This window comes from Heteronotia binoei, chromosome 5 (genome assembly GCF_032191835.1).
Source record: "Heteronotia binoei isolate CCM8104 ecotype False Entrance Well chromosome 5, APGP_CSIRO_Hbin_v1, whole genome shotgun sequence".
Classification (NCBI taxonomy): Eukaryota; Metazoa; Chordata; class Lepidosauria; order Squamata; family Gekkonidae; genus Heteronotia; species Heteronotia binoei.
The window spans coordinates 155,229,640-155,373,818 of record NC_083227.1 but is presented as its reverse complement, the minus strand read 5'-3'; the positions used below and the strand labels follow the sequence as shown (position 1 = coordinate 155,373,818).

The 144,179-nt window shown below is 43.5% G+C and overlaps 1 protein-coding gene across 1 annotated transcript; it reads left to right on the top strand.

Moving 5' to 3' along the window:
- Nucleotides 1–79,165: 79,165 nt before the first annotated feature.
- SPDL1 (spindle apparatus coiled-coil protein 1) lies at nt 79,166–133,542 on the top strand. The gene is given in 13 exon segments (XM_060240609.1): nt 79,166–79,413; nt 95,067–95,255; nt 97,366–97,417; nt 97,420–97,541; nt 103,041–103,235; nt 103,783–103,932; nt 109,504–109,602; nt 111,072–111,182; nt 111,997–112,137; nt 122,883–122,989; nt 123,409–123,596; nt 128,434–128,743; nt 132,843–133,542. Coding segments are annotated over 12 exon segments (1,794 nt in total). The 5' UTR covers nt 79,166–79,413; nt 95,067–95,090; the 3' UTR covers nt 132,997–133,542.
- Nucleotides 133,543–144,179: the final 10,637 nt, after the last annotated feature.

Genomic DNA, 144,179 nt, shown 5'->3' with positions numbered 1-144,179 from the left:
TTGCCTAGATGCTGAGAAGGCATTCAACAATCTTCGTTGGCAGTTCATGTTACAGCAATTGAAAAGTATGCAATGTGGGGAAAAGAACAGTAGAAGCAATATACTCCCTACAAAAGGCTAGGGTGATAGTGAATGCCGAATTAACAGAAACAATTAACAAACAAAAAGGTACATGACAAGGTTGCCCACTGTCACCTCTACTTTTCATTTTATCATTAGAGATATTGAACAATCAAATAAGACAAGATACAAGTATAAAGGGAGATGTGATAAAAAACGAACAATACAAACTTAGAGCTTTTTATATTAGAACAACCAAGGGCCTCTATAGACTGTCTCATAAACAAGATTAAACAATTTGGTTGTTGGTCAGGATTAAAGATTAATTATTATAAAACAAAATTTCTGACCAAAAACATGACAGCAAAACAAATTCAGGCCTTTTAGCAAAAATCAGGATTTCTTCATGAAAAAAGAATAAAATATTTAGGGGTGGTGATCTCAAATAGATGTAACAAAGATCTAAAAGCAGACAACTATGATAAACTGCTCAAAGAAATTCAAAAAGACCTGGAAAAATGGCATGATCTGAACTTATCCTTAATGGGAAGAATAGCTTTGATATGAATGTCTTACCAAGACTATTTTTTTTTTCAAACTATTCCAATATTTTTAAGCAGTGGATTTTTTCAAGAGTTAAATAAGATGATCGTTAAATATGTGTGGCAAGGCAAAAAATCCAGAATTAAATTAAAGACCTTACAGGATTCCAAATTAAGAGCAGGTATGGTTCTCCCCGGATTGGCAATTGCACTACAAAGCATCTGTATTGGTGTGGATAAGAGATTGGATGTTGTTGAAAGATAAGAGACAATTGTTGCTAGGACACGATTTGACTATGGGTTGGCATGCTTATTTGTGGTATCAAGGACTTGAAGGCCACTCTTATTTCAAGGATCTCTCTCTCTCTCTCGGCGTCATGGTTGAAGCCTAAAATTTACTCAAAAGTTCCAAGATGGGTCTCGCCAGTAGAAGCATTTACTCACCCAAATCTTTTAAAAGCAAACCAAAACTATGGGTATGAGGATTTGTTGGGAAAAGAAGATCATTTGAAAACTATAGAGTAACTAGAAAACATGGATATTAAAATGAATTGGTGGATGAGAATGCAAGTTGAATCTAGATATGTCAAAGACAAGGCAATAGGCTTCACTAATGAACAATAGGCTTCACTAATGAACAATACTTATTAGGTCGGTAACTTTCAAAGAAAACCTCTATAAAATGTTTTATAGATGGTACTTGACTCCACAGAAACGGTGCAAAATTTGTACTAACATGTCTAATAAATGTTGGAAGTGCACCAAACAAATTGGTACTTTTTACCATATGTGGTGGATGTGTGAGATGGTGAAAGGCTACTGGAAAATGGTACACGAAATGTTACAGAAGATCATGACAACTCAGATACATTTCAAACCAGAACTTTTTAAATTGAATATATTTCCAGAGGATTATTCTAAAGAAATGAGACACATGTTGGCACACTTCAACACTGCAGCTAGAATGCTTTTGGCACAGAGATGGAAATGTCAGGAAATCCCTTCGAAAATGGACTTGGTGGAAAAAGTTTTGGAGACTGCAGAACTCGACTTTATATCCAAACTGACAGCTGGGAAATCTAAGGAAGATGTGAGAAAAAACTGGATGAAATTTTATGTTTGGTTGGACACTCAAGACTCTTAAGATTCTCTGGTGTGATTTGATTTCTTTTTCTTTTTTTCCTGTGTTTCTAATATAATATTTATCCTTAAGCGAACTTTTAAATCCATTTTGGGGAAAACTAGCAAGTTATCAGAATACAACTAAAGATTTATATTATACAACTTTAAGATGGAAAGTATACATATATTGTTTAGATTAAAATAATAACACGAGAGAATATTTTTTAAGAAAATATGGTAGAAATATGATTTGATTTTGATTTTGGAAAGTACTTATAAAAACAAGAACAGAATGTATGGTGCTTTTACCCTTCCCCTTCTTTCTGTTTCCTATTTCCTAAACGTTTCTGAAACTGATAAAAACTTTTGAAAATTGGACAATTTTTCATAGAGAGGGAATGTTGTAATTCTGGTGAGAAGGACCTTTCCTCAGTTGTTACCCATCAAGCCTCAAATAGCAGAGACACGTGAAACGGGATCTTCAAGGGTGGCTGCAGTGGCTGTGTAGGTTCATACAGTAGTAGGTGGTCTTTAAGGTACTCTGGTAACAAACAGTATAGGGCTTTACAAGTTAGCACCAGCACCTTGATTGGGGCCAGAAGCAAATCTGGAGCCAATATAAGTAAACAAGACTAGAGTAATATGGTCCTGAGGCCCATTCTGGTCAGAATTCTGGCTGTAGCATTCTGCATCAGTTGAAACTTCCAGACACTCTTTTCCAGGACAGCCTCACACAGAGCATATTGCAGTAGTCTAATCTAGAGGTTAGTGTGAAGTAACCATTTGAAGGCAGGCCTGGAGTTATGGGGGGGCACCTCTGGGGGGGTGCCTCCAACTTCCAGTTGTGATCCTCCCCAACTCAGAACTCCCAACCCAGTAGAACAGGAAGGGAGAGCAAGAGGCAGCCTCAATGGGACTTCGTGCTCCCACAGCCAGCCAGCTGCGAAAGTAGGAAGACCCGGCCTGCTCACCCTGCCTTTCTCTCTCCCCTCCTGATCAGCTGTGCATGAGGCAGCAGGTCTTCATGTTCCTTGCAGCCAACTGACTGTGAGAAGCAGGAATCCCCAGCCTGCCATTCCCACCTGTCATGGTGTAGCCACTTTTTTGTTTGTTTGTTTAGGTTGAGGGCTTTTTTAAAAAATTGAGTGTCCCCAATTTTTAAGAAGCCCCCTGACCTAAAAAAATCCTGGCTATGCCCCTGTTTGAAGGTGATGTCCAAGCAGTTTCCAGATTTCTTTTTTAAAAGGTACCAAAGGAATGATTAAAAAAAAATTAAAGGGAGTGATCAAAAGACCGTCTATATATGTTGAAAGATATCTTTTTAACTCCACTTAAGGCATCTTCACAGTAGTGTGTGTTGGCACCTGGTGAAGCTCATTCCCTGCATTTTGTTTCTGGGCAACAATTAAAAAAACTGGCATTTCCAGTTGATCTTCCCGAAATAAAAGAGCTTTTTAGAAGCTAGGTATGTTTACTTGTAATACCAGAAATGATGAAAATATGACTTTGGGTACCTATCAAGTACCGGATTCATTTCAATGTTTTTGTATTGACGTTCAAAGCCCTGCATGGCCTTGGACCAACATATCTGACAGACCACCTCTCCCCGTATGTGTCTTGAAGAGCTTTACACTCAGTAATTCAACATCTGCTGGTTATCCGCGGTCCAAGAGACATTAACCTAGCTTCGACTAGGGTCAGGGCTTTTTCTGCCCTGGCTCTTGTGGAACGTGCTCTCATTAGAGATCAGGGTCCTGCTAGACCTGTTATCGTTCTTCTGGGCCTGCAAAATGTAGCTGTTCCTCCGGGTCCTCAAATGATGCAGCGGGCGTCCAAATTAAATCAGCCTCCCTTGATGAAATATTCCATCTTTAGATCGCCCAATTAGAGTTTGATGACATCCTGCTGATTCATTGGCTCCGGCTTTGAAACTGTACAATTTTTAATTAATTTTGTCTCCTGCTCTAAAACCAGATGGTTTTAATTGTTTTATCTGAGTTAATTATAAATTATTGATTTTTGACTGCATTTTGACCTTGTTGTAATCTGTCCTGAGCCTGTTCACAGGGTAAGGCAGAATAAAAATCCACAAAATAAATAAAAAAAAAATGAATTTATTTATAGATTATGGACACCATGGACAGTGGCCTCTGCTGTTGCATATGCATATTTGAAGCCGACCTTTGGTGAGTTTTGTCTTAGAGAACTCAGTATTCCCTAGACATTAAAATTACCATGTAGTATTATTGTCAGAGTAAAGGTAAGTCACAATAAACTGGGCAGGTGATTCAGCAGGGACCTGTCGCCAAAACATGCGATAAGGAGATCTGTTATATATTCCAAGATTTCCTTTGTTAAAACGAAGCTGCACATAACAGCACAGCAGCAGTACTTAAATGCGTGTTTAACCCTTTCCATCCCGTGCCATCCCATCTTCCTTATCAGAATTGCTCTCTGAGCCTGAAATTACCTGTGCTAGCATTGGGGAGGGGATATGTATCACTCCTGATTTATTTTTCCTAATTGGACTCATTTGAGAGGATTTTTATGCCAAAAACAACGGAGGAAGAAAGAGCCTTATAGCCCCTTCCAGCATTGCGGCTATGATCAAGTTGTAGCTGCTTTATAAGTATGAACAAAACTGCTGGAAAAGAAAATCACAAATCTCCCATGACAATTTGGCCTTCAGTATTTTGGCCCTCACTATATGAATTCAACCTCCTCATGAACAACAAATTGTCAGAAACCAAGTCCAAATCAGTAGCTTTTCAGACCCAGATGGGACCATGTTGATTCCTTATATCAGCTGACTACTGGCAGTTATACAGGAAATACTTTGCTTTGCATTGCATCTGCTTCTGTTGCACTTCAAGCAGAAGCAATTTCAGAAGTTGATTCATGCTACAAGCTTTCCTCTGTCCCCCCCCCCATGTTCTTAGTTTTCAAGTTGTGCTTCCCCTCTGCACACCAGAACCATTGAAAGATCACTTTTCTCCTTCATCAGCTCTTCCATCACCTCTTAGTCTGCAATGCACCACCCCTGTCCCCCGCCCAGTCCACATACCAGGTTCTGTGGAATGCGCCATCATCATCATTCCAACTCTTGCCTTTATAACTGGTATCTTTCCCCCTCCCACACCTTCACCCCCTTCATAGCACACAAAAAGCTCTGCTTACCCCGGTTGAGACACAGGGGGATTCTGCATTCATGTTTAAGCCAGATTTTCTGTGAACTGAAGCTGGCTTATATAAATCCGGAGTATTCTCGAACCATCTACACTGCTGGGCCTGATCAGAACACGAGGGCTGTATTGATGCACTTTATCCACAAGGTGGTGCCATTGCTCTCAGAGCGGCTTATCGCCTTTCACCTCAGCCCCACCCGCCTCACAGGGTGTCTGTTGTGAGGGGAGAAGATATAGGACAGGGGTTGTCAACGGTAGCTCTCCAGATGCTTCTCCCTCCCCCCCTCCACTTGTGCGTCCCTTTTTCTTCTTAGCTGTAGACAGATTCTTCCCATTATTTATTTTGTCGTAGTGTTGATGGTGATCTCCAGTGGTTTTATTAGTGGGACAACACATGACTATTTTCCAGCTGTCACTCAAAACGAAAAAGGGGTGGGTGTACAAATCAGAGCTACTGAGGAGTGGAAGACCTGAACCTGAACATTCCGCAGGAGATAACACTCATCTAGAAGGAACAGGTCTTCAGTTTAGGAGCGCTCTTGGACCCAGACCTTCTGCTGGATATGCAGATGGTAGCTGTGGCCAGGAGTGCATTTTACCATCTTCAACTGAAGCCAGCTTCAGCTTTTCCTGGGTAGAAAAGATCTGGCCAATGTGGTGCATGCCCTGGTTACATAGAGGATGCTTTCCCGCATACAAAATAATTCCATTTTGATTCATTTCAGCAGCCCATCTGCACACAGTAAAATCCAGTTGCAAAGTGCATTGAAAGTGTGTTGTTTAATGTGTGCGAAAGCACATCTAGATTAGATTATGGTATAGCCACTGCTTGGAAACTTCATTCGATGCAAAATACTGCAGCCAGAATATTGCCTGGCATGGGTCACAGGAACCCTATCACTCCAGTCTTGGCCCATCTACACTGGCTCCCAATCTGTTTCTGGGCAGAATGCAAGGTGCTGGTGTTGACCTTTAATGCCCTTCATGGGTTGGAACTAGCATACCTGAAAGACTGCCTACTCTCTTACAAGCATACTTGACCACTACGGTCATCTTCCAGGGCCGTGCTTAGAGTGCCCCTGCTTTCAAAAATTAGGCAAGTGGCAACTCAGGAGAAGGCCTTCTTAGTCATGGCACCGAAACTCCAGAACTCTTTCCCCAGAGAGATTCGCCTCTCCTTTTCTATTGCCATCTTCCATTAGAAGGTAGTTTGAGAAAATACAAAAAAGGGCTGTCTTGAAACTGGCACAGCAAAGACACACACACACGATGCTGTATGTTGCAATTTGCCCTATGTTGTAATTTGCCCTATGGTGTATGTTGTAATGAGCCCTATGTTGTAATTGTTTTTACATTTACATATGTGTATTTTAGCATGGTTTTAATTGTTTCAATACTGGGTTTTGTTTGTTGTTAATGATTTGTAGCCCAATCTCACCAGATTTCAGAAGCGAAGGAGGGCTGGCCCTGGGTAGTATTTAGGTGGAAGACCCTCAAAGAATACCAGGGTTGTGACGAGGTAGGCTTCCCAATCCCCAGGTCCCAGAGGGGGATCCCCCAGTTTTACAGGCTTTTCCCCTCCCCCAGCCAGCTGGCCGGCGGGGGAAGCCCCGCCCCCACAGCTATCATGCACCTCCATGAACGATTCCCATAGGGAATGATGGGAAATTGATCCGCGGGTATCGGGGGCTCTGGGGGGGGCTGTTTTTTGAGATAGAGGCACCACATTTTCAGTATAGCATCTACTGCCTCTCCGCAAAATACCCCCCAAGTTTCAAAAAGATTGGACCAAGGGGTCCAATTCTATGAGCCCCCAAAGAAGGTGCCCCTAGCCTTCATTATTTCCTATGGGAGGAAGGCATTTAAAAAGGTGTGCAGTCCCTTTAAATGTGATGGCCAGAACTCCCCTTGGAGTTCAATGATGCTTGCCACACCCTTGTTCCTGGCTCCACCCCCAAAGTCTCCTGGCTCCACCCCCAAAGTCCCCAGATATTTCTCGAATCGACTTGGCAACCCTATGACGAGGAGACAGGAACCGGCAAACTACCTCCGAATGTTTTTTGTCTTAAAAATCCTACAGGGTCACCGTAAGCCAACTGTGACTTGATGTCAAAAAATTTTTAAAAAAATGGGGTGGGGGTGGGTAAAGGAGAGAAAGCACATATAAACACGGCTGCCTTTTTTTAAAAATGGAGGGAGGATGGAGAGTGCTCAGGAGACGAGGGAAGCGGCCAGTAAAAGGGATAGTGCTATGTGGGCAGGCCTTCAGGGAACAAAGCAAACTGCACAGTCTCTGCCAAAAACAATCTGGATGTGTTTTTTTTCTTGGAATCAGTGCAAAGGTAGTTTGAGAAAATACAAAAAAAGCTGTCTTGAAACCGGCACAGCAGTGACACACACATGATGCTGTGTGTGTGTGTGGCGGGGGGGGGGGGGGGGGACTAGAGTATTTAAGAAACCAGGCTGGAGCAATTATCTTGTTCGGAAATGCCCACTGCATTGGAAGCTGCAATATGACCCTGTGCCATCCACGGTAAGGGGGCTGCGGTGCAGCCAAACCTAACTCGACCGTTATCTCTATTTGTAAGATACAAAAGTGCCATAGGGAATACAGTTTCTGGACCCTGCTACTAGAACTGCCAGTGGAAGATTTCTGGCACCTTGCATTTGTTTCAGCGGTGATAAGAAATAGAAAGAAAGCAGGGCTTTGAGTCAGCTAATTGGGTTCGGGTTCCTGCCTCTTAAGAACCGCAAGAAATTTCCAGTACAGCAAATATATATAATCTCAACTGAATGAGCACATTTCTCTCAAAGATGGATAGGGGGGAAAGTACCTATTATTAATCTTATGTCAACAGAAGCTTAATTTCTAGCCATTGTGCAATATGCCTTTTTTTTTCCCCTGCCTCCTGTTCAGCTCCCCTGGATTCTAAAATGTCTGGGACTAATTAGCCTGAGAGCTAACACTGTCTCCCATTGTGGCTCCTTGGCTACTGGCAAGCCTTCTAGCGGCTCAGCTAAACAACCAACGTTGTGGTGAGCCATGGCATTCTGGATGAGAGGCTCCCTCCCCCCCCCCACTCATCCACATAGCCCTTATGAGAAGGTTAATTCTGTTCAACCATAATTAGAGACTGGCTAATTCAATGCAACTGTTGTACAAAGGATTGGCATCCTCTTGGTGTTTTGATATGTGGGAGGATGTTTACTCATGATAAGCATAGAAATAAAAAGCTAAAAGTTTCTAGTGGGCAAGCCACAACCAGGAACAAAGTACTTTGCATCCTTCATAGATTGGTTCATTTGCATTGGGGTAATAAGCCTTGAACTATGAAACCAGCTGCATTCAACGTCCCACACTGTCGATGCTGCAGGCACTTTTTAAGTCAAAAGTTCCTGCTATCTAAGCCTGTCAGCTTCAGATTCTAACCTGCCGGTTCATTGTTTTGTGGCCAGCCCAACAGCAGAGCTGGCACAGAAACAATTGGCATAACCATTTTGGTGCGTGTGCCAAAAACATCTACATCTGTTAGATGTTGGTGTGGTGCCAAACAAAATGGGAGGAGGGAAATGAGGGTTGAACTTGAAAGATGAATCACCCAATGTCACAGTAAAGAGAAGCAAAAGTGTTGTGGCATCTTAAAGACTAACTAAAGCATAAGCTTTCATGAGTTGACCTCACTTCATCAAACACATGGCGTGTACAATCATTTTGCAGTCACCTTTATAACTAAAAGCAGTAAACTTTGTTATTTTGGTTGCAGCAGACAAACACTGACTAACTGCACAGCCCAGCAGTTGTCAATGGTTTCTCACACTTTGCTATGAAAATTCCTTTCTGCATTGATAAGAAATGTTTGTCCCGTTTCCCACTAGGGTTGTTCCGGCACTGGAGCTATTTCCCCCCTGGCGCTTGCATCCGATTTCTCACAAGCTGCCTCAGGGACTTGCCCCGCCTCTTTCCCGCGGCAAGCAAGATCCTGTGAAAACTGGTTTCTGCTTGTCGTGGGAAAGAGGCGGGACAAGTCACAGCCCCAAGGCAACTTGTGCAAAATCACATTTGAACTTGTAGACTTCATTTCAGAGTCTTCAGTGACTCAAAGTATGAATCACTATTTCTTTTCCATGGGAATTTACAAAACGTATCAGATGGCAAATCAGATCTGCCAACAGCAGCAGTTGTCTGCCAGGAATTGTAATTATTGTTTCATTAGTGCTTTCTGATTTGCTTTTAAAGGGTTAATCACAAAATATTAACATTGTGGGCTTTTAATGACCCTAAGATGTGCCTTGGCTAGTGCAGAGAACACTACACAAATTTTATAGTCAGTTAAATTTTGTTAAGCCTAACAACTTCACCAGCCTCTGGAAATGCATTAAAGAGACCCGGTTATAAAAGATGTATGACAAATTGTATGGTAGGGGGTTTGCATAACATGAGTGGTTGCAGCATGGGACACGAAAATAAGACTCACAGTATGCAACTGTGTGGTTTCAATATATATTAATACCAGCCTTAAAATACAGGAACTTCATGGCCACCACTAAGAACGTTTCATATAACATATATACTAGTAATATAAGAGAACACACAATGTACCAGGAAAACTGATAATGGCGATTCACATGAAATTGTAGCAATGGGTTAAGATGCAAACTACAGTTCTGGGTAGGGTTGCCAAGTCTAACTCAGAGAATATCTGGGGACTTTGGGGGTGCAGACAGGTGACTTTTACATTCCCTAAAATAAATAAATAGAAATACAGCAGGACAGTTCCCCTAAACAGTCTTCTTTTCCTCATCGCTCAGCAGCTGCGCATCCCCCCCCCTTCCCTTCCTTTCTAGCAGTTCACTGGTAGCAGCCATGGAGTTCTGCCAACTCACCCTGCCCCCATTCAGCTGGCTCCTACAGATTTAAAGGCACACACACCTTCTAAAAAGCAAGTCATTCCCAAGCTTCTTCTAGCCTTTTGAAATGGAAAGGCACATTGTGGCTGTTAGGGTGGAGCTTCCCCCTGCCAGCCAACTGACTGGGGGTGGGAAGGAGCCTGCAAAACTGGGGATCCCCCACTGGGACTTGGGGATCAGGAAGCCTAGTTCTGGGAGGGGAAGTCATTAGCAACATATTTGTGAAACTGATATGGAATTCTGAATGGTTAGTAGATGTGTCAACAATCAATGTCCAAAGCTTCCTAGTACTTGGGTTTTGACTGAAAAGGACGAATGGGCATGTGAGTAGACCCTATTGCTTCAGGATGGAGAAAAATGTTATAGGGCAGGGTATATTGGAGAAATGTTGCTGGACCTTTAAGGCCAAAGCATGGAATTATAGGAGCTGGACAGAAGATGCTGGTGATACGCCAGTGAGTTTTCTCAGTTGGTAATACATGTGTGTGTAGACATAAGGGAAGGCACAATTTTGTAAAGTTTGTGAAACCCTCGCAACAAATAAGAGAAAGAGCTACCATTTGTTATGGTTTGAGCGGAGCAAGAATGGTGGCCGAAATGGAATAAACTCAACTTGTCCTTACTGGGCAGGATAGCTGCAATCAAAATGAATATTTTGCCAAGGATAATGTATTTGTTTCAAACCATTTGTTATGGTTTGAGCGGAGCAAGAATGGTGGCCTATAAGCAGTGGATGGGGTTGTATGATCCATTTTTGGCCTCCCAGCTTCAGGAAAAAAAATGAGAAGAAAAGACAGAACTGTGCCATTCCCTAATCCTCTCTTCTTTCATCCTGAGGGACCTTTCATTCCCATAGGTTTGGCTTGTTTCTGGACAGCCATGGTGCAGGAGAAGAAGAAGAAGATATTGGATTTATATCCCGCCCTCCACTCCGAAGAGTCTCAGAGCAGCTCACAATCTCCTTTACCTTCCTCCCCCACAACAGACACCCTGTGAGGTAGATGAAGATATTGGATTTATATCCCGCCCTCCACTCTGAAGAGTCTCAGAGCGGCTCACAATCTCCTTTACCTTCCTCCCCCACAACAGACACCCTGTGAGGTGGGTGGGGCTGGAGAGGGCTCTCACAGCAGCTGCCCTTTCAAGGACAACCTCTGCCAGAGCTATGGCTGACCCAAGGCCATGCTAGCAGGTGCTAGTGGAGGAGTGGGGAATCAAACCCGGTTCTTCCAGATAAGAGTCCGCACACTTAACCACTACACCAAACTGGCAAGGAGCAATTATGGCCATTGCTTCCGAGACCTGCACTGTCAATGGCCAAGTTCAAGCTAAGTCTAAACCTGCTGTGCTGCTTGAGGCTTGCCTCGTTCTGAGTCAGCTATGGCACAGGAAGCATAATCTGTGTCCCTTGCCTCCTGAACTAATTCCAGCAGCAGCCATCTCCAAGTTGAATTCTAGACTGTGTTGCTACAGTAGTGGCTCCTCATTTAGGTACAGCATGCTCAGAAGTGGATTTAAAAGTATAAGAACCGAACAATTTAATTTAAATCGCACAATTTAATTACTTATGGACCAACAAAGTTCTTCCTTTGTCTGTCCTGAATCTATTGCCCATCAACTTCATTGGGCGCCCCCAAATCCTAGCTGTTATGAGAGAGGAAATGAAATGTACGTCATTTCCTCTTATGTTTGGTTTCAGCACTTCTCAGTTCTGTTCTATCAAGATCTAACTTGTGCTGAATCCCCTAGCCGATTTACCTGACTGGCCTCCTGTCCCTCTGGAGGAAATAAAAGAATTAATTACACAACTGAAATTAGGAAAGGCTCCCGACCTGGATACCATTTCCTCCGAAATCTTAAAATTAGACCCAGACTGGTGGGCTTGTCCCCTTTATAGATTGAGCTGGCATAATTCCCTTGGCATCGTCGAATGCAATAGTGGTCCCGCTATAAAAAAAATGTGATCACACTTACCCTGCCAACTACAGGCCGATTAGCCTACTTTCCATCATTGGCAAGCTTTACTCCAAACATCTATTAGTCAAGCTCAATCTCTGGATGTTGCAGGAAAAAATTCTAGGCCCTGAACAGCTGGACTTCTGCAAAGGGAAGACCACTTTAGACCACTGCATTACCCTATCCCATCTAGTCAACAAGTGCAAAATAACCAGAAATTATTTGTTGCTTTTTTAGATTTAAAAGGCGCATTTGATTCAGTTGACAGGGACCTCCTCTGGATTAAGCTAGATAAACTAAACATGGATAAAAGACTCCTTATGCTTATTAAGAGATTACACACTTCTACCACCTGCCAGATCAAATGCTCATTAGCAGGCAAGTTAACATCAAAGATTGCTGCCAATAAGGGTGTCAAACAGAGTTGCATTTGGGCTCCCTTTTTATTCAATCTCTTCCTTAATGACCTGGCTATTCAGTTGTCTGGTCTTAACTGCCATAGTCCAAAACTCGGTGCATTACATGTACCCTTGTTACTTTATGCTGACGATACAGTGCTATTGGCCTGCTCTAGAGTGGGCTTAAGACGTCTGTTGTCCTGTTGTGTTTTGTATTTTTCTAGTAATAAGCTCCAGCTCAATTATGAGAAGTCCAAAATCTTAGTTTTCTCAAAAAAGTGGAGACTTTACAAATGGGTTACTGATGGTAAAGAGATAAAGTCAAGTATTTTAAATACTTAGGTGTTTATTTTCAATATAATGTGACTTGGTCTACCCATCGCAAGTATGCAGTGAAGATAGCTAACATCAGTGCATCTTCCATAGCTCGCTTTTTTTATGGCAGAGGTAACCAATTTATGCCAGCTGCCATAAAAATATTCAAAGCCAAAGTGATTTCACAACTTCTGTATGGCATCCCAATCTGGATTGGATCTTATGAAGGTGCTATCGAACGTGTCCAATCCAAATTCTTGCATAAAATTCTGGGCATGCCAAAATGTGTCCCATATGCAGTTATCTGCTTAGAAATTGGCATGTCTTTAATGGTTATTAGTGCATGGCTCATGACCTTCAAATTCTGGCTATGCTTGCACTACAACTCTGAACCGGGGAGCTATATCTCTCAAATGCTCTCTGAATTTAATTTGTCATATTGAGAGAAAAATAAAAGCAATGGGTTTATCCCTAGAACTATTATCCATGCTGTCCTTCACCACCGCAGTCCAACAAAATAAAAACAGGTTGCTAGATATTGAGTGCCAAGACCTACACAGTCTGGCTAAGAAAACTTGTTCCCCACTGAGATTTGAGATCTTTCTTAGTACTGGGGAAATAGCCTCATATCTATTCATCTTGCAGGTGCCACAGCAGCATAGAGCTTTTTCCCTTGCCAGATGCAACGCCATGCCCTCTGCTGTTCTTTATGGCAGATTTAACAAGACAGCCTACTCAGTCATATACTGCCTCTGTAAGCAAAAATGTGTGGAGTCAGTTACTCATATACTTCTTTATTGTAATTTGTATACAGATCTTCGTCACAAGTATTTACATCCTCTTTTAGTTAGTATGATTGGTTGTTCTGATGCACTTACAGCCCAATCCAGATATAAGTGGTGGCTGGCCATGGTGTAGCTGCCGCGCTGCTAGTAGACTTCCTGAGGACTTCGGCACACTGGAGTATGGGGAGGGGAGAAGTATAGCTTGCCGTGAGGGAGACGGTTGCCATGGCAACGCCGCTGGTGTAGGCACACAAGGGAGACGGAAGCAGCCAGAGAGGAGGACCAGCCCACTCCCACCATTGGCCAGTCCTGGCACATGTGCCGTGGCTCATGACAGTCAGGGATGGGGAAAGGTGGCCCCAGAGAGGCTGATAGCCATCCCCAACCCGCCCCCAAACAGAGAATGGAGCCAATGATGGGCAGACCATCAAAGGCAAAGGAGAGACGTCCCACCAATACAGGGAGGGAACAGGAGTGAGGCTGGGCATGTGCACACGAGAAGCCTGGCTTGGTGGCGAGGCGGGGGTGGGGGCGAGACTGTGATTAGGTGCTGGGGAGGGGTCTCATCAGCCCGAGGCGCAAGGGGATTGGCGAGGCAATCACGCTGCTCCCTAAGGGGTTTGCGAGCTTCCACAGCGGTGGAGGCGACTTTTGTTTTTGGTTTCAATGAGTGCCTATGGGATACGCTGCTATTTTTGCTGGCATGACATTGTGCCTCTTGCCGTGTCCTGGGCCAAACTGCTCAGGAAGCCGCTGAAGCCTGGCCACGCCCCTAACTCCACCCCCTCCTCCGCCTGAATGCCGCACTCTGCCTCACTTCCGCCCACGCTCAGACACAGCCCTCAGGTGCCGCTGCCCTTGGGCAGCCCCCCACCCACGTAACTCCTTTCCACTGTGGCAGCGCTGGTCATACGTCGGTGCAAACCCTTTCTGCGCCCACGTAGCGGCTCGTCTGCTCCCCCTCTGGATTGTGCTGTTAAGGTCTATAGTTTTTTGAACGATACTTCATCTAGTGTCACTGAGAAAGTGGCTAAGTTTCTTTATTCTGTTTTAAAGGCACGTCAGAGGATCTAATAGAAACAGTTTGTTTATGCTTTTCCTGATGTATATGTGTACAATCGTTCCATTTTATCTTTTTTTAACCAATTTGCTCTGATATATATCTATTTCTTTTATCCCAATAAAGGCAAACTTGACTTGACTTGATTATGAAAGAGGAACAAAAAGTTTTTTCTATTCACTTTCCTTACCTCATACATCTTATATGCTAGTAGTGAAGTCAGGATATCTTTGGATACTTAAATCTGGTGACTGGAATTGTGAACAGGTAAGACCAATTTTTCTACAAACAAATGCAGAAAAACATGAAATCTAAAAAGAAAAAAATTGGACAGCAGAAGAATCTGAAAATGATAGATAGGCCCTGTTCACACATTGTGTTGAGTCCGGGTTAAACTGACCCGGTTCTGTTCTGAATATCTTTGTTCTGGATATTATCGATCAGACTACCATACTGCAATTTGAATCACTCCGCGGTGAAATCGTCTTCTGCTGTCCACATGACGGCACCATGCAGTTCTTTTTTTCCTCCACTATTATGTGCATGTGCACATTATGCGCATAGGTTAAAACATTATGTGGTTTTGCAGTTATGCTCACATCGCTAAGTAGTAAAAAAAAAAAGGCGACCGTAAACCAGATGTCTGAGGCTCTTTTTGCTATGGGACAGTCTTCAGACATCCAGAAGTTAGTTAATATCGCAGCAGAACTATCCAGATGGAGAAAACTATGAGGTGAAAATGGAGAACTCAGAAAACACTGCAAAGGAGCAGGTAACAAAATAATGCGGTTCCGAGAAGGAGGGGGGGGGGCTACCACGAGTTAATACCGGGAGGCGGATGTTGCTGTCTGATCAGCCACTTTAAATCCGGAAGGAAGCAGCAGTGACATTGATTATACTGTGTGTATGAACAGGGCCATAACGTAGCTTTAAGCAATAAATTCTTTCAGTGGTTATTGCTAGGCAACAATAGTATTCCAGGCTTTAGTTTCAGTGAGGAAAAAGATATTGGGGGGGGGGCAGCCCTATTTTGGCCTTTGAGTGAGAACTCATTGGGGCCAGGTCTGGCTGGGGTTGCCAGCTCCAGACTGGAACATTCCTGGAAACTTTGGGGTAGAGTCTGAGGAGGGCATGGTTTGGGGAAGGGAGAGGCCTCAGCCAAATACGATGTCATAGAGTTCATCCTCCAAAGCAGTCATTGTCTCCAGGGGGACAGAACTCCATTATCTGGAGTTCAACTGTAATTCTGGGATGACCTGGCTGTTAGCAGCCCTAAGTCTGGAAGCAACCTCTGGATGACATGATACCTATCACCTGACTTGCATGAATCAACTAGGACTGGCTGCTTGCTACTGTTCAACAGCAGCAACCCTATGAAAGCTGCTGTTGCATAACAATTAGATCTTTAGAGGAGGGCCAGTGAGACCTAGGTTTGAATCCCTACTATGCAATGGAAGCTCACTGGGTGATTTTGGACCAGTCACATACTTTCAGCCTAACCTACCTCACAGAGCTGCTGGGTGTATAAAAAGGAGGAAAAGATAATAATGTAAGCTGGTTTGATCCCCACTGAGGAGAAAGGTGGGGTATAAATGAAGTAAATAAAGAATAAATATGGCTGAAGATGGGATGCAGATAGATCCCAAGGAGAGAATGAGGGAGGGAGAGGATATGGAGATTGCCAAGAGGAGTGAAAGAGATTAAGACATTTAGCTAGGATAACAACCTGAGGAAACTGGCCAGCCATCTGTTCATAGGAAACTGCATTACTCTGTTTTAATGTTTTAACTGTTTAAATTATTTAATTGTTTTACATTTGAAATTGTTTATTTTTAAGTCTGATTAATTGTTGGAAGCCGCCCTGAGCCATCCGTGGGAAGGGCGGGATATAAATCCCAAATAAATAAATAAATAAATAAATAAAATAAGACACTCCTAGAAATTACGGGGAGGGGGGAGCCTGGGGACAATGAGGTTTGATGAGGGGAGGGACCTCAGAGGAGAATAATGCCATAGAATCCACCCTCCAAAGCGGTTATTTCCTTTAAGGGATCTAGAGTCACCAACCTCTAGGTAGAGGCTGAATATCACCTGGAACTACTCTCCAGATACATCGAGATGGGTAACCATGTTAGTCTGCCTGTAGCAGTAGAAAAGAGTAAGAGACTAGAAGCACCTTAAGGACTAAGAAAATTTGTGGAAGGGTATGAGTTTTTGTGAATTGCTATCCACTTCTTCAGGTACTTCTTCTGAAGAAGTGCTCATGAAAGCTCATCTCCTACCACAAATTTTGTTAGTCTTATGGTGCTACTGGACTCTTCTAGACTTTTCTACTGCTCTCCAGATGACAGAGATCATCCCCTGAAGAAAATGGCAGCTTTGGAGGGTGGACTCTATAACACTATACCCTGCTGAGGTTATTATCCTCCCCAAACCTCACCCTCCCAAGGGTTCAACCCCCAATCTCCAGGAATTTCCCAACTTGGTAACTCTAAGGGGAACTGACCTCTGTAGTTAAGAGATTTGTTGTGATTCCTGGAAAGCTGTCACTGCTACTGGGGGTGGGGAGGAAGCAGGTGGGCAGTTGGGAGCACTGCTGTCACCACTGCTGCTGTGCAGGAGGGAGGCGATGAAGCAGGCAGGAGTCCAGGAGAGTGATGAGGGGCAGAAAGAGACAAATAAAGTGGGGAGGCAGAAAGAGTGAGGGGGTTAGGGGAGCAGAAAGAGAGGAAGTGACAAGCATGGAGGAGAGCGAAAGTGAGAGAGAGTAAGAAAAAAGGAGAAAGAGTGTGAAAGAAGTAGCAGAAAAGAGGAGGAAGCAAAAGTGAGGTTAATGAGATAGCTGCTCCCACAAGGGTCTTGCCAGTCCCTACTTGTAATTTTATGAACATGTCAGAATGGTATATGCAATAAATAACTCACCTAACTGTACACGCAATAAATAACTCACCCAAATGGTAAAGGATTTGTGCTTTCAGTGCTAGTGGACAAAAAAATAGGGCAGCAAATATAATAATAATAATAATAATAATAATAATAATAAAATTATTTTTATATCCTGCCCTCCCCCGCCAAAGGCGGGCTCAGGGCGGCTCACAGACATGGAATAACATGTGATTCAACTGGCCATACCCTTATTAGCTAGACTTCCAGTTGGTCTGGTATAGGAGAGATCAGGGATTTGGGCATTAGCCTGCTCAGCCCCCATCTCTAGGGCAGCCTACAACTGAATGAAGACAACTGATAATTAAGTCCGGGAGAAAAAAATAGTATCAGAAACAGACTGAGTGGTGGCAGATCAACAAAACTGTGCTGCCTGTGGATGTCTCTTGGCATATTTTTTTTTATTTTCCCACTCGCATTTCCCCCCATAAAGATGTATGCATTTAGAATGTACTTCCAGCTGAACCTGCCCTCCCTATATGGAAGCATTTCCTTTGTCAACAGATATAGCATGGCATCATGTGGGAGTGGTGGCAGGAAATATATTAAAAAATCCATTTTAGGGCTGTGTGGTAATGCCTATTAGCTGTGGGGAAAGATTCCTGTGTGATTGTTTAAGGCTTGAATATGCATGAGCAATTTTGGCCACAGACTGAAGTGTGTTTCAGATAAAGCAGCTTGCTTATCCATATGAACTCACCACTGGGGGCCATGATTCTTCCTACTTTTGTGAACAATTGGTTAAACAATTACCCATTCCCGTAGGACTATCTCAGGGGTTATTATGGTAGGTAGAATACATCTCTCTTGATTATATATATATATGTTTCTGACTGTAGTAGAATTTAGGCGGATGGAAATGGTTTAAACTGTGGTACAGTTCAAGGTCACAAAATCTAAAAGGTTCTCCTGAGATCTGTGGGCAAAAATAGGCAACTCACACGGGCATGAGCAGCTACACTTAGCAAAGGAAGACACCGGGCAAGTCTACTAAAAAAAATAAACAAACCACTTTGTTTACAGGAGGTTGAAATAAGGTTTTTAAATAAAAAGGTTTCTTAACATTTTGCTTCAGCGACTTGCAAACCACTTCCTGCTCTTGAGCTGAGACCAAACCATTATAGCTATTTCTGTACTAGCTCAATCATACATAGATTGATACTGTGTTATGGCGTGCAAGTAAGCATTTCACTTTGAAGTCATGCCCTTTCCTATTGCAAAATGTCTGTATGGGGGAAAAAAAAAACATGGAAAACAGGAAAGATGAGATGCAGAACTGTTTTAAGCTTGTAAAGTGCAAAACAAAGGGGGAAAGAAATGGAAGCATGCATGAAAAAATAATGCATATTCCAGCTGAAATAATGCAGGTTTGCAAAATTAACTCTGTTTCTTGACAGGCAAATGAGCAACAGTAAGTATCTCAGTTAGACAAATGTACAAACAACATATGTATCATTCTTCGTCTTTTCAGTTCTCATTACAATTCTAATTACAGTCTGATCCAGTGCATAGTTACTGTATTTAGAGGTAAGTTCCAATTAATTTTTTTTCCATTCCTCCAACTAGGGCAGCGGTTCCCCAACTTTTGGGCCTCCATTTCACTGTCATGGAGCTGGCTGGCAAGTGGAGCCCCAACCCTGAAGAGCTCCAGTGTGTCCAACAATACTAGCACAATGACATCACCCAAAGATGACATCATCATGCTGGGCACATCACATGGGCACATCATGCTGGGCCCATCACAGCTGCCCTGAGCCTGCTTTGGCAGGGAGGACGGGATATAAATTCAATAAAATAAAACCAAATGAGAGGGATGCTCTAGCATTTGGGTAAAACCTCTATGGTGACCATTGAGTTCCCCCCAAATTGATAGAGCATCCTCTGTACAACATGATGACATCACTTGCAGGTGACACCATTGTGATGTGCATGCTGCCCACATGCCAGCCAGGTAAGACCTGGCAACCCTAGTTCCAGTAGACCAAATATGGACTTTGTATGAAGGAAGAGTTGCAGCATAGGCGTAAACTGGGGGGGGGGCAGGGCTTGAGCTCCCTCTGGATTTTTCCAGGGGAGGGCTGAATCCCTGCTGAGCAACCAATACAGGACTTGGGGGCTCAGGCCTCCCCCAGGCAACCAGTGCCAGGCATAGCAACAAACTCCATTGAGTGTATGAAACTGTTTTCCAGATTTTCAAGAAGGAGCAATAATGATAGTCAAAGGCATGGATGGGTTAGTGGATCCTGTGAAGAAATGCATTTTTCTCCTGGGATATTGTGAGGAAGGAAAACCTCCCTGTGTGTGTGTTTTTCCTCTGGGCTGGAAAGAAAGGTGTCACTGGTGTAATGATCTTCCAAGCTCATCTTCTTATAAATGCTAATTGGACTAGCAGACCAGACAAGTGATAGATGGATGGCTAGATAAACATCACCCTTCTCTCCTCTCCCTTCTCCAAGCAGGAAACATATGTGAACATATCAAATAGGAAGATTATCTCTGGAGACAGGAAAAGCATAGTACAATCAACTGAGCAGACCTGGGTCAAGAGGGTGGGGAAAGAGCTTTGATAATGTTTCTGGGCAATAGGAAGAAAAGCTCTCTTGCTGCTGGATCCATCAGAGAGGACAGATCTCTCACCTGAGATCTAGGAAAGGTGGTGATTTTGTCCATCCAGCCAGCCAGCCTAGAGGGCTGAAGGACGTTTGATATTGTAAAAGGTAATTGTGATCTGCAAAAGGTTTTGGCTGTATCTTTGGACTCTCTAGATTAATTACTAAGATTTTGAAGGGGGAAGTGTTCTCTCTGACAAGGCTGAGCTGGAGAGAAGAAGAAGAAGAGGAGGAGGAGGAGGGAGATTTATATCCTGCCCTATACTCTGAATCTCAGAACAGTCACAATCTCCTTTACCTCCCCCCCAACAACAACAGACATCCTGTGAGGTAGGTGAGGCTGAGAGAGCTCTTATAGCCCTTTCAAGGACAACTCTTACGAGAGCTATGGCTGACCCATAAGAATGTAAGAACATAAGAGAAGCTATGTTGGATCAGGCCAATGGCCCATCCAGTCCAACACTCTGTGTCACATAGTGGCCAAAAAAAAAAAAAACCCAAGTGCCATCTGGAGGTCCACCAGTGGGGCTAGAAGCCCTTCCACTGTGCCCCTTCTAAGCACCAGAATACAGAGCATCACTGCCCCAGACAGAGAGTTCCAATGATAAGCTGTGGCTAATAGCCACTGATGGACCTCTGCTGGCCATTCCATTCCCAAGGCTATTCCAGCAGGTGCAAGTGGGGAATCAACCCCGGTTCTCCCAGTTAAGTCCACGCACTTAACCACTACACCAAACTGGCTCTCAGAAGGAGAGTTCCCTCATCCAAAGATGGGTGAGTTAAAATGAGAAGGAGGGAATGTTTAGTTAGTTGCGTTAAGGCTTTTATTTTCGTTGTACCATCTTTACTATTTTTTCTTGTTCACTGTTGCACTAATAATTTTACAACTAACTTTTTTCTTGAGCACTTACAATAAAATTGTTATACTTCCTGGATCCTCATGTCTCTTCAGTCACAGATCAAGGTACTTGTTGAGAAGGAAGATAGAGGGTCAGAGATGCTCCCGCCCTCCCAGACAGACCTGTACCAGAGTGGTGGCAGCCTGTAGAGATCCTGCCTGGTTCTCTGTTTGTAACAGAGTGCTAGCCTCCAGGTGGTACCTGAAGATCTCCTGGAATTACAACTGATCTCTAGGCAATAGAGATCTCTTCACCTGGAGAAAATGGCCACTTTGAAAGGTGGATTCTGTGGAATTCTATGACATTATACCTTCACATCCCCAAATACCACCCTCCTCAGGCTCCATCTCCAAAATCTCCAGGTATTTCCCAATCTGGAGCTGGCAACCCTATTTACCGCACAAATTATTGTGTTACTGCTCATAGTACAATCAACTATATTTAATTGTATTTTTAAAAAATCTTTATACGCCCCAAGCTAGCAAACTGAATAAATATCAGAAATCAAAGTGTTCCAGTAGACCTACTGATAAGACACGGGAGAATCTAGCCGAAGAGTTTTGTCTTCAAGTGATCTTGCCCAGTTCTCATTGCTGTTGTCTATGTAGGTCCCATGATCCACAACACAGACTTAGGTGGCCAAAGGGGATCCCTTTGTCCAATAGTGGAAATATTGGCTGAATACAGCCAATCGTTTGGCTCATGTTCCTTGCAAGGAAGAATTTCACCCAAATAAAAGAATCTGGATGTTTTCTTGTCACATAGAGTCTGTGCATTAAATCTAGATAGAAAGACAACACATGGTCATTCAAACTGTGCCAAAATCTTGAGTTCCTTTTGAAATGATAATTACTGATATAATAAAACATAGAGATGGAGCAGTGTTAATGAGAACTGTGGAAAACATGTCCATACTCACAATTAAGGTTGCATATCTCAACATGGATCAGCATGATAATTCACAATACAGATGACATGAACAAAATGTCCACACTGACATTCAGAGTAGGAAATACATATAATGGGGGACTGGAAGCTATCCGGTTCAGAAAAGGCAAACATGCCATGATTTAAAGGCAGACGGTTGTGTACTTATACCAAACTGATATTTGAATCAATGCCCTTAAAAAACAGGAACCAAAGCTGGGTTAGGCTTACCACCTGGCCATCTTTGAAAGACCCAAGCCTGACTTGCTTCAATAGGTCTATTCAGTAGGGATATTTTGTTTTACCAGATTTACCAGCCCAAGCGCCTGACAAATTGCATTTCAAGAACAGGGTCATGAAATAAGGCATTCATAGGGCAGCGTAGTGCACTTAGCACTTGTGCACAAAGATAAGATCTGAACAGTTGCGAAACCAGGTTATTTTGTTGGGGTTGAACATATGAACATATGAACATATGAAGCTGCCTTATACTGACTCAGACCCTTGGTCCATCAAAGTCAGTATTGTCTACTCAGACTGGCAGCGGCTCTCCAGGGTCTCAAGCTGAGGTTTTTCACATCTTTTTGCCTGGACCCTTTTTTGGAGATGCCGGGGATTGAACCTGGGACCTTCTGCTTACCAAGCAGATGCTCTACCACTGAGCCACTGTCCCTCAAGTTTTTTTTAGAGAAGTGGGAAGTCTGTTGTCCTTGTAATGGACGGCACACCTTTCTTCTCCATAACACTCCTTTTTAAAATTTATGCCTATTTTTCAGATTTTTGTAGAGTGTCAAAGGGTTCCTTCTGAAGATTTAAAAACAAAGTTCACAGAAACACAACTGGTGCTACAGAACTGAAATGTGAACCCCGCTTGCAACTCTGTCATAGGCTGTATTGGAAAATGCTTGTGACATCACTAGTAATAGACGGCATTCACCCCCATCCTTCTTTTTCTGCGCAGCTTCACTATTTAGTACATTGTATTTATTTTTAAATATTTGTGCCTCATTCTATTTTGAGAAATCAGAATAATTTTGCAATAATTAAATTAATGCCCATAAGTAATAACAGGAGGAAGAGAGGAGTCGTCATCACAACGTTTATCGACGTAGCAAACTAAATTAAAAACAAAACAAAACAAGACAAAGAGTAATTTCCCACTAGGCTTGCTTCGACGTTGGAGCTCTTCCGGATACTTCCGTCCAGTTTTGCACAATTCACCACCATTTCAATAGTTACATTTTGAGAATAAAGCAAATAAAGGGACATTTGCTCATCTGATTGGCCTTTTAGATCACATACTAACTGATCTAAATATATACCACAAATGTCAGAATGATAGGTACGGTGCAGGAAAACATGCTCAACACTTTCTACTTCATTCCTTCCACAGCTGCATAACCTTTGTGTGTATGGAATCTTTTGAAACCCCCCGTAAAGTATTGCCAAAGGTAATACATTAAAACAGGCTTACGCTTAAGCTCTACGAAAAGAGGGATCAACTAGGCAAGAAGAATACATTCTTAGTGACCCAGCGGGAGAAATCCCAAGCCTCAAGGGGAAACATCTACCATATGCATGGCTACTCAACACTTATAATGTAGGAAGACAGGAGTCAGAAGGACTGAGAGGAGATTGCCTCAGTTTCTGTCTTCACTGTGAGATGAACCATCTTCAGGCTTCCCTGCCCAGGGAGTAGAGAAGAACATGTGGTCAGCACACTAGCAAAGGAGTGCATCTCCAGTGCTAGCCATTCTTCAGCAAACCTGCAGCTATTAGGAGACCACAGTGGCAGGAATAAGAGAGGAATAAAACCTGAGACACAGGGCGTTTTCGCACTGACCTTAATCGGCAGCGACCCCCCTCTTCACCGCGCAGGATCTGCGCGGATTTCGCACTAAACCCTGCGGAGCAGCCAGAAAAGCCGGAAGCTCCCGGCGCAAAAGCCGCTCAAACTGAAACCGCCAAAAAGCAGTTTGGCGTTTGCGCGGCTTTTGCGACGGGAGCTTCCGGCTTTTCTGGCTGCTCCGCAGCGTTTAGTACGAAATCCGCACAGATCCTGCGCGGTGAAGAGGGGGGTCGCGCCGGCGGAAGGTGAGTGCGAAAACGACCACAGAGTTTAAAAGGGGGGGGGGGGGGTATTTTTAGTTTGGCAGAATGAATACACCGTACCAGCTCAGCACTTATGCAAAGCTAGTGTTTCAGCAGCAATATCTTATCAATTCAAGTTCTTTAGGTTATTTCTTGTTAACCTACGGTAGACTACAGAGGTACATAGAATTAGGAATGGGCAGCGTTTCCACAGGTCATACCAACAAGCTTACTTGGCTTCTGCATAAATGCTGACTGAGACATGGAGAAAAGAAGCTGCATGGTGAACCCATTTTCAGTCCTCAGATTCTACCTTTTAGTTCTTTTTGGCGTACTACTTTCCAAGTTTTCAATGTCACAGAGAGGTCACTCAGGGCTCAGGACAAAACCCAGTCTTTGAACTTTCCTCCTTTGTTCCACAAATGCTGCCAGTATAAGAACATGGATTACTACTACATAATAAACATAGTATACTAGATTTACAAAGATGCTTTCTTTTTGATTCTGCAAACCCCACCCTGAATGTCAAAGATGACTCAGACAGGTGCAGTCTTTTGTTTCTCCACTAACTTTAGGTAATACTTTGGGGGCAAACAGTGTTTTCTCCTTTGCTTTATCTGTATATGCCTGTGGTCCCCTCTCTACCCTGACTTGCTATGATGAAGCCTGCTCATGTTCCCAACTTTTGAGAGAGGACATGATTTTGTGAAGACTGATGATAGCTCCTTACATATGAAGCTGCCTTATACTGAATCAGACCTTTGGTCCATCAAAGTCAGTATTGTCTTCTCAGACTGGCAGCGGCTCTCCAGGGTCTCAAGCTGAGGCTTTTCACACCTATTTGCCTGGGCCCTTTTTTGGAGATGCCAGGGATTGAATCTGGGACCTTCTGCTTCCCAAGCAGATGCCCTACCACTGAGCCACCGTTCCTCCCTGCACCTTGTCACATAGTATTATATGATAAGTACTGTGTTGTATACAAGTTGCAGCTTCTGAGCTATCATCAAAGGTAAAGTTTAATTGCAAATATTAGCATTTAGAATGTTTAGCATGTCCTATGGCTATGTCAAGTGCTCAAAATGTGAAGCATGGAACACAGATTCTATGTATAACATCGGTTGCTAATAGATTATCCAGGGGTAGCCAATGGCAGCTCCCCAGATGTTTTTTGCCTACAGCTCCCATCAGCCCCAGCCATTGGCCATGCTGGCTGGGGCTGATGGGAGTTGTAGGCAAAAACATCTGGACAGCTACCGTTGGCCACCCCAGTGTTTCCCAACCTGTGGTTCCTGACGCAAAAGCGAGTTGCAAAGCCTGTGAAAATGTGTCCTTGGCTTTTGCAGTTTTAATTACTTGTGAATGCTCTGGTTTTTTTAAATAGGTTCCCATATCAAAAAAATTTTAACTTGTAGGTCACCCTACCAAAATGTTTGGGGAACACTGCTTTATTAAATGCTTCATTAAGTATTTATATGACTTCTTCTAAGTCTGCAAGAACAGCTAACTCGCAATTGCAACTGTCCCTGCACATTTCTCTGCATTCAGCAACTTTAGCCTGAAATTTCTTAAGCCTGTTTAGAAATAGAGAATCCTTGCATGTGCATGTGGGAAACGTATTCGTACAAAAGCCAAAGTATGGGCTGATGATCAAGGAACACATTGTTGTATTCTGACACAGCACATATGAAATTCTGGTACATGTGAAGTTTTGTAAGCCGAGCGCCTACTTAATCTCCCCCCCCCCCCCCCCATTATTGCAAGATAAGGAGAAGCAACCCTGAAATAGCAGGAAGATAAGTGACCCTGAAATAGCAGAAACAGTTGGAGCCAATAATGCAAGGACTCTTTAAATGGATTAAAAGTTTACTGGCGTTATTATGCATCCTAAATTAATCTCATTCATACTTCATACTCATCCCAAAATTAGTTCGGCAAGACCTAGTTGCATACAAGGACTCCCTGAGCAGGCTGCCTGGCGGGAGAGTTCCATTAACAACGGCATGTAGAACTCTGCCCGTCTGGATCTTCTCCTTTGGAGGGCTGGTGATGTCATGGTGCCTCTGGCCTCCTTTCTCCCTTTCCCCCTTGCTCTGCAAAATTGCAGGTGAATGCAATTCTTGCCCGGTCCTTGTTGACACCTATGTGGGTTGCTTAGGTGTCATAGATCTGAACCCAGCAAAACAGAAATGGAAATGTCTGAACAAAGTGCAGTAATAATATGGAGAGCAATTTTAAGATCGCCGTAGAAGAAACATGCTTTTAAACAGCACTGGCGTTGCATGGGAACACATTGTGCTGAAGGGGGGAAATGGGAATGTCAACACGGCGCTGTTTTTAAGCAAGCGACATAGTTACGAATTACTCAGATTACACAATGGGCCACGGGCAAATGAGAAAAGAGATTCCTAGATTAAGTAATATTCATTTTAAAAGTCATGTTTTTTTGTGGGAGGGGTGGGTTTAAGCAATCAGCTGCTTTGAGCCGAGACAATTGAGATGCCACCATCTGCTGCTAATCCAATTAGACAGTTCAAAGCCACTTTTTACAAAGCAGACTGTTATTGATTTATTCCATAAACATATTTTTCAATTATACAACATGGAGGTCTACATTCCTTCTAATTACGCTTTACTTGGAAATTATAACAATCCACGGATCAAGGAGAAATCTGAGTGGAACAAGAGAAAACAAAACAGTTGAACTCCCAACAATAGATCCAGCCAGTCATTAGCCAGAACATCCTTCACTTCAATTGTGTGTGTACGTTACTAACATTTCATCAGTTAAACCTTGGCTTTTCATGAGAAACTGAAGTCTTTTCAGAAGTATGAATACAACACATACAGTTGGCTTTTCATGAGAAACTGAAGTCTTTTCAGAAGTACGAATACAACACACACAGTGCATGATCTGGCCTCATGTTTTCTCTGGAGGGCAGGCTGTGAAGGTCTTGTACACAAATAAACTTGGGAGGAGAGATGGATATGCCACTAGCAACTGCAACTGAATTCTAGAGAGGACATGGGGACAAAACTCACAGCACTCGGGGATGCGCTTGTAAAATGAGACGTAGGGTATGGCATTAATTGTGCAATTCTGTGCAGAGTTACGGCTATCAAAACCCATTGATATCTATGAGCGTAGTCTGGAGTAACTCTATGAGATTTATACTATGAGATTTATAAGACACGGGTGCCCTACTAGTGCAGTTAACTCACAGTCTGCTCTGGTACATTGCATGACTACAGATCTGAAGCTTCTGTGGGTTTGCTCCTACTGCAGTGATGAATCCTTCCATACAATCATGAGTACATTATTCGAGGAAGATTAGTGTGAAATGGGGCCAAGAGCTGGAGACCATTCCCTTAACTAATGCTGCACTTTTATTTCACTTTATGTACTTTTAAAAGATTCGATAAATTTTAATTTTAAAAAAAATGCTGAACTTCCCCCCACTAACTATGACCACAGCAGTGGATACAATCACATTGTGTTTACTTGCTGGTTCACACTAATCATGATCTTTTTCACACAGCCTAAGTATTCCGGTATGGCAGCTGGTCAGTTACTGAACAGTAACGGGTTTCTGTTGGCATTTCAGACAGACCCGATTCAGTAACTGGCTGCTACCGGAATACTCTCACCTTTTCACACAGTCCCACGGCTGTCCCAGTAGTGAGGCATGCCTGAGTCGTTACTAACAAAGAGCAGTTTCTTCCACTTTTCAACCCCTCCTTCTGGGTTGAAATCACTATGGGGCGCTGTGTGAAATGTCCAGTATCTAACCCGGGAGCAGTTTTCGCGCCCTTTTTCGCCCGCCGGCACGCGATCTCCGGCTTTTTTTTTTTTTGGAACGTCGGCTAAAATCGCTATAGCGCAATAGCGCTATAGTGACATATCACAACAGCATCCCCATAGATCGCCGCCGCTGAAACTTGGTAACTTATCTCAATGGAGCCTAGCCATCTCTATGGTGGCGCTGTTGTGATACGACGCTATTGCGCTATAGCAATCTTTGCCCGACGTCCCCCCCCCCAAAATAAGCTGGAGATCGCGCGCCGGCAGGCGAAAACAGCTGACGCTGGTGGAAGCGAGATAAAAGCGGAACAGTGAAATGGCTCGCTTCAATCATGGAACCCTACCGGGAAAAAAAAAAACATGTGTCTGAAAACTCCCATCCCTGTCTTGGATTACTGCAAGGCGGCACAATACCGACTCCCTTCCGGCTTCCACTGGTAAGTGTGAAAAGGGCCCATGTATACTGCCTGGCCCACTCCGTTATGGTTGTAGGCCCATTTTAGCAGTGTAAATCAGTTAAAATAAAAGTTTGTGGATTATTTTACTCTTGTGACTTTTTATGAGGATATAAAGTGGCCCTATAACATCTTAGCCATCCCTGAAACTAACAGAAATATTGTAGTTATATAGTTATGCTGGAATCTGATAGAACTTCTCCATATTTTGCATGCTTTCAAATTAATCTTTATTCTCACAATTACAACATGTAAACAAATTCTCTAACTTAAAAAAAAAAAAAAAAAAGGTTTTCTAAAAATGATGAAACTCTTGCTGTGACACATATTACAAGAGGGGCCGAGGTCAGACACACATAAACTGACGAGATGGGCATGGATGAAAGCGGTTGTCCAAACATCAGCATCTGGCAATGGTCGTTGGCTTGTTCATGTCCCGAACTGCCACGAATGAGATGCAGACTTTTTTGATATTACATTAAATCTGGAATAAGAATGCTTCCGACGACTCCCGCGCGTACTTTCTATGTCTTAATGCTCCATTGTAGCCAACTCGTCGCAAGCGCACATCAACTTCCCTGTGAGAGCCCACTCCAAATGATATTATTGCACCAGCAATTGTTGACTCAGCCTTCCAACCTTCCGAGGTCGGTAAAATATGTACCTAGCTTCATGGGGGGAAAGTATAGATGACTAGGAAAGGCAATGGCAAAACACCCCGTAAAAGGTCTGCCATGAAAACTTTGTGAAAGTAGTGTCACCCCAGAGTCGTAAATGACTGGTGGTGGCACAGGGGACCGTTCCTAAATGGGGGGGGGAGGCAGATCGCCCACCTTTGCTGTCTCCCTGCCGGGGGAGGAAGATCCCCCACCTTTGCTGTCTCCCCGCCAGGCGGAGAGACAGCAAAGAGAGTTGCCATGCTCCCCCCCCATTTAAACACCACGGCGGGGTGTTTAAATGGGGGGGAGGAAGATCACCCACCCAATGCTGCTTAGAACTGAAGGATGGAGGGATGTCTGATCAGGAAATTCATTGTAAAAAAGCTGCGGGGTATAATAGCGACAGGTTAGGGATGGATTTAATGGTGAGTGTGACCGCGGCCATAGTCTTGCAATCAAGAACTTTCTTTCTTTCTGCAACTTCTTCAGGGGCTCATAGACCCCTTTATCCTATCTACTTAATTTTAAAAAAGTATTTGCATGCATGTGTATATGTGCATGTGAGAGTGTGTACCTGGAAATCATGGCAACCAATGTTCCCTCTAAGCTCCACAATTGCAGAATGTAACCCACCCCTCCATTTTTGTTTAAAATGTTCATTTTTTCCCTTTCAAACCAGGGGGCCCTTTGGAGGAGGAGTTGGAGTAGCGGCTCTTGCTACCACTTAAGCTAAGCAGGTGGAGGCTATATGTCACAGAAGAGACAGCCAGGGGGCTGAGTTGGGTGGGCAGGGAAAGAGGAGTGGAAACTGTTGCCTCACCTCACTGAACTGCAGAAGCAGAAACTGGGATCCAGTGGGTTGGTGGCTCAGTGTGCCAGGGCTGGTGGGGGGAAGAAAGAGAGAAGATAATGAGAGTGGATGCGTGTAAGATGAGAAAAATTAACACGTGTGTGCGTGTGTGCCACACCAGAAGGGCTGAGAAAGAAAGAGAAATTAACTATGGCAGGGGTGGCCAATGGTAGCTCTCCAGGTGTTTTTTGCCTACAACTCCCATCAGCCCCAGCCATTGGCCATGCTGGCTGGGGCTGATGGGAGTTGTAGGCAAAAAAACATTTGGAGAGCTACCGTTGGCCATCCCTGAATTATGGTTTGCATGTGTGTGTGTGTGTGAAAGAGAGAGAATTATAGAAACATTTATGTGTGTGTTTGTGTGAGACCAGAGGGGCACAGAAAGAAAAATTAACAATGAAGTGTGTGTGTCTCATACAGGGACCCTGGGGGATGAAAGTGTGTTTCAGGAATTATTAGGGACACAGAAATAAAGAGAGAGAGAGAGTGACAGTAGGAGGTAGAGGAACAGATAGCGAGAAATTGATGAAAGGTTTGGAACACTTTCCCTATGAAGAAAGGTTAAAATGCTTGGGGCTCTTTAGCTTGGAGAAACATCGACTGCGGGGTGACATGATAGAGGTTTACAAGACAATGCATGGGATGGAGAAAGTAGAGAAAGAAGTACTTTTCTCCCTTTCTCTCAATACAAGAACTCGAGGGCATTCAATGAAATTGCTGAGCAGTCAGGTTAAAATGGATAAAAGGAAGCGCTTCTTCACCCAAAGGGTGATTAACATGTGGAATTCATTGCCACAGGAGGTGGCGGCGGCTGCAAGCATAGCCAGCTTCAAGAGGGGATTGGATAAAAATATGGAGCAGAGGTCCATCAGTGGCTATTAGCCACAGTATGTATATGTGTGTGCGTGTGTGTGTATATATATATATATATACATACTGTCCACTGTGTGACACAGAGTGTTGGACTGGATGGGCCATTGGCCTGATCCAACATGGCTTCTCTTATGTTCTTAAATACATTGTTGGAGGGAGAACAAGAGAAGACAAAAAGAAAGAGAGATTGAAAGTGAGAAAGGGGAGGGAGAGAGGGGAGGAAGCTAAAGCAGAAGGAAAGTAATGGCTGCTCCCACAATTTCCTTGCCGATTCCCACATGTAATATCAGAATCCCCCCTCCCCCCCAAAAAAACCCCCAAATCCAGATACCAAATTGGTGTTTGGGACCTGAAGGACCTAAAATATCAAGAATTATGCCCTCCCTGAAACCTGGATCTGAAAAATACCAATTTCCCCCCTGGTGCACACCTCTAGCCTGGATGGAAGCAAAATCAATATATTAATGGCTTTGTCCAAAGGTCCTGATATGAGCAGGGATACTGAGAGTGCTTTTGTTCCGATGGCACAAAATGGAAACACCGGATGTATAACGATGATGATTTCCTTAAACTTGTAGCGATGATCTTCAAGAGCTTATGCAAGTAGTGAGCCGGGCAAATCTTTTTAGCCCATCAATGCAAGATAGGTTACAGAATATAGAGCAGATACCATAGCTTTGATATAGAAATAAATAGAAAACTTATGCTAAACACTGATATTAGGAATCTACAGTGCCAAGATGGTGGTGGTGGGGGAGGGGGGATACTAGATGGATGTCAAAGTTGGCAACGTTTAGGAATAGGTTGTAAAGACTTAAACAGAAAAAAAAAATAATTGGTACTGTGCTCATCCACTTTGTTTTAAACCACACACTGAAATCAATGATGGTTGTTTCAGTTAAATACTTAACTGGTCTGTGACAGAACCACCACGCGAAAGTGGAAACAAATTCCGTATTTACTAGGTGAAAGTGAACAGAGCTGTCAAAAGAAATAAGTGTTCAAAGATGAAAGTTCTGTGAAGTCCACTCCATTAGACCGTGCATGCACAAGCCTGCTTAACATCAAGGACATGGATGAGAGAGATCAGGAATCCTGGCTCACAGAAGAATACAAGTTACATTGGCAGGGCTTCACATAGTATTGCATAAAAGTATGAAAAAAAAAAATTGGACCAGGCTTTTGGCTCAAAAGAACAATGAAGCAACCCACAGTGACAAGAATGTGCTGCGGCATCCTGTTCCAATAACTCGTGTGGATGTCTTCCAAGATCCAGCGCTTTTGATCAAAGAATGATTTACAGAAAAGATACCCAAGTGAAAAGGATGATGATCTGGGAAAGATGTGAATAACTGTGATGCTCTCTTGTGGCTGATTGCTGCCAAGGCCTACATCGATTGCTGATAATAATTAGGAGGGCAAAATGTTACTACTGGACATTGATTTTACCTCTTCTTTATCCTGAGTACCCCAGCTTTGAACGGAATAGCCCGGGAGTGTCGAACTCATTTGTTATGAGGGCCGGATCTGACATAAATGAGACCTTGTCGGGCCGGGCCATGTGTGTATCTATTTAAGATTAGGTAGCAAAGATATAAACTTTATAAAGTGTTAAGTACCAGTCTGGGAGACGCGAGTAGGGCAACATAGTTTATTGGAGGGTACCTAACACGAGGTAAGAGAGAGAACACGCGGGCCGGGTCCCGCATATATACAACTCCGGAACTATGCTTCCTGCTGGCCAGTCCAATGCTGGCCAGCCATATTTCCCGCCACTCGCTGTGATTGGCTGATGTTCCGCGCCCATCGCGGAGGCACCTGGCTGTCACAGTTGCCTCCGCGGCTCTCGCGGACTAACGCTCTTTCGATGGAGCGATATAACGAAATGGTTGCGAGCGCCATACATTACATAAAGGACACAGACAAACACAATAAAAGACTTTTTTAAAAAAAAAAACCCTTAAAATAAAACATGCATAAAATATTAGCACTCATTGGTCTTAAAGGTGCTTTCTTTGTATTTCTCCCAGGGGATCCAGGGAACTGGGCAAAGGAAACTCTGGCTCTTTCCCTCCCTCCCTCCCTCCCTCCCTAGGGAACCAGGAGGAGGAGGAGCCCCAACCAATGGAGAAAACAGAAGTTTTACTCTGTAGCTCCTGTGCGATTGAGCAAGCCTTACGAAGCAAGCTGCGATGCAGAAGGAAGCAAGAGAGAGGGAGAAGGAAGCAGACAAGAGCCAGTTGCTCGGGGACCTGATAGAAGCCCTCTGGGGGCCTGATTCTGCCCCTAGGCCGCATGTTTGACACCCTTGGAATAGCCATTGCTGCTATGTACTGAGCCCCACCCATAACAGGTTGTCTCATTCAGCTTAGTGCTTAAGTACATGTGCTGCTTTCACGTGGATACATGAAATGCTGTCCCTGCTGTGAGAGCAGCCCAAAACGGTGTCTGCATGCCCTGTCTCTGAGGTGTTTATACTGATGCCACCTGCATCTTAAGAACTGCATAGTCTCATATGAACCTTCCAAACCACTATGATATTTTTTTTTTCTTTTCAAAGGCAAGACATTTGACAGAATATATCCATTATATATGTCAACTACCCTAGACGGGAGAGCTAGGGTGCTCGTTTCTGTCTCTCTCTTCTCTTCCCCGAAAAAGTAGCTTCACTTTCTCTTTCATTAATTTGATTTGTTCCTCTTGTTGCATCGCCTTCTGCCATAAACTACAAATAACATTCGCTGCATTGGGGAAGAGTTCCCTTTTCAAGAAGTTGACCAGCAGTTGGTCCCTGATCATCTTCAGAGCCCTTGCTTGGAGTGCTCATGCCGTACGCAAATAGATTAGTGGCAACTTGAGAAGGAGCCTTCTCAGTTGTGGCATCAAAACGATGGAATTTTGTCTCCAAGGAGATTCTTTTGTCCCCTTTAAAAATTGTTTTCTGCAAGCATGTGATGCAAATAATCTAACCATGAAATGGCCTTTGGTTTTTTTTTTTTTTTGTAAGGAGCCACCTGGTAGCTTAGTGGGCTTCAGCAAGGCTTCTAGGAGCAAAGTATCTGCAGCACCTCATCCCCCATCAAACAGTGTGTTGGCAGCCATTAAAGAAGAGCAGATAAGACCTTATCGTATCGTCAGGTCACTGGGTCACTGCCCTTCTGGCATAGTAACGTGTCAGGTCTTGCTGCCAGAGTCACAAGCTTAAGACGGTCCCTATTATTTCTAGTAGGGTTGCTAAGTCCAATTCAAGAAATATCTGGGGACTTTGGGGGTGGAGCCAGGAGACTTTGGGGTGGGGACAGGAGACATGGGGGCGGAGCCAGGAGCAAGGGTGTGACAAGCATAATTGAACTCCAAGGGAGTTCCGGCCATCATATTTAAAGGGACAGCACACCTTTTAAAATGCCTTCCTTCCATAGAAAATAATGAAGGATAGGGGCACCTTCTTTTGGGGCTCATAGAATTGGACCCCCTGGTCCAATCCTTTTGAAACTTGGGAGGTATTTCGGGGAGAGGCACTAGATGCTATACTGAAAATTTGGCACCTCTACCTCAAAAAACAGCCCCCCCAGAGCCCCCAATACCCGCAAATCAATTCCCCATCATTCCCTATGGGAATCGTTCATGGAGGTGCATAATGGTTGTGGGGGTGGGGCTTCCCCCGCCGGCCAGCTGGCTGGGGGAGGGGGGAAGCCTGTAAAACCGGGGGATCCCCCGCTGGGACCTGGGGATTGGGAAGCCTAATTTCTAGGCACTAAATTCAAATCACCTAGAAAACTTCTTATGCAATCCTAAAACCACAAATCGTGCAGGCCACACGCAGGACCTTATTTTTGGGATGAGGATAACAGTGGATACAGTACATATTAGTGTGGTGCTATGGTCAGACTACTTTGCCCTTAGGACCCAGGGGAACATTCCAAACTCTCCCCGTGTAGGTGGTGAGCGTATTTACGCTCACCCATGGAGCCTGATTGATCTAACTGGTTTCCAGAATGCTCTATTTCACAGGATCGTTGCAAAGATGAATGAAAGAAAGAGAACCTTGTATGGTAATTTCAGTTCTTTCGAGGAGGAGTGGAATAAAAGGAGATAAAATATATTGAACTAAAACGATAACTTATAAAATTGCAAAATAGAATGCATCCATCTTGGCTTTCCTTTTTGCAAATGGCATTTAATGTGGTTCCTTTAGGAGGTTCTCCCCCCCCCCCCCATGTTGTACTTTAATCTGATTTCTGGCCAAAGCAAGGTCACGCCTGGAAATCAGGAGGACTTTGAAGAGTCTGCCACGAACAACATTGAACAGTTCTTTTTATGCTTTATACTTTTCCAAAAATGGAGACTTCACTTTGCAAATTGAATAAAGACTAAACAAAAGTATTGAAAAGACAGACAAAACAAACTTGTGATCTCAATATTTTGATGTTGAATTTTCCTCATGCCAACTAATATTCCAAACCTAATGCATTGGCTGGCATAAAATCAATCCAGATTGTGTTCTATCCTTAGAGGCCATGTGGAGTGGCGTATCCAAAGTCTACAGAACCCTATGAGAAAAAAACCCATGGCAACTGCTAGCTAGTTACATGTAGTATAGTGCTTCGTATGCGTCTATTCAACCATTGCTGAAAGTCGTGTAATGGCTTGAAAAGTGATGGCTTCTCATGGTATGCCCAGTTTAGGTCTCTTTTTAATTTATATCTAGGTGGTAAGTATATAAATTTAATTGAGTATCTCTGAGCACTATGTTAAATTGTTCTGCAGTACTCACTAAATGTTGTGTGCAACAGATCTGATAAAGATATAACTGGTAATTTTTTAGATAAATTGGCAAATGAGAAATGAAGAAAATGAATGCGAAAATGAAGGAAAAGGAAAAGGAAAATTGCAGGAAATGAAGGAGAAAATGAAGGCGAATGAGCTTTCTTGTGTTATGCCATTGAATCCCTGGCTGATGCTATGCTTTTTGTTACTCTTAAAGTGGCGTATATCTTTTTATCAATAAATATAAGGAAGAAACCTAGCACTAGCTAATTTTGCAAGAATTTTAGCTAAATTGTAATTCCATTGATATTTTTCCTGTTGCATTTATTTGGATTTTTTTAAATGTAGAATTTATTTCTTACCATCTCATTTATAATTTTTAAAAGTTTTAGAAGAAGATGATATTGGATTTATTTCCCGCCCTCCACTCCGAAGAGTCTCAGAGCGGCTCACAATCTCCTTTCCCTTCCTCCCCCACAACAGACACCTTGTGAGGTGGGTGGGGCTGGAGAGGGCTCTCACAGCAGCTGCCCTTTCAAGGACAACCTCTGCCAGAGCTATGGCTGACCCAAGACCATGCTAGCAGGTGCAAGTGGAGGAGTGGGGAATCAAACCCGGTTCTCCCAGATAAGAGTCCGCACTCTTAACCACTACACCAAACTGGCTCTCCTGTTATGTAAGTGTCTTATTCCTTCTCTTGTAGAGGGTATACTGCTATGCATTGGTGTATATGCTGGTATGTTACGGCCTATAACTACAACAATAACAAGAAACTAAACTTTGAACTAAGGGTAGTAAAAGGTAAAAAAACTTAGCAAACACAATATATTTGTTATGCGCTATGCTTGCTTGGTCACTATCTGTTTGAATGCAATGATAATTCAGAATAGGAAATGCACCTGCTTCCCATTTTCTGTTTCTCAAAATCTCAGTTTTTGATGAAAATAATTTTCTAATTTGCTCTGTCAAAAAGATATGCATGCTGTTCCTGAAGGATTTAAACTATGCAGCATTCCTATGCAATAAACACTCCCAAGGAAAAAACAAACAAACACCCAGACTGACAAATGCAAATATTCAGGGGGAACATATTACAAAATCAGCACAGCAATTAAATAAATAAATCTATAACTGTCTGTCTGTCTGTCTGTCTGTATCCATTAAAATTTATTAACAGCTTCCAGCCAAAAATTTTTCAGGGTTCCATTAGTAATCTACAACCCTACCTGGAAAACAATCTTTCAGGCAAGGTTTGAGAGAAAGTTGGACCTTGCTTAGAGTCCTAAAATCTGAAACTGCTGTTCATCTACAGAATATACCGCCTAATAGAAACACTGATTTTGAAAACAAGCCCTGTAACACCCTCTCAATACAAACTTATGTCACAGTAAAACTGCTAGATTTAAGGTGCCACAAGCCTCTTTTAAGAACATAAGAATATAAGAGAAGCTATGTTGGATCAGGGCAATGGCTCACCCAGTTCAACACTCTGTCACACAGCGGCCAAAAGAAAAGAAAAGAAAGCAGGTGCTATCAGGAGGTCCACCAATGGGGCCAGGATCCTAAAAGCTCCTCCACTGTTGCACTCCCACCAAGCAATCTATACCCTGCGGGTAATAGCCACTGATGGATCTCTGCTCCATATGTTTATCCAATCCCATCTTGAAGCCATCTATGCTTGTAGCTGCCACCACCTCCTGTGGCAGTGAAGTTTTAGTTTCTTTATTTTGTATAACAGATTAGCACATCTATCCCTCTGAAATTTTATATCTAGACATTTTGTAAAATGAATTAATATAAGGACTGCCACATTTCTCTTTACTTTTGTTTTCTCCTCAGGTCCAGCCCTAGACTATCTAGCACCCTAGGCAAAGCTAACTTCTGGCACACACACACACACATACACAGAGCAGTGGCCCAATGCCTGCATTCTATCCTATGGCCCCGTATGATAGAATGGAGGGATCAGGCCGCTGCTGTGGCACAACCCCAGAAAAGGGGTTTAAATTTAAACCCCTTCTGTAATGTCAGCAGTGGCCCAATCCCTCCATTCTATTCTATGGGCCCATAGGATAGAATGGAGTCCATTCTGCCCTATGGGCTCATAGAATAGAATGGGCTCCATTCTCTCCTATGAGCCCATAGGACAGAATGGACTCCATTCTATTCTATGGGCTCATAGGAGAGAATGAACCCAGGGGTGCAAAAGCAGGGAGAAAACCCCACCACCCGTGCCTCTCAGGGTCTCCTAGAGGTGTAGGTGGGGGAGATCCTTCCCTGTGGGGGCAGAGCACTTGGTGCACTCTAGCAGGACTGGGTGAGGGGCGCTGTGCTGGCCCCAGCCCACCCCCTTGAGTCACATGGGGGTGCCCAATTTGTCCGGCTCTGTTATTTTTTATTTATCTTTAACTCCAGGGCAGTAGCTCTTCTCATAACCAAACTCAATCTTTCCCTTTTCCTCGGCCTTTGTAGAAGCCTGCTTTAAAGGAGTCTTATTGCTGTGCCTTTCCTGTCTCTCCACCCACCCCAGTAATTGCTACTTCTCCTGGAGTGTGTTGGTACATTCATTTCCCTTTCACCTTCCTAGTCAAATTGATATCTCCATCCTTCCACCACCATTGGATACGCAGAAAGATGGAAAGGGGTAAGCCACTGAACCTCCAGGCCTGACTTGGCTTCTCCTGGGCCTGCCCCCTGCTACTACACAAGAATATAGGGGAAACCATGTTCAATCAGGCCAGTGGCCCATTCAGTCCAATAGCCTTTGTCACACAGAAGCCAGAACCCAGGTGCCATCAGAAGGTCCATCAACAGCACCAGAACTCCAGAAGGCCTTACACTGTTGCCCCCCCAAGCACCAGGAATACAGAGCATCCCTACTCCAGACGGAGTTCCATTAATAATCTATTCTTCTAGCTATACTTGTGGCTAATAGCCATTGATAGATCTCCGCTCCATATTTTGATCCAATCCCCTCTTGATGCTTGTAGCAGCCATCACATCCTGCTGCAATGAATTCCTTGTGTTAATTACTCTTTGGGTGAAGTACATCTTTTTTATCTGTTCTAAGCCTATTGCTCATTAATTTCATTGAGCGCCCGCAAGTTCTTGAATTGTGAAAAAGGGAGAAAAGTACTTTCTCTGCCTTCTCTATTCAATGCATAACTTTGTATATTTCTGTCATGTCCCACTCCTCAATAGTTGTATATGCAACCTAAAAAGACTTAACCTCTTTAACCTTTCTTCATAGCGAAAGTGTTGATTCCCCTTAATCATTTAAGTTGTCCTTTTCTGAGGTAAAGTGACCAGAACTGTACACAGCATTCAAAATGAAGTCACACCGCAGATTTATACAGGGGCATTGTATACTGGCTGATCTGTTTTCAATCCCCTTCCTAACAATCCCTAGCATAGCATTTGCCTTTTTTTTACTGGAGTCACACAATGAGTTTTCAGACAAGCTTATACTGATACCAACTGCTGAGTTGCTTGGAATAAAGAGCCGCCATCCATAATACGATCATGGAACCACTTAAACTGGCAGAACCAGCGCCAAACAATTTTATTGCTGCCAGATACATTTAATACAATTTGAACTATGTATTTTAATTTAATTGACTGGTTTTTATGTTTAAAAATTTTAATTGTTAAATTTAAAGTTTTATCTATCTATGTTAATTGTTTGAAATGTTGTTAGCCGCCCTGAGCCGCCTAGGCGGGGAGGGCGGGATAGAAATAAAATTTATTATTATTATTATTATTATTATTATTATATTTTATGGGGGGTGGTGGGGGGTGGGCTCCCTCTGGGAATCCTACCCCCCCCAGGGAAAGTGCATGCGCAATACATAGCCTCTCCTCTCCCGGTGTAGTGAACGCCGCGTGGTCACTGTCTGGCTATGCCTGGCAGATGGTCACTGCAATGGCCTCTCCTGCATTACTGCATCCGTAGCAACACCTTCTCGCTGGTCCCCCCCGTTTTCACAGAGTTTGCTACGTCATGGTGCGACCGAATTGTCCGGCGGTATAACCGGATGGGCAGGCTGGGCCCACCAACTTCGTCAGCCTAAGAGAAGGAAAACTCTGACATCAAACCCGGGCAGATAGAGCTCGTTAATGTAACACCTACCACCTGGAGGACTCACTGCCGGCGTCCCGGCTTACTGGGCCATGGCAGATGACCCCCAGGTGAAAGGGTGGAGCCAGTACCGCGCACACTGCGCTTCACCTAAAAAATTCCTCTGCGCAGGCCTGAAGGGCATATCCACACACACAACCCACAACGCATCAAGTCCTGCAGCGATAGGCAAGGGGCGAAACGGCAGGTGGAAGGTGCCACTGGAAGCCGCAGTCCCGATCCTGCATGTAGGCGGTTCAGGATATTGGTCGCCTGATGCTAACCCGGAGACGAAAGCATCTTTCGGCAGCACCCTGAACGACCAAGCAGCCTTATCTAGAGACAGCACTGCTTGCTCCACACGGAGAGGGGCCTAGAAAAGGTGGCCTAAACAAAGCTCGTCTCCCCCACCCCAGTTGGCTAGCCGCGGTCAACGGGCATCCTTACTTGCGGTCGAAAAATAACAACAAAGAAAAGGCATGCACCTGCCTCACAAAGTGTGCAAAGACTAAAGCTTGCGTGTTGGAACATCAGAACCATGCTTGACACAGTAGGCAGTGGTCGCCCTGAACGACGCTCTGCTCTAGTTGCCCACGAACTTCTCAGGTTGAATATCGACATAGCAGCTCTCAGTGAGGTCCGTTTCCCTGAGGAAGGTAGTCTTCAAGAACACGGTGCTGGCTATACCCTCTACTGGTCGGGTAAGTCAAAGGCTGAGAGCCGCCTTTCTGGCGTTGGCTTCATGGTCAGGAACTCCATTGCCTCCAAACTCGAAAACCTTCCAACAGGTCACTCAGATCGCATCATGTCCATGCGCCTCCCACTTCAAAACAAGCAGCATGCAACACTCTTCAGTGTGTATGCCCCAACCCTTCAAGCAGATCCTGCAGAAAAGAACAAGTTCTATGCTGATCTACGCAACCTCGTACGGAAGACCCCTACAGAGGACAAGGTGATCATCCTTGGCGACTTCAATGCCAGAGTAGGTAAAGACTCGGAAGCCTGGAAAGGAGTACTTGGCAAACACGGCATTGGCAACTGCAATGACAACGGGCGCCTCCTGCTAGAATTCTGCATGGAGCACCAGCTCACCATCACCAACACTATCTTCCAGCAGAAGAACAGTCTGAAGACAACCTGGATGCACCCACGGTCCAAGCATTGGCACCTTATCGACTACATTCTGGTGCGCCAGAGAGACCTTCGAGATGTCTTACACACCCGAGTAATGCCCAGCGCAGAATGTCATACGGATCATCGCCTTGTACGCTGCAATCTCCGTCTTCACTTTAAACCCACACCCAGGAGAGGAGGTATCCCTCGGAGGAAGTTTCAGGTTGGCAGCCTCCAGTCAGCCGAAGTTAAAGCTGCCTTCCAGGCAAAACTCCAGTCAAGAATTGAGGACCTCAGTTGCCCCACAGACCCTTCTCCAGAAGCACTCTGGGAACACCTAAAAACTACCGTCCTGCAGATCTCTGAAGAAGTCCTCGGGTTCTCCACAAGGAAGAACAAGGACTGGTTTGATGAGAACAATCAAGAGATCCAAGAATTACTGGCAAAAAAGAGATCTGCCTACCAAGCACATCTTGCTCAGCCCTCCTGTCCTGGGAAAAAAGCAACCTTTCGCGCTGCATGTAGCAACCTCCAGCGCAAGCTTCGAGACATTCAGAACGAGTGGTGGACCAAGCTTGCAGAGAGAACCCAGCTGTGTGGAGACACTGGTGATTTAAGAGGGTTCTACGAAGCCCTGAAGGCAGTATATGGTCCATCATATCAGGCTCAGAGTCCCTTGCATAGTGCAGACGGCCAAGTGCTCCTCACAGACAAGGCATCCATACTGAACCGGTGGTCGGAGTATTTTCAGGTTCTCTTCAGTGCCAACCGCGTAGTTCAAGATTCAGCAATCCACCTCACCCCACTTCAACCGGTGAAAACAGAGTTGGATGAGATCCCCACCCTAGAAGAGACTGTTAAAGCCATCAAGCAACTGAAAAGTGGCAAGGCAGCAGGAGTCGATGGAATTCCACCAGAGATCTGGAAGCATGGGGGCACAGTACTACATAGCTCACTTCACAAAGTACTTGTCACCTGCTGGGAACAAGGCAAATTACCACAGGACCTTCGCGATGCAATCATCATCACCCTATACAAGAACAAAGGGGAAAAGTCAGACTGCTCCAACTACCGGGGGATAACCCTGCTCTCCATCGCAGGCAAAATCCTTGCCAGAATACTCCTGAACAGACTGGTGCCCACCATTGCAGAAGAACTCCTCCCAGAGAGCCAGTGCGGCTTCAGAGCTAACAGGAGCACCACCGACATGGTATTTGTTCTCAGGCAGCTCCAAGAGAAATGCAGGGAACAGAACAAGGGTCTGTATGTGACTTTTGTCGACCTTACCAAAGCTTTCGATACCGTTAGCAGGAAGGGCCTGTGGCAAATCTTGGAACGTTTAGGATGTCCCCCAAGGTTCCTCAGCATGATCATCCAGCTACACGAAGACCAGCGAGGTCAAGTCAGACACTGCAACGACCTCTCGGAGCCCTTCCCAATAGGCACAGGTGTAAAGCAAGGCTGCGTTCTTGCGCCAACTCTCTTTACGATCTTCTTTAGCATGATGCTTCAAAGAGCCGCAGTAGATCTAGATGAGGACGATGGTGTCTACATCCGCTATCGCACCGATGGCAGCCTGTTCAACCTGAGGCGACTAAAGGCACACTCCAAGACAATGGAAAAACTCATCCGAGAGCTACTGTTTGCTGATGATGCTGCACTCGTCTCCCACTCGGTATCAGCTCTGCAGCATATGACGTCCTGCTTTGCAGAGGCTGCCAAGCTATTCGGCCTAGAAGTTAGTCTGAAGAAGACAGAAGTTCTCCACCAGCCTGCACCCCAGGAAGATTATCACCCTCCCTGCATCACTGTGGGTGAATCAGTTCTGAAGACAGTCCAGCAGTTCAGCTACCTGGGGTGCATCATCTCCTCAGATGCCAAGATCGACAAGGAGATTGACAACAGGCTGGCAAAGGCAAACCGTGCATTTGGCCGACTGCACAAAAGAGTGTGGAGCAACAAGCATCTGAAAAAAGGCACAAAGATCAATGTTTACAAAGCGGTTGTGATGACAACCCTCATCTATGGCTCCGAATCGTGGGTTTTATACCGTCATCACCTGCGACTCCTTGAGCGCTTTCATCAGCGCTGCCTTCGCACCATCCTCAACATCCACTGGAGTGACTTTGTGACCAACACTGAAGTCCTCAAGCGGGCAGAGGTTACCAGCATCGAGGCACTGCTTTTGAAGACGCAGCTGCGCTGGGCAGGGCATATTTCTAGGATGGAAAACCACCGCCTTCCCAAGATTGCCCTGTATGGCGAACTCTCCACCGGCCATCGAAATAGAGGGGCACCAAAGAAGAGGTACAAGGACTCCTTGAAGAAATCCCTTAGCACCTGTCACATCAACCATCACCAGTGGTCTGACCTAGCCTCAGATCGCAAAGCATGGAGGCACACCATCCACCAGGCTGTCTCTTCCTTTGAGAACACACGCATAGCTGGTCTTGAGGACAAAAGGAGATTGAGGAAGAATCGCACTGCTACAGGACCAACCCTAAATCAGACTTTTCCCTGCAGCCGCTGTGGCCGGACCTGCCTGTCCCACATTGGTCTTGTCAGCCACCAGCGAGCCTGCAGCAAACGTGGACTATTGCACCCTTCTTAAATCTTCGTTCGCGAAGCCAAGCCGAGAGAGAGAGAGAGAGAGAGAGAGAGATTATTATATTTTAATAATAATTATTGAGTTGACATAATCAGTGAGTCATCTACAGCAACTCCGAGATCTCCCTCTTGGTCAGTTACCACCACTTTGGATCCCATCAAAATATATTTATAGTTGGGATTTTAGACTCCAATGTGCATTACTTTGCACTTCTCCACTTGAACCTCATTTGCCATGTTGATGGCCATGTGCCCAGCCTCAACAGATCCCTTTGGAGTGCCTCACAGTCCTCCTTGGTTCTTACAACCCTGAACAATATTGTATCATCTGCAAACTTAGCCACTTCACTGCTTACTCCCAACTCCAAATCATTAATGAGCAAGTTAAAGAGCATTGGACCTAGTACTGAACCCTACAGTATGCCACTGCTTACCACCTTCCACTGTGAAAACTGTCCATTTATACTCACTCTGTTTCCTGTTAATTAACCAGTTTCTAATCCACAAGAGGACTTGTCCTCTTATTCCATATTGATGAGTTTACTTATTAGCTTTTGATGGGGAACTTTCTGGAAGTCTAGATAAAACAACATCGATTGGGTTACCCCCTCAAAGAACTCTAGCAGGTCAGTGAGACAAGATCTTCCCTTAAAGAACCCATGTTGATTCTTCCTCAATAGCTTTTGTTCATCAATGTGCCTACTAGTCAGTCTGTCTGTCCGTCTGTCCATCCATACATCCACCTAAGTCTCCTGACCTACAAATCAAGCCCCAGCCAAAACCCCTGGACCTAGAAACCTAAAATTTCATGAGAACATTCCCTTCATGATGTAGACAGCCACTAAGAAAGGATTTTAAGAAATTCACCCTATTAAGGGGGTAAAAAGGAGTAAAATATATTTCTCCTTAATCTAACTGTCTCTGCTGCCTCTTCCCCCGCTCGCAGAGACAGTTAGATTAACAGGTCATTTGCGTAACTCACTTGAGTGGATGTTATCCCCAACATTCTAAAGCTCACTAGGTTTGCAAATCTTCCTCTGGAGCCTGGCTGATCTGAGTTACAGTTACAGCAAACTGCTGACAACATTCCATACCTCATCCCCCTCCCCTCCCAAAAAAACCCCAGTTGGAACACAGAGGTCATTTGCATATGCAGCCCAGTGGGTCCTCAACTACAACATTCTAAATAGTATGCATGTCAGGACCTCGAGTCAATGAATAACACAGTCCAATAATTCAGCAGTTTATTCCATAAGCATCATAAGGCAGTACACCATCTTTGCTAAGACTACTGTCTTAGCCCTGTGCTTCTCTTTTTAACCCCTCGCCCCAACCGTTACATTTCAAGTGCAAGCGCGGCAAAGCAGAGCGGGAACTGGGGCTTTGGCGGGACCCCCTCCCACCTCAAGTTTTAGAGTCCAGGTGTCTAATCTATACTTCATTAGCATCTGACCTTGAGGTTGGTGGAAATGGCTTGGATAATAAGTTCCCAAGATAAGCGTGCAGGGAGATGAGCTAAGCTAAGCAGGAATGCACCCAGGCAAAATTGGTTACATTACACAGAGCATGGCAAGAGGAATACAGAGGGGATGACTCTTGACAATGTATTTCCTGTTGGGAGACACTGAAGGTGGCCTGAGGTAAAATGCACCACTTAAGTCTTCCTCTAAAAATTCACTAGGGATTTTACATAAAAGACAGTATGAAAACTGAGCTTTCAAATGATCAGGGGGAAATGGTGCATGACCTTTCAAGGCCCTGTTTGGAAGTGAACCTCTCACATGAGCATGCCAAAGTGTCCACCACACCACCACTCCCTCAGGCCAACTCCCCCCCCCCCAACACACACACAAACTACTCACAGCCATCACCTCATAACTGCCCTCAAGAAAACTCCTGGCAGACATTGTGTAAGATACACCAATGCTACAAGGAGGAAGCAACTTAAAGATGTTGCAAAGAAATTCACAAATTGTGCTTACATACTGTAGTGAAGCATGGGTAGTCTTTAGTAACAGATTCCACCAACTTACCTGGTATTGATGTTAGATTGATTTCAGGGCTTGGCTTGCTACAAGTGTGGCTGGGACCAGCTGCTATCAGGTCCGAGGGAGCTGAAGTCTTTGTGGGGCTGCTACTAGGTTGGATCCTCACCAACTTTTTTGTTGAGGTCATCTCTAGCCCTTAGGTCTGGTGACAGGTAAGGTGCCTGCAGATTGGCTCCCTGCCCACCTACAAACCTGGGTGTTCATGCCTCAGTTGCAGAGCAGTCAGTAGCAAGGTGAAGGGACCTACAAGAATTATGGGTCGTGCTGTGACTGCAGAGCAGTGCGCTCTTCCCGGCTAAGGCGCAGGGAACACAGCCGGTTGCACTTCTGGCATTGGAGGTCACCTCAGAAACAGTAGCAGTGGCTGGGCAATCCCTGGGCGGTGCATGAGCATACGTGTAATGATTTGAACTTATATGTGTGTGTGGTTCCTTTAATTGTTGGTAAGTTGCTGTAAAGAAAGGAAGAGTGAAAGAGGAGAATGAGTGAGTTAAGTGACTGGTTGGTGACTGAGAGAGTGTGGATGGAACTCAAGTATGTGTGAAGAGAGAGGGAAGTCAGTCAGCAATTAACTGTCAGCAGAGTGTCAGCAGTTTTGAGTGTCAGCAGTCTACAGAGCCTGAAACCACAGTCTTCTGGTTAGAAACCCATTTAGTGCTGTGAAGGGCATTAAAGTTTCTAAAGAAGAAGATTGATAATACTAAGAGGAGTTATTAGTGGCTAAAGAGTGTCAACCCTAATAAAGTATTACAACGTAATGTTTTTTTTGCAGATTAAAAGAATCACCAGTAGGGATCTGTGTTCGTTAGTGTTAGGACAAAACAGGGTCAAAAAAACATTAGAGTGATAAAAAGCAGACTGCTGTCGTAGGTCCGGGTGCCATAAATCTAGGTAACATTCTGGCTTTGTTAATTTAAACAGAGGACATGGTTTCTCAAGAGATTATAACATCCATATAGTTTGCCATCAGATGGGTTGGTATATGCAATAAGACAAATTAACTGCTGGTGGCAGGGAGAGAGAGAGAGAGAGGCAAACTAGGCAGCCTCCTTGCGGCGAGTGGGAGGGCGCTGGAGCACAGTGGAAGGGAGGCGGCTGGCAGCGGGGGGACACCGCGGTGGGGAACCTACCTTGGGTGCCATGCCCTGAGCTGAGTAAATCAATAGGTAGTGTAATAAAGTATTAATAATAATAATAATAATAACTTTATTTTTATATCCCGCCCTCCCCCGCCGAAGCGGGCTCAGGGCGGCTAACAGACATGGAGATCCCATGATTCATATAAAACAATGTAAACAATTTTAAATATATCAATTGCATAATAAATTATTTAAAATAGATAAAATGTATAAAATGGGTGCTAAATACTGTAATCATAATATCCACAAGATGGCTAGATGTCCACATGTCAGATTAATCGGGTTCTATCTCGAAAGCAAGCTGGAAAAGAAATGTTAAATATTAAAATGTGCTGGGCCTGTCTCACAGGGTCAATCAGCAGTTTTTTTCCAGACCAGTTTGGCAAGGGATCTTGAAGTTTTTTGCCATCTTCTGGGCATGGAGCAGGGGGTCATTGGGGATGTGTGTGTATGTGTGTGGGGAGGAGGTATTTCTGAATTTCCTGCATTGTGCAGGGGGTAGGACTAGATAACCCTGAAGCTACCTTCCAACTCTATGAGTCTGTGATCTTGGATGTTGTGTTGAGGACACCTAGGCTGGTTGATATTTTTTAAGACACTTTTTATGGAAATTTTCATATATAGAAGAATAAAAATTTTGAAATATTATACTAAAAAAAGCAAGGGGAAAAAAAATTGGAGGGACATGTCCTTAAAGACTTACAGAATTTTCTCAACGACAAACCCAAATACAATCACTTATTGCCAGGCCCGTAGCCACGGTGGAGGGTGGTGGTGTGGGGGTCTGACCCCCAACCCCCCTTTGGACCTTTACGGCCTCTCCTTTCCCTGGCCCCTGCTCTCCCCATCGCCGGCCCAGCTTCTCCTGCAGGGCGGCCACTGAGCCCAGCTGCAGCACCGCCACCACCTCCCCTGGGAACTTGGCCCACCACAGCTGCTCAGACGCTGCCACCTCTTCGTTGTCCTTGTTACCCATGTCCACTCACCTCGCCTGCTGCCCATGCCACCACTCCGCACCCCCTGCGCGCCTTTCACTCGCCACGCTCTGCCCGGGCTGGTCCCACCCCCAGAGTAGCAGGGACCCGCTCCCTCATGTCCCCGGTGGGGCTGTGTGCCCACAGGACGCTCTGGACAGTGTAGCCGGCAGGGGAGAAGCATGCCTCTGGCCACCCTGCTGCCTGGCCAACTTGAAGCTTGGGTAGGTGGTGGAGGTGCTAGCCTCCAGGCGGGACACATTGTGTGGCTCTTGAAGCCCCCACTACCCCATTGGCTGGCTTGGAGAAGGCATTTGTCTCTGTAAATCACTTCTCCAAGCCAAGGAGAATGCATTTAAATCTGCTTTATTTCCATCTCTCTCTCAACTTCCATTTGCTTCCGGATTGGTGGGTGAGTGAGTGGGTGAGAGGGAAGGGGGAGGTACCACGCAGAAGCGGGCTGGGCCGGCAGAGCGGAGGAGAGATTGTGGGCCGCTGGGGGGGGGACCTCCACCCCAAAAAAATTTCTGGAATTCCCAACTGGAATTTTCTGGCTATGCACCTGCTTATTGCTAAATCTGAAATCTACCCATGTCCACATACTCTACATCATGACCAGGCCTCAGATTAAGCAGGAGCTCACAGGAGCAAAGCTCCTGAACCTTTCTGAGGGTTCCCCCTCTTCCTCCCCACCTACCTTGTTCATTGAATAGTAAGTGCAGCTGCATAACAATCCCTGAATTATGAACAGGGCTTTTTTTTTTTTTAGCAGGAACGCACAGGAACACAGTTCCAGCTGACTTGGTATCAGGGGGTGTGGCCTAATATGCAAATGAGTTCCTGCTGGGCCATTTTTGCAAAAATGCCCTGTGTGAAACAATGGTGACATCAGGGGTGTGGTCTAATATGCAAATGAGTTTCTGCTGATTATGAGAGTGGGCAGCCAGCACCAGGGGTTTTACCACACCCACAGCAGCCCTCATTAACTCCTGGAGAAGCCCATATCACCCCTTTTCCACTTCTTGTGCGATTTTGGTGGCGGGTGGCTTGCTGGCCTTTTGACTGGAGGGGACAGCCCAGGAGAGCCCCAGACGAATGAGGCCTGTTTGGAGCTCTAGCCAGCCCAAGCAGGCCTTGCTCACCCGGGGCTCTCCTTTCTTGCATCGAGTTGCTTTTGGCTAGGGGGCAGCATATGCTTATATTAATGAGCTCGGCCACCTATTTTTCTACAAAACAACCCCTGATCACGACCAGTACACCAACCAATCTTATATTCTTCTATGTCATTTAAACTTCTCCTCACTCATCAAATCTACAAATCGTCAAATAATTTATTTTCCTTTTCCATGCAGAAAAATCAACAAGGGGCTTCTCCAATGACAATGAAAGTAGATCGTGTCTTTTTCTTAATCAAAGAACTAAGTCTGGCAATTTCCTCCAATTCCAACATCTTTAACCACTGTTCTTCTACTGTAGGTATTTTCATAAATTTCCAGTTCTGTGCATAAGGTAACCTCACCGCTGTAGTCATATATAAAAACAAAGGTCCATGAGTTTTTTCAAGCTGACTGTCCATCAATCCTAACAGAAAAGCTTCTGGCTTAATTTGTATGTTAATTTCTAAAATCTTCTATATTAATGTATGCAGGGATCGCTTTGTAGAAAAATAGGTGTGGAGCTCATCCACAGATTGTTATGCAGCTACACCTACTATTCAATGGACAAGGTAGGGAGGAGGATGGGGAACCCCCAGAAAGGTTCAGGTGCTGCACTCCTGTGAGCTCCTGCTGAATTTGAGGCCTGCATGTATGCATTTGTAACCAGAACTTCTTAGCTTTGTTACAAGCCTACCACATATGATAAAATCAGTGCTGCTTGCTTTTCACTGTGTTTCTCTAGATATTCCAAAATCTCCATTACCATTCCAACGTTATCTTTTTAACTGTCTCTTACGTAGAAAGCCACATTGGACTTGATAAACAAGTCCTTGTAAAATTATCTTAAATCTTTCTGCTAAAATCCTTGTGAACAACTTATAGTTATTACTCAATAATGGCATTGGTCTATAATTTTTTGGTCAAGTTAAGATCTTGTCCCTGTTTTGGTACTAATGCTATATTAGCCTCTTTCCAAGATTCTGGCATCTTTCCAGTTTGTAAAATAGAGTTCATTGTAATCTGTACTGGTTGAAGAAAACCATCCTCAAAATATTTATAGTAAAGTCCTGATAAGCCATCTGGCCCCAGTACCTTTTCCAGTTTAATTTTCTTTATGGCTTCTACCACTTCTCTTATTGTTGTATGACCATTCATAATAGATCTTTGTTCTTCCATTATTTGAGGTAAATCTTGTTTTTAATTCATTGATTTTTTTCCCCAGTGGCACATCATGGCCTTTATATAAATTTGAATAATAGTTTAAATTTTTTTGTACATTCACCAGCTACTTATGTAATTTATCACCTTCTTGCGATTTTCATGTCGTTTTCTTTTAACTCTCTCTTCTCAATTTATACACCAGCCATTTATCAGGTTTGTTTGCATAATCAAAATTTCTTTGCTTTCCAAATTCAGTTTTCTTCCATTTGCCTTATCAACAACACAGAAAGCTATTGTAAATATTCTACTTGTTGAGATATATCAATATTCCATTGTGATTTTTTCCAATTCATCCTTTTAAAAAAATTTCATCCAAATTCTTTTCTGACTTCTTTTGATTTTTTTTTCAGTTCAGCATTATATTGTATAAATTGTTCTCTCATACAGTCTTTGTTTGCATTCTAAACCATTCGCACATGAGTACCTTTATTAAGATTGAACGTAAAGAATTCTTTCAGGAGTTTTTTCCTGCATTCTTCATTTATTTCTTTTTTGCAGCAGGACTTCACTTAGTCTCCATCAGCTTTAGTGACCTTTTTAGCTAAATCTTGAGAAATCAAATATATATGATTCCTTCTGGTGTTATATGTTTTTATATATATATCTCCTTGAAGAAGATCTATGTCTTTCAGAAAAATAAGTATATTCTTTTGAAGTACCATTTAACTACGTTCAAATGTCCACTAAGTTTAAATTTTATAAATTTTAAAAAAATCTTCAGGAAGCTTTCCCTCGGTAATGTTGATGTTCATTTCTGACAATTTATCTATCTATGAAGAGCCAGCTCCATTCCAGTCACCCATCACACACCGTCATAGGAAAAACTCAAAATCTAACCATCAGTTGTTTATAAAACAGCTGTCAATTTTCATTGGGGGCATAAATTCCCAATAACAAAGTCTTAGCCCCAGAAAAGGTAACTTCCATCCCAACAAGCCTACCTTAGGCATCTGTAAATATCAACTCCGGTTTTAAGTGAGACTTAACATATAAAATAACACCATTACTCTTTTTAATATTTGCTGAAATAACTTATCCCAGAGATTTGTAAGTCAAATACTTCACATCCTTTCCCCTAATATGAGTCTCTTGCAAACAGATAATATTTTCAAAAATGGATTTCCCCCCTTTTTCTAAGGGGCACCAGCCCCATGTATATTCCAAGTTGGACATTTGTAATCCATTTTTAAGATCCAGGTGTAGTAGAGTCCATATTTGTATTTTCTGATTCCAATTCCTGCTTTTCTTTAATCTGTTGAAGCCACTGAAGATCTTGAGAAGTCTCCTCTGATGGTTCTCTGCTTCCTCCCACTCTGCTTCATATTTCTCCAGAAAATCCCTTGCTTTTTGTACAGAGTTCAATTTGTTATTTTCTTTGTTTGAACTTAAAAACTGCACCTCCCAACTTGTCCCAACAAAATCTTATTTCTTTTTGCTTGAGTTTTTCCATCAGAAATGCACAATCTCTTCTCTTGAGTAATATTTTATTCAGAATTTCCTTCAAAACAATAATGTCAATGTTGTCCATTTAAAATGTTTCTTTAGAATGTTGTTGTAAAATTCAATTTCTTGTCATTTTTCTAACAAAGTGGACCAAAACATCTCTTGACACTTTTTAAAAAGTGGCATACTTCATATTTACTCTGTAAACTTTACCAGCTTTGGGATCCAGGTAATCTTCAACAATATCTAAAAAGTCAGCCAATGCTTCTACAACTTTCCCTCTGATATTCTCACCAGAAATATCCTTTGGAATATCCCCCTGATATTTCTCACCAGAAAATCCTTTGGAAAGGATCTGAATTCTTTGGAATGGATCTGAATCATAGGTAGTATTCTTTCTCTCTCATATTCAACAACACCAAAGAGCCCATATGCTTTTCCAATTCTGTATTTAAAACTTCTGTTTTGCGATCCAAAGTACATCCTTTCTCCTCAATTTGTTGAATCTCACGAGACATTTTCTTAATGGAATTCTCAAACTTTTAAATGTCCTCTTTAACCTCTGTTTTCACATTTAGAAAAAGTTCTTGCATTTTTCAAATTTTATATCCAATTTCTCTTCAAATTAGCCAAATACATTCTGTAAAAATTCAGGGTTTTTTGGTACACACACTTAACCACTACACCAAAATGGCTGTGTTAATACTTTTTCTAGTGCCAGCAATGTTTACATGGAAAACAAACTATATGTAGTACCTATTTTACCACCAGTAGAAGTCACTCCAAATATAGACAGGAAGTTTTCCCAGTGGAAAGAATATGTCTAAAGTCTGTTATCTGGTATTTTTGTAGCTCCACCAATCAGAAACTCTGTGGTAAACAGCAGACGTTTCTCATGAAGATCAAACACAAACTTAAGCAACCAAAATTAATATATATTAGAGTGTCAATATCAACAGTTGGATGTCCCCATCCATTATAACCTTTCTTAAAGCCTCTTCCTAAACTCGCTTCTGCAGTATTAATAATAATTTTAAAAGCTCTGCAAGTTTCTATTTCGAAAGAAGTTCAAGAAGATTGTCTGGAGCCTGCACCTCTGCCCCAGACTCCAGACTCTGCCCACCTCCTCCCAACTGAGGAAGGACCTCTGGCAGTTATCCAGCAGACTGGCGGGTCAACTGCTACACTTTCCTACTTTGGGGAAACCCTACCTGGTACCCTGGTCTAGACTCAGGGACCCAGTGGCACCCTCCTGGTGGCACCTCTGACCAGGCCCGTAACTACAGGGGCCACAGCCCCTCTATTAAAACCCTCCTTCCCTCTGTTGGGCCCCTCCATTGGAGGGCCTCGGGTGCTGGTGCTGCTTGGAGGGCTGTACGAGAAGTCCCCAATGCAAGCCAAGGTGACATGGGGTGGCCGGGAGGGAGCTCAGGGGGGTGAAACTGACTAGCGACTTTAGGCTTCTGCGCTGCCAGAGTGGGCTTTACTGACTGCAAGACTCCCTCCCCCCCCCACTCACATCTTCCAGGCTGCCCCGAATGGTCCATGCATGCCTGATGGTGGAAGCTAAGCAGAGTCAGTCCAGGACCAGAGAAAAGGGAAGGGGGGAGAGAAAGAGAGCAAGCAAAAGAGAGCAACAAGAGTGAGTGGTAAATAAATCTTACTGAATCTGAGGTTAAAGGTCTTATTGCCTCTTTAGCCTTGGGAAAATCTCCAGGGGGAAGTTAGAAAAAGACATAATATGCTAACATGGGAAAGGGGTTTAAGTAATTAACATGTTGTTACAAAGCAGGAGTCAAGTGGCACCTTTAAGACCAACTAATTTTTATTTAGAACGTAAGCTTTTGTGTGCTCTTAAGCACACTTCATCAGATGAGAAATCCAGCACAGTGAACAAAGCCATACGTAGCTGAGCAGAGCCATACATAGCTGGTAGGCAGTGGCCCAGAATGCAACATGGTACAGATTTAAGAACCAATGACAGTGCAGTAAAATTATCCGGTAGGCAGTGGTTTAGAATGTAAAATGGTACAATGACAGAATAGTAAAATTAACAAATTGAGCAAACCTTTGATCTGAGTAGCATGAGCATACGAAAGCAACAAAACAGCAGTATGCAGTAAAATTAACAAATTGAGCAAACCTTTGATCTGAGTAGCATGAGCATGCGAAAGCAACAAAGCAGCAGTATGCAGACAGCGCTAATAGTTTTAAAATTGATAAGTAAATTATGGTTTTATATGTTTTATTGAATTTATTGTTTTTATGATGTTGTAAGCCGCCCTGAGTCCGCTTGCGGAGAGGGCGGGATATAAATGTAAAGTAATAAATAAATAAATAAATAAAATTAACAAATTGAGCAAACCTTTGTTCTGAGTAGCATGAGCATGAAAAAGCAACAAAACAGTAGTATGTCAAAATGTGAACATATGAAGCTGCCTTATACTGAATCAGACCCTTGGTCCATCAAAGTCAGTACTGTCTACTCAGACTGGCAGCGGCTCTCCAGGGTCTCAAGCTGAGGTTTTTCACACCATTTTGCCTGGACCCAATTTGGAGATACCGGGGATTGAACCTGGAGTTTGAAACAGGGGATTGAAACAAGGAGTTTCTAATGAAGTTCCTTCCACAAAGTGATGGCAGCAAAGATACAATACTTTTCTGCTACCATTGCATCTGGACAGTATAGACCTGCAGAACTCTTCTGGATAGTCAGGGGCCTCTTGAGTTATAGCCAGCAGAAGGAGGTAGACTGCTATGCAGCTTATTGTGATCATTTTGCCAAGCACTCTGTGGATAAAATCTTTCGCTTCTGTTCTGACTTAAACTTTAGTAACAACAAGATCAGATGGTCCCAGGGTACTGACTTGTCCAGTTGTGTGGGATACCTTTCAACTTCTGCAGTCTGAGGATATGGACAAGATTCTGGGATATTTGAGGCCTACCTAGGGTTGCCAAGTCCAATTCAAGAAATATCTGGGGACTTTGGGGATGGAGCCAGGAGACTTTGGGGTGGAGCCAAGATCAAGGGTGTGACAAGCATAATTGAAGTCCAAAGGGGGTTCTGGCCATCACATTTAAAGGAACGGCACATCTTTTCAATGCCTTCCTTCCATAGGAAATTATGAAGGATAGGGGTACCTTCTTTTTGGGCTCATAGAATTGGACCCCCTGGTCCAATTGTTTTAAAACTTGGGGGATACTTTGGGAAGAGGCACTAGATGCTGTACTGAAAATTTGGTGCCTCTACCTCAAAAAACAGGGGGCCCCAGAGCCCCAGATACCCACAGATCAATCCTCCATGATTTTCTATGGGAATAAATCTCCATAGGGAATAACAGAGTTCCCAGCAGACATTTCCTTCCCCTCCCCCCGCTTTCTGACGACCCTGAAGCGGGGGAAGGGCTTCCAAACGAGGGGATCCCCTCCCCCCACCTGGGGATTGGCAACCGTAGGCCTACCACTTGTTAGCATGACCCTTGTTTGACTTGGCTGCTTAAATCTACAGGCGGGGGGGTGGGTGAAGCTGAAAGTCTTGGTCCAGGAGCCATTAAATGCCTCCTTGAACAACAGGGTGGTTGGTTCTGCCTTGAAGTGAGCAATGGTACATCCACTCCTAAAAAGCCTCCTCTGGACCCAGGAGAGTTGAATAACTACCATTCAATCTCAAATATATCATTATTGAGTAAGATTATTGAAACAGGGGTGGCTCACTCTGGTCATCCTCAGAAGCTCTGCTTTGGCTGTCCTTGCTATCTGAGGCTAGACAAGCGGTGAAAGGGCCTCCTCCATGATGGCCCAAAAACTTTGGGACTTCTTTCCCAGGGAGATTTATTTGTTTGTGCCTTTTACCACCAGGTGAAGACTTTTTTTGTTTTGTTTGGAATATTCTGTGTAACAAGCTGTTCCTATCAACTGAGGAGACCCACCTAGCCTCTATGATTTTGGGGGAACCAGATGTATTTTAAACCCTTAGTTATCAGGTGTCCTAAAGGAAGCGAGAATATAGGCTGTGAGGTAAATTTTGTGGTACACAAGTAGAATATGGAGATCACTGAGGTATATTAACCATAAAGAAGATTATCAAAGATTTCAGGTTTTCACGCCTGGCATCATCATTCGAGTTTGTAGAATCTTTCGGGCTCAAGTGCCGTGTTCTACTGGAGAAAGTTTTTCTTCCAGACGTTTCGTTCTCAGCTGCAGAGAACATCCTCAGTGGCGTTGCAGCCGGAGCAGGCGCTCTGACCTTCTTGGCTGCTGTGCATTGAGTGAGGCCAGGGCTGCTGGAGAGCTGCTATTTCTAAGCTGGAGGGGGTGTGGTGAGAGGGCAATTGGTTTGTGAATGTACCCATTGTTTGGTGGGGCTTCCTGGAAGGGTGGTGATAAGGACACTGGCTGTGGAATGTGACCATTGTTCTGTGTTGATTGCTGGGAGGGTTGGAAGCGGTGTGAAGATAAGGAAGATGGTTGTTGATTGTGCTGATTGTTCTCTGGAATGTGCTGGTTGTTCTGTGACCTTCTGCAGTTTGTAGTCTGTAGGGTGTTTTGCAGAGCTGGATACCAAGAATTGTGGATGGAAATGCCCTCTTCTTTTCTGTTAAAGTTGTGCTGGTGTTTGTAAATCTCAATAGCTGTTAATCTCAATAGCTGTTTTCTGTTAAAGTTGTGCTGGTGTTTGTAAATCTTCATAAAGAAGATTATTATTATTAGCCTTGACTTCTTATTTTATTGTTTTTTAAAACATTTTTTTGTTTTATTTATTAAACAAACCAGCTTGACCGCCTTTTTTTTAAAAAATGCAATGCTTCCTATTTCAAATAAAGAAGATTATTTAAAGATTGGTTTCCAGGATCAAACCAACAGCATTAGACTCCAGACAGGCAAAAAAGAAACCTGGCTGAGGCACATTAATTTAGAGAGTAGTTTCAATTTTCATTAATACTTCCAAGAATAAACAGACATTTACTGATTAGCCACAAGGTTAGATCCTAATATACACACAGGATTCCACCCATACCAGCCTGCCGTTTCCCAACAGTTAGATTAAATGGCACAAGGTCTGTTAACTGCCAGAGATAGGCCTAGCAAATGGCTACATAACTCTATTCTCTATCAGAAGTACAGCCAAACCGCTCTGCCACAGTATCAAGTAAAGCTCTTTTCCTGATCCAGACCTGAGCTCTCACTGCTCTGAGGCAGACTTGCTGTGTTTCCTTCCAACATAACACCCCACTTCTCAAAGGTGATTGTTTTTGCCTTCAGAGGTGGGACAGCCATCTCCTAGGGACAGCAGGCTCCAAGTGGGGCCTGGATATCCCCTGGAATTACAGCTCATTTCCAGAAGAAGAAGATATTGGATTTATATCCCGCCCTCCACTCCGAAGAGTCTCAGAGCGGCTCACAATCTCCTTTACCTTCCTCCCCCACAACAGACACCCTGTGAGGTAGATGAAGATATTGGATTTATATCCCGCCCTCCACTCCGAAGAGTCTCAGAGCGGCTCACAATCTCCTTTACCTTCCTCCCCCACAACAGACACCCTGTGAGGTGGGTGGGGCTGGAGAGGGCTCTCACAGCAGCTGCAGAGATTCCAGACTACAGAGATCAGTTCCAGACTACAGAGATCAGTTCCACTGGAGAAAATGGATGCTTTGGAGGGTGGACTTAATGGCATTGTACCCCACTAAAGTCCCTGTCTTTTCCAGGCCCCACTCCCTAATCTTCAGGAGTTTCCCAAACTGGCAATCCTACCCCCCACCACAATCTCAGGGGCAAAAATTCTACCCTCCCATTCCCCACTGGTGGTCGGGGGGGGGGGGCTGGCAACTCTACACCCATCACACTCCCAGTAAAGGTTTTTGATCTTCCTTCTGGTGTTATATGTTTTTAAATCGAATTTTACATTTTAACTGTATTAATTGTTCAAATGTTTGCTGTCTTGTAGGTCCTGATTGGGTGGAAAGGCAGCATAAGGAGGTTTTGCTTAAATAATAAATAAATATTACTTTGTGGAAATCTCCCCCAATGGGAAACCACCCAAGGAAACCACAATAATGTGTCTGTGATTGCTGTTCCTGATATTAAAACATCTTTCCTGAAGCTGTAATATTTATTTATGCATGATTTAATTACTGCATTTATATACCATGTTTCTGTCAAACACTTAAGCCAGTTGACAGCTTAAACAATACAGCAGTATGTAGCATGAACTGCTATTTTTTTTGCTCAGGCCACTGACATGAGATTCCTGGCATGAGTTCTTTCTCTCTTGGGCCCACAAATTTTTAAATAGCCCAAGTAAAGTGGAAGAAAGGCAACCTAGGCCAGACTCTCACAGGCTGTCAGTGGACTCTTCAAGAGCTGATGGTATAAGCTTCCTGGTCTGTGCTCCTTCTCTTCAGGGCGCACAGTCCCGAATAACTCACCCTCAGCCCTTTCTTCAATATTTCAACTCGGCACTTATGAAGAAAGGAATTAGGCTGTAGCTGTATACCAGTCTCTATAGTGATGATTTTATCCATTATCAAGTGTCTTGACACTGTATTTTCAAACACATGCCATTTTCATTTTTCACTTGCAGAAAATTGGATTTTTTTAACTTGTTACATACGTATCCTGCCCTTCCTCTAAGGAACTCAGGTCAGCATTCATGGGATTATTCTTTTCTTTTTTACCTCATAGGAATCCTGCGAGGTTGGTTAAGCAGTTCATCAACTCAATGAAAAACAGCCTGATCCAAACATAATGATTTAGAATCGTCCCATTATATTCAAGGTGCCTTCCTCTTACGTACACGTGAATATGATCATTGCAGAACATCTATACATGTTGTTGTTATTAGAGTAATTATTACAGCATGTGTTCCTCTATTTGGATTTCCTTAAAACATGTTTCAAAATAATGGACACAGCCCAGCCTGTGTTAAAACACTTCTAAGTCCCCTGTTTTCAAAGGGAGAGATTTAAACACAGGCATAATATTCTTATTAATATGGGGCTTAAAAGTGTTTTGTTTGGGCTGGAGTAGGCCCAAAGCTATCCAGATGTAAGACATAAGGCAACCTGAAAAAAAGTGCAAAAGAGGGATGCTGTCAGTTTGATTCCAGGACGTTTGCCAGAAGCAAAATGCCTCTAAAGAGAATTTAAAAAATTATTTTACCCAAGTATTAGATTAAGACAGGATGAGTCAAAATCTGTCTTACTTCCATGCAACTACCATTCTTTGGATGTCACTGGAAATGATGCATATAATAAAGAACAAAACTTACTATTAATTTCATTCACTTTTTAAAGAAAACTTGTATCATTAAATAAATCTAAGGTCATACATGATTTATGGTGTTCTGTTTTGTTTTGCATGATTACTTCCTTTCCTTCATATAAAATACATTTTTGAAAGGGTATATAAATAGAGAGCAGATGGAATACATGAAAGGTAAAATTATATTCTGGTTTCCATGAGCCAATGTAATGTCTAACTAACATAAAAACGAAAATAGCCACAAAACAGTCAAATGAAATATCTCAATATCTTTCATGATGAAGAAGAAATATATCGATACTGGCATTGTTATTATTATTTAGAAAGCATCAGCAAAACACTTCTCACTAAAATTCCACCCAAAACATAGGCAAGTAGCTTTCCTCAAAAAGAGACAACCTATTTATAATATTTGCTTAGACAAAGAATGGAACAGGAAGAAATGCTTTAAGTTTGTACATGCAAATATTAGTATGCTTTTGATTAGAAATAAGTTATCCTTTTCCTGTTGGCAGTATCCTGGGGTAAAGGAAAAGGAATGCACCTATGCAAAACACAGGTTTCAGAGCCATTACCTTATAACTCAGCCCCCTTAGGGTGCTTACTGGTATTCCAAATCAGCCAACTATTAACATGCCTTCCATTAGGGAAGGGCCTCAACTGAAGGGCCTCTTGCACTAGTCTTTTCCAGAAGGATAGTCTCTTCCTTGTTCCAACCAAAGAACAAAAGTTGGAGTTTAGTGCACTTTGGGGTGCTGTATAAAGGGGACGGGGGTTCCCCTTATTTGGGGGCCTTCAACCTGCTGACACAGGATTGTTGGGGGAAGCCCCACCCCCAACAAAGAGCTCTGCCGGCACCCAATGTGCCTAGAGTGATTACATCACCCAGAAGTTATATAATTGCCCTGGGCACATCATGTGGGGACACTCAAGCACTTTGGTAAAAAAACCCCTCTATGGTGCCATAGTTTTTTTTACCAAATTACCAGAGCATCTCTGCATGATGTGCCTGGTGCAATTACATCACTTCTGGGTGATGTAATTGTGCCATGCATGCCCCGCCGTCACGTCAGCCAGGCAAGACCTGGCAACTCTATGTATAAATATGTCACTAATGACACTTTCCAGGAAAACAGAATGGATCACTGATATATAAATACCCTTCACACACACACACATAAGAAGAGCCCTGCTGGATCAGATCAGTGGTACATATAGTCCAGTATCCTGTCTCATATAGTGGCCAATCAGTTCCTCCAGAGGTTCAACAGCAGGGCATAGCAGATGAGACTTTCCCCCGCTGTTGCCTCCTGGCACTAGGATTCAAAAGTTTATTGCCTCTGAATGTGGAGGTTCCATTTAGTCACCATGACTGATAGACCTATCCTCCATGAAGCTAATCCCCATTTATCCCTGCGGCTATCACTATCTTTATCCCTGTGGCTATCAGTACGCTGAACATGCACTTCAAGAAGGAGACCACGTCATCCACTTTGAAAGAACTGAAGTCCTTTCTACGGTCTCACATTATCACACCCGCCTGAACAGAGAAGCTATTGAGATTTACAAACACCAGCACAACTTTAACAGAAAGGAAGAAGGCATTTCCATCCACCATTCTTGGTATCCAGCTCTGCAAAACACCCTACAGACTACAAATTGCAGAAGGTCACAGGACAACCAGCACATTCCAGAGAACAATCAGCACAATCAACAACTATCTTCCTTATCTTCACACCCCTTCCAACCCTCCCAGCAATCAACACAGAACAATGGTCACATTCCACAGCCAGTTTCCTTATCACCACCCTTCCAGGAAGCCCCACCAAACAATGGGTACATTCACAAACCAATTGCCCTCTCACCACACCCCCTCCAGCCTAGAAATAGCAGCTCTCCAGCAGCTCTGGCCTCACTCAATGCACAGCAGCCAAGAAGGTCTGAGCGCCTGCTCTGGCTGCAATGCCACTGAGGATGTTCTCCGCAGCTGAGAATGAAACATCTGGAAGAAAAACTTTCTCCAGTAGAACACGGCACTTGAGCCCGAAAGATTCTACAAACCCTAATGATGATGCTAGCCGTGAAAACCTGAAATTTTTGATATCACTACATTATTCTACAGCAAATTACACATTTTAATCACTTGCTGTGTAAAGAAGTATCTCCTTTTGTCCATCCTGAATCTGCTGTCCATCAGCTTCATTGGATGCCCTTGAGTTCTAGTATTTTGGGAGAGGGAGAAAAATTTCTCTTTGTCAGTTCTCTCCACTCCATGAACAATTTTACATGCGCCCCCCCCCCCCCAGTCATCTCTTCTCTAAATGGAAGAGTCCCAGACTCATATGGAAGGTGCTCTAACCCACTAATCATGTTGGTTGCTCTCTTCTGTCCTTTTTCCAACTCTACAATGTCCTTTTTGAAATACAGTTACGGCAAAGAGTATTCCAAATGAAGTTGCACCATACAAGGGCATTATAATAGCGGCCATTTTATTTTCAATCCCTTTCTAATAATCCCCAATACTGAGCTTGCCTTTTTCACTGCAGCAGCATATTGGGTTGACACTTTCATTGAGCTATCTACTATGGCTTCAAGATCCTTTCCCCTCTTAGTCTCAGCAAGTGAGGTAGCTTGACAAAAGCTCCTTTTAAAATTTTCTCACCAATGGCGACGGACTGGAAAGTACCAAGGGTCTGGCAGGAGTTTCCATGTTCTCAGCAAGAGCCTGCGCTCGTGTGTTCAAGCACAAATGGCTTCTTTCCTAAAATAACCTGGTGGGGGTGGGCCTCAGCCTCTTTGCTACTGGTCAGGGGTGACTGGGCGTGTTGTTAGAGGGGTCACATGGGCCGACTCAGGCCTTCTCAGTGGTGGCCCCCATTTTATGGGGTGGGGTGCCACGGGCGGAAGTTCAATGACGCTGCAGTGGGTGGCACTGAAGAAGGGGGCAGGGGAGGGGGCTACACATGTGATTTCCAGCCTGCTCAATTAATATGCGGGGTTGCTACGTCACAGTGGGGTGGACGTAGACGCTGATTGGCCTGGCTATGCCACGTGGTGTGAGTTAGTAAGGTCATTTCCTGGAGGAGGTGCTTAATTAATTAAATATGCGGGGTAGCGACGACATGGTGGGGCATAGATGGTGATTGGCGGGGCTAGGTCACGTGGGAGTGGGGCTAGACAAGCCACCTCCTGGTGGGAGGTGCTTAATTAAATATGCGGGGTACCTACATCATGGTGGCTCCCCCCAAATAGGTCACTTCCGTCTCTCATTTGACGCAGTTTCCGGTCACGTGACTCTGGGATCATGACCTGGGTGAATCATTGGGGCCATGACCCTGGTGATGCAGTTTCCGGTGATGTCACTGGCCACGCCCCTTCATTAATTATGCGTGGGGCTTACAGTTTCCAGTGACGTCACCAGAAGTGATGTCATCGGCCATGCCCCCTTCATTAATAATGTGGGGGGGTCTATTTACTACTTGGGGGCAGGGGATCCCCGGTTTGGAGGCCCTCCCCCCACTTCAGGGTCATCAGAAAGTCGGGGGGAATGCAATGGGTATTCCATTATTCCCTATGGAGACCAATCCCCACAGGGTATAATGGAGAATTTTTCTGTGGTTATTTGGGGCTCTGGGAGGGCTGTGTTTTGAGGTAGACGCACCACAGTTTCAGCATAGCATCCAATGCCTCTCCTCAAAACACCCTCCAAGTTTCAAAAGGATTGGACCAGGGGGTCCAATTCTGTGAGCCTCAAAAGAAGGTGCCCCTATCCACTATTTCCAATGGAGGGAAGGCAATTAATTTAATTTAATTGGGGTCGTGGTAGATAACTCATTGAAAATGTCAAGACAATGTGTGACTGCAATAAGAAAGGCCAATGCTATGGTGGAGATTATTAGGAAGGGAATTGAAAACAAATCAGCCAGTATCATAAATCGATGGTGCAGCCTCATTTGGAGTAGCACTGTGTGCCATTCTGGTCACCACAGCTCAAAAAAGATATTATAGTATTGGGGAAAGTGCAGAAAGGGCAACTAGAATAATTAAAGAGCTGGGACACTTTCCCTTTGAAGAAAGGTTAAAACTCTTGGGCCTCTTTAGCTTGGAGAAATGTCGACTAAGGAGTGACAATGATAAAAGTTTACAAGATTGTGCATGGGATAAAAAAAGGTAGAGAAAGAAGCATTTTTCTCCCTTTCTCACAATACAAGAACTCGTGGACACTTAATGAAATTGCTGAGCAGTCGGGTTAGAACGGATAAGAGGAAGTACTTTGGGTGATTAACACATGGAATTCATTGCCACAGGGGGTGGTGGCGGCTACAAGCATAGACACTTCAAGAGGGGATTGGATCAACATATGGAGCAGAGGTCCATCAGTGGCTATTAGCCACAGCGTATTGTTGGAACTCTCTGTCTGGGGCAGTGATGCTCTGTATTCTTGGTGCTGGGGGGGGGGGCAGAGGGAGGGCTTCTAGTGTCCTGGCCCCACTGATGGACCTCCTGACAGCACCAGGGTTTTTTGGCCACTGTGTGACACGAAGTGTTGGACTGGATGGGCCACTGGCCTGATCCAACATGGCTTCTCTTATGTTCTTATATTCACTCAACCTCAAGCAACCTTACCCTCTTCACCTCTTGCACCAATTCCAAGGAGAAGGAAGGAATGGAGAAAACGCGAGTCTATATGTGCAGACCACAAAGGCCTTCCTTTGCCACTTTAAAACCTGGCAACTATAAGAATTACCATTTCTGACTGCTTTGTTTTCTGTACAACACCCCAGTGATGGCGAGATAAAGGTCCAGATAATGTCTTGAAAGGCATCCCTATGAGGGAAAATCATGGAGCTTAACCTCACTGTGGGTAGATTCCAGATCAGTGAGAGGAAAGGCACCGTTTTTGAGGAAGTAGTGGTCCTGTAAATAAACTGTGTTTAAAATGGCATTTTAAAGAACCCTAACTTAGATACTTTAGGCCAATGGCCACAAGATGGTGCTAATAACACATGGTTTTTATAGTGTTCAAGGCTATCAGAGATATCCCTAACCAGATTGGTGAACAAAAGCAGTAATTGACAGGATGGCAGAAAGCTGGGCACAAGATCATAGACTTATCTGGCTAAAACAATAAGACCCAGTGGTGATATTTTTAAAAAATACATCTTATAACCAGGAAGAAACTTGGAAGCCACAAAATTATTTTCCTCACTGTCAGTTGTGTTTCGGCTTTTGTACCTGTTTTCAATCATTGTAATGTAAGCTTACATTGTCTTCTTCTCTAAGTGATCACTGGTACAGAGGATGGGTGAACAACAGTTGTCTTGTTGAGTAGCATTTGAGTGTACGATGTGTAAAGGAAGGCAAAAAGGGTAGCAAATCATACTCATTCAGAAAAGGTGCACTGAGGACCAGGATTAATTTAAGCTGATTTACTGTTAAGATTGTCCAGATACTGAAATCAAACTTAACAGAATTGTGAACATGGAAAAGCTGTACACATTTCTGAGTACCTGGGGCAAATGTCCGCACATCTGCTGGATTCTGTCTTTGATGCCAACTGAATCTTTTTGCTGGTGTGGCCTTCTGTTCCTCCTTTACAAACTCAACTTTTGTAAAAAGAAAGTTATGTTTTTAAGACACCAAAAGACTTGTCCTTTCTCCTTCAAAGGAAAGTGACCCTGAACTTTCTGGTATTCAGGTAAACAAAAGAGAATATTTATTAGGAAGAATGCTGCAGAGGAAAGGAGACGATAAATGGGCATAACCATTTTTACTATCTGGCTTGGTGCAGACAAGTTGTAACACTAGTGTATAATAGTATAAAGGAGACAGCAGTTGAAACAGGAAGCAAACCAGGAAGCAAATAATACAAAAGCAAACAGAAAACCCTCCGAAAATTTTGCTCAGGGTGTTTTGTTCACTGCCATCCATAAACCCCACAACATTTTGAATTCTTATTTCTCACCTTTCAAGTCTATTGGCTTTAAAAGATTTATTTATTAGATTTTAATCTCATGCTTTAAATTGAACATGGTCCCTTCTACCTATCTGGTTCTCCCAACAACCGTGTGAAAATCAAACAGAGACAGAGGCACAGGGCTACAGCTTTATGACCCAGTGGTGATTTCGATCCCCACAGTCATAGTCCCACGTCCTAACTGCTATACCACAGCGGCTACTAAAATTATATTTGAACAGTATTTTCTGATTGTTACCCTACAAAGTCTGTGCCTATCCTTTCTTGGACAGACTCAACAGATTCATCCTGGATTATTCAGCCATTTGTTAATTTGGTTTAGTTTATTTGTTTCTCTTTGAGTTTTCATAAGTTTCATTACATTTCCAATCACATTTCCAATTAGCAGGAATCAGCTTCAAGCTGGAAATATGTTCAGCCTACTAAGCAATAATCATTTATCTAAGAACTTGTTTCTAGGAAAGGAACTAAATTTAAAAACACTGATTTTCATGATTTATTCTGCTGCGCTGGAATTATTAAAAAAATGATGAACATTATTGTATGCCATTCTAAATGCTGATGATATTCAAGTTACATTAATATAAATTTAAAAGTTGTGCCCCTTGGGCATTTATATAGTACAGACTCTCACACTGCAAATCTATTTTCACATCTTTTCTTATTAACTGATTTTTTGGCTCCGTGTCTCCGCAGCTCCACCATCTAATTTTATCCCTTTCTGCTTTTCCTTGCGTATCTATTTATTTAGACTGATGAAATTGTTGTCTTTTGTCTTATTTTACATTGCTTTTTAGGCGCTGAGGGAAAAAAGCACACAAGGAGTACTTTACAGTCATAATTTATTTATTTTGGACATTTGTATACCAGATGTTTCTTCTGACAGAGTCAACACTGAAAGGTACGAATGATTTTCATTGCATTTGCTGCCTGCAACTTCATGTGGTGGAGAGAGGCCTTTTGGAAAGCGAAGCAGCTTTCTCCATGATCAGGAATATGTCCCCCAAAAGTGCAACTTTAGCCATGAATTTTAAATAAAAATTCCTTGCTTCAGTGCTGGCGGAAATGAAAATGAAGCCTAATGCACTACATGAAAGAATTTTGTGTCTGTGACCTACAAAGGAAATCATTATTTCGAAGCACGTCGACAGTGAAAATCACAAGTAAAAAGTGCAGAGCTGTCTTAATACCCCAAAGATCAGTGAATTCTTTATCAAACAAAATTCAAAAAACAGAAGACTGAGTTATAAGTAACTGAAGAAGAGTCATTCCCTGCAGTAAACAGATAGGTCTATGGACTGCATTTCAAAATTACGTAAATCAAGCGATATATTCTGATTCAGACACAGCAAAAAGTTTCCTGTGCAAGAACAAAAGCTGAAGCCATTGCAATAGAGTGCTTGCTCCTCACCTTTTTGCTATGGTAATCCAGGATTTAATGAAATATTCTGCTTAGGTGTTTCCACGGATGGCAGCAACCATGGGTCACAAAAACCACTCCCTGTGTGGTATCATATTTTCCTGAAGTTCATGATATTAAATAAAAATTGATATAGCTGAACAGCATGCCGAATGAAAAATGGAAACAATCATGGGCAGTGTTACACAAGCATATGGCTTCCTTACTAAGTGTGTTGCTTTTTATGGGGACAACACAAACACTAATTTTGGAGGAATCAGTCACCCTCAAAGCAAAAATGTTTTCCATGCCTTGAAGCATGAATTAAAGAGAGAATTCATTGGCGTTAGTCGTCCAGCACACGTCCTTTACTGTCTACACGTGGGGGCGTCGAACTCGTTTGTTATGAGGGCTGGATTTGACATAAATGAAATATTGCTGGGCCGGGCCATGTGTGTCATAAAATTTAATGCCAGGTAGCAGACATATAAACTTTATAAAGGGCACAAACACAATTAATTTTTTTTAACTTAAAATAAAATATGCTTAAAACTTTAGCACTCTTGCAATATTTTGTTTTAAAGTCTCTACAGTATGTAGTACTCCTGCTAGGAATTATTGCATCAAAAATGTCTGTGTTCAGACGATGTCTGTGCTGTACCAGTCTTGAATATGCTGTTCAGGTGTTGTTCAGGTGTGCGCATCTGTAAGCTGCAAACCTACTTTTGATTTATTGACATTCATTACAGAGATCTCATGGTCAATGTTTTGAGCCTAAGACCCAGAGGAAAACAAGAAGTAGCTGGGCATTGTGAGCTTCTGTACAAAAGCTGCTTCATGTGCTAGTTAAGAATATGTGAAGACACCATGGCACAGGCTGAGGGCTATGTGCTTGACTACAAAACTATAGTCTTCCTCAGAAAAATAACTACAACTCCTATGTGGCAGTGCAAGAACACAAAGACAGCCATGTACAGTGCCCAGTACAAGCCTGCTTACTATCTGGGAAGTCTAAGTTCAAGATCACCAATCAAAGGAAAACGTGAAAGAAAAATCAAGGGAAATTTGCTGAGTAAACCTGGACTGCATGCACACTCTCAGCCTAATCCTGGCTTGTTATTGCTCTTCTAAATAGTTCACATGCTTTCCAATTGAGAAAGACTGGAGGGCAGGAATACAGTGAAAAAGAGAAGAACCCAGTTGTACCCATAACAAGCCCAACAAAACTCACTCTGTGTGTTTGTGTAGCAAGACAAAAAGCTCATACCTTCAAAGTGCTTTCTTTGTATCTCTCCCGATGGTGGGGACTGGGCAAAGGAAGCTGGAGTTCTTTCCTTCCTTCCCCTGGGGACAAGGAGAGGGAGGAACCTCAACCACTAAAAGGAAGAGAGCGAGCCAGGAGCTCTTCAGGGTGATTGATTGAGCCTGGCAAACTTAATCAACACAGCAGAGTAATAGAGCCAAACTCCTTCATTGGCTGATGCTCCTTCTCCCCCCTCCTCCCTCTGGGAAAAGGGAGGGGAAAGAGGGAAAGAACAGGGAGAGGCTGCTTTGCTGGCTGGCTTATCCAGGGAGAAACACAAAATGGCGACCGGACAAAGCAGGCAAGGGAGAATGAAGCAGCCGTTGCCGGAGGGCCTGATTGGAACCCTCTGGGGGCTGGATCTGGCCCACAGGCCGTATGTTTGACACCCCTGGTCTACAGCATGAGCAGACACATTTTCTGTAGACTATCTAGTACTGCTCTAATGGCTATCACCTTAAGCAGAACCAAAAATTATTTTAAAAACCTTACTCAGTATTTTTTTTCTCTTATATTTGATTATTGCACCATTGTCTGTAGACACAGAATGCATCATAATGAAGATTTACAATTATTTATTCCTATATACAGTAAGAACAGAAAATCTCAAGAGTTACTGTGAATCACTGATATAAACTACAGACAATTACTGTCACACAGAACAAAATGGCTATCACTCTTACCTATTGTAGAACAGTTACTGCAGATATTCCTTGGTGTGAAATCTTTTTTTTTCTGTCTCAATCAAATCCACTATCCACATTGAAAAAATGCTTTGAAAATTACTTAGCAGAAATATATCTGTGGCACTTACATTCCTTAACGACAATCTTCCATACAAAAATCCAGGAAATAGAAAGCGGGTGGGGGTGGGGGGGCGGAATTGGTTTAGGAGATTTTCACTGTACTGCAGTCAGTTTTTTGAATGTTGCAACACAGAATAAAAGCAACCTTATGTTCACTGAAAACAAGAGATCCTAAGTGAAGAAAAGAACAATGCACTGGAGAAGGAAGCTGTTTATAAGAAGTTTCTTCCTTGCAAAAAGTGTATTTTGAATATCTGCAGAAATGGATAGTCAGTTTTAGGAAGCTTGACAGTTTTCATCGGATGACTTTAACTGATACCCTTTCATTTGATTATATTTGTAGAGCTTTTTTTTTTAGCAGGAACTCCTTTGCATATTAGGCTACACACCTGATGTAGCCAATCCTCCTGGAACTTACAATAGGGTCTCTACTAAAAGCCCTATAAACTCTTGGAGGATTGGCTACATCAGGGGTGTGTGGCATAATATGCAACAGAGTTCCTGCTACAAAAAAAGCCGATTCAGTATACCATAAAATACTTGAGAGACTGTGAAAGCGGATGATGTAAAATATTTTGACCAGTTCTGTAACCTCAAGACTTTTGTTGAAAGTCATCAAATAGATGAAGACTTTGAAAGTGTGCCAGTTCTGCAGCACAGACTGCCATTCTGAGTTGCTCAAGATAGCACAATTTTTCTTCTGCACTCCAAAACATAATGCAAAGTTGTTGGTGAACTGTGTCCTCTTTTTTTGCTTGCAAAATCTGGTCACCCTAGACAGAACGCATGCAGCCAACTACATAAAGGCTAAAATGCCCAGACAGGGGGTTACAAGGTGCTGAAGTTTAAATGCATTTGGAGAGGGGAGGGAGGAGCTCAGAAAATACCACATTGAGAAGAAGGTCAGCTGGAATTTTTGCACACATTTGTTGTTAGTTTAACAAGCATTGTCAAGGGTTACCCTACTTTATAAAATTCAGCAGTTACTTCTTGTACATATCCCACTGATTGAATTTTATATAGCTTACATAAAATGACAATCTCAGCTCCTATTTTAAACTGTACCATTACTATGGGACACTGAAGACTAATATTCAGTAATCATTGATGAAAGAACAGCAAGAGTCAAATATCAAATTTCGTAAGACCAGTGAAACTGTGTAAGATATATTTGGCAGTTTACACGTGGATAAGAAACAAAGGTTTTGATACAAATGCAGTTCTGGTTTTTAAGTGAGTGCTGCTATGTCTCCACACTTCCCCTACTGCAACTACAAGCATGCTACTGAAAATGGTCTCCAAGGAGTAAGGGGAACCTGCGTTGTAGTTTTTGCATTGGAATAGAGTGCCGCAGACAGTGGTGGGGAATGCCTCCCGCAAATGAACGCGAGCTTCTCTCATGTGTTCAGGGTGGTGGTGGTCTTTGGATCAGAGCTACGTTTGCCAGCTCTGGGTTGGGAAATTCCTGGAGATTCTGAGAATGGGGCATAACACCATATAGCCCACTCTACAAAGCAGCCATTTTCTCTAGGAAAACTGATCTCTGTTGTCTCGAGCTCAGGTGTAATCTTCAGATCCCAAATGGAGTTTGCCAATCCTAATAAAAGCAAGATTTTCTTAGCCTAAACATCAAAAGAAAGACAAATGCATGCTATAAAAGTAAACAAAAGCATGAGAACCCACAGGTAAGAGGCCAACTTTTAATTCTGTATTCACAAGGGAATACAAAAAGTTGTTTTTACAAAGATAGCTTATTTTTCATTTAAAACATTTTTATGCTGCCTTTCCAACCAAATAGGGCCCTCAAAGATCTTAGTTGTCACTAAGAAATAATGGTTATTGTGCAAAATTGCTAACTGGCATCACCTTGTAGCCAAGCTCCAAATATAAAATCAATCTGCAGAACAAACTAGAATGCCACTGCTAGTGCCACATCATGTATTCAAGAAACTTCAGATAGCTGTATTAGCATACAAAATAATGTGAGTGTGAGATGTTGGCCATTTATCAAGTTATTAATTTTTTTAAATTGATTTTATTTCCTTCACTTATATCTAGCCTTTCTCCCCAATTGGGACACAATGACTGGTTTCCTCTCCTCCATTTTATCCTCACAACAACCCTTTAAAGTGGGTTAGACTGAGAGCACGTAACTGGCTCTCCCAGCCAGAGCATGTAACTGGTCTCCCAGCAAGATTTAACGGCAGAGTGGGGATTCGAACTGAGCTCTCCCAGATCCTAGTCCAGTACTTTTCTCCCTTTCTCACAATACAAGAACTCGTGGGCATTCGATGAAATTGCTGAGCAGACAGGTTAAAACGGATAAAAGGAAGTACTTCTTCACCCAAAGGGTGATTAACATGTGGAATTCACTGCCACAGGAGGTGGTGGCGGCCACAAGTATAGCCACCTTCAAGAAGGGTTTAGATAAAAATATGGAGCACAGGTCCATCAGTGGCTATTAGCCACAGTGTATGTGTGTATATAAAATTTTTTGCCACTGTGTGACACAGAGTGTTGGACTTGATGGGCCGTTGGCCTGATCCAACATGGCTTCTCTTATGTTCTTATGTTCTTACTCTAACCACCACAGCATGTTGGCTCTCTAATATGCCACTATAAATAACATTCTGACCTTTGCAGACTATTTTAGCTTTTGATTGCATATGATGTCTCATAACAACACAGACCTCATTTTGGGCAGGAGCTCATAGGAACAGAGCTCTGAAACCAGTTTGGTGTAGTGGTTAAGTGTGCGGACTCTTTATCTGGGAGAACCGGGTTTGATTCCCCACTCCTCCACTTGCACCTGCTAGCATGGCCTTGGGTCAGCCATAGCTCTGGCAGAGGTTGTCCTTGAAAGGGCAGCTGCTGGGAGAGCCCTCTCCAGCCCCACCCACCTCACAGGGTGTCTGTTGTGGGAGAGGAAGGGAAAGGAGATTGTGAGCCGCTCTGAGACTCTTCGGAGTGGAGGGCGGGATATAAATCCAATCTCTTCATCTACCTCACAGGGTGTCTGTTGTGGGGGAGGAAGGGAAAGGAGATTGTGAGCCGCTCTGAGACTCTTCGGAGTGGAGGGCGGGATATAAATCCAATATCTTCTTCTTCTTCTTCTGAAACCTCTGAATTTTATTGTGCTCTTTCTTACTTACTTCCCCTCAAAAGCAAAAACAAAACAAAAATACTTGCTTTTGGGCTCCCATAGTTCAAATCCCCCGTGTGAATTTTGCTGAACTCTAAGGTTTGACAACCTTTCTAATACTTTTCACAACAAATGGGAAAATAACCAAAACATATAAAACAGACGGATGGAAATCATCATGCCCCTGCGGCCACATAGGAGAAAGCAATTTAAAAAGCAAGGTGGGAGCAAGGTTTTATTATGACAATTCTAATTCAAGAAGCATTTTAAGGCAGATGCTGAGCTGATATAATTTAGTACACCTTCCGGTGTTGTCAGGGATGTACGGCATATGCAAATAAGTTATGCAAATGAGTTGTGCTAATGAGCTCTGGCACCTCTTTTTCTACGAAACGACCCTGATAACAATCACAGTATCCATTACTTCCAAAAATTCAAGAGTCCTGGTATATCACCAGAAGAACATTGAGAGCCAGTTTGGTGTAGTGGTTAAGTGTACTGATTCTAATCTGGGAGAACCCGGTTTGATTCCCCAGTCCTTCAGACGCAGCAGCTGAGTAACCTTGGGTCAGTCACATTTCTTAAAATAGCTGCTCTCAAGAGCAGTTTTCAAAAGAGCTCTCTCAGCCCTGCTTACCTCACAGGGTGTCTGTTGTGAGGAGAGGAAGGGAAAGGGGACTGTATGCTGCCCTCAGTCTCTGAGTGAAGGGTGGGATATAATTCCAATCTCTTCTTCTTCTTCTTCTTCTTCTGCAGATCAAAATCTATTGGTGGTCCAGGGCTTTTTTTGTAGCAGGAACTCTTTTCCATATTGGACCACACACCCCTGATGTAGCCAATCCTCCAAGAGTTTACAGGGTGCTTACTGCAGGGCCTTCTGTAAGCTCTTGGAGGATTGGCTACATCAGGGGTGTGCGGCCCAATATGCAAAGGAGTTCCTGCTACAAAAAAAGCCCTGGGTGGTCCCGAGCACAAGAGATATCCAGCCAGGTCCGTAGCCATGGGGGGCCCAGGGGGGCACGGCCCCCATCCAACCCCTCTTGGACCTTTATGGCCCCTCCTTTCTCTGGCCCCCGCTCTCCCCATCACCAGCCCAGTTTCTCCTGCAGGGTGGCCACTGAGCCCAGCCGCAGCACCGCCACCGCCTCCCCTGGGAACTCGGCCCGCCACAGCTGCTCAGACGCTGTCGCAGCCTCTTCGTTGTCCTCGTCACCCATGGCCGCTCGCCTCATCCGCCGCCCAAGCTTCCATGCTGCTGCTCCGCGCCCCTGTGCGCCTTTCGCTCGCCGTGCTCTGCCAGGGCTGGCCCCATCCCCAGAGCAGCAGGGACCCGCCCGCTCACCTCCACAGTGGGGGGCTGCATGCCCACAGGATGCTCCGGACAGTGTAGTCGACAGGGGAGAAGTATGCCTCTGGCCACATGGCCAACTTGAAGCCCCGGGTAGGTGGTGGAGGTATTGCGTGGCTCTTGAAGCCCCCACCACCTTATTGGCTGGCTTGGCGAAGGCATTTGTCTCTGTAAATCACTTCTCCAAGCCAAGGAATGCATTTAAATTTGCTTTATTTCCACCTCTCTCTCCACATCTATTTGCTTCCGGGTTGGTGGGTGAGAGCAAGTGGGGAGGTGCCACCACTGGTGAGAGCAAGGGGGAGGTGCCTTGCGGAGGCCACCAGAGCAGAGGAGAAAGCGTAGGCCGCCAGAGGGGGCCCGCCACCCAACATTTTTTCCATGGGTCCCCCCAACTGGAATTTTCTGGCTACGGGCCTATATCCAGCAGTCCTCAACCAGAGTCAGAGCTGTCTCTGCCCTGGCTCCAACCTGGTGAAACTCTCCACCTAATGACATCTGTGCCATGCTCTGTTACAGTTCCGCAGGGCTAGAAGGCAGAGATGTTCTGCGGAATGTTCGGTTGAGAACAGTGATTGTTCCATCCTGGCACTCCCATCCACTCCCCTCTCCTGTAAGATAGCAGCATCAGATGGCTTTTTTGCACACTCTCCAGCCACATTCCTTTGTTACAGGTTTTTAACCCGTTTTTAATTGATGAACATACGAAGCTGCCTTCTACTGAATAAGACCCTTTGTTAGGGAAACTGCTCTCAAAATGAGATTGGGGAATTAGATTGAGAGACAGCTGGCCCAATAGGAATCTTTGTTATCTGTGTATACCAGGCTCAACCGATCAGAGAGTCAATGCTCAATAAAGGACTCTAATTTAGTAAAACCAATTGTAATTTATTCAGAATAATAGTTCTTTCATACCAGGTAAAAATACAAAACACTCACACATTCACACAGGTCTAAGGAAATATAGAGAGATTGATAGGGGTAACATATATGGGTGGACAAACAGGGTCATATTTACCATCGTCATCTTCAGGGAAGGTTTCCAATGGCGACTTAAGAGGACAGGGGAAATGGACCCAAAACTGTGGCCAGAATTGGGGATGGATCTAGACAGCGGAAGGTGGGTTGCTGAATAGAAGCACACACGAGTGGAGTTGGGTCAGAGGTTAAATAGGCTCCCTCAGACCCTAAGGGGCTGGGAGGTCTTGGGGAGGAGCAGGGGGAGGCTCTGTGATGACCAAGGAGGCTGGACATCCCTTGCTGACACCTAATTGGATGCCAGTTTTGACCAATGAACTTCACCTTAGTCTGGTGAAGCTGGAAATTTCCAAGCTGCAATGCTGCCTGGGGCGGCTCCAAGGTATTAGACTGGGGTGAGAATGGGAATGGCTGGATACTTAAGATTAAATGGGATTAGCTGGGAAGGTGACAATAGGGAGTCAAATGCTGGCCTAGGTACCACCCGGGTAAGACAAAAGACTTGATGAAGACAGGAGATGTCCTTCCTCTTATCTCATCTTCTGCTGGGCAAGATTTATTGTTCTGGTATTGCTGAGCAATTAGGATCAACAGTGGAGCTATTAATCCATTCATGGGGTAAATAGGTTGCTTGCAGGCTCAGGGTGTGTACGTGTGACTTTCTCACTAAGAAGGAATGAGTCCAGCCTGGCAGGGTAAGCTTGGATCAGGAAAGCAAGATGGATTCTGCTGTTGTTAAGCCTTTGGTTCATGGAGATAGGCTGGAAACATGGTGGCCTGGCTTCTTCCACTGCAGTGGCCAAGACTGGGCACACAAGGAGCAGCTGGAGCATGTCTGTAGTTCTGGCTAACACTCTTCAGAGATGTAGAATGCAAAGCTGCCATATAAGCCTTAGAAACTGTAAGCAAAGTCCACTTCTTAGAGCAGATGTGTGAGAGTCAAAGCTCCAGGCACCCTGGCAACCACACTGGCGATCACGATGTCCACATGTATGAAAAGTAGGGGGGTTTTCCTCACACCTTGGTCCATCAAAGTCAGTATTGTCTACTGAGACTGGCAGCGGCTCTCCAGGGTCTCAAGCTGAGGTTTTTCATGCCTACTTGCCTGGACCCTTCTTAGTTGGAGATGCCGGGGATTGAACCTGGGACCTTCTGCTTACCAAGCAGATGCTCTACAACTGAGCCACCGTCCCTCCCATGTTTTGTGATGTTTTATGATCATGTACGTCACTCTGAGCCTGGTTTGCTAAAGGAGGGTGGTAAAAAAATCCAAATAAAATTAAAAATATTCACATAATTTATATATATATATATTTATACCCAACTTTTATTGTATTGTCAAGATGGCATACAACTATTAAAACACAACAAAACAATACCCACTCTCAGGACACAAAGGAAAACAACCATTTAAACAGCAATTCCTTGCCACCTTACATATTTGTGCAAATAAAGACTTCACCTGACTGTACGAAAAGCTGGCCAGATGAGCTTAAAAACTATTAATGCCATACAGAGGGCACCACTAAAAAACTACGGCAATGTAAGTAGCTTCAAATGAGGGATTTCTTAGTACAGGCTAGGCCTCCTCATAGAACCTTAAATCATATAGGGATATAATTGAGTTGTGGCTCACTACCTTGCATGAAGAAAGTTCCATGTTCAATCTCCAGTACATTCATTTAAAGGATTAGGGAGCAGAGACCTCAGATGCAAAATATCTACTCTACCTGAGATGCTGGAGAACTGCTGCCAGTCAGAGCACAGTACTGACCTTTATACACCAATTGTCTGACTCAGGGCAAGGCAGATTGATGTGTCCACATATATACAAGGAGGCATTCCTTCAGAAACCTTAGCCCCAGGCCATTCAGTTGTTCAGGTTAAATACAGTTGGCCCACAATAACTACAAATGGGGGGAGGGGAGGAGGCAAGCAAACCGGTTCTGTATAGAACAGATACGGATCCTCAGGGCATAGCTGTTTCATATATATTATGAAAGCACAAGCCTTACCAAAGGCCAGGAGGGATGTGGCTTTCTGAAGAGACTCTGGGAGCCTTCGGACAGTAGGAGCCATGACAAAAAAAAAGCACTTAAATGCATAATGACTGAGGGTCCAACTAGAGGTTTGCTTTTTACAAGCAGTTGCGTCTGGTTGCTCTGCAGCCACACAACATCTCTGAGGACTGGGTATTAAAAACAACACAAAGCCCATTTGGGCTGAAACTGACACGGGGAGGGGGGGGGGGGTAGAGTTCAAACAGTGCAGGGCAGGGAGTTTTGCCGTTGTTGCTCCACATTTGGTATTCTGCATGCAGAAAAGCAAAAACTGAAATCTTGTCCCTGTCAGTGGTTCATGTGCAGAGTGCAAAAACAGGCAACAGCCGCCAGGTCGACGCGAGGAAAGAATTTGAGCCTCACACCAGCACCTAGTGTAAAATAGTGTATTTACAAATATATACAAACAACCTGGTGCGGTGAATAACATATACTATACTGAGAGACAAAGTGCTTCGCCAGGAACTCGTTCTCACAATAGAGAGATATTGTCTGGCACTCCAGTCCATAAATACAATGATCAGCCAATCACGGCAGTCCACACAAATGCTGACTCCAGCAGGTGCTTTCCCCAGATACAGTCCAGCTTCAACCGGCCTTCTTCCAAGGTTGCTCTGACCTGAGCTGTCAGAAGCTGTCACTGTAGATCCACCTGCTTCACCATGCTGCATCCATGCTGTGGACTGAGGACTCATACACTAAAAGTCCCCAGCATTGTTTCAGATCAGAAAACATAATGGGGGGGAAGAGAGAGAATTTCCTCCTACTATAGTGGCATTTCAAGCTCAAACGACTGCGTGCTTGGAGGGAACTCAAGCCGGGTTCAAGTAACCAATATCCAACTGTTTTTTTTTTTAAAGCAAATTTCTAATTTGGCCTGAGGACTGCACAGACTTATGTAGGAAGGCGACAGTCCTACACAATAATATTTTTTTCTGCAAGTAAGGCCTGTAGAATAAAAATGGGTTTACTTCCATGGAGACCTGCTCAAGACTGCTTCAGGTATCAAGCTATTAGAACTAAGTCTGCAAATATATCAACATCCAGTGTTATTGGTTGGCATAAGATGGAGACTGACTAGTCCTAGTCTTTGCTGACTTAAGATCACTTATCCTTCTAGTAAACCATCCTATTTTCTTTACAGTCAAGAGCAGTCCTTTTTTATATGAAGTCAAGTTTTTTTTTTAATTAAAAAAAAATCCAAATAGATACCGAGAAAGAAAAGAGACAAAGAGAGCATTCACACTACACTAAAGAATGCGTTTTGCAACTGGATTTTTACCGTGTAAAAATACGAGGCTTGCCAATCCCCAGGTCCCAGCGGGGGTTCTTCCGCTTTCTCAGGCTACTTCCCGCCCCCAGTCAGCTGGCCGGTGGGGGGAAACCCCGCCCCCAGAGGACCATGTGCCTTTCTCCCTCTGGGGGCTTCAGTCTCTGATTGAAAGGCTTCCTCTTGGGATGGGGTGTCTGTGTTACTTTGAAGAAGCTGGCAGCAACTCATGAGTAGAGAGGCCAATCCCTCGCTTCAGTTGCCAGAAACGTCTGCTGAGCACTTCATTATTCCCTATGTGGAGATTGATTGAACATATGAACATATGAAGCTGCCTTATACTGAATCAGACCCTTGGTCCATCAAAGTCAGTATTGTCTTCTCAGACTGGCAGCCGCTCTCCAGGGTCTCAAGCTGAGGTTTTTCACACCATTTTGCCTGGACCCTTTTTTGGATATGCCGGGGATTGAACCTGGGACCTTCTGCTTACCAAGCAAATGCTCTACCACTGAGCCACCGTCCCTCCCCAAATTCTCATAGGGTATAATAGGGAATTGATCTGGAGGTTTTGGGGGCTCTGGGGGAGCTGTGTTTTGAGGTAGAGGCACCAAATTTTCAGTATAGTATCTAGTGCCTCTCCCCAAAGTACCCCCGAGTTTCAAAACGATTGGACCATGGGGTCCAATTCTATGAGCTCCAAAAGAAGGTGCCCCTATCCTTCATTATTTCCTATGGAAGGAAAACATTTAAAAAGGTGGGCTGTCCCTTTAAATGTGATGGTCAGAACTCCCTTGGCATTCAATTATGCTTGTCACATCCTTGTTCCTGGCTCCGCCCCCAAAGTCTCCTGGCTCCACCCCCAAAGTCCCCATATATTTCTTGAATTGGACTTGGCAACCCTAAAGAATACCAAAAATCCAGTTGCAAAACGCATTATTTAGCGTAGTGTGAACGCACCCAAAGTCGTCTAGAATTACAGTTTATTTTTACAAAGGAAAAACAGAAGCTGGTTTGTATGCTTGGTCCAGTAAGCAAGACAGCAATGCCACTGATAACCCCATACTGCTGAAGCTCATTAATGAAAACGAAAGAGGTGGAGAGAACCTTAAGCTTAGATGCAATAAGCGTTATAAAGCAAGCTGTTTGAAAACGGCATCCCCCTCGTTTGGTCTCAGCGCGCACCAATCACATCATCACGGAGCAATGGCAGCAATAGTGATGCTCAGTGACTGAAGTAGGGTTGCCAATCCCCAGGTGGGGGCAGGGGATTCCCCAGTTTGGAGACCCTTCCCCCGCTTCAGGGTTGTCACAAAGCGGGGGGAGGGGAGGGAAATGTCTGCTGGGAACTCTATTATTCCCTATGGAGATTTATTCCCATAGAAAACCATGGAGAATTGATCTGCGGGTATCTGGGGCTCTGGGGGAGGGGGCTGTTTTTTGTGGTAGAGGCACCAAATTTTCAGCACAGCATCTACTGCCTCTCCAGTTTGGTGTAGTGGTTAAGTGTGCGGACTCTTATCTGGGAGAACCGGGTTTGATTCCCCACTCCTCCACTTGCACCTGCTAGCATGGCCTTGGGTCAGCCATAGCTCTGGCAGAGGTTGTCCTTGAAAGGGCAGCTGCTGTGAGAGCCCTCTCCAGCCCCACCCACCTCACAGGGTGTCTGTTGTGCGGGAGGAAGGTAAAGGAGATTGTGAGCCGCTCTGAGACTCTTCGGAGTGGAGGGCGGGATATAAATCCAATATCTTCTTCTTCTTCCCCAAAATATCTCCCAAGTTTCAAAAAGATTGGACCAGGGGGTCCAATTCTATGAGCCCCAAAAGAAGGTGCCTCTATCCATTATTTCCTATGGAAGGAAGGTGTCGAAAAGGTGTTGCCGTCCCTTTAAATGTGATGGCCGGAACTCTCTTTGGGGTTCAATGATGCTTGTCACAGCCTTGATCTTGGCTCCACCCCTAATGTCTCCTGGCTCCACCCCCAAAGTCTCCTGGCTCCACCCCTAAAGTCCCCAGATATTTCTTAAATTGGACTTGGCAACCCTAAGTGCAGCTGCCTAGTGAAACATTGCCTACGGTGTTACACCAAAACCGGTAAACTTTAAACAGCTGCTCGCTCACCCTTAAGAGCCAATTACTTTCCATACAAGGCATTTATGCAGCTGGCTGCATGTGTTCTGTCTAGGGTGACCAGATTTTGCAAGCAAAAAAAGAGGACCGTGCGCACCAACAACTTTACGTTTGTCAAGAAAAGCATGTTGCTTTAAGCCGCTTGCTAGCAAACGGAAGTAAGGCTAAATGGCTTCACTGGCAGCTGCAGGCATGCTCGACGCTATTTGCAATGGAAAGAAGGCTGGCACCTCAGCCTTCTTTCGCGCGCTACACTTCACGACCCCTTGACGACTCTGCAACTCTTTGCAGCGTAAGAAAAAGAAAAACCCGCCCGGCACGAACCGCAAACGACATTTCCGCTACAGAGCGGACGAGCAACACACTGCAAGCAAAGCGGACTCCGCCAGCGGCGCAGACTTGCAACTGAACGTAGATTCCCCCCTAAGGGCGTGCGTGCATCGCGAGAATTACGGACGTCTCGTGCAACGTCGGGGACGAAATTTAAACTGCACTGCGAGCGAGACGTGAGTGGTCGTTGAGAGGCGTTGTTCGCTTTGTCCTTTGGCTCTTCTTTTGCCCGGGTTGCATTTCTGAAGCTGCTGTTTCTTCTTCCCTTGGGTGCGAAGGCTGCACTCTTAAGAACGTTTCCTGGGAACAAGCGCCATTAAGTGCAAGGGATTCTCTTTCAGTGATCCAGGTGGGCAGTCGGGTTGTGAGGTGTGGTGCCTTCCGTGGGCAGGTGAGCAGCAAGTGTTTGCATTTGAACATATGAAGCTGCCTTACACTGAATCAGACCTTTGGTCCATCAAAGTCAGTATTGTCTACTCAGACTGGCCGTGGCTCTCCAGGGTCTCAAGCTGAGGTTTTTCACATCTGTTTGCCTGGACCCTTTTTTAGTGGAGATGCCGGGGATTGAACCTGGGACCTTCTGCTTACCCAGAAGATGCTCTACCACTGAGCCACTGCCCCTCCTGCATATGAAGCTGCCTTATACTGAATCAGACCCTGGGTCCATCCAAGTCAGTATTGTCTTCTCAGACTGGCAGCGGCTCTCCAGGGTCTCAAGCTGAGGTTTTTCACATCTATTTGCCTGGACCCTTTTTTAGTGGAGATGCCGGGGATTGAACCTGGGACCTTCTGCTTCCCAAGCAGATGCTCTACCGCTGAGCCACTATCCCTCCCCTATTCACACATTACTTTCTGGTATATATTGCGTCAAATCATTGTTCTGTCCTTGTTGATGAAGAGGGGTGGGGGGGGGATCACTTGCTTTTGTGCTGCTGATGGTGATTTTGCTAGAAATGTTGTTCTTTAATAAAAGTGTAATTTCCCCCCTCCATTGTCTAATAAGGCAGTAGCTTTCCAGGGTCATGGGAAAGATTTTTCACATCACCTACTTCTATTTCTCCAAACTTGAGATGGTGGGGATTGAACCCAGAATCCTCTGCATGTAAAGCAGCTCCTCCAGAAGGGGTGTGCTTTCTGTTGGAACGGGTGCTGAAGCTGATGGTCCTGTAACATTCAACTTCCTTACTGCTGTTGTTGGTTTATTTGGTTATTTCATTTAGTGTTTATGCCCTGCTTTTCTTACCAGTGGGGACCTAATGCAATTTAAAACATTGTTATCTTAGCCTCCGTTTTAGCCTAACGAAACAACCTTGTGGGGTTGGTTAGGTTGAGAGTGAATGACTTGCCCAGGGTCGCCCAGTGAGCTTACTTGGCACACAGGGGATCTGAACCCAGGTCTCCTAGATCCTTCTCTAACCATAGTGGGTGAGAAAGACTGCATATCTGTCCTTGTCGATGAAGGGGGGGGGGTCACTTGCTTTTGTGCTGCTGCTGGTGATTTTGCTAGAAGGCCCCAAAAATATCATTCTTTAATAAAAGTGTAATTTTTTTCCCCCATAGGCCATAAGTGCGATTTACTATTCCGATATCCTTTTTTCAAGGTAAGATGTCTTAATCTTTCTCTTGTGATCCTCTTACTGCTTTTAATAGACTCGAATGGTGTTGTATTTTATTGAATGACTGCCATCAGACACTTGTTCTACTTCGCTCAAAACAGTAGTCACTCGTGTGATTTCGCTGCTATATAGTGTGTAAAAACAGTCTATACCTGACTTTGGAAACATCTTATACTGTCTAATGGCGTTGACTTTCCAAGGTATTGTGCGTGTTCAGCCCTGCTACGCAAGAATTGTTAATTGATGATGATGAGGCTTGTTTCTCGCACATAAAGAAAGGTCACCTCGGAACTATAGCCCTTTGCTTTTTTGAAAGCACTGCAGGATTGATGAAGGCAGGGATGACTTATAAAATGCTGATTTCTGATGAACTTGTTTGTCTTTATGCCTCAGTTTCTAGCTACTAGTCTAATCTTGCCCATCAGCTTCTCCTTTACAGGGGGATAGGGAAGTATGCAGTTGTTCTTGAGTGCTGGATTATAACTCCTGACAACAAGAATTGTCAGGAAGGGGTTGTTTTTTTGTACCTGTCCTCTTCTGAACTGGCTGGAGAAGGGAAAGCTTTCCTGCATGTGGTTTCTCATCCTCTGCCCAGAGAGGCAAGTCCCATGAATCACATAATTCCCTGTTCAGATTTATAAGAGCTTGGGGTGGTCAGACTAATTGCATTGAGATATTGGTGACAAGTAGCGCAGATTGCATAAATTAGCTGGTCTGAAAGGAAGCATTTAAATAAAAGCCTGGCACGGACAGGAGTGTCTGTGGCTCACTCCCCAAAACAGCGTATCTAGGAATAAGAAAAAGCCGGGTCCATTTGATTTGTGTTTTGAAAATGCTAGTGAAATCAAAGCTTGGTTTTATTGAGCATCCTTACCATTGCAGGCTTGGTTTTTTCTGCAGCTTTAGCCCACTTTTGTTGACTCGGAGAAGGCTCTTATAAGCACTTCCTGACATTAATTGAGGCAAATATATCTTCAAAGCTGTTTGTTTAGAGGATTTGTGAATTTGCCTTGCCACAAAAGAATCTGTCCACGCAGTAATAGGGAGCCAGAACTGATTGCTCACATTTTGCTTCAGTGTGAATGTTATGTCCAAATTGGGGGGGGGGGGGGGTTCTGATTGTTCCTATTTTGCTTAACAGGCATAGCTTCCCAGAAGTGAGGCTTGTTTCCCTGCTTTTATCAGATCAGTGTCCCCGTACCACCCTCTCAGTAGCCAGGTTCCTTCTGATTGCTTTGAGAATCAGGGAATGTAAGACTAAAGATTTGGAGTGATTTTTGATTGTACTCTGTATATTTAAACACTGGTTTTGTTTAATTTATGCAAATAAAGGGACTGACTGAGTCACTATTTAGAGAATGTGTATGCTGCTTCTCCAGAACTTGGCTTTCTTACAAGTCCACCATATGTAATGTCCACTCATGATTACATGTCCGTCTTGTAATATCTTATTTTAGCTCTTGGTTGTTTCACTTGCCGTACAAATCTAGATATTTCTTTATGCCATTGTTTAAATGGTATATCTGTTTTCAAAATCGGAATTGTCTAAAACAAGAATAACATTCTGCCTCAGAGGTCAGGACATCTCTGTGGGTTATTCCCATTGGTCCTTTAGGAAGGCAGGAAATACTTTTTTCCTCTTCCTTTTGGTGCCTTCAGAATATCCCCTCCCTTCAGTTTTGTTCCTGCCTTTGTAGGGCATAGTAGCAGATACAATGAACTTAGCCTTTAAGTAACGATTTTTCTTTTTAAACCAGCCCTTTTTTCGTCTTTTTTTTCTCTCTTTCAACATGACTCTATCCTTTCTCCAGTTCCCTCTTTTCTCTTCCTAAACCTCTCCTCTCAACCTTTATGTTTACTTGTGAGGAGGCATCTAAGGAAGAGTTGATTGTGCCGCTGACTTTAATGGCATCTGGGGCACACGATGAATTCCTGTCGGAAGAGATGCATGTCATGGCGACAGCTAGCTTCATTGGAGAGGCCGACTTGCCTTTGCAGCTTGTTCTCACCTTCCCCAACATGGCCACAGAAAACACAGTGTTGTGGAGTGCCAAGAAGTGCCGCTAGCAAGACAACCCTGCTATGCCTTTGGGGCTAACAAATATAGAACACTCCGTGGGAGTTTTTACTAATGCATATACCAAAACAGGTTTTTATACTAAACAATTCAGTAGTATTCCAAAAAAATTCCATTCTACAGAAAATGGTACAATGTTTTTTCTTTGCTGGCAGAGCTGCACAAAGTCCAAGAAATTCCAAAACAGATATGACCGCTTCCCAATACAGGTGTGGCTGCAAACGGACTGCTGCTTCTGTACTCTTTTTGGAGTCGATCCTTCTCCAGGCAGCTCATCAAAGGGGCTGGCATGTTATAAAGAACTGATTAAACAATATTTTAAATACATATTGTCTGGAGTCTTATTCAAAATACTCCCGTGTATACTCACTATTTCAATCGGCTGTGCTCAGTGTCTCCAATGGATCGGGCTCCTATTTGCCCTGGGCTTCTCTTGAAAGGGCCAGACAAAGAATCCAAGGGTCAAGTTTATGAAACCTAACAGGTGCATTCAATTGATTTGGGAGTATACCGGAATGAGACTACTGTTTTACAAAGATCCTGAATTAATTTACAGCACAGCAAACCTTTAAGGATCCTTGATTAACTTAGAACTTTTTTAACAACCATTTTTGCAATAATTATTTAACCAAACTTAAGACTTTTAAATGCATCAGACTGACAGAACTGGAGACAGTGCCATCTAGTATCAGGTTTTTCTATGGTAACAGAACCCAAAAACTTTTTACAGGTATCAACACAAGTTTGAAATGGACCATAGATTGGCGTTGGTACAAGGGAGAGGTCTTTATTCCATGCTTGGTATTCTGTCTCTGAAATGACTCTACTTGAAAGATTGATCATTCTATTTGATGCCTCCCACGGAGGGGTTGACCCTGTGATAAAAAATGACTGGATTCTACCCGCTTTTCCTGACTCCCTTCTGTTCTGTCTAGGTCTGAGTATAGTGCTATAATTCCTATCTTCCCCTGAGGAACTGGTTTTCTCCCCCGATGTATCTGTATCTGAATAGGTTTGCAAGGGATTAGCCCATGAGACTCTTTTTGGAGTGGGAGAGGAAGACCACAATGTGTATATATATATATATATTTCCATTAGCATAGTCCCTATTATATTTCCAAAGTTTATCTGATCTTAATTTGGCTTCAAACTGCTTCAATTGTTTTTCCATTTCTTTTATTTTATTATCAAATGTGCTCAGGGGACGTTGTTCTCTTAGGGAAGTAATAGCCAAACTCTTTTGACAGCCCTACAACTATGAGGGATGAGGCTGCCACTGTTATGCCGCTGGGCAATACTATCTACAAGACCGCTAACAGACTAGCAGAAGAACTGAGATATTTATATAAACCTCCTGGTTAACAAAATCTTTTTCATAGTACCAAATGTTTGTTCTTTTAAATTGTCTATATGTTTTTTGTTATCTTTTTACAACTGTAATTTTAAAAATGTTTTATGATTCTTAAAACTGGAGAGCCAGTTTGGTGTAGTGGTTAAGTGTGCGGACTCTTATCTGGGAGAACCGGGTTTGATTCCCCACTCCTCCACTTGCACCTGCTGGAATGGCCTTGGGTTAGCCATAGCTCTGGCAGAGGTTGTCCTTGAAAGGGCAGCTGCTGTGAGAGCCCTCTCCAGCCCCACCCACCTCACAGGGTGTCTGTTGTGGGGGGAGAAGATATAGGAGATTGTAAGCCGCTCTGAGTCTCTGATTCAGAGAGAAGGGCGGGGTATAAATCTGCAATTCTTCTTAGCTGCCCAGAGTCCGCTTGCAGAGTGGGCGGCATATAAATCCAAAGTAAATAAATAAATCTTCTCTGGAGTCACCATTGTGTTCCACTGCTACTTATGAGGAATGATGGTAACAGTGGTTTAATAGGCAGCAGATTGCAATCAGGTGCACTAACGATTATTGACTAGTGTATGCCGTAACGTATCCTTGTGTCACTAAAACTGATCTTCGTAGTTAAAAGTTTCTACTGCTAGGATAAATAGTACGGGTAACATGGGACATGTTCCTTTTTAAATTGAAATTGTTTCTTTTAATTTTACATTTATTAAAATCTTTGCTTATTCGTGCAGGTATATACCTTGCATCCAGTTCCAGAATTTAGCACCACAGCCCATATTTTGAAGTAAATTCAATAGAAAAGGCCATATTAAATTATCAAATGCGTTCTCTGCATCCAGAAATTAAAATGCTGCTTTCTTTCTTTCTTGTTCACAAATTGAATTGCACCTATTATGAATTGTATATTATCTTTCATATCTCTCTCGAGAGCCAGTTTGGTGTAGTGGTTAAGTGCGTGGCCTCTTATCTGGGAGAACCGGGTTTGATTCCCCACTCCTCCACTTGCACCTGCTGGAATGGTCTTGGGTCAGCCATAGCTCTGGCAGAGGTTGTCCTTGAAAGGGCAGCTTCTGGGAGAGCTCTCTCAGCCCCACCCACCTCACAGGGTGTCTGTTGTGGGGGAGGAAGGGAAAGGAGATTGTGAGCCGCTCTGAGACTCTGAGATTCGGAGTGGAGAGCGGGATATAAATCCAATATCATCATTATCATCATCATCATCATCTCTGGTACAAAGCCTGTCTTATCAATGGGTACTATATTTTGTATATATTCTCTTAGTCTTTTTATAAGCTACATTCAACAGACAGTTCTATACGACTGTGGTAGCTTTGGGTGCTTGGTCCTCCAGGTGTCTTCTAATTTCAGCATTTCCAAATATTGGGATGCGTTTTGGAACAACTTTCCACCTTTAAAATTGCTTGCTCTATCTTTCTTTGGGCCTAGTACTCCTTTCATGTCTCCAAAAATCTCAAAAAAGTTAACTTTAGCATCATTTGATGCGTATATTGTTGCTATTGTTCACACATTGCCTCCTGGAAATCTTGTTTTACAATTAGATATCTTCCATCTGGATCTCTTCTTCATTTAATTGTGGGTTACTTATAGAAATAGCTACTGTGCGACTTTTTGTTTGGAGCTGAGGCAAGATAAGCTTTTATCTAATTTTGATTTAAAATATCTTCATTTTTCTTTTTGTGAGTGCCTCGTAGGCGTAAAATACCCGCGTTTTGCTTTTTTAAGCTGATGAAAAGCTTGGGTCTGTTTTGAGGGAAAGTTCAATCCATTGGTGTTTACTGATACTATTTTTTTTGTCCCAGTGTTGATGCCATGACAATAATAATAGGAAAAGAGGAAGACCCAACATAAGATAGATCAGGGGTTGAATTCTGCCTGTTAAGTGTTGTAAAGGGAAATCTCCCCAAATTAGAGAAAAAGCTTTTAGTACATATTATTACTGTGGCTAGAATTCTATATGCCAGGTACTGGAAGGTTGCGAAAATTCCAGAAAGGGAGGAGTTTGTGCAAAAGTTATTAGAAGCAGCAGAATTAGATATGCTAACAATGAAATTAAGAGGACAGTCTTACCAGGTCTGTAAAAAAAAATTTGGAACCCGCTGTATCTATGGATAAAAAGTATGGGAATTGAAATGAGGAACCTGAATTTATGTTTTAGTAGTACCCCACAAGCTCTTGGTGATGGGGGGAAATTGGTGGTGGGTGGCATTGTATTATGATATTTTGTGCGTGTTATTTTGTTGCTGCAAGTACTTCTTGTTTTGTAAATATCTTTCAATAAACTGTTTTTCTTGCAAAAAAAGAAAAAAGAAAAAAAAGATAGATCGGGGTGGCCAAACTTAATGTAAGCGCCACACAGAATAAACATTGGATGTTTGAGAGTAGCAAGACATGAACAAATATTACAAAAGTCTGTTTTAAAACGGAAAGATAAAATACGTATGTATGCCCTTGACGATGCAATCATGCTAGAAGGAGAATATGATCCAGGAGCTAACATTACAGGCCCCTAGAATTCATTACAGCTGAGTAAGTAGTGATAGAGAAGTTGCTTAATTATTAGTGTATCTTGGTATGTCTGAAGTGAAAGAGAGGCTAGAATGATGTTGGCCTTGGTTACAGAGAGCTACTGTTCTTTGACAGCCTTTGCAGGCTTGGCAGCCATGGAAATGGTGAACAGCTGCTTTTAAGAGATTTGAAAAGGATTTGCATTTCAATTTCCTTGCCATGTGATTTTTACCTATTCCGGGAGGCGGCGGTAGGAGTGACAAAACAAGCTGAAGGATTCGCAGCAGAAACAAGCAGGTGGCTTATTAGTTAAATAGCAATATGAATTCTGAAGTTTTTGGAAAAAATTAAGCTGGCATGGCCTTGAAGGTGAGTTGCTAGTAATATTTTTTTCTTTGCAACACAATATAGGATTGGATTTTTATAGCTCTCCAGAGTTTTTGATATAAAATAGCTGTTAATGATAATAGATGCTGCAACAGAATCTTTTTATCTCCACTTTCAACATTTTTCCAACTCAGACCTGCAGTTATGTTGGGTATATTGAGTTGTTAAAACGGTGCTGTGAACGTCTTCATTTTCTATGAATGCTAATCATTACTCTTCCAAATCACAATTTCAGGATTCACACAAAGTGAGAAGTACTAGTCAGCAGTGTATTTAGTTAATGTTTTGAAATGAATGGACATTGTTAATTGATTGAGTGGTAGATTACAGTATTGATAGTTGAATTCTAAACAGCATTACTCCCTTCTAAGACCATTTGCTGTGGATTTAATAGGGTGTAACTCTGTTTAGGTTTGCACTGTAAATCTGTTTTGTCTAATTACATGAATAAGGATAAAGGCGCTTACATTCACTTTTGTAACAGAGTTCGTGTCAGCCGATTTCTTCATTACTAAAGAATGTGAACATTCATTTTTAGTGTTGTAAATTTCAGGTTTCAAACTATACAGAATTCACAGTACACATACAACAAATTGAGAACCTGTGAATCATATCTGTATTGTCACTTGTTGGCAGTTAATGCGTTGTCATGTATGGACTAACTCTGTGAAGGTTCTTAAAAAGCTGTGCATTGGGTTCTAATGAGTAAAGTAGATGAGATTCTTGGGAAAGCTCACAGCTCAGTATAACAAGTTGTCTCTGAATTTTTGAGCAGTTCATTGGATCCCAGCTTTGAATCTTCGGAGATGTTATGTATGCTATAGTTAAAATTTCCTGAGCTCTCTATTCAGATTAAGTTTTGTCTAAGTAGGGAAGGACTATCGGTTCATGAGGAAATTGTATGCTCTGAAAGCAGCAGATCTGTTGTACCGTCAATGCTTCACCTCACTCAAAAATGTGAAAATTCTCACTATTGCTTGAGGCCCAGAAATATTCTAAAGAACAAGTCCAAGTTCCTGAATGTGGATTTTAAGAGATCTGTCGTTCCTATTGGGTGCCTGCGGCAATCCCCCCTCTTTATTTATTTATTTGGGGAGGGACGGTGGCTCAGTGGTAGAGCATCTGCTTGGGAAGCAGAAGGTCCCAGGTTCAATCCCTGGCATCTCCAACTAAAAAAGGGTCCAGGCAAAGAGGTGTGAAAAACCTCAGCTTGAGATCCTGGAGAGCCACTGCCAGTCTGAGTAGACAATACTGACTTTGATGGACCAAAGGTCTGATTCAGTATGAGGCAGCTTCATATGTAGGAGGGACGGTGGCTCAGTGGTAGAGCATCTGCTTGGTAAGCAGAAGGTCCCAGGTTCAATCCCTGGCATCTCCAACTAAAAAAGGGTCCAGGCAAATAGGTGTGAAAAACCTCAGCTTGAGATCCTGGAGAGCCACTGCCAGTCTGAGTAGACAATACTGACTTTGATGGACCAAGGGTCTGATTCAGTAAAAGGCAGCTTCATATGTAGGAGGGACGGTGGCTCAGTGGTAGAGCATCTGCTTGGGAAGCAGAAGGTCCCAGGTTCAAGCCCTGGCATCTCCACTAAAAAAGGGTCCAGGCAAATAGGTGTGAAAAACCTCAGCTTGAGATCCTGGAGAGCCGCTGCCAGTCTGAGAAGACAATACTGACTTTGATGGACCGAGGGTCTGATTCAGTATAAGGCAGCTTCATATGTAGGAGGGACGGTGGCTCAGTGGTAGAGCATCTGCTTGGTAAGCAGAAGGTCCCAGGTTCAATCCCTGGCATCTCCAACTAAAAAAGGGTCCAGGCAAATAGGTGTGAAAAACCTCAGCTTGAGACCCTGGAGAGCCGCTGCCAGTCTGAGAAGACAATACTGACTTTGATGGACCCAGGGTCTGATTCAGTATAAGGCAGCTTCATATGTTCATATTTTACCATCAAGTCGCAGCTGATTTATGGAGACCCCATAGGCTTTTCAAGGCAAGAGATATTCAGATGTGGCTTGCCATTACCTGCCTTTGTGTTGACCCTGCTTAGATTCTGAAATCTGACAAGATCAGTCTAGGCTAGAGGCTATTCAGATTAGGGCTCCTCTTCTATAGGACAAAATTATTTTTAGTAATAACCGTGAAATAAAACTAATAATGATGGCGAGAAAAGAAAAGGAGACGGTGAAAATTTTGTTTAACTTTGTACATATAATTGTGGTAGTTCCAACATGTTATTCCACCACGAGAGCCAGTGTGGTGAAGTGGGTAAAGTGTCAGACTAGGATCTGGGAAATCCAGGTTCGAATCCCCACTCGTGCCACAGAAGCTTGCTCGGTGATCTTGGGCCAGTCGCATTACTCTCAACTTAGACCTGATTGGGATGACCCAGAATAGTCAGATCTTGTCTGATCTCAGAAGCTAACCAGGGCCACCATGGAGGCAGGCAATAGCAAACCATCTCCAAATGTCTCTTGCCTTTAGATTATTTATTTATTACATTAGATTTATATCCTGCCCATTCTACAAAGACTCAAGGCGGCCATAAAATAAACAAAGGCAACATTAGTAAATAGTATTGAAACAAAACAATCATATAAAATCACAATGGTGCTACTTCATCTTTTATAGGCAGGATCGTATAGTACAGGGGTGGCCAACGGTAGCTCGCCAGATGTTTTTGCCTACAACTCCCGTCAGCCCCAGCCATTGGCCACGCTGGCTGGGGCTGATGGGAGTTGTAGGCAAAAAACATCTGGAGAGCTACCGTTGGCCACCCGTGATATAATATCTTCCTCTCTCCGAAGCTGTTGAAGCCTAGGCAGTTGGTGCTAGTACAAAATAGGTCTAGGTGAGGTGGCAGCTCTCCCCCATTTGGATGTTGTACGCCATCCAGAACAATTCAGCCTTGCAGGCCCTGTGGAACTGTGATAAGTCCCGCAGGGCCCTGATGGCTTCTGGGAGGGTTTTCCAGATTGTTGGGGCTGCCACCAAGAAGGCTCTGGCGGAATTTAGCCTTGCATCTTTTAGCCCAGGGACATCCAGAAGATTTTGGGAACTTGATTGAAGTTCTTTCTGGGGAACATGTGGGGCTAGGCGGTCCCGCAGATAGACAGGTCCTAGACCATATAGGGCTTTGAAGGTTAATACCAACACCTTGAAACAGATATGGTACATAACAGGCTGCCTGTGCAGTGCCCTCAGCACAGGCTGAATGTGCTCCTGTCGAGCACTAGTAGCCTGGCTGCAGCATTCTGCGCCAGTTGCAGCTGCCAAATCTGAGTTAAGGGCAGCCCCACATAGAGGATGTTACAGTAATCTATTCTTGAGGATCCAAGGCATGGATCACTATTGCTAAGTCACTGCACTCAAGGTAGGGGACCAACTGCTGTATTCACTGGAGATGGTAAAAGATCTGGCAGTGGCTGCTACCTGGGCCTCTGTAGTTAAGGAGGACTCCAGGAGAACTCCCAAGCTCTTAGCCCTCAACTCTGGTGTCAGCGGCGCGCCATCGACTTGGTAAAGGAATTGCCCTTCCTGGGCCGCTGTGACTTGATAGGGAACCTCCATCTTTGTTGGATTCAGCTTTAGTCGACTCAGCCTGAGCCATGATACCACGGCATTCAGCGCCACATCCAAGTTCTCCAGGGTGCAGCTGGACCAGCCACCCATCAATAGATAGAGCTGGGTGTTGTCAGCGTACTGATGACAACCCAGCCCATACCTCCTGACCATCTGGCCAAGGGGGCTCATGTAGATGTTGAACAGCACTGGGGAAAAGAACTGCCCCCTGAGGCACCTCACAGATAAGTGGGTTTCTCTGGGACGACAATTCCCCAATCACCACCCATTGTCTCCAACCTTGGAGGAAAGAGAAAAGCCACTGTAAGACAGCCCTGTATCCCCATGTTAGCAAGACGGCTGGACAGCAGCTGATGGTCGACTGTATGAAAGATTGTGACTCGATGGCAAAAAAACACCCCACCACTCATGTTCCGAGCAGACACTTGGGAGGGCTTCTGCTCTCCATTTTGAAACCCAGGAGCTGGCCATCCCAAATGTCTACAAGGGATCTTTGAGGGCTAGGAACCTTTGTGCTAACTTTTACTTAACACTAGCTAAAGCATCACAAAACAGTGATCATAAACTTCACCATACTAGGTGTTAAGAAACATACTATTCCCCAAAGAAGGTACCACCTATGGGGGGGGGCATTTTTGCAAGCCCAGCAGAACGGAGTACTCAGCAGTACAAGTGCAATCACAGAGTGCTGGGCAGAACCCGCTGCCGTTGTGGCAATGCCAACTGATATCACGGATAGAAACACAACCCAAGCTGAGGGGGAGGGGGCTTGGAAATGCAGCAGCAGGATGACTTGTGATGTGGTCATAAACTAAGACTTAGGTCTGTGGGCTCTTCCTGTGGCCAAGAAGAAGGAATGCATTCCCTTTATCAGATATGAGATGTATCTGATAAAGACATATATGAACATATGAAGCTGCCTTATACTGAATCAGACCTTTGGTCCATCAAAGTCAGTATTGTCTTCTCAGACTGGCAGCGGCTCTCCAGGGTCTCAAGCTGAGGTTTTTCACACCTATTTGCCTGGACCCTTTTTTGGAGATGCCAGGGATTGAACCTGGGACCTTCTGCTGCCCAAGCAGATGCTCTACCTCTGAGTTATGACCAACATAACTACCCTCTTTAACTAACCCCTTTCTTTTGAAACTGGAACCAAACAAGATCTATCAACCCCCCCCCCCCCAAAAAAAAAAGTAAAGCACCAATCACTGCTTTCTTTCACATCTTGAATGCAGGAGTTACTTCCTCTTCTGGGAATGCCTGTTCAGAAGCAGTTGCCTTTGTTGCAGGATGCTTAGCTTGGAACTTCCCAGAATTTTGTGCAACTTAAAATCATTTTGTGGTTGGCTAGTAACATCATGGGTAGAACCTGTTGTTGGACCTCTCCTTTGCAGATTCCTCTTTAAATCAACAATACGAATCTCCAATATCAGGATCTAATACTAGGAAAGACCTCATTGTACCATGCTGTCATCTCCTTTGTGACTTCAGTGGAGGAACTGGATCCCACAGACTGCTGGCCTTGCTCTTCTGTTTTTTGTTTTTTTTGGGGGGTGGGGGGTGGAGGAGTTACACATATAACCTAATTTTAGATGGCTCTGACCCTGGACCCCTGGACAAAGATTCCATCTGCTCCCCGCATTTGATTCTGATCCAAACAAAATATAACAAAATGAACAAATCGTTTGGCTTTCTGTTATCATTAATCTATAGTAATAAAAGAATTGGTCTGTCTATGTATGTTTATTTAAATAGCTATAATTTAAATCCCACCCACCCTTCTCTCTCTGTGTGCTTTGAGCAGCTTACAACCCATAACCTAATTAAACAATTCCATAAAACAAAATATTTTTAAAAACTATGGAATTTAAATAATTAATTTAAATCACATGCTTGGCGGTTGATTAATTTAAGGAGAGCCAGTTCAGTGTAGTGGTTGAGTGTGCGGACTCTTATCTGGGAGAACCGGGTTTGATTCCCCACTCCTCCACTTGCACCTGCTAGCATGGCCTTGGGTCAGCCATAGCTCTGGCAGAGGTTGTCCTTGAAAGGGCAGCTGCTGTGAGAGCCCTCTCAGCCCCACCCACCTCACAGGGTGTCTGTTGTGGGGGAGGAAGGTAAAGGAGATTGTGAGCCGCTCTGAGACTCTTCGGAGTGGAGGGCGGGATATAAATCCAATAGCTTCATCTACCTCACAGGGTGTCTGTTGTGGAGGAGGAAGGTAAAGGAGATTGTGAGCCACTCAGACTTTTTGGAGTGGAGGGCGGGATATAAATCCAATAACTTCATCTACCTCACAGGGTGTCTGTTGTGGAGGAGGAAGGTAAAGGAGATTGTGAGCTGCTCTGAGACTCTTCGGAGTGGAGAGCGGGATATAAATCCAATATCTTCTTTTACCTCACAGGGTGTCTGTTGTGGGTGAGGAAGGTAAAGGAGATTGTGAGCCGCTCTGAGACTCTTTGGAGTGGAGGGCAGGATATAAATCCAGTATCTTCATCTACCTCACAGGGCGTCTATTGTGGGGGAGGAAGGGAAAGGAGATTGTGAGCCGCTCTGAGACTTTTCGGAGTGGAGGGCAGGATATAAATCCAATATCTTCTTTTTCTTCTATGTACTAAGTTCATGCTAGGAAAAGGTGATGGATCATTCCAGATGGAATAACTCAACTGCTCCCGGTGCCAATTAATATAAATGGCATTATGGAGCAGTTCAAGGCAATTGCAGCACTTAAGATAATTAAGGAAACTGAGGCAGGGTAGGCTGATGTTCCTTGACGTCCTCCACTTAACCAAAGGTCTGATGGAACAGTTCTATTTCGTAGGCCCTGTGGAATTGCAACAAGTCTCGCAGTGCCCTGATCTCTGTTGGGAGCATGTGCCACCAGGCTGGGGCTGAGAAGGCCCTGGCCCTAGATGAGGTGAGATGGATGTCTTTTGGGCTGGGGGACTACTAAGTGCTGGTCTGAAGAGCACAAGGCTCTTTGGGGCACATACAAGGAGAGATAGTCCCACAGGTATGTTGCTCCCTGGTTGCATAAGGCCTTAAAGGTTAATACCAGGACCTTGAATCTGATTTTGCAATCAACTGGCAACCAATGCGGTTGGCACAACACTGGCTGCTGCATTTTGTACCTGCTGAAGCTTCCAAATCAGGTAGAGTGAGTTACAGCTTCCAGATCAGGTAGAGTTACAGTAATCAAGCCCGGAAATGACCGTTGCATGGATCACTGTCACCAAGTCATGGGAGGAAAGGGTAAGCAACCAATTGCCCGACCAGCCGAAGATGGTAAAGGGCTGATCTGGCAACATCAGTGACCTTGGCCACCATAGAAAGGCAGGCATCTAGGATCACTTCCAAACTCCTCACCATTAATACTAGCTTCAATGGCGCCCTGCCAAGGCTGGACGTTAGATTTCCATGCCCATGCCTTCCTGTCTCAGAAACAGGACCTCTGTCTTTGCTGGATTAAGTTTCAGCCAACTCTATTGTAACCAATCAACCACCACCTCCAACGCCCTAGCCAAAATATCCAGGGCAGAGCCCGGCCAGCCATTAACAGATACAGCTGGATGTCATCAACATACTGGTTGTAACACAGCCCAAACACCCGAATTAACAGGGCGAGGGAGTACATATAGATGTTAAATAGGGAAAAGGATCGCTCCTTGCACCATATACCATGGAGTAACATGGCGACACCCTCTTCTCAAGCACTACCCTCTGTTCCCAACCATGAAGAAAGGAAGACAGCCACTGCAAGGCAGTTCCTGTAAACCTTGTGTTGGTGAAGTGGTGGATCAAAAGGTCGTATCTGATCAAGTCAGATGCTGCTGTTAGATCAGGTAGCAACAGCAGCACCAACCTGCCTTGATCCAGATGCTTCTGCAGGTCATCTGTAAAGGTGACCATTGCAATCTTTGTCCCCTGGCACAGGCGGAAGCCAGACTGAAATGGGTGCAGAATAGAGGAATCATCCAAGAACCCCTGAAGCTGCTTGGCTACTGCTCTCTTAACCACCTTACCTAGGAAAGGAAGTTTGGATGTTGGGTGGTAGTTGGCGATAACCACTGAGTCCAACGATGATTTCTTCTAGAGTGGTCGCACCGCTGCCTCCTTCAGGCACCCTGGTCCCTGATACTGGGGACAAATTTATAATGTCTCCCGGGGAAGCCCAAATTCTGTTCCCACTGGCTTAACAAGCCAAGATGGCCACAGATCAAGGAGGCAAGTGGTGAGCTTCACAGTTGTCAGGGTCTTGTCAACCTCTTTCTGGGAGAGTCTACTGAACTGATCCAATACTTGCAGAAGAAGCATTCATGAAATGGCTCTATGTTGAAGACAGAACCAGGTTTTGGTAGTTGACATTTATTTTTAATATTAAAAATCTGGAGGGGGGAGGGGAAGCTAGGTGAATGCACCTTCCATAGTTTGTTTTTGTGATGAACACCAATAGAACTTTTATCAGTAGAAGTTAAATTACCGAGGACACGACTTAATTTTTCCCCCCTCTTTGACAGACTTGATTTTAAAGGTTAAAAGAGATGGCGACCAGTGAGGAGATAATATCATGTCTCCGTAGTCAGCTGAAAGAGGCTGAAGAGGAAAGAAGAAAGGCAGCGCAGTATGGTTTAGAACTGATGGAAGGGCAGAATGTGTTGCAGAATCGGCTGGATGAACTGCAAAATGAAATGGTCACCTCAACAGAGGTAAACTTTAAAAACTACATGTAGAAAAATGCTTCGATCTGGATAGATTCTAGCCTATTTAGTGATGTGGAAGCAAGACCAGCGTAGCTATGATCATTAATAAATGCATTCCGTAAAACATTTAATGTGTTGGTTTGGTCATTTAGGCTGAACTGTTAACAATGTAATGACATTCAATTATGAAGCAGTTTTAAAAGTTAGTAATCTCCATGAAGTAGAGAGTGGGTGGGGAAAAAAAATCAGAATATTTGTTTTCCTCCCCACAGTATAGTATGAAATTGCTGAACTCCAAGATTCTGAGCTTCCTACATGCCTCACTGTAATCCTCAATCTTTGACCACTCTAGCACGATTGCCGGGATTGAGGTTTGGGGCAAGGCAACTGGGAAGCTGCTTATCTAGCATTGCTTAGTACAATGAAAGCCATGACTATTTTACCTGGTCTTCTCTGTCCTATGCATGGTAAGTTGAGTGAAATCACCCAATATTAGTTTCCTACACTTTTTACTGTAGAATACTGTAAATTATCAGGAGCTCGTTGCCCTTTCCAAATCAGATTTTTGAGGAGCTCATAGGGGAATGACTACAGTCCTGGTCCCTGCTTCATTACCTTCAAAGTTGTTTGAAGTCTCATAATGCGTGTCTTTTCTCTTCTTCCCCCAAAACTTCATCTTTGCCTCTGGAAAACTTGCTGTGTAGCCCTTAGCAAAGTTTCTCTGGTCTAAGATTATTGAAATAAATATGTTTAAACTGGAGTAACTTTTCACAGGTTTGCACAGTAAAAAGGGGTACATGGTAGTGGTTTGTGTGGTAGACGAGCAATAATGTTGAGATTTTGTTAAATTGCTAGGTGGAAGGAGGCATTACCTACCTGTGGGTGGCCTTGCTTTGTTGTTTCAGGACTGGTACGTATTCCATCCACTTTTTGCATAATTAAGCCTGATTTTTCTAATATGTTGACATATTGGATAGCTGTGAAAAATGCCTGGGGAATTAGCCATAGTGTTCACCATAGGGACAATGTCTACAGTTCATATTTGTTCATGCACATTTGAACTTTGAAATGTTATTGGGGCTGCCCCCAAGAAGGCTCTGGCGGAATAATTAGCCGCCCTGAGCCTGCCTTTGGCGGGGGAGGGCGGGATACAAAAATAAATTTATTATTATTATTAATTAGTCATGCTAGATTTCACCCCACGTGGCTTCTCTGTCTTTCTCCTGCTCTGTGTGGCTTTTTCTATTCCCTGTCATGAAGCATACGGTGAGGTTCTTAATATTCTTATGGCTGCTTCACACATTGTTCAGTATATGTGTGTGGGGCGGTAAGTGGCCTGGTCCCGTAGTGCAGATACTTTATGAACTCATTTGTTGTGGGCGTTTTATGTGTCCTTGTAAAGCAGTGTTAAGTAGCCTTGAGTTCTTGAGGGCATCTTGAATGCTTGTGGCATCAGATCCAAATGAGTTGATCATAGTTCAGGGCTAAATGCTTATGTGCCGTGCTGAAGGCAAAGTTTGCCATTCTTAATTCTTGTTCATTCTGGAAGGCGTACCCATACATTGTTTCTCTACTCCTGCTTATGGGCAGAAGTTTTTATAGTTCTGTGATATATTTTTGTGAGATTAACTTACTGCCTTGTGGATAGCATAACTTCTTCAAAGTTCCTCATTATCTAAATACATAAAGGATTGTTGATTGCATGTGCAGTCCTGTTTGAATCCTTGTCCCAGTGATAAAGTACTCATGTACACAGTTGGGACAGGGAACAGACAGAATGCCATACCAGTAAGTTTTTTGAGAATGTTTTTGAGGACAGTGGTTATAAGAAGTTGTCCCAGAAGACCTCATTGCGTGTGTAAATCCCTTTTCTATCTTTCCAGGACTGACACAATTGGCCTTTTTCATGTATGTTTAGTGGAACTCATTATTCCTGAAACCTCTGCTGTTTACTGCAAGTATATTTGAAGCCTAGCAGATTTTCAAAGCATTTCATATGCTTGCTTTGTGCATGTGCACAATTGAGAGAAAGTTGGAAGGACCAGTGCGCATATAGATCTAGTCACACTGCACCATGGATTGTGGTCTACTTAAAAGTATGACATTTATTTTTCAGAAATTTGAACAAGAAAAATATACCCTCCAGAAAGAATTAGAACTAAAGACTAGAATGTTGGAAGTTTAAATGCTGAATATGATACCCTGAAGCAGCTACAAAATATACAGCTAGATACACTGCGTGAACAACTGGAAAGGCTGCACGGACAGGAAATAAATGAACTTAAGAATAAGGTTTGTAGTGTAATTTATTTATTTTTATTTTGTTGAATTTGTATTTCACACTTCTCGCAAAACAGGCTCCGGCATGTTCCAGCATAATTCTAAACATTAAAACAGCAATAAAATGTCCAGTTTAAAATATTTAAAATATCCAGTCAGCAACATTGAGCAAAACAGCGCCTCAACAGTAATGACCAGTTTGATCCAGTTGGAAAGTCAGATCCCTGAGGTGCTACAGTGCAGGATATCAAGGGCAAGAAAGCTCGACAACAGGATGGCCGCAGCAGGAGATCAGAGCGGCCACAACCCACAGCAGCAACCCGCAAGAACAAGGGTGCATCAGTGTGACTACGTCATTGATGACAAGATGATGCTACAGGCCTGTCTTGACGCCACCGGTGGTGGCAGGAAGCTGCTGCATTCAGTACTGACAGTGATAGCGACAGCAACAACCTCAGCAACGGTGGCAGCCCGTGATTTGTAGCGCTGCTCTGCTATCATGGCTGCTACCCAGAGCTCCACATTGCAAGGGAGTACATTGTTGACTGTCTGCTCGTGAAGCGCCTCCAGACAGTCCCAGAGCACCTGCTCACCATCAGCTTACTGCCAAGTGTTCCTTAAGCACATGTCATCTTGCATACAGAGAAAGCCTACCCCTGGTTCCGGGCAACCTGCTGGCACAACACTGAGGACTGTGCGAACAGCCTCCTCATGGACTTCAAGCTCCAGCCTCTCTTCTGTGGTGGGATGTGCATAGTCAGTGTCTTCATCTGAGCACATGACATCTTGGATCAGGCGTCGCTCCCCTGCAACAAGAGCGCTGAGTCCTCTTTGGGCCATGCCACTGCAAAGACCACCTCGGCATCGGGATGTGCGACCACCTGCAAAGACCACCTCGGCATCGGGATGTGCGAGTTCCGCTTTGTTGTAGCACTGACGGAGACAGCAGCAGACAGATCTAGCAACTGCCCCGCTACTTTTTCTTGGCAGCGAGTGAGGGATAGTCCACTACAACAGACAGCCACTGGTCTGCAACTTGTGCGGTAAGAGAGCATCACCTGGCTGTGTAGTCAATGTGGCATGTGTGCCCACTGGATGCAGCATTGCATATGCCAGGTCGCATGCAACCTCTACGCCAAGGAGAGATGCAAATACTGCCTGTGCCTTGAACTGTGGCAACACAAACGCAACCCAGAGTGATAAGAGTGTGAATGTGCCATGGAAGATGAGCACCAACAGTATCAGTGAAAGAAGACAAATGCTGCACAGCAAGGAGAGGAGCAATGAGTTGAGGCTGCGTGCTGGGAGAGAGTGGAGCAGCATGTGCATGAGATGAACGCTGGTACCAAAACGACTGCGGCGGGATGGTGACGAGTGGAAGATGGTGGGTTCACTGAAACACCACGGCGAACACAGAGCCACGTGCGCCAGGGGCGACAGCCCCGAAGGCAGTGATGCAGATCTCAAGACACAGAGCCAAGGATGCAGCAAGTGATAGCAAGACAGCGAACGCACTGTGCAGCCACACAGAGGCAGGGATGACAGCGGCACACGGGGCGGCGGCAAACAACACAGCAGCATGCCAATTATGGCGCAAAGAGCGATCACAGAGCGCGGTGCACAAAGAGAGCATGTGACCCCCCCCCCACACGCCAGCAGCCAGTTCCAGCTGCTCACTGAAGACAATGCAGTGAGTGTCGAGAGGGAGACCATGGAACGTGCTGCCGCTTCTGAAACGGCAGCTCTAGCAGTGGTGACAACGCTACAGTTCCCAATGACAGACCTGCCACTCCCGCAATGCAGAAGCATGGCAAACGGAAGGAGGGAGCTGATGGTGGCCGCTACACAGCTGTCACTAGAGATGGGACGACAGCATGAAGAAACAGCAATCGCCTGGCAACAAGGCAATCCAGACCGCTGAGCCCACGCCACGCCTGATGGCCGTGGATGAGGAAGGCAAGGCACTCAGCACAATTGCAACAGCACCGTTGATGCAGATGCCAGACGAAAGAGGAGCATTCCACTGACAGTAGCAGCAGGGGCGACAGCCGCAACGAGAGCGAGCGTGGCGACCACGCCAAAGAAAACAGCAACTGCGACAGCGGACCATGAAACCTCTTCACCAACCCAGTGATCCCTCACAGCCTGTGGGAGCTCTGCTGGTGCCTTTATTACTGCTCCTTCCTCATCCACCTGGCATGCCCCAGCCACCACTGCAAACCATCTGCAGCAGTAGTAACTGCAGCAGTGCTGGCAGTCGCGGCAGCAGTGGCCAGCGGGACACAAGAAACACAGGAACATGTCCTGGCAGAATGCCCCACAGTGCACCATTTCCAGCAGAGGCTCACGGCAGCACTTACACTGTGCTGCACTGGCCCAGCAGACAGCAGGGTAAGAGCAGTGCCCTTCGTGTTACCGACCTTGTCACCATCCATCACCTTCTGCATCTGTACCGCAAACAGCTCCATCAGCCACGCGTGGCCCAACAGCGATAGCAAGAGTGCCACGCTGCCGTTCACGTTCAGCAGTTGGCCAGTTGGGAGCTCACACATGAGAAGCACAGAAAGCAAATGCAAGCGGGGATGGCTCAGATCTTTATTCAGCCGACTTTAGCAAACTGCAGAAGGAAGCAGAAAACGCTTTGAGTAGAGCTGATGCAAAAACATTGACTTGAGCTGATGGAATCAACACGTTAAAATCATTTAGCCTACCTAAATTTCTATTTTTATTTCATACATTGCCAATTAAAATTCTGAAAGCTGCCTCTTCTTCTTGGCAGAAGTTATTTACATGCTTTTATGGGCACAGAAACCCCCCCTAAATTTAGCTTTAAAACATCGTCTACTAGACTTCAAAAAAAGAGGAGGTTTGGACGTACCAAATTTAAATTTATACTGTGAGGCAATTATCATTGGAACGTTAGTAGCAGCAACCTCTGAAAAAAATCCACCAGACTGAGTACAGATTGAGATTTATCCGTCCTCCCCAAGCTTGTTATATGATATGTTCTGGAATTCAGATCTTATAAAGAAAGAAAAAAAAATAAACCTCCGAATTTTTTAGAAAACTCACTTGCTATGTGGTCCAAAAGAAGGGAAAAACTAGCCCCTCAGATTTCTCCAATAAATTCCTATACCAATCAAAGATGGTTTGTCCCAGGAATAGAACCCTCACCTTTCCAGACCTGGAAAGAAGCTGGATTTGTGTATATATATATGTGTGTGTGTGTGTGTGTGTATATATATATATATATATATATATATATATATATATATATATATATATATATATATATATATATATATATATATATATATATATGTTTCTTTTGGGAGAAGGGTTCTATTATGGATAAGACTACAATAGAAAAGAAAACAAAAGGTACCCTGGTATTATTATCTACAGCTCCGACATTGCCTAGAATCCAAACAAATAAAGCAGGCCATGAATAGAGACATGACCCCATTTGACATAATTCTATATAAGTATGGAACGCATTTACCCAAATTAACCACTATTTTAAATAGAATTTTACTTGCAATTGATGAAGAAGAAACAACAATTTACCCCCCAAAAATGGGCTATAGATTTAGGAACAGAAATAACAAAAGAAGGCTGGTCAGAAATATGGTCAGCTTCAGGAATAAGTTCCAATATCTTTGCTGTTAAATTACAATCTTTTAAGTTAATTGCTCGTTGGTACCTGCCGCCTTCAATTGTATATAGATTTAAAGCGGTACAATCCTCAAACTGCACTCAGCAATGTGGACGCTTAGCCTCTTATACTCACTCATGGTGGTCATGTCCGCAAATTCAGACTTATTGGAAAGTTATTATACAACAGATAAGCCTAATTTTAAATATAAATTTACCTTTGGATCCCGAAGTAATCCTGTTGGAAAACTGGTCACGTTCTGGAATAGAACACAGAAAAAGAGAAATTATTACTATTCTTCTATCAGTTGCAAAATCACTCTTGGCATATAGCTGGAAATCTGTTACAATTCTATCAACACATTGGAGAAAAAAGATATGGGATTACGTATTTTATTTTATGTAAATTAGCTTATTCAACCTATTTTGTTGCACCTACTGTGTATGAAAAGAAAGTTGTTGCGTTATGGTATCCTGTAATAACGTACTTGTTGGAACACAATGTTATCCCAAACAATTCTGTATATAATGATCTAATTTATTTTTTAATTTTATTTTTTTCAGAACGGTTATCATTAGTGTATATGATGCTCTGGATGATAGCTGTAATTGTAAGAATATGACAATAAAAGTAAAAATCGCCCCTTAAAAAAAAGTTTAAAAAAAATTACAGCATTTCTAAATGATGCATTCTCTTTTGCAAGGTTTGATATAAATAGGTCTATATTTTTAAAAAAAAAAGTGGACGTGGCGCTGGGGGTGGCTGTAGCTGGAACAGATGAGACTCGCAGAGTAAAAACTGTCACCAGACAGCTGCTGGAACAGCCTCCTTGAACAGCAGACAAAGCGTGCACCTGGCATAGCAAATGCTGCAACCGTGCACTTTACCTATCACTCACAGACTGCAATCACGTACAAAGGAGGGGAGGAACCATCCTGATAGACACCGATAACACAACCTGACTTGCAATATTAAGGCAATGACAAAGACGGGAACATGGCATACAACCAAGCACATGACCAAAAAGGCACCACCCGCCAGGGAGCCACACCCGACAGAGACAAACTCCAGAGGGGGTGTTCGCTGACCCAAAAAGTGTAGGAGGAGGCAAAGCACATGTAGAAGGGGCAAAAATAAAGGAGTGGCCTTTTCATAAACATGACTCACAGTGCTTTGCGCAGGAAAAGGAGGACAGGCAAGGGAACAAAGGGCAAAGGCGGCAAGAACAGATACCCTAACCTGATCCACAGTGCCACCCAAGGCAACACACAAGCACACCAAAAAGTCACCACCCACCGGGGAGGAACATCCAACGGAGACAAACTCCAGAGAGGGGGAAGCCTAATATAAGGAGACACTATTGAGATATGTATATGTGAGAACATATGAAGCATACATTGTGTAAGATTGATGCCTACAACAAACAGTTACTTGCTGTACATTCCTCTAAAAGTTTTAGACATAATTCACAGGACACAGCTTTTTGAATTAGAATAGCTTTTTTCTGGCTAAGTGATAACAGCTAGTTATTAAGCTTGATTAGACAGTGTGGAGTAAAATGACAACATAATTGGAGTTTTTCTTGGTTGTTTTGGATACTAAACAATATATTTTGTTCAAATGGCACATGCAGCTGTTCTCTACGTTCTTAAAAATCAGCTGTAATTCATAAGTGGTTGAATTGGGAAGTAAGAGTTTGGGTGGGTCTGGTCTGTCTTCTGTCAGCATGTACTAACGGGGTTTTGAGCTAGATGGAACGTTAGCTGTAAATTGCAGAGAGGCATGTTTCAGGGGATCAAAATGCAAGGTACATACTAATTACATAACAGTTACATGATAAATGTGCCGTTTTTCAGGTGGGAAAACTGAAATCTGAGCTAGATGAAAGTCTGCTTAGTGAAAAGCAGCTGAAGCACAAAGTGGACCATCTTAAGGAGGTCATTACTTCTAAATCAGAAGAACTGCGTGTAATGTCAGAGCGCGTTCATGAAACAATGTCTTCAGAAGTGCTCAGTCTACAACTTGAGCTAATAGCTCTTGAAAACTCAAAGGTATGTAGAAAATTATCAACCAATAATAAAGCATTAAGATGAAATAGCTAATATAAAGCATTAGCCTGCTTGGAATACCATAGGCTCGTAGGGTAAGCTACATCTGGGGAAACCAACTCTTTATTGCAAAAACTGAATCACATTGCAGTTCAGTCGTTGGTGTTCTTGAGTACCGTTGAAAGTAACAGAATCTAAATGCCAGTCCTAACTCTATTTTGGGCTTCAGTCACTGTGTGAAGGGGTTTTTTTATATGAGTTCAGACTGCTGTTCAGTTAAAGGTCTGATTCTGTGAGTTGGCATTGTAGCCATCAGCCATCTCCTGTATCCCCATCCCATGTAGCTCCTTCTGCCTGGATCCTGGACTATATCAATTACTGTCGTTCATCAATGCGTTCTGACTATCTTACCTTGCAGTTTAATAGTGAAGTTACCTTGGGAGACAGCCTTGTATGAAAAGTGAAGTATGATTTGGGCACAATAGTATGTTCGAGGAATATAGTTTCTTGGTGTACAAAAGTACTAATTTGGTTCATAATTTTGCAACAGGGAGAACTTGAGGATAGGTTACACGAACTGCAGTACAGCAAAGAACAACTGGAACTTGCAAACAGCAATCTCAGCAATCGTGTCTCACGTCTTGAAGAGGAGAAAGAAGATAAAGAAAAAGATCTTGCCTCTTACTGTAATGCATTAGAGGTGATGTATATTGCTTGCTACTGCAAGGTGTGACAGATGCTACCCAACTTCATTTTAAAATAGAGAAGAGAACCTTATTATTTTATGCATGTATCTGATTTTCAGTGCAGTCCTTTGCTGAGTTAACATAGAATTACATAGTTAATGCTGCATTGCATTGTTTTCTGGTGCAAACGGAAATATTTGGACTTAAGTGAGGATCAAAGATAGTGCTGGAATTGCAACTGCTGTAGTGCCTGGCTGAATATTTCTTCAGAACCCACTTGGTATGTGAACCCACTTGGTGGCATATAAGGAGTAGCTTCTGAAAGCAAATTGCTGTGGAGCCCACCGGTGGGTACTGCCCATTCTATAAGCTCATGGAGTCTTATGTTGTCAGTGAGTTAAGTGGGTTTGTAACAGCAATGAATTCCACTGCTAATTGACTCCATGTTTCCAATTGCCTAGCAGATGCCTTCTTCATTATGAACATATGAAGCTGCCTCATACTGAATCAGACCCTCGGTCCATCAAAGTCATTATTGTCTACTCAGACTGGCATGGCTCTCCAGGGTCTCAAGCTGAGGTTTTTCACACCTACTTGCCTGGACCCTTTTTTAGTTGGAGATGCCGGGGATTGAACCTGGGACCTTCTGCTTCCCAAGCAGATGCTCTACCACTGAGCCACCGTCCCTCCCTCATTAACCTACTTAGCCTGAGAACTATCAATAAATAGTTGCAGCTTATATTTGTTGCAGCTTATATATAGTCCTACCTTGGCTACAGAAAATTTGCTTTATCCCACTCTAATGTACCCAATACTCTTCAGTCAGTAAGGATTCTTGAACATGTGCCTTAGCTACATTGCATGTTCATGCACTTGCTGTATATTGTTGAGGGTGGGGTAGGAATAACTAGTCGCTCTTGAATGTGCGTTTGCAAGCCTATGATGCTCTTTAAATTCGTGAACAATTATATTGGCCAACTACTGCTAAGTGAGGTACAAGATGAAAACATAATCCAGGCTACTTTGAAAGTTTTCAGGACCAGATTAACTTCTAGGAAAGACATCCTGCACTTCAGAGTAGCAGTCAGCCGATAGTATAATGCTCCTGTATTGATCTTTCATGTGGCCTCCTTTGGAATATACAGTTCTGGTTACAATTCTGGTTAACGTTTCTCAGAAAAGTAACCACAGAGCTAGAAAGTACAGAGGAGTGCAACCAAGATGTTTAGGGAGTTGGAGCACCTTCCCTATGAGGAAAGTAGACAGCTGGGTGGCAAAACCGCGTGCTGAGCGTATGGTGACTTGCCTGACTGGTGCGAAGGTAGCGGACATTGCGCATGTTGTAGATAGGCTGATAGACAGTGCTGGGGAGGAACCAGTGGCCGTGGTGCATGTTGGCACCAACTATGTGGGGAAATGCAGTCGTGAGGTCCTGGAGGAAAAATTTAGGCTGCTAGGCAGAAGACAAGACCAGGACCTCCAAGGTAGCTTTCTCAGAAGTGCTACCTGTTCCACGTGCAGGGCTGGAGAGACAGGCACAAATTAGAGGTCTCAGTGTGTGGATGGGACAATGGTGTAGGGAAGAAGGGTTTAAGTTTGTTAGGCACTCGGATGCTTTCTGGAACAAGTGGGAGCTGTACAAAAGAGACGGTCTCCACGTGTCCTCAGATGGAACCAGGCTGCTGGTGCTTAAAATCAAAAAGGTGGCAGAGCAGTTTTAAACTAAATCTAGGGGAAAGCCGACAGGAGATGAAATGTCTCTGGTTCGGGAGGACTCATCTCAAAGAGATGAAGGGTTAGCTGTTACCTTTCTACCAGGTAATGGATCAGAGTTGTCCACTGAGATGGTGACAAACAGTATCTACTGTCTGCCAAAGTCTCGAGGCAGCAGGAAGAAGGTTGCGGGCCTAACTTGCCTGGGAAATTATAAATGTTTGTATACAAACGCTAGAAGTGTTCAAAGTAAAATTGAACTGGAATGTTTCCAACATTGAGTTGGAATGTTTAGTGTTGGGGGAAAACAGACATTGTGGGAATTTCAGAAACTTGGTGGAATGAGGAGAATCAGTGGGACACGGTGATTCCTGGATATAAGTTATATCGGAAGGATAGGGAGGGAAGGGTTGGAGGTGGGTGGCTCTGTATGTCAGAGAGGGTATACAGTCCAGTAAGACTGAGGTCAGAGAATTATGTAGATTCCCTTCTAGAAATGCTTTGGGTCGAAATAGAGGGCCCAAAAGGAAATTTAACTATTGGAGTTTGTTATCGCCCACCAAATCAAAAGATAGAGGACCATTATAATATGATGGAAGGATTAACGATAGCGGCTAAACGTAAAAACTGTGTTGTAATAGGTGATTTTAACTACCCGCAGATTGATTGGGTCAATATGAGTTCAGGTCGAGAGAAAGAGATTGAGTTTCCAGATGCTCTCAGTGACTGTGCTATGGAGCAGATGGTTACAGAAACTACCAGGGGTGAGGCGATGCTGGATTTGGTCCTAAGTAATGCCCAAGACTTGGTGAGAGATGTAAAAGTGATCGCACTGCTTGGGAGCAGTGACCGTAATGTTTTTGATTTCACCATTTATATAAATAGGGAGTTGCCCCAAAAGACCAGCACAACCATGTTTAACTTTAAAAGGGGTAAATTCTCTGAGATGAGGAGGCATGTGAAGAGGAAACTGAAAGGTAAATACAGTCAAAACCCTTGGAGAAGCTTGGAGGCTATTTAAAACTGCAATCCTAGAAGCTCAGATAAAATATATACCACAAGTTAGGAAAGGCACAAAGAGGTATAAGAAAAGGCCTGCATGGTTAACGAACAAAATAATGGAAGCTGTAAAAAGTAAGAAGGATTCCTTTAGCGGTGGAAAGCTAGTCCAAGTGAGATTAATAAAAGGGAACACAGGCAAATGCAAGACTGTGATCAGGCAGGCAAAAAGGGACTATGAGGAGCATATTGCAAAAAACACAAAGACCAACAATAAAAATTTCTTCAAATATATTAGAAGCAGGAAACCAGCCAGGGAGGCAGTGGGACCCTTGGATGACCAAGGGGTAAAAGGATTGCTGAAGGAGGATAGGGAAATGGCTGAGAAGCTGAATGCATTTTTGCCTCCGTCTTTACTGTGGAAGATGAGAAGTGTGTTAATAAAAATATACATATAAAAAGGAAGATGAGAAGTGTTTACCTGCTCCAGAACCACTAATTTTGGAAGAGGTGTTGAAAGACCTGAGTCAGATTGAAGTGACAAGAGAAGAGGTCCTACAACTGAATGACGAATTAGAAACTAATAAGTCACCAGGTCTGGATGGCATACATCCAAGAGTCTGAAAGAACTCAAAGGTGAACTTCTGGATCTTCTGACAAAAATATGTAATCTTTCATTGAAATCTGCCTGCGTTCCTGAGGACTGGAAGGTAGCAAATGTCACCCTATCTTTAAAAAGGGTTCCAGAAGAGATCTGGGAAACTGACTTCAATACTGGGAAAGTTGGTAGAAACCTTTATCAAGGACAGAATGAGTAGGCACATTGATGAACACAAGTTATTGAGAAAGACTCAGCATGGGTTCTGTAAGGGAAGATCTTGCCTCACTAACCTGTTACAGTTCTTTGAGGGGGTGAACAAACATGTGAACAAAGGGGACCCAATAGATGTTGTTTACCTTGACTTCCAGAAAGCTTTTGATAAAGTTTCTCATCAAAGGCTCCTTAGTAAGCTCGAGAGTCATGGAGTAAAAAGACAGGTCCTCTTGTGAATCAAAACCTGGCTAATTAATAGGCAGCAGAGAGTGAGTATAAATGGGCAGTCTTCGCAATGGAGGACGATAAGCAGTGGGGTGTCGCAGGGCTCAGTGCTGGGTCCCATGCTCTTTAACTTGTTCATTAATGATTTGGAGTTGGGAGTAAGCAGTGAAGTGGCCAAGTTTGCAGATGACGCTAAATTGTTCAGGGTGGTGAGAACCAGAGAGGCGCTCCAAAGATCGGTTGAGGCTGGATGAGTGGGCGTCAACGTGGCAGATGAGGTTCAGTGTGGCCAAGTGCAAAGCAATGCACATTGGGGCCAAGAATCCCAGCTACAAATACAAGTTGATGGGGTGTGAACTGCCAGAGACTGACCAAGAGAGAGATCTTGAGGTCATGGTAGATAACTCACTGAAAATGTCAAGACAGTGTACGACTGCAATAAAAAAGGCCAACACCATGCTGGGAATTATTAGGAAGGGAATTGAAAACAAATCAGCCAGTATCATAATGCCCCTGTATAAATCGATGGTGTGGTCTCATTTGGAATACTGTGTACAATTCTGGTCACCGCACCTCAAAAAGGATATTTATAGCATTGGAAAAAGCCCAGAAAAGGGCAACTAGAATGATTAAAGGTCTGGAACACTTTCCCTATGAAGAAAGGTTAAAACGCTTGGGGTTCTTTAACTTGGAGAAACGTCGACTTCATGGTGACATGATAAAGGTTTACATCTTCACCCAAAGGGCAGAGGTCCATCAGTGGCTATTAGCCACAGTATATTACTGGAACTGTCTGGGGCAGTGATGCTCTGTATTCTTGGTGCTTGTGGGGGGGGGGCAAAGTAGAAGGGCTTCTAGACCCACTTGTGAACCTCCTGATGACACTTGGGTTTTTTGTTTTGTTTTTTTAACCACTGTGTGACACAGAGTGTTGGACTGGATGGACCATTGGCCTGATCCAACATGGCTTCTCTTATGTTCTTATGCTGAAGAGTCTGGGACTTTTCAATTTAGAAAAGAGATGACTATAAACCATGATAGAGGTGTATAAAATTATGCATGGAGTGGAGAGAGTTGACAAAGCAAATTTTTTTCTCTCTCCCAAAATGATAGAACTTGAGGGCATCCCATGAAGCTGAAGGGCAGTAGATTCCAGATGGGTAAAAGGAAATAATCTTTACACAGAGTGTGTTTAAAACGTGGAATTCACTGCCAGAGGATGTAATGATGGGCTCAGGAATAAACAACTTTAAAATGGGGTTAGATTAATGGAGAGATGGTCTATCAGTGGCCTACTAGGCATGGTGAGTGAGGAAGGCACTAAACCTCTGAGTCCCAGAGGCTGGAGACAACATCGAAGGAAGGTCTCGGCCTCTATGTGCTATTGTTGTCCCTCCAGAGGAACTCATTGGCCACTGTGTGAGACAGGATGGTGGACTAGATGGACCATTCTTTTGTTCTTATACTGATCACCATAGTGGATAAAGATTCTAACAATCAAAAGGAGGCGTAACTTCTAATTGCATTCTCCTTGTATACTTCAGTAAAGGCTAGAGTCCTTTGCCAACTTTTCTGGATTTCTTCCTTGCAGTTTACTTTCTTCTCCACTCAGTGAAAATGGAAGTTCTGTGTTTTTCTACGTAAGTTGATGGGTTTGCATTTTTGACCGACAAAGTGATGGGTTCGGTGGGCTGCATTTGTGACTGACAAACAGTATGGTACAATAAAGAAACCGAAAGCAAAGCCATGTACATTAGGATGATGCAGTGTTGTGCTAATGTATTTATATGTGAAGACGTAACTTTATTTAATGTTGGTTTGCTTTCACATGTAGAAAGCTCGTGACGTCAATAGGGATCTTCAGGCTCAATTGGATCATGCACTGCAAGAGGCCTTGGATCCTTCCAGTAAAGGCAGTTCTTTGTTTGCTGAGGTACTGATTCTTATCAGGGCTAACAGAAACGTTTTGCACCAAATACCATATTTTTACGCTCCATAAGACGCACCTGACCATAAGACGCACCTAGTTTTTAGAGGCGTTTGTGTGAATTTAGAGGCATTTGTGTGAATTTTTTGCAGTATTCGCTCCTTAAGACGCACACACTTCCCCCCCCCACTTTTTTGGGGGGGAAAAGTGCGTCTTATGGAGCAAAAAATACGGTACTCTGTGCAGTTTAGTTATGGTATTTGTGAAGAACCTTTATTTTGGGTTGCTTCAGAACTGAAGAGTTTTGAAACTCAATTGGCAAGGTTTATACAAGTCTTTATTGTTGTTTGTTTTATTAAAATATTTATACCATGTATTACCTAAAATGGCAGATAAAATATTTGTTCAAAGCAATAAATATACGTGGTGTTTCCAACCTCCAGGTGGGAACTGGAGATCTCCCAGAATTGAAAGCGGTTTCCAGACTACAGAGACCAGCTCACTTAGAGAAAACGGTTGCTTTGGAAGTTGGGACTCTATGGCTTATATCCCACAGAGATACCATAGAACCCTCCCCAGGTTCTGCCTTCAGATCTCCAGGAATTTTCCAGTCCATAGTTGGCAACCCTAATACTGCGCTCACACTGTCTTTTTGTTGCTGTTATATTGGGGAAGGTGGGAGCTTGATAAGGCTGTTGCAGGTGGATGTGTTTTCATATACTCTGGCTACTGAGTTAGCATGTCAAGCTCCCATAAGGCTTGAAGGAATAGTGCATATCCTCAAGCAAACTGATTCTAGTCACAACAGATTAAGAGGCGAAGTACAGTTTAAAAGGATAAGTACAAATAACAAAACAGTAGTAATGCTAAATAGCCTAGAGCCAAAACTGCAAGGGCAAGAATGTAGCTCTTCTTTCAGATAGCTCTCGATCCAACTCTGTGTCTTCATTTTTCAGGAACTACCATCTGCAGGCACCTTTAAACCCTATCTTAAAGCATACCTAAATGTAACATGTACTAGGAAAGAACAGTCTTTAGGTTGGGCCTATGTTACTCTTGGCTAGCTTGTTCTAACTTCTTTTTTCCTGTGTTACTCCAGCCATTCAGTTAAAAAAAAAAGAAAGAAAGGTCAAAGTGGAAATTTTTGACAACTCTGGTGGGAAAGAAATCACTAACTGGACCTGGATGGACTGAAGTACAAATGTGTTGTTTTTAAAATCAAGACCTAGTTAATTTGCAGCCAGCAGTTTTGGTACCACTCAATAAAGCAGCTATTAATTTTAATAACATAAATATCTAGCCATGTAACAAAGGAGCTTAAGTGTGAATGGAACATAGATTAATAATGCAAGTGTAACTGTGTGTAAGTTGACTGGAAAAACAAATTTTCTGTCCTGCACCTTGGTTGTAGTTGTCGTGTTAATAAAAGTGTCAATAATATGCACAACCATTTTACCATGTTCCTTATTATAAAGGTGGAGGACAAGAGAGCAGAAATGGAGCGTCAGCTGATCAGTACAAAAGTAAAATATCAGTTACTACAAAAACAACATACTTTTATTAGAGGACAACTGCAAAGAATGAAGGTATGGTTAATCCAGAATTTCTTAAGGCAGAAGACAAATGAGTGCAGGATAGGAACTGAGTATGTATTTATGTTTGCCCTATTGACATAGCATTTCTAATTCTTGTATGCAAACAGCATACAATTCTTAGAAATCACAGGCAGTTAGGCTAACAGCTAGGGGGTTGTCTGTAATTAGATTTACAGCATTTCTGAGCGAGAATATGTGCTGTAACGTGGTATATAGAAATATTTATATGCTAATTCTGCAAACTATTTCTTAGACTATAATAGAACATTATTTTTCTCTTCTTCAGCAGACATGTTTCTAGAATCTTTTTAGCAGCATTTAAGTAACTTGATGGTAATTCACATTCCAGGCTAGTATGGGTGTAAAGCAAAACTGGTTACTAGCAACCAAAGAAGAAGAAGAAGATATTGGATTTATATCCCGCCCTCCACTCCGAAGAGTCTCAGAGCGGCTCACAATCTCCTTTACCTTTCTCCCCCACAACAGACACCCTGTGAGGTGGGTGGGGCTGGAGAGGGCTCTCACAGCAGCTGCCCTTTCAAGGACAACCTCTGCCAGAGCTATGGCTGACCCAAGGCCATGCTAGAAGGTGCAAGTGGAGGAGTGGGGAATCAAACCCGGTTCTCCCAGATAAGAGTCCGCACACTTAACCACTACACCAAACTGGCTCTTCATTATGATGCTTAGGACTGGAGGTTCTCTAGGACCTGGTTATCCTGTAGAATTTCAAATATTTGAGTTGTCTGAATGTAGATTATAATGATCTCTCTATGGGTGCTGATCCAAAATCGGGTTTGACTTGCAGCTACAAATGGCTACACTGCTTCGGATGAAGGGATCCCAGGGGGGGCAAGATCAGCTGGAACGTTTGCAGAACATGCTTCAGCAAAAGAATAGTGAAATAGAAGAACTTATTACGAAAGTGAAGCAGCTGGAAAAGCCCAAGGTATGTGTTTTGACAATAAAAGCTTGTTTCTGTCCGGCTTAATTTAGCAGGGAAGTACACAGTGTTGTATCCTTCCCTTTGGGGAGAAAAGAATGTGTTCCAAGGTTTAAAAGTAGTCTGGAAGCTCTTGAGTTGACATCCAGCTTCAGTGAATGAGCCACTACACAAAGAGCTCACCTTACCCCTTGCAGTTGGGAACCTCGTGTCTAGAAAACAAGACTATTACTCTGTTCTAGAGCCACAAACTAAGCACAAAAATCCCTTCTCCACAGAATGTGGACCTGTGCATTCTCCAGGGCTAGGAGCTGTGTCTCCGGTGCTTTCTTTTTTGTCCACAGTATCTGTTTTGGAAAAGAGAAATTCTGTTTCTCAGAATTTGTCTTTTCAGACCTATTTCAAAGACGGTTCTTCTAACAGCACTGGGGAGTTCTCCTTGACACTTCTCAGCCCTTCTCCATCTTCTTGCCTTCATTTCGTGGCTAAAACAGCATCCTTTAAGAACTGATGGGAATGTGGCAGGGAACTTCCTTCCACAGACTGCCACAACCGCTGTCTTATGTTTGGTCAAGGCCCATAACACTGAGACTGGCAGGCATTGTTTTAAAAACGCTCTCACTGTGCGTGGGTGAACAGACCTTCTGTAGACTCTTCTCCCTCTGAGTCGGAGGACTTATGTGTGGGGTATTCCCATCGTTGCTTTAGGGAGGCAGGAAACACTTTTTTCCTCTTCCTTTTGGCACCTTTGGAATAACCCACCCCTTTCAGTTTAGTTCCTGCCTTTGTAGAGGGTAGCAGCAAATAGCATAGGCTTAGTCTTTCCATCGTTTTTAACTTAAATCCTTTCCCCTTTCCTCTTCTCACTTATATTCCTCAACATGGCACTTTTACTGCTACATTCCTTCTCTTTTTTTGTACCTATCTTCCTCCTGAAATACCTCTACCTGTGAGGAGACAGTGAGGATTCGCCACTAACATCTTCAGTCTGTCCCCCGTGGCATCCAGAGAACGCTCTAACGGGTTCCTCTCAGAGGAGGAACAGGAGGCTTGCGCCGCAGCTGCCATGAAATTGGCCGGTGGGGCCAGCTTGCCTTCGCGACTTGTTTGCACCATCCTCAACAAGTCTGCCGACGACACGGCTGCACACAACACCAGGAAACACTGTCGGCAAGAAGAACCCGCAGCTCTGTTGCGGCTGTTCGCGGTAAGCGGTTGCGGTCATTTTGGAACTGCGGGGTTTGACTCCAGGCCTTTCTTGCCCTTTGTGTGCGGCGTGCCTGAGGCAGACAGAGACCACAGCCTGAGCAGCTCCAACGTGAAGGCTCCATTTCTGATAGGTAATAGAAGGGCCTGGCGTGATGTGGTCCATGGCGTCACAAAGAGTTGGACTTGACTGTGCGACTGAACAGCAACAACAAATGTACGTAGTGACCGCCAGTACTATAAACCCTGAAGTTATGCAGGTCTTCAGACCGGCCATGCAGGAAGTGACGTCTAAATTCTGCACCAGGGTGAGCATTAACACCCACTCCTTCCAAACCCTTCCATTCCCCAGTCTCTCCACTCCTGGCCAGCCAAGGCTGCCTGCAGTGCTACCACCAGCCTCAAGGGAACATATGATTCTAGGGCTGACTCTGTCGCTTCAGGGCCTGAGGCAGAAGACAGGGAGGAGGGGGGAGTTCCTCTCAGAGGACGAGGAAGAAGTCAAGGTTCCAGAACAGTGCAGTTGCTTCTGGGACCTGCCTACCTTAGGGACCGTCTCTCCCCACATGTCCCCCAGAGAGTGCTGAGGTCGGGGTCTCAGAACCTCCTTACAATCCCTGGGCCAAAGGAGGCCCGTCTGAAAGCGACCAGGGACAGGGCCTTCTCGATTGCAGCTTCCTGTTGGTGGAATCAGCTCCCGGAGGAGGTGAGGGCCCTGCGGAACCTTGAACAGTTCCGCAGGGCCTGTAAAACAACCCTCTTCCGGTTGGCATATAATTAACTGTGAGCAGAATGCCTGAATATTAAATCTTAAACATCAGATTACTGAATATTGGAAATTTGAAGGACTGATTTAAGGAATAGTAGCATAGTGTATATTGATGTGAGTTTTATGTATTTTTAGGTTTTTATGTATTTTATTGTATAATTTTAATCGTATTTAAATTGACCTCTGTTAGCTTTTATTGTTGTAAGCCGCCCTGAGCCCGCCTCGGTGGGGTAGGGCGGGATATAAATCGAATAAAGTAAAGTAAAGTAAAGTTCAAAGCAGAGGGCTATCATTTATTTTCCAAAATACTAAAAGCCCTGGAGATTCATGACTTGCCTCCCGAGGAGTGGGAACACAGAATTCCTACCCAGGGAGGAAGTACTAGAAAAAGTTTTTTTCCCTTCCGTGAATATTTTGAGTGACAGCTTAGGGCAAAATGGGACAAGCCTACTGCTAATAAGTAGTTCCCTCATCTTGTAAAGAAGTTTTACGTCTTGTAAAGAAGCTTTATACCTTGCCTAATTATACTAATGAGTTGCTACAGGTTCCTGCTGTGGACAGACCAGTGGCAGCACTTCTGGTCTCCTGTCGGAAGATGGTCATGGCAGTATCCATCACGCTCTAGACAAAAAGGCAGAAGCAGCAATCAAGAGGATCCATGTATCCATCGCCATGTTGGTGAGAGCATCTTCTATGATTTCCAGAGCTTCCACTGTGGATCCGCAAACTGATCCAGATACTGTCTGAAAACAATTGGCGTCTTTTAGAGGGGGCCCACTGTATTCTTAAAGCTACTTCTTTCATGGCAGTTGCTACTCTGGACGTCCTAACCTTTGTCTCTAGGGCCATAGCATTGACAACCATCACCAGGGGACTGCTATGGCTCAGATCATGGCTGGCAGGTCTTCTTTCAAAGTCTATTATGACAACTTATCTGTTACAAGAGGACAGACTCTTCAGAGATTCCTTAGACAAAATTCTTGTTGAGACCTGGGATAAGAACACAGACCATCAGACATGGTTCACATTCCTTTTGAACCTAACACTGATTGGCCAGATTCCACGCAAACAACAAGAAGTCTAATTGGAAAATGCCAAGTCCTCCTTCAAAAGAGGTTCATTTGGATCCAAATTCAACAAGCATACCTTCAACAAGTCTGACAAAACAGATTGCGACTCCAGACCAAAACAAGCATGACTACAGGTCCTTTCAGGTGGGGGCATGCCTACTCCGTTTTCTGCCAGCCTGGTAGGTATCTCAGGTGGACTTTTGGACAATAGAATTGGTCTCACAAGGTTAAACCATCAAGTTCCACTGAACAGATTTTTGAGATCCCCAGTGGCCTCATCAGAAGTCTTATTACCTCTGTGCTTTACAACATCTCATTGACATCTGAGCCATCAAGCCGGTTCCATTCGAAGAACAGGGCCAAGGTGTTGTACAAATCTGCAAATTTGAATGTCTTTGCTGAATGAAAGATGTACAGCCAAAGTCCAAGTGATTTTGTAAAGTTTTAGTGTATGTGTTAGTGTAAACAAAGGGGTTTACTCGATCCTGATCATGGTTCCCAAGAAGAATGGAGATTGGAGAGCCATTCTAGACCTCAAGTTTCTCAACAAGTGCATCAGGCTTCATTGTTTCCAATTAGGCGAGTTCCTCACCTCCATGGACCTTACAGAAGCATACCTTCATGTTCCCATATACCCCTTGAACAGATGCTTCTTTCACTTTGCAGTGGAGGATCAATATTTTCAGTGCTGGGCCATGCCATTTGGTCTCTCCTCAGCTCCCAGGGTTTTTTTTTAAAGCTTCTCATAAATCCAGTGATACATCTCAAAAGACAAGGGATTCACATTTGGACAATTTTCTAGTCAGGTCAAGCAGTATGTCTAAGTCTTTTCTAGATACAAAGACTATTCTTCTTTGTCTGCAGGAACATGTGTTCCTCATGAATGTCTCCAAGAGTGCACTCCATTCTACATAACTGATCAAACATCTGGGAGCAGTAATTGATTCTATCGGCAACATCTTGTTCCTTCCTTTCACCAAGACCAAGAAGATCCACGAGATAGCAACCCTGGTGATCAGGAGCCATTCCTTGTCACTCATGTTGTTGGCCAAACTCATGGGTCTCCTGGTGTCTTGCATAGACATGGTTCAATGGTCATGGCTTCAGTCCCGGTCTCTACAGCTTTTTCTTCGACCTTAACAACTGGCAATTATTGAAAGAAGAGAGACGACCATGTGCCAGTGGGAGTCAGACCAGTCTTCTGTGATAGACTTAGATGAACAGTCTTCTTCAGGGCAGGGTGTTCCATGTCCCTTATCCCAGGGAACTGTTCACCAGTGCCAGCCTGCAGAGATGGGGAGCAGTTCTTCAGGAGGTTCCAGCTCAAGGCCTTTGGTCTCTAATGGAATGCTTGTTGCCAATCAACGTACAGGAATTCAGGGTAATTTGACTAGCATTGATTCACTTCAGTTCCAGCCTTTTCAACCAACATGTCCTGATTCAAACAGACAACATGTCTGCCAAGGCATATATGAACAACTGGGGGTTTTAGATAATCTCAGTTACACAAAGAAGCCATGAAGATCTTACAATGGGAAAAAGGGACCCTTTTCTCTGTGATCCTTTTCATCTGTGAGGGGGAGTGATCTCTTCATCCAAATCTGTTCCAGCTCATGTCAATGCCTGGGTTGTCCTCAAGTGGATCTATTTGAGTCACCTGCAAACCATCACCAGGAAGTGGAGAAGACACCACATAGCCTTGAGGTCTTCTCTATGCATCCCCACCACTTCCTCTTCTAGCCAAGACCATCTGGAGAATGAAGGATCTCCATGCAGAAGTCATACTGGTGGCTCTGTTTTGACCATGAGAGCCCTGGTTTTGGACACTGTAAGGACTGTCAATTCATGCTCCAATTACACTTCCAGTCTCCCCAGGCATGCTCTGTCAGGGTCCTGTTTGGCACCCCAATCAAGAGTGGCTCTGCTTGAGCATCTGTCAGGTTCTGCATAGCTTTCATCAACTCAGCCTCTTTGATTTGAATCAAATAAGGACTTTATTGAAAAGATACATGTTCACAGCAAGATGTTTCTTGTTAGAACTGACCTCAAAGGGTAGGGCCAGAAACTTATACTCTAGGTATGGCAGTTAATGACATCAACAACTCAAGGCATATGAAAGTGGCGGCAAAGCATTTGAATTATTATGCGCTCAATTCCCCCACCCACACACCAATGGCCACTCAGTGTCTTTTCTTTGAAAATGAAACGCCATGCCTATTCTCTCCAGCAGTTCAGGAAAACACCTGCGTCTCAAGGCCAAGGAAAAAAGGGAGGCCGTGGCTCGTTTGCACCCTTCATTTCATTATAAGTTTACATGGGTTAAAAAAATAAGCAGAGCTGATTGACAAATACATTATTTATAAAAAATGAAATACGAAAGACATATATTCATTATCAGTAAGCAACATTGGAAATTGGCTGACATAAAATCATTGGCTTCACCTGGTGGTTGAACAGGGCATCCTCCAAGAACCAGGATATTCTTCTGAGGTGACGGACATGATCCTTGTGTCCAGAAGACAATCCACTATCCACATCTATAACACGACCTGGAAAGCAATTGTTAGGTGGTGCAGACAAAGGAAGGTGGATCCTCTCTCTCCCTCAGTTGCTTCAGTGATGTCTTTTCACCAAGACAGTCTTCATTCGGGTCTAAAAGCTTCTGCTCTGCATTGACATACAGCTGCACACTCCTTGGTACTTTCACTTATAGGGTGACACTAGTTGTCCAAACATCCTCATGTTCAATTATTCCTCCAGGAGGCTGCATCTAACGCTCCTCCTCAAGTCCATGGCAGCTCGACACAGTTTTGTCTGGACTCACTAAACCACTGTTTGAACCTCAGAGAGAGGTAGGAGTGAAATGGCTCTGCATGAAACTCTCTTCTTGGTTGCTGTAACGTCAGCATGTAGAGTTTCAGAGATCAGTGCCTTATTGATCAAATCCAGTCTTTGCATATTCACAAAGACAAGGTGGTGTTCAGGATGGATCTCCCAAAAGCTCCTTCCAAGTTTCATCAATCTCAAGAGATTAATTTATCTACCTTTGCCCACAACCTAAACATCCTAAGGAGTTCATTTGGCACACCTTAGACATCAGAAGGGCCCTAAAAATTTACATTTCCAGATCTGAAACTATATGGAAAACAGACTGCATGTTTATAAACATTTCTCCCCCTTGGTTTTTAAAACATGCATCATGAAGTCATACCAAACCTTTAATGGCATAACAGTTGCAAATGAAAATACTTCGAATATAAAAAATTTAAACATTTGGAGATAAAATAAAACAGAAACCAAGATTACAAATTGCATTCATACATGGTCAGATTTAATTTAAGAACGTCAGCCAAAACTTTTGCCACAGCCTCGCTAACCTCCCACTCAGTATCATTCAGTAAATAATGAGAGGGTGGCAGAATAGACAGATCTGGGGAGAAGGAAAGCTTGCAAAATTAGAGATTATAATATATAGAACAATCAAGCAATATATGCTGAATTGAGTCGGGAATATTCACTCCACAGGAATAGAGTCTATCACATAAAGGGACTCTATGATATCTCCCCTGTAAAAGTTCGGAGGAAAACGCATTTAGTCTAGCCAACATAAATGCCCTGCGATGACTAGGAGGGAGTTCAGTCTGATAGATAATGGGGCATTTTGTCACAAAAAACATTGAGACCTAAGGATGCTAGGGAGCAGATATAAGGGTTCATTGGGCATAGTTTTGTTTCCTCCAGCTCCAGCTATCTCAGTTGAATACATCTGAGGATATATGATTCATCAGATGTAAGAAAATCATCAACTGCTATCCCCAACTGGTTAAGGATGAGATATATGGATCTCTTTTCAGACAATCAAGAAGGCTGTTAGGATCTGTTCTAAAATGAATTTTGAGCTAGAATTTAAACACTGCTGTGAGGAACCCAGTCAGTGGCTTTACTCGGGAGGCGACCACTTTAAATTTCTCCCCGGTCACCTTCCCTCAGTATCATTCCAGAAATCCTGTCAGAACTCTTAATAATTGGCACCAGATGGTTTTAAAGGCAAAACCCCCACAAAATGTTTATTAGGTAACAAAAGGCAAGGAGGAGGATGAAATATTGATTATAACTGTTCAATATTAAAAGGCAAATCAGTTGGCAGCTGGTTGGCAGAATAAAATAATTACAGAGTAAAGACTTTTTCAGACTGAGGTAAAAATATAACAAGACTTTGGCAGAATATCTTTAAAATAAACAATAAACCAGGCAGATTTCAGAGTCCCACTAGACTACTTCACACAGGCTGTCTGTGCCTTCTGGACACTCAGAATGTTGTTTCTTCAGATGTTTAAGCCCTAGCTTTGGCAGTGCCAAATAAATAACAAACTTCAATCACTCTTTCCACACACACATAGAGAACTCCTGACTGGTGTCAGTATTCTCTCTCACAGACCCTTTCACACTAGCTATCTTCCAGGACTTGCACCCCTCAATACCGATGCGTCTCAGCCCCACAGCTAGTCCTCCGGTCTGAGTCTTGGGTACCTCTGCTGACCCCCAGAATCCAGTTCTCCCCTCAGTGTGTAATTGTGTGATCTAGTTTGTACTTGGAGATTGCCTGATGCTCTGGCAAAATCTCCCTCAGAGTTTCAAACCGACTGAAAACTCCCTTTTCCAGACAGTCAGCTCTGTCTGCCACAAGGAGCCCAGCCACTCTGGCTGCTCTCAGCCCCTTGTCCAGTTGGTTTTACAACTGCCTGGCCTAAGCCCACTGTCTTCACTTCAGACTGATATTCTGAAGACTTCTCTCGAAACCCCCCTGGCTAAGACTAAAAATCCTGAGGTGATTTCAAAAGTATTCCAAAGGATACTCTTCCGTTGCTTGGGCAACGTTCCAGCCAATCGCTGCAAGCCTGTTTCTCAGCTACTTAGGCTAAGGGTCTGAGTCCGTCACAACTGCAATCCAGGCTTTTGTCTCCACCAAAGACTGACCCACTTCAGAGTCATATAAGACTTTGGGTTTTCCAGTTCCAAAAGGCATCAATGCACATTTGCTGCACAGTGCTTCTGCCAACTCAGTCCTTCTCAACCAAGCATCGGCGGAAGACGTTTGCAGAGCAGCCACGTGGTCTTCCATCTCCACATTCATCTGACATTATAAGATTCACACCATAGCATCAGCAGATGCAGCCTTTAGAAGAAGTCTTGCAACATAGAAGCATAGAGTTGGAAGGGATCTCCAGAGTCATCTAGTCCAACCCCCTGCATAATGCAGGAAACTCACAAATACTTCCCCCTAAATTCACAGGATCTTCATCACTGTCAGATGGCCATCTAGCCTCTGTTTAAAAACCTCCAAGGAAGGAGAGTCCACCACCTCCCGAGGAAGCCTGTTCCACTGAGGAATCGCTCTAATGGTCAGGAAGTTCTTCCTAATGTTGAACTGGAAACTTTTTTGATTTAATTTCAACCCATTGGTTCTGGTTCTACCTTCTGGGACCATACAAAACAATCCCACACAATCCTCTTTATGACAGCTCTTCGAGTACTTGAAGATGGTGATCATATCACCTCTCAGCCGCCTCTCCTCCAGGCTAAACATGCCCAGTTCCTTCAACCATTCTTCATAGGACTTGGTCTCCAGACCGCTCACCATCTTCGTTGCCCTCTTCTGGACCCGTTCCAGCTTGTCTATTTCCTTCTTAAAATGTGGTGCCCAAAACTGAACAAATACTCCAGGTGAGGTCTTACCAAGCAGAGTAAAGCAATACCATCACTTCACGTGATCTGGACACTATACTTCTGTTGATACAGCCCAAAATTGCATTTGCCTTTTTAGCCACTGCATCACACTGTTGACTCATGTTCAGCGTATGATCCACTAAGACCCCTAGATCCTTTCCACACATACTACTACTAAGACAAGTCTCCCCCATCCTATAACCAAGCATTGGATTTTTCCTACCTAAATGCAGAATTTTACATTTATCCCTGTTAAAATTCATTTTATTGGTTTTAGCCCAGTTTTCCAGCCTGTCAGGGTCATCCTATATCCTGCTTCTGTCTTCTACTGTATTTGCAACCCCTCCCAATTTAGTATCATCAGCAAATTTAATAAGCATTCCCTTTATTCCTTCATCCAAATCATTTATAAAGATGTTGAACAAAACAGGTCCCAGGACAGATCCTTGAGGCACTCCACTTGTCACTCCTCTCCAAGAGGATGAGGAACCATTCACAAGCACTCTTTGGGTGCAATCTGTCAACCAGTTACAGATCCACCTAACGGTAACAGGATCAAAACCGCATTCTACCAACTTGTCAACAAGGATAGTATGTGGAACCTTATCAAAAGACTTATGAAATCAAGATGAACGATGTCTATAGCATTCCCCTGATCCAGCAAGGTAGTCACTTTCTCAAAAAAAGAGATCAGGTTAGTCTGACATGACTTGTTCTTGAGAAACCCATGCTGGCTCTTAGTAATCACAGCCATTCTTTCTAAATGTTCCATACACATATTGCTGCTGCTGATGACTAACTAAGACACTCTGCTCTGGAACTTTCCACACAGATGTCCTCTGCCTCAGAGGGAGAATGGCCCATTGGTGCTTATCATGAAGGGCCTTCTCTGAGGTCAGGAAGACATCTCTCCTCTTCCTTCATCATTGTCTTTTCATTCTGGCATTTCTCTTTTTCCTTGTCTGCTCTATGCTGCTGTACTTCTGTATCTTACAGTACTGGTGTTATTACAGTTGTGTCACTGTTCCTGCTAACAAGTTGTGTTTTTCAGTTAGAATTAGAACTTAGGATGAGTTCGCTGCTTTCAGAGCCTCAAAACTTGAAAGGGATGGGTTATTCTGAAGGCACCAAAAGGAAGAGGAAAAAAATTGTCCCTTCCTCCCTAAAGGAACAATGGGAATAACCCACACAGATGTCCGTCTGACCTCAGTGTTGTATCAAGTGGTTGTGGGACTAAGATTCCTCTCTGGCTATGTCCAGAGGTCAAACATCATTGAGATCATCAATGCCAATGAGAGAACAAGTGTATTGATAACAAGAGATCTAACTTTCTGGTATTGAAGCTACACTGCTTCTCAATACAGAAAGGCCTCATGTTTGAAGACTTTCAATACCAGGAAACCTCCCTACTGCTGTACCTCAAGATAACACAAGAGAGCATACTCAGTGGACTAGTGAAACCTGGATGATAATATCTACAGCAGCTGACCCAGGCAGTGTTGCATAGAGGAAAGAACTTTTGATGAAATTGTTATACTCTGGCCTGGTATTGGTCCTTCAGATGGTGCTGAATCAAGAATGCTGAAAGAACTGCATATGCTGAAAGAGCTTTGCTGCAGTTCTACTGCTTTCTTTTATTGAGTTCAGTTCCAAAGGTGCCAGTGGCTCCCAATTCCATTCCTGTATCCCTAAGCAAATATTAAAATGCAGGCTATTTATTTCTTTTTGGTGATCATTTATTTCCTCCATCAAGGCTGTGGCAATCATGATTTTTAAAACTTTATCCTTGGTGCTTTTTTCAACGATGAAGAACATAATGCCAGTATTTCGTGAATTTGAATGAGATGCATTTTTGCGTACCATTTTACAACCTGTGTTCTCATTTTTACAGTCGGTCATTGATTAACATTGAATCCTGGAATACTCAAAATATAAAATGCAAACAATTGCCTTCGGTTTTTATTATTGTTCTCCTGCAGGTATCTGAAAGCTCAAAAGAACTGATGCTTTATAATGCTTCTGAAAGCAAGGAATTTGGACACGGCTGTTACACAGACTTACTGCAGATGAAGCTTGAGAACTCTGAGTAAGTGGTGTTAAAGGGAATGGTCAGGGCAATTTTTTTTCTCCGTAGCTTATGCGATGCTCAGTGATGCCCCAAAGGCTTTTGTTTTTAAGCCTGACTTTGAGGTTTGTTTACCCCTCTCCCCCCACCAGATTAATAAAATATCATTTTTATCCCAGTGATGGTAAAAAAAAAAAATAGCATTCAAAGTCTATTATCATCTTGTTCATTACCTAGCCATGCTTTTATAGTCAAGGGTTATTTCATGGTTGAAATCTAATTCTGGCCTTTATTCAGGATTTATTCAGTTGCACTAAAGCTGAACAGTGAGTTCAGTCTCAAATAATACTTAAGCCACCTTTTAGGTGATAAAGCCTCTGAGTTCTGAAGTGATCATTAGATAGCCAGTACTTAATCACATTTTTTTCTTTTTTTGGCAGTAAGGAGATAGAACATTTGAAAAGTGAATTGTCCTTACAGCGAATGAAAGCTTTGTTTGAAAATCAGCAGGTTTTGGAGATTGAGCGGAAGCTTTTTGCAAGTGAAAGACAGCTTGAGGTTTGTCAAAGTGACAATATAAATTTGCGGGTGCTTCTGGAAGAACTGAGAATCAAGTATGAACCTGAAGGTAAATGTTTAAATTCCCTGAATGGAATAGAATTCATCCTTGTAAATGTTCAGGAGTGCCTTGAGTTAGAACGAGCTGCATGAGTTTGTAAAAGAGCAAGGGGGCATTCCTTATCCCAACAATAATTGAAATGACTTTCACAACTCAGAGTACGGATTCGAGAGAACTTTTATAGAATAATGGCATTTTAACTGCTAAGTATCTCCCTTCATTAAAAGAGATTTATTTTATTTTACTTCATTTATATCTTGTCTTCCCCAACGGGGAACCAAAATGGCTTGCAGCTTTCTCCTCTCCTCCATTTCATCGTCATACCAACCCTGTGAGCTGCGTTAGAAGGTGTAATTGACCCAAGGTCACCTAGTGAGCTTCCATAGCACGTGGGGATTTGAACCTGGATTTCCCAGATGCTAGTCTGAGACTCTTAGCTGTTATGCCACATTGGCTCTTGAAAGTAATAAGAGCCAAATATGGGTTATACTATAATATGGGTCTGTCAGCTACAATTAGCTAACTTGTTTAATTTTTAACTGGTTTTTTTGTTCGATTTTAACTGTTTTATTGTGTTGTAATCCGCCCTGAGCCCATCCTGGGATAGGGTGGACTATAAATTTGCAATAAATAAATAAAATACGGATCTAATAGTGTTACAAGTGATGGTAGAGTGTGAAATTGGTGCCTCACAATGGCAATACCCCCCACGAGCTGAGCTCAAACTTTCCCAAAGCTTAGAATGAGCTTATAGCGGCGGTTTCATTTCTTACCACCAAAGCCATTTTGTTTCTTTCCGCTGGAGAATGATGGCAGCCCTCATGAGAGGTCGTCCCTTGCTGCAGCTGCCACCAGACAAGTTATGGGGAGGGGATAGAAGGACTTCAGACTTACGCTGAGTGTCCTGAGCCTAATGGTAGCAGAACAAATGCAGTAATATCCAGAATTTGTAAACGGGCTTGGAAATGGTGAACATTCTGGTTTAGTTCTTTCAAAAATAATTGGGAGTCTGCTATATTACTCATTGTTAAAGGGATGAAAGCTGGATCTGCCACATGGTGCATCCCTCTCCCTTCCCACCTGCAGCTATGAACCCTCGCTGTATATGGCCGAGGACCTGCCTACCTTAGGGACCGCCTCTTCCCATATGTTCCCCAGAGAGCACTGAGATCTAGCTCTCAAAACCTTTTAAAAATCCCTGGGCCAAGAGAGGCTAGACTGAAGACAACCAGGGAGCAAGCCTTTTCAGCAATGGCCCCTCGATGGTGGAATCAACTTCCAGAGATGGTACGAGCCCTGCGGGACCTGAATCAATTCCGCAGGGCTTGCAAAACCAGTCTCTTTCAGCTTGCTTTTAAGGCAGAACCTGACTAAACTGACTTGTAGCCACTTAACCATCTTATGTACGATTGTGATCTATAGCACCTTAACTAATTTTAATTCTATAATAGCTGTTTTATTTATTTTAACCAACCTATGTAACTGAATTGTATTTTAAATTGCCTGTCTAGATTGTATTTTATTTAAATCATGGTATTCCATGTCTGTGAGCCGCCCTGAGACCGCCTTTGGCGGGGGAGGGCGGGATGTAAAAATAAATTTACTTTACTTTACTTACTTTACTGTAACTACAAGACACTTGAGGCGCTGTTCACTTTTAATCAGTCTTTTGGCATAGCAGTTTTGTGGTACAGGACAAGGAAGTCGGGCAATTGCACAGGAAAAGGAATAAGCAGCTGTTCGGAGTCGCCACCATAATGCTGGCAAAACAAAAACAAAACACTGCAGAGCTTGGCTCTGGAAGCTGTGGCAGCCGAATGACATTGTTAGCAAAGATGCACTAATCAACTGTGTGAACCTGTTTTTAACGAATGCATGCTTATTTATTTAAAACATTTATTAGCTGCCTTTCTTCCTTATGGAGCTCAAGGTGGCTTACAATAGAAATGTTCAGTTTTTAATAGATGGTTAATAAAAATTTTCCCCAATACACTTCTTCTTCCTTACTAATTCTATAAATATTCTAGAGAAGCCATGTCAGTATGATGCGGCAAAATTAAACAGGAGTCCAGTGGCTCCTTAGGCTAAAATGGGTTTCATTACCTTTCCCTCAGTGTATTTTGAGAGCCAAAATTTCATCAGATGCATGAACTGTACATTCGAGTGAAATGCACCTAACAAGGCCATCTGACAGATTACATTGGTACAACAAAAGGCGTAAAGCAAGGCTGCCTATTAGCTCCCTTCCTGTTTAATTTTTATAGTAACGATCCGGTGACTTACGTAATAAATCGAAATGTCATCTACCAAAGTTAGGTAATAAGCACATTGGCATTCTCCTTCATATTGATGATGCTGTCCTTCTTTCAAGGATGCCTATAGGCCTAAAGAGAGCGCTGAAGGGATTTACTCAGTTTTGCCAGAATAACAACTTAGAAGTCAACCACTCTTAAGACCAAAGTAATGGTCTTTGCGAAAAGATCACCCAGAGTATACCATTGGTCATTAGATGATAAGCCTATAGAGCAAGTTTCTAGATATCCGGGAGTATACTTCCAGGCAAATGTTGCAAGATCATGTAATACGAATGTGACCAGGGCTTTTTTTTTTAGCAGGAATGCAGTTCCGGCTGGCTTGGTGTGAGGGGTGTGGCTTAATGTGCAAATTAGTCCCTGCTGGGCTTTTCCGACAAAAAATCCCTGCGTGAAACAACGGTGATATCAGGGGGCGTGGCCTAATATGCAAATGAGTTCCTGCCGGGCTTGTTCTACAAACAAAGCCCTGAATGCGACTATTTTAAAGGCTAAGAGGAGCATGGTAGCAATAAAAAAAAAATTTTGGGCACAAGGGTGCAAATGTGTAACAGCAGCCCTAAGGTTGTTTAAAGTACTTAACCAACTTACATATGGTGCTCCAATTAATATCGCCGCAAAACACAAAAGGTTGGAAATTGTTCAGTCTAAATTTTTGCATTCAATTCTTCGGATACCTCAGGGCATTCCGAACGCCTTGATTCGGATAGAAACTGGTATGATCTCAGTCGAGGCAAAGCTTTGGATCGTGACCATACAGTATTGGCTAAAATTAATCTTTTCCCCGAAGAGGCCAGCAAGCTTAATCTTCCAAGATATCTCAGTTCCACCATGGAACTGAGGGTCATAGAGGAAAAACTTCTGTATTTTGGCCTTGCAAAACAATATCTTAGCTCTTTTACAGACGATAAAGCCAGAGAGCTGGTGAAACAGAGAATATCAGATATTGCCAGAGTGATCTTAATAGTACCTCAAAACGGTGTGCCCTTGTAGAACCGATTAAGAGAATAGCGCCCATGCCATACTTATACATGAGACTAAAATGACACTGAGGTGCTATTTCAATACAAATAATAAATAAATAAATAAATAGGTGGCATTCAAGTAATCTTAACCGGCACCAGCTACATCTGGAGGACTCAGTAGTAACATAGCAGTTTTGATGTCATCACTTTGTCAGATTCCATAGTTAACAATCAAATGCCAGGTGGAATAGCCTGGTCTTATAGGCCTTGTGGAACTGAGCAAGGTCCTGCGAGACTCTTGACGTCTTCTGGGAGTTGATTCTATCAATACGGGGCGGCAACAGAGAAGGTTCTTATGCATGTTGTTTTAAGTCTTGCCTCTCTCAGCCTGGGAACTTATAATAGAGTTTGAACTCACGATCTAAGTACCCTCTGGGAAACATATGGGGAAAGGCAGTCTCTCAGGTAGATGAGGACTGTTTATAAAACAACTATAGTATCAGTGGAGCAAACCTCACCATAGCAGTTCAACGCATATGTTTGTGTAAGGTCAGCAGGGAAGAACCTGCTGACTATCCCCGGGCCGAAAGAGGTAAAACTACAGAGTACCCGTGCTCAGGCCTTCTCTGTTGTGGCTCCACACCTATGGAACCAGCTTCCGGAAGAAATGCGGGCCCTGCGGGATTTTGAACAGTTCCGCAGGGCCTGCAAGACCATCCTTTTTCGAATGGCCTTCACTGACTAAAGAGAGAGACTGCGAAGTAAACTCACCATCTGTATAATAGCACAAGCATATTAATATTAATGTTGTTGTTTTAGAATTTTAATAGAATTTTAATTAAACTGTTAAATTAGTTTGTTTAAATATACTGTATAACGAATGTATTGATTTGTGTTGTTAGCCGCCCTGAGCCTGCTTCGGCGGGGAGGATGGGATATAAATAAAATGATGATGAAATGATGATGTAAGAGCCTTCAAAGGAATTATGTGCAATAGTCTGGTTACAATAATGTAACCAGGTTATTGTGTACAGAATATGTAGCTAAAAGGAATGTAACCAGTTATCGTATATAGAATATGTTTTGTTCCTCTTCCACACTTTCATGATTTGCCGATGGAAATCAAGCTGACATAAAGAATACAAGTGGTCGTTTCTCTGCAGCCCAATTCCAACAACTGGTACTCCTTTTCTTCTGGAAGCTTAGAGCGAAGTGACGCTTCATGGTAGTGTGTGGAAAGCATAGCAGGATACTTTTCTGATAATGCTCAGCCGTATGTCTGTAAACATTATGGGAAATACTTTACTGACCTGGGAATGTTGGAATATCCCGAATCCTTGCAGTTGCCCTTGGTGAATGTAAGAAAGATACAAATTCACTGTGAGGCTTGGCTTCTAAGAATAGACTCTCTGGCAGGTCATTCTGGGCTTCAGTTCTACAATGTAGCGTCATACAAGCCATCTTCCTTAAGAGATCTGAAGTAATGCAGTGAAGGTTAATTAGTTAAGCAACCAAACTTATTTGACCTTAAGTTCTGTGTTCTTTCTCCCTTTCCTCATTCTGCACTAGAGTTAATGAAAAATCTCATCAGTTTTAAGAAGTCTCCCGAGAACGTAGCTTCTGATAACACAAGCAGCACGAGGACCTCTACACATGAAACTGCTTCGTTGCTGTCTCAAACTTATGAAGAGATAATAAGTGAACCCGCCATGAAAAGCTCTCTACAATTTGTACCAATGAACATAGTTCTACCATCAGCAATGCGTCAGAAAACTGATCAGCCCGAAAAGAAGAGAGTTAGAACCAAGGAGGAAGAACCTGACAGGAAAAGTATAAAAAAGAAAGATGGGAATGATACTGCACCTGTTCCAGTTACCAGGTCAGTGTCTTCTAATATGCATGCACAAGGCAATTGGCACAGACCTTCATCTTTTTTCTTTCGCTGCATGAACTACGCTATCTGCTTCTTCGTTTACTTTCTCAGTGTTGCGTGCAGAGCAATACCTCACTTCCAGCTGCCTACTCTGACATTTTCAAAACCCTTTAAAAAGATTAAAAAATAACTGAACGAGGAGGACTCTTAAATCGTGGAGCAAGCATAAAGATGCGTTTCCGCTATGGCAATGGACTAGTGCTTTATGCTGTATTTGCCATCTGTGTTAGCCATTGTATGTATTCAGGTCTTTCTGCTCAGTTTTTCAACTGGCATACGTCACAAGGTACAGCATGACCCTCAGATATCAAGTTACTACTGCATTTTTATTGAAATTTCAAAAAGCCACTTGAGCTATTACAACGAACATGCACTTAGCTTAGAATAGAAAGTGCATGTTCTGCATAGTGACAGATCTAATGTTGAGCTAGACGAGGACCAGGGCGGCTGAGGTTGTCTTAAGAACTGCTGAAATATTTAGCACGGAAAATATTACTCATTTTTTTGCTTGCAAAGCAAAGAGAAATATTTTTAAATCGCTGTTTTCATAATAATCTCTCAAGATAAACATTCTCCTCTCGGTAGACCTTTGTCTACCAAAGCTACCGGAGAAGGGGGTTGACATTAATCTTTGAATTGGCCAAATGCGCTAAGTAGCTTTCTTTAATAGTGCAATGGCAAGCTGCTCAGACTTCTTCAATGTTGTATTTCCCCCCAGCAGTAGATAGGGTGGCAGCATAGATCATATCTTCGGCATAATTCAGTCATAAGTCAGTGCGTGTGTTTTTTGTGGACATGTTGCTGCCTTTTCAATAACTTTGATATGACTGGCTTTGTCAATGAAAAAGTATGTGTTGACAAAAATGGCTTTGCAGAGGAAAGGAGGAGGCTGACGGGAGCTAGAAATAGAGGTTGCTATTTATAGGATGACAAGGTGGAAAATTCGTTGCATTGGTGGAATGACTATTTCACTAGGTCAGTGAAAAGCTACCTTCTGGGTTTTCCTTTTCCATCTTGTGCATTAGAAATAGAAATATGGGATGGCAAAGTTTTTGCAAGCTGCACTACTTTGAAAGGTTTTTTTCTTTGATAGGTGAAAGGTTCCCACTGTAGTTTCGGAACAGTGCTAGAATTAACAGAGACATAACTATTGGATTTACAGTGAGTAGTGTAATCTTGATGCTAGTATTCAACTGGAAGTTGGGTTGTTGTAGTAACTTCTGCATATTCAGAGACAATAATGAATCCATTTAAACTTGGCGTATAGGTACCTGATTGTCCTGGGCAGTTTATATTTAAAGAACCTATTCCTGAGTATTGGCAAGCTGTCAGATTGGAGTTTTTACCCCTTCATCATGGAAACTAAATACACTGTTTAATCGAAGCCGTGCTTCCTAATCCAGCAGGGATTCCTAAACAGCAGTACTGATATGGAATTCTAATCGTAAATTTCAGGGCAATCTCTGTTATAGGTAAAGGCCTAGAGCTGCTCAGAGAGTTGAAGCATGTAGGGGCAAGGTGAGCGACTGGAATGGACAGAGGAGTCAAATAACTGTTTCATTTTAATACGAAGGAGTTAGGCTCATGAAATTGAAGGAACTTCAGTTTAGAAGAGAGTGCCATAGATGGGGTAGAAGGAGAAGGATGGCTGCGCTTGATATGGTAGTTTGGGGGAAGAATGAGGGGACTGATGGTCGAGTTGATGCCGTATGCTCAGTTCCGGGTGATTTCCTTGGAAGTATGTGGCAGATCTGCAAGTACAGTTAATAGAAGTTTATATGTAGCCATTCCACTAGTAGCTTTTTAGGAAGGCTTGGTATACTTGTGAATTTACTCCAGCATATCACTGGGGTTTGTGCTTAAGGAGGTCTTACATACCATAGAGTCTTTTACACACTCTTTAAGGAAGTTAGATTTTCTTGGTTTTGCATCATGAAGGAAAAATTTTGTAGGGATTGCACATGAAGGCTCAATAATAGCGCTTCAGAATTTTGGACTTTTGCTAGAAAGAATTGGACACGCAAGAACATAGCTTAACATTTAAAATGCTGCTTCTAAAGATTGGTAGGACAAGTTACTTAAATAGCACTGACATAATTTTTCCAATTAAAAATTAGCATGGATTGTCTTAATATGGTATTGAATGCATCAGCTATTACAATTAGCAAACTTCATGCCACTCTGAAAGCATAGGAATACAGGTAGGCATATAGAGGTGGTAAACTACAACTACAGTTCCTATCTGGAAGTGTACTCTACATACTTGAAGGAGACACTGAAAGGTCCATGATAGAGGAAAGCAGCAGGGGGAAAGAGAGACAGGGAGGAAGTACAATGGGACTTTAATTCCCTACAAACTTGGCTACTGCTCATTGTTGGCCATAGTTCCTTGTGGGACTTTTATTGCTAGTTTAACTTTCTGATATAAAATATAATTACTTGTGAGAGCCTATTCTATTGGACATAGGTCATGGGGCTAAGTGTATAGCATGCAGTTTGCATGTTGTTTTAAATGACCTAAGGTAGCCAAAAAGAGTGAAGACCTTTCTGTGTGTAATCTGGAAAGATTAGAAGATTTTGCTATTGAGTTGAAAAGTATTACATTGTACTTTTGAACAGCATACTATCTGCAGTATAGTTTATTCATTGTGAACAGAATTAGTTACACAATGTTTTACATATGTCTGTGTACACTATAGTTTCTTAAATAAAAATATTATACCTTTTGAGTGAGTAAAAGTTTGTTTTAACATTTCACTTATTCCAAAAGATATAATAGTTTATTTTGTTTGTTTTATATATGCCCCACGCTATCCCGCAAGTGGGCTCAGGGTGGCTTACAACAAAAAAACTCCATCAAACAGTAAAAACTGAAACAATGAATGTCACAATAAACACAATAACAAAGACCCATGCCTCATTTCAGGCAGAGATAGTTACCCCACAAAGCTCCAGTGCCCAAATCATATCCAGCGGGGCACTGGGGAAAAAGGGCCATGAACAGGGGAGGCCAGAAGAATTTAATGTTTGCTGTCTTGGCTAAAAGTCTGGCGGGACAGCTCCATTTTACAGGCCCTGTGGAACTGCAGCAAGTCCCACAGGCTCCTGATCTTGGGTGACAAGGACAACCTCTGCCAGGGCTATGGCTGACCCAAGGCCATGCCAGCAGGTGCAAGTGGAGGAGTGGGGAATCAAACCCGGTTCTCCCAGATAAGAGAGCTATGGCTGACCCAAGGCCGTGCCAGCAGGTGCAAGTGGAGGAGTGGGGAATCAAAGCCGGTTCTCCCAGATAAGAGTCCGCACACTTAACCACTACACCAAACTGTCTACTACTGTAGACAGTCTACTAATTCTTTTAAGCGCAGTGAGGCCTGCTCTGCTACAATGACTTCAGTAGCATTGGAACAGAATTCCTTTATCTTGCCCCAGCATTCTGATCTTTAGTTTGTCCCATATGTAGGTGGAACTTAGCACAAAATTCACACTCAGGAATCTAATCTGGAGTCTGTGGCAAGACTTCCTTACATTTCCACCTATGTTATATCTAACATATAAATAATGTGCAAAAGGTACTATCTGTAAACTACTTGCTTGCCTGTCCATGTTTGTTAGTCAGTTTGTAGCATATCAACAGACCCCATCAACGAGCTACAGCTTCTTTTCAACTTTACAAAAATCTTTCTTGCCCATTAGACTAGATTCTTATGAGCCAAGGAAGAGCAGCTCAGGTGTATTAGCCAAATCTTGAAAGTTCTGATAAGTAACTTGCACGAAGCAGTTTGTACATCTGGTGGAAAACAAACGTTAAGTCTTTTTTCACCTAGATATAAAGTGGTTTAATTTCTTTGGAGTGTATGTGTCTGCTTTTCCCCATTTTGGCATGATATAAATGGTACTCAACAAAATAATGGCAATCAATGATAAAGTTAAGTGACCTTGGAAAATGTGACTTCATGGCAACTAATATTTGCTTTGATTGTAGGACAAAGTATCAAAAGTAACATTCCATTTAAAAGTGAAGTTAGAGGTGTTGCTTTGCCCGTAGGTTGACATCTGAACTTGGATCAAAGACAGAAGAAAACTATGTTGGTGCAATGGAAGATGCAAGTAAACAGGAGAAGAAAAGCCAAAAGAAAACATACCCTATAATACATATGTCTTCCAGAGAAGTTCCTGAAACACAGTGTGCTCAACAATAATTTTGAATATATTTGTATTGCTCAGAGCTTTACTGTTTTGACCGTAGGACAAAGCAGCGGAATAGAAAATTTGACTTGTTTCTTCAGTGCCTTTTATTTAAATACTCTGCCTATATAGACTGTCCTGCAGGTATTAAAAATTTTATAATGGTGTTTTTTGTTGAAGAGAACTGCAGAACTGAAATAAAATTCCTAAGAAACTACTTGTTTCAGTTGAAACAAACGGTTTAGATTATGTAGCATTCCTCAAAAACTATTTAATCCATAATATACCAGTGATTTGATTAACATAGATATTATACAGTGGCTTCAGAGATAATCTTAAATATGTATTTATCATAATGTCACATTTGTGAAAGACTCTCTAGTTGGGCTGTACACTTTTATAAACCGATTAAGTACTGGGATGGGGTAGGGGGAGATAATACCTAGATTTGGCAGCCCCAGCCAAAGATGCCTTAATATGCATTTCCTCTTCTCTAGTTGTACTGATGTGTTGTAACACTTTGTCAAACGTTCATGTTTAAATAAACCTTTCAAATTGTGTTCAGCTTGTCACTTGCTTTATTTAATAAAACTAAATGTTAAAATTAAGGTTAAAATGCAGAACTTTCTGGAAGGTAACCAAATGCTTCTAAGATACTGAAGCAGTATTATACTCAAACTAAGCATTTTAAATCCTATTGATCTCAAGTACACCCAGCAAGGGGGCTGTGAAGGGGAGGACTTTTTCCCATTGCAGTGTGCCCCATTCTTGCTTTCTTGCAGCAAGTTTAATGGTCCCTCTCTGCTTAGCTGGGCTGATAGACCATTTTTTGCCAGCTTCATTCTTATTGCAGAGTTGGTTTATATGAAGAGACTTGGTCCATGAGAGCCAGTTTGGTGTAGTGGTTAAGTTTGTGGACTCTTATCTGGGAGAACCGGGTTTGATTCCCCACTCCTCCACTTGCACCTGCTGGAATGGCCTTGGGTCAGCCATAGCCCTGGCAGAGGTTGTCCTTGAAAGGGCAGCTGCTGTAAGAGCTCTCTTAGCCCCACCCACCTCACAGGGTGTCTGTTGTGGGGGAGGAAGGTAAAGGAGATTGTGAGCCACTCTGAGACTCTTCGGAGTGGAGGGCGGGATATAGATCCAATATCATCATCATCTTTTTCTGAAGGTTTGATGAGTCCCTAATTGAGATTGGAAAGATCTGTACTTGTTACTTAATTACATGGGTAAGCACCTTGAGGCATCCAAGGATGAAATGGGAGGAAGCATCCAAGCAATCACTCATGGCTGAATGATCCAAGGGTGTCTGGTGGGTGTAATCCCTCAGTGGTGCACAGTAGCACTTGAACCTTTGCACTTTATGATGGGGTGGGGGGGGGATGGTGTTGATGAACACATGTGATGATACTAGACGTAGACTAAAAATAGGCTCCAAAAGATTGGGCAACCTTGCCCTAATTTAGCCTATGCATAGGGTTGCCATGTCTATCAGTATAGAATACCTCCTCCCCACCCCCGCCTTTGCCCACCATGACTCAGCTGTACAGTGGGAAGAAATATTTGGCTGAAATGTGGGATCAGGTGACACTCTAGCATTCATCTCTGGTGCAATAATTCCACTTCTTGGTTGTGCTAGAAATGATGTCATCGTGACAGATCCAGCCCCACCCCCCATCATAAAACCCACCTCCTCCATCTCTTGCCAGTTGCCAGGCCATTAATAAAACCAGAGGACCACAGTGTGTAAGGAAATCTTATATGGTGTGCAAGGGTGGGTCTAAAAGGACTTGGTGATATGGTTTATATGTGTTCAGAATAAAAGCCTCCATGATTAGACATGCCAAAGTCTTTGTGTTGCACTAGCTTTTTTGTCCCCTGCTAAGAAACAGATTGTGGGGGGAGAAATGAGAATGTTAAGGATTGTAGTTGAATATTGCTTACTTTATGAGCAGAAATGTCCTTTCTGGTGGAGAGCCAGTTTGGTGTAGTGGTTAAGTGTGCGGACTCTTATCTGGGAGAACCTGGTTTGATTCCCCACTCCTCCACTTGCACCTGCTGGCATGGCCTTGGGTCAGCCATAGCTCTGGCAGAGGTTGTCCTTGAAAGGGCAGCTGCTGTGAGAGCCCTCTCCAGCCCCACCCACCTCACAGGGTGTCTGTTGTGAGGGAGGAAGGTAAAGGAGATTGTGAGGCGCTCTGAGACTCTTCGGCGTGGAGGGCGGGATATAAATCCAATATCATCATCTTCTTCTTCTTTCAGTTGCAGTCTGTCAGAAATTCTAAATGAGGAAGATGGACTTTTTTTTTTGTCAAATTCCAGCTTCCCCCTTGAAAGCGCAACTAGAGCCAGCACACAGGGAAAGGCTCTCTAGCAGCAAAAGAAATAGAACAAATTTTGAGTCCAGTGGCACCTTTATTCAAGGTGCAAGCTGTTGTGTGCAGGCACAAAAAAAAAAAATCAGACAAGAATTTAATATATAGGGACGAGAGGAGTGAAGAGCTAAATGAAAAGGTTTGCAATTTGATTTATTCATCATCATCCTTTAATGGGATATAAAATAAACGGATTAAAACAAAATACAGTATTACTAAAAGAATGTGTAAGTATTGAATTATAGTTAAATATGTCAGCAAATTATTTCTATAACAGGTCACAGCTTTATGGCACATTCCAAAAAAGATTGCCACCTCAGTTATATCAGGAGAGGAGTTATTCGGAAGGCAGTGAACTTTGCGGAGCAAGAGAGTTCCGTCTTGTTTGCCGAGATAGGGCTTAAGTATTTAGAACACATATTTCCATAAAAAGGAGAACGGGGGCGGTGGGGGGGAGTATGATTCTACTCTTCTTTGAATGCACAGAGAGCAGGGCAGTCAACAACAGAAAACAGTACAATTTAAAATCCAAAAATTAAAAGTAGCTAAAAAATAACATTAGATAGCACCAAAATAATCCTACACTATGCATTACTGTCCCACAATAAGCAGGAAAAAGCACAGGGGGGGGGGGAGAAGAGTGCTAGGTAAGGTGATACCAGTTACTGTCCTCAACCAAAACCCTGCAGTACTTCATAAAGTCATAGAATTAGAAGGGACTGCCGGGGTCATCTAGTCCAACACTGCAGAAAATCCCACCAGGTGGGAGCAAGAAAGCCCCAGCTCTGCTTGAGGACAACCAGATGTCTAGGGCTAGGGATCACCAGTAAGCTGTTCTCAGCAGAGTCTAAAGCTTTTGGGGGACATAGGTACATGAGTCCCAGACCACTCATGGCCTTAAAGGTCAGTACCAAAACCTTGAACCTGACCCAGTACTCCACTGGGAGCCAGTGCAGCTGTTTAGTTTGTTTTTTAAAAGTTTTATTGATTTAAACTACAAAAGAAAGAAGCATTGCAGATACATAAAAAGGAGGGGGAAAGGGGCCTTGACAGAATGGGGAGAAACAGAAACCAGTACAAATGTATCAATTATAATTCCACTTCCCAATAAAATGCTCAGATCATTCTACCTACAAGTATAAAAATCCCCTTAAATATTACCTTCCTTTCTTCCTTTACCAGAATAAAAAAAAAGGAATACTTTATTTTAATAAACTAGGAAAGCAATGTAAATCTAAACACTTCTTCTTAAACACAAATTAAATATAACCAGTTATATTTTTCCATCAGCGCTCAAAGAGGCGGTGGTCCGCCCCCTCTTGAAGAAAACAACGTTAGATCCGGCCGAATTGGCACACTATCGGCCGGTCTCGAATTTGCCCTTTTTGGGCAAACTTATTGAGAGGGCAGTGGTGTTGCAGCTACAGAGTTTCCTGGAGGACGCTTCTGTCCTTGACCCCTACCAGTCTGGTTTTCGCCCGGGCCATGGGACGGAGACGGTGCTGGTCGCCCTGGTGGATGACTTTCAGCGGCATCTGGATCAAGGCGGCTCGGCGGTGCTGATGTTGTTGGACCTATCGGCAGCGTTCGATACGGTCGACCATCGGCTTCTGGCGTGCCGCCTTGCCGACGCAGGGATTCAGGGGCTGGCCTTGCAATGGCTTTCCTCTTTCCTTGACGGTCGGGGACAAAGGGTGGCGATTGGGGAGGAACTGTCCCAGAGACACACGCTTGATTGCGGGGTGCCTCAAGGGGCGGTACTCTCCCCGATGTTATTCAACATCTATATGCGCCCCCTTGCCCAGATTGCCCGAAGGTATGGGCTGGGCTGTCATCAATATGCTGATGACACCCAGCTCTATCTGCTTATGGACGGCCGGCCCGCCTGCGCCCCAGAAAATCTGGACCGGGCGTTACAGGCAGTGGCTGGGTGGCTTAGGCTGAGCGGGCTAAAGCTGAATCCGGCGAAGACAGAGGTCCTTTGCTTGGGTCGCTGCGGCCCAGGAAGGGAAATCCCCCTGCCAGTTTTTGACGGCGCGCCGCTGATAGCGTCGGGCAGGGTCAAGAGCCTGGGGGTGCTATTGGAGCCTTCTCTGACGATGGAGGCTCAGATAGCAGCCACTGCCAAGTCCGCTTTTTTTCACCTTAGGCGGGCGAGGCAGTTGGCCCCCTTCCTGGAACGCGATGACCTAGCAACAGTGATTCATGCTACGGTCACCTCGAGGTTGGACTATTGTAATGCCCTCTACATGGGGCTACCCTTGTGCCGGACCCGGAAACTGCAGTTAGTGCAGAACGCTGCTGCCCGGCTGCTATTAGGGCTCCCAAGATGGGAGCACATTCGGCCGGGGCTCCGGGATCTGCACTGGCTGCCAGTAATATTCCGAGTCCAGTACAAGGTGTTGGTCATTACCTTTAAAGCCCTATATGGCCTAGGACCTGATTACCTTAGGGACTGTCTCTCCCCACACGTTCCCCAGAGAGTACTACGCTCGGGTTCACAAAACCTGCTGGTAGTCCCCGGGCCAAAGGAGGCCCGTCTAAAATCCACCAGGGATCGGGCCTTCTCAATAGCGGCACCTTATTGGTGGAACCAGCTGCCGGAGGAGGTGCGGGCCCTGCGGGACCTAGGGCAGTTCCGCAGGGCCTGTAAGACAGCCTTCTTCCGGCAGGCCTATAACACCTAACTGACAATGAGAACATCCTTTGGATGGAACAAAATGCTTTTACAGACCGCTGGTTTTACTTTATCTTGTTTTATTAATTATGGTTTTAATTGTATCTGTAAATGTTTTAAATTAAATTATGTGATTTATTATGTTGTAAGCCGCCCTGAGACACTTCGGTGAGAAGGGCGGGATATAAGTCTAAATATAAATAAATAAATAAATAAATTAAGAAAAAAAGATTTTTTCTTTCAAAACTGTCCCAATGCCAATTTTACCTAATTTAACTTAAGCCTATTATAAGCACAAATTAGATTGTTGATTTAGCAAAATACTTATTAAAAGAAGCACATCAAAATCATTTATTTGTCCTTAGCAAATTACATAAAATACAACTAAATGTTTTGTCTATCTCTGTCTAAACCATTTCTCCTGATAACATTAAAAGCAAGTCTGCCAAATTACCAAGTCTACCAGATTCCACAGCAATTGTGCTATCTGCCTTTTCAACCTTTGATATTCTTATATCATAAACAATCTCACTAAATAGGCAAACTGTAAATACATCTACTATATAGAGAAATATGTTAACTGCACTCATTAACATTACTTCTTCAAAATCTCTCTTATGCTTTTAGAATCTAACGTCTGTTCATTATTAATGGTTACATGTTTATTTATTTATTCACAAGGGAAAGAAGAAGAAAAAAACCCAGATTCCAGAGTCCTTCTTCCCAAAGATTAAAAACTTTTAAGTTCCTTTGATTTCTGTACCCATATTGCATCCGAGGCAGCCCATTTAATCACAGTTTGTCTTTTGATATCACATTTCACTTCTTAGTCAGAGTTCCTTGTCCAGCCATTCACCAAAGCAGAAAAAAAATCCCAAATCCTTTTTCCGAAAGGCTTTCCAAATCCTGATTTGTTGATTGGAGTGCAGCTTTTCTCTTCTCAACATGGCCTGCCCCCTCAACCACCGGGGAAGAATTCATCGTCCACCTGACTGTTTAATAAGGAACAGGGCACAGCGAACTTTGTGCATGCTCAGGGAAAAATAGTTTACAAAAGGGCGACCAGCCCATAGTTTTGCAACTGTCCGTCAAAAGCCACAAGAACCCTATTTAGGCCTTATCAACCGTCTTCAGACAGCAATCAGAAGACAGGTTGATAATCCTGATGCAGTAGGAGAATTGATGATGAAATTGGCCAAGGAAAATGCTAATTTGGATTCAGAAAGAGCCCGGTGGCATAGAGTGTTAAAGCTGCAGTATTGCAGTCTTAAGTTCTGCTCACGGCCTGAGTTCGATCCCAGCAGAAGCTAGGTTCAGGTAGCTGGCTCAAGGTTGGCTCAGCCTTCCATCCTTCTGAGGTTGGTCAAATGAGTACTCAGTTTGCTGGAGGGAAAGTGTAAAAGACACACTTTACTTTGCAACAGCGCTCAGTGCAACAGGCTGAAATTGCTGCTATAATAATGGCCTTTCAGCTCTATTGCAATACAAAGACTGCAATACAAAGGCCTTTCAACTTAATAGTTGACACCTTATATGCATTTAATTTGATTCATCAACTTCCTGGTGCATGTATTACTCCCCAAATTGACCCTAATTTGTTGGCACTATTTTTAACCTTGCAATCTTTAATTTCTTGCTGTGCGTTACACATTTTTGTTTTACTACTGTTCAAAGCCATTCTAATCTTCCTGGTGTGATTGCTCAGGGCAATGCATACACTGATAAGGCCTTGAAAGGTGTTACCTCTCTATTTACTGATCCCTTTCCCAGTCACAGCTATTTTCACCAGAATGCCAAAGCATTTGCCAAACAGTTCTCATTACCTTTTGATCAGGCCAGTGGCCCATCCAGTCTAGCGCTCTGTGTCACACAGTGGCCAAAATATATGTGTATGTGTATACACGCACGCACACACACACACATATATACTGTGGCTAATAGCAACTGATGGACCTCTGCTCCATATTTTTATCCAGTACCCTCTTGGGGCTGGCTATGCTTGTAGCCGCCACCACCTCCTGTGGCAGTGAATTCCACATGTTATTCACCCTTTGGGTGAAGAAGTGCTTCTTTTTGTCCATTTTAACCTGACTGCTCAGCAATTTCATTGAATGCCCACAAATTTTTGTATTGTGAGAAAGGGAGAAAAGTACTTCTTTCTCTACTTTCTCCATCCCATGATTAATCTTGTAAACCTCTTATCATGTCACCCTGCAGTCGACGTTTCTCCAAGCCAAAGAACCCCAAGCGTTTTAGCCTTTCTTCATAGGGAAAGTGTTCCCTAATGAGCTTTGGCAAATGGATGTTACCCATATAGCTTCCCTGAAACCCTGGTACCGTGTCCATATTTGTGTAGACACGTACTCTGGATATCTTTGGGCTACTGCTCACCGTGGTGAAGCCACCGAACATGTCCTGGCTCACCTTATTTCTGCCTTTGCAGTAATGGGTCATCCGCAACTGTTGAAAACTAATAACGCCCCAGCATATAGTTCTTCTGGATTTGTTGATTTTTGTACACAATGGAACATTCAAATCTGGCATGGCATTCCGTATAATTCCACGGGTCAAGCTAATGTGGAATGCGCTAATCAGACATTGAAAACCACTCTTCAAAAACAATTAAAAGGAGTGAAAATGGCGGTTCCTACCCAAATGCGGGTTCAGGAACAATTGAATTTAGCCTTATTAACTTGGCATGGTCCGGTTCCCCTTATTACCTGGGGACGTGGGCATGCTGCTGTTTTCTCTCTTGCAGGTCCTTTGTGGGTTCCAGCACGTTGCATTGGCCTGGCTAAAGATGGCATGGCATCAGGGTCTCCCAAATCTGATTCCCAATTTCAATCTCAGTCTCAAACGGGAGATTGTGCGACGCCCGCAGACCCAGACGGCTCATGATATTACATGAGGGGATGTGAAACGTCTAACTAATCAAGCTTAAAAAACGTTGGAAGAAGCTGGGCGAGAGCCATCCCCGGAGAACTTGGTGGCTGCTGATTTTGCACAGCTAACAATGAACTCCATGACTGTTCTTTGTTGTTTGTGTTTATGTATTTTGTCTCCTGTCAAGGCGATTAGTTTTGGAGATCGTCTTCAGTTTAATATTTGGGAATGTTTAGCTAACATTAACGTTTCCCATTTTTGTTTTACACAACACACTGATTTACATATGTTATTAGGAACCTGTCTAATTCCCGTTTGCAAGGCTCCAGGAACTGTAGGAAACAATACAGTTCTTGGTAAATTTTTAAATGAATCCCAGATTTCTTATGCAACTTTACCCAACTGGGGCATTCCCACCTATAAGCTTCCAGAAGATGCCCATAATTGGCTAACCATGAAAATCTTACTTGTGCACAGATGGTAAATTGCTCCCACCATAAGCCATTGCACAGTTGCCTGCAAACAGGTGCCCCCTCTTGGAAATGTAGTGCAACAATTAATGTAACCAGTAATTATGGTCATATTCCCTTACCACCTGGGTGGTTTTTGTCTTGTGGCCGTTGAACTTTTAGTTATATTCCTGCTGATATATCCCTTTTTGTATGTTGTTTAAGTCACCTTGCTGTAGTGTTGCCACAAAGATCCTGGCTTATGGAACCCTCTGCCTCACGCATTAGCAGGGAAACTGTCCTCTTAGACTCTACCTGTGATTCTTCTGATATGGCATTATCTCAGACTGAATATGTGGCCCTCGCTGCCTCGCTTTTAGGTGTCCCCAGCCTTGCCACCCGCAACTCCCGTAACATAAATGTACTTGCTTGTGTAGTTGCTAAAGCATTGATCCATACCTCAGCTGCTCTGACAGCTCTCAACATAGAACAGTGACAGCTTCATCATGCTATTTTAGACAATTGAGCTGCAATCGATTATTTGTTGTTATTACATCATCAAGGCTGTGAAGTTGTGCAGCAGATGTGCTGCTTTAATTTGTCTGACAATAGTCATGTTATCGAAAATGAAATACAAGCCCTCAAGCAACTGACACAGCAAATCAAGCAAGATGTCCTCCCTTCCTGGTGGAGCAGCTTATGGTCCTGGCTTCCCTCAGGAGCCTGGCTCCGAACTCTTTGCATGTATGGAATATTAGTTTTTGTCATATTGACTTTATGTTGCTATTTAATTCAGTGTGTACCCTCCTTACTGCAGCAATGTCTTTCTATTTGCAACACAGTTCCCACAAATCCTATTTCACAACAACAATTGCTATATGTATATAAAGCTCTTGTGCAGATGGACCATCAGTTTATAAAACAAAAAAGGTGGAATGAAGTGGCTCTACCTTGCTCCTTAACCTTTCAGGCACACCTGACTGGTTAATAAGGAACAAGGCACAGTGAACTTTATGCATGCTCAGGGAAAAATGCTAAGTTCAGTAAACATGATTATCGGTCTCTGCTCTCGAGCACGTCTCATGCTCTGACCAAACAGTTTTGTACATGTCAGCTATCCACCTCAGACAATGATTCATGATTATCTTGTATGACTCAATAAAAGGCTAGGGGAAGACTCTAGCAGGTCAGCTCATGATTGCAGCCTGAAGACAGACTGACTGTCAGAACTTGAAGAACTTCAAATGAAACTCATTACTTTGTTGCAAAAGTATAAGACGTTTATTGAGAACTGTGTTCAGGGAAAGCACAAGTTGACTCTGATAACGGGTTCAGCTATCGATACATTCTTTATGCAGTTGTAACAGAAACAATAAAACCATTTCTCACACTCTGGGAGACAGTTGTCTGTTCCCAGGGTCCCTTATCTCCATGGAGGAGGAAGGAGCCCTGCTGTGATGCTCTGGCAGGCTAGCTTCAAAGGACACCTGCAGATGTTTTCCAGAGGCTATCTGTCACCCTTCAGTGGTTACAGTTTGTTTGAAATGCAAAGCATTCGGTTAGTAGGCCTGACTACAAGGACATAGGGTTAGTAGGCAGTTACAATATGGAGTTGGTTAGGCTAAGAGCCTAATGGTCCATCATATCAGGCTCAGAGTCCCTTGCATAGTGCAGACGGCCAAGTGCTCCTCACAGACAAGGCATCCATACTGAACCGGTGGTCGGAGTATTTTCAGGTTCTCTTCAGTGCCAACCGCGTAGTTCAAGATTCAGCAATCCACCTCACCCCACTTCAACCGGTGAAAACAGAGTTGGATGAGATCCCCACCCTAGAAGAGACTGTTAAAGCCATCAAGCAACTGAAAAGTGGCAAGGCAGCAGGAGTTGATGGAATTCCACCAGAGATCTGGAAGCATGGGGGCACAGTACTACATAGCTCACTTCACAAAGTACTTGTCACCTGCTGGGAACAAGGCAAATTACCACAGGACTTTCGCGATGCAATCATCATCACCCTATACAAGAACAAAGAAGAAAAGTCAGACTGCTCCAACTACCGGGGGATAACCCTGCTCTCCATCGCAGGCAAAATCCTTGCCAGAATACTCCTGAACAGACTGGTGCCCACCATTGCAGAAGAACTCCTCCCAGAGAGCCAGTGCGGCTTCAGAGCTAACAGGAGCACCACCGACATGGTATTTGTTCTCAGGCAGCTCCAAGAGAAATGCAGGGAACAGAACAAGGCTCTGTATGTGACTTTTGTCGACCTTACCAAAGCTTTCGATACCGTTAGCAAGAAAGGCCTGTGGCAAATCTTGGAACGTTTAGGATGTCCCCCAAGGTTCCTCAGCATGATCATCCAACTACACGAAGACCAGCGAGGCCAAGTCAGACACTGCGACGACCTCTCGGAGCCCTTCCCAATAGGCACAGGTGTAAAGCAAGGCTGCGTTCTCGCGCCAACTCTCTTTACGATCTTCTTTAGCATGATGCTTCAAAGAGCCGCAGTAGATCTAGATCATGACGATGGTGTCTACATCCGCTATCGCACCGATGGCAGCCTGTTCAACCTGAGGCGACTAAAGGCCCACTCCAAGACAATGGAAAAACTCATCCGAGAGCTAGTGTTTGCTGATGCTGCTGCACTCGTCTCCCACTCGGTATCAGCTCTGCAGCATATGACGTCCTGCTTTGCAGAGGCTGCCAAGCTATTCGGCCTAGAAGTTAGTCTGAAGAAGACAGAAGTTCTCCACCAGCCTGCACCCCAGGAAGATTATCACCCTCCCTGCATCACTGTGGGTGAATCAGTTCTG